The sequence below is a fragment of the Vicia villosa genome, linkage group LG7, assembly GCF_029867415.1.
Source record: "Vicia villosa cultivar HV-30 ecotype Madison, WI linkage group LG7, Vvil1.0, whole genome shotgun sequence".
NCBI classification, from domain to species: domain Eukaryota; kingdom Viridiplantae; phylum Streptophyta; class Magnoliopsida; order Fabales; family Fabaceae; genus Vicia; species Vicia villosa.
In genome coordinates, this window is record NC_081186.1 from 72,761,726 (window position 1) to 72,905,904 (window position 144,179).

General features: G+C 34.3%; 7 protein-coding genes across 8 annotated transcripts; 4 read left to right on the plus strand and 3 right to left on the minus strand.

Moving 5' to 3' along the window:
* Positions 1 to 31,250: 31,250 nt before the first annotated feature.
* On the minus strand, positions 31,251 to 31,907 carry LOC131617431 (senescence associated gene 20-like). Its single transcript, XM_058888717.1, has one exon. The coding sequence runs from the start codon at positions 31,868 to 31,870 to the stop codon at positions 31,409 to 31,411; it is 462 nt and encodes a 153-aa protein (XP_058744700.1). The 5' UTR covers positions 31,871 to 31,907; the 3' UTR covers positions 31,251 to 31,408.
* A 20,633-nt stretch (positions 31,908 to 52,540) lies between these two features.
* On the minus strand, positions 52,541 to 67,393 carry LOC131620796 (E3 ubiquitin-protein ligase listerin-like). Of its 2 annotated transcripts, XM_058891958.1 has the most exons (16): positions 67,162 to 67,393; positions 66,962 to 67,088; positions 66,625 to 66,687; positions 65,855 to 65,932; positions 65,553 to 65,644; positions 64,830 to 64,932; positions 63,003 to 63,155; positions 60,799 to 61,451; positions 60,198 to 60,672; positions 59,048 to 59,577; positions 57,739 to 58,429; positions 56,699 to 57,380; positions 55,402 to 56,435; positions 54,527 to 54,985; positions 53,599 to 53,829; positions 52,541 to 53,300 (listed from the first exon to the last, which is right to left on the minus strand). In XM_058891958.1, the coding sequence occupies exons 1-16, from the start codon at positions 67,215 to 67,217 to the stop codon at positions 53,073 to 53,075; spliced, it is 5,655 nt and encodes a 1,884-aa protein (XP_058747941.1). In that variant the 5' UTR covers positions 67,218 to 67,393; the 3' UTR covers positions 52,541 to 53,072. The 2 variants fall into 2 exon arrangements, with proteins under 2 accessions (XP_058747941.1, XP_058747942.1); XM_058891959.1 differs by lacking the exons at positions 65,855 to 65,932; positions 66,625 to 66,687; positions 66,962 to 67,088; positions 67,162 to 67,393 and having other exon boundaries at positions 63,003 to 63,100; positions 64,840 to 64,932.
* A 7,026-nt stretch (positions 67,394 to 74,419) lies between these two features.
* On the minus strand, positions 74,420 to 75,687 carry LOC131617432 (protein LURP-one-related 7-like). Its single transcript, XM_058888718.1, has 3 exons — positions 75,159 to 75,687; positions 74,779 to 74,991; positions 74,420 to 74,693 (listed from the first exon to the last, which is right to left on the minus strand). Exons 1-3 carry the CDS (start codon positions 75,414 to 75,416, stop codon positions 74,562 to 74,564), a joined length of 603 nt encoding a protein of 200 aa, XP_058744701.1. The 5' UTR covers positions 75,417 to 75,687; the 3' UTR covers positions 74,420 to 74,561.
* An 11,484-nt stretch (positions 75,688 to 87,171) lies between these two features.
* Positions 87,172 to 87,876, plus strand: LOC131617433 (probable protein phosphatase 2C 59). The gene is made up of 2 exons (XM_058888719.1): positions 87,172 to 87,320; positions 87,489 to 87,876. The coding sequence occupies exons 1-2, from the start codon at positions 87,222 to 87,224 to the stop codon at positions 87,657 to 87,659; spliced, it is 270 nt and encodes an 89-aa protein (XP_058744702.1). The 5' UTR covers positions 87,172 to 87,221; the 3' UTR covers positions 87,660 to 87,876.
* A 3,975-nt stretch (positions 87,877 to 91,851) lies between these two features.
* On the plus strand, positions 91,852 to 93,227 carry LOC131617434 (probable O-methyltransferase 3). The gene is made up of 2 exons (XM_058888720.1): positions 91,852 to 92,689; positions 92,810 to 93,227. The coding sequence occupies exons 1-2, from the start codon at positions 91,916 to 91,918 to the stop codon at positions 93,110 to 93,112; spliced, it is 1,077 nt and encodes a 358-aa protein (XP_058744703.1). The 5' UTR covers positions 91,852 to 91,915; the 3' UTR covers positions 93,113 to 93,227.
* A 2,807-nt stretch (positions 93,228 to 96,034) lies between these two features.
* Positions 96,035 to 96,643, plus strand: LOC131619321 (protein FAR1-RELATED SEQUENCE 11-like). The gene has a single exon (XM_058890429.1). It carries the CDS (start codon positions 96,035 to 96,037, stop codon positions 96,641 to 96,643), a length of 609 nt encoding a protein of 202 aa, XP_058746412.1.
* A 185-nt stretch (positions 96,644 to 96,828) lies between these two features.
* Positions 96,829 to 97,899, plus strand: LOC131619322 (protein FAR1-RELATED SEQUENCE 5-like). Its single transcript, XM_058890430.1, has one exon. It carries the CDS (start codon positions 96,829 to 96,831, stop codon positions 97,897 to 97,899), a length of 1,071 nt encoding a protein of 356 aa, XP_058746413.1.
* Positions 97,900 to 144,179: the final 46,280 nt, after the last annotated feature.

Consider the following 144,179-nt stretch of genomic DNA (forward strand, 5'->3'; position numbering starts at 1 on the left):
AGGGTTTTTTTCTCCTCTCTTTCAATTTTTGTTTTTTAGTTAGTAGAGAACTCAATCAACTAAGCGGCATTTTCAAAATCAAGCAAGTCACAATGAAATATTGACCTCCCTAAAATAATTGTACATTAATAGATGAAAATAATAAGGGAAATGCTAATGAGTGCTCCAGAGATAGTTTAAAAAAGTAAACAATACTTATATTTAATGTTTTAGAAATAGAAATAATTTATTTTTTTAAGAAAAACAAAGTTTGTTTTATGACTCAAATAATAAATGTTATTTTTAAATTTCATTTGAGGGGTTTTTAAACCTCTCTAAAATAACTGCCGCAACCATTTGAAAATCAAGCAACCACACTGAAATATTAACCTCCATAAAATAATTGAACATTAATCGATGAAAATAATAAATTTATTTTCAAATTTGATTTGAGGGGTTATTAAAAACCTCTCTAAAATAACTACTGCAATAAACCAATTTTTTTTTTTAGCGAAAGTAAAACACTTTAAAAAATTTTAGTTAAATTAGTATTAGCAAAGAAAACTAAAATCTGTGAGAAAATATTTCTATGATACAAATTACAGATTTCTACTTATAAATGAAGTACCTTATTTTTTTATTTTTTTTATTTTTTTACATTTTAGTACACAATCTCATAACTAATAAACGTGAATACTTTTTGTATGAGTACTTGAAAAAATAATTTACATACTATTTGAGCTCTACATTGATTTATTAATTTAATGTGGTTATACGACAAAGTGTTTATGAGTTTGTATTAAATGTTATGCATGATTATTTTTTTGTTATGAGAATAAAACTTCATAGAATAGATTATAGATTATTAGTTAAATAATAAATAGTTTAAGGGGTATGAGTTTAGTTACTAACCTACTTAACAAAAATAATGAAAAAGTCTTCTATTAAAAATATGAAAAACCTTACACTTGAATTGAAAGGAGTGTTTAAGAAAATAATCTAAAGAATGTGTTTAAGATAATTTTTAAATTAAAAAGTAATAATTAAATTTTGTTATAGTAGATTGCTTCTCTAATAAAATTTTTTACCTTAACATTCTTTGTTATTTTTTACTTTTAAATATAGGATTTTAAAATTAAAAAATATATTTTGAAAGTTAAACCAATTCATCCATCCGATCTATAATATCAAAATAATATTAACAAAGAAAACCGAAATAGGAAGCAATAAATTTGTGAGAAAATATGTATATGGTACAAATTACATATTTCTAATATATATATATATATATATATATATATATATATATATATATATATATATATATATATATATATATATATATATATATATATATATATATATATATATATATATATATGAAGTAACTCATTGTATATTTTTCTATACAATATAATTTCATAACTAATTCATGTGAACGCATTATATATGAGTGCTTGAAAAAATAGTTTACATGCTATTTGAGTTGGTTATACCACACAGTGTTAATGAGTTAGTATTAATTGTTATACATGGTTATTTTATGTCATTAGAATAAAGTTTCACACATTATAAATTCAGATAAATAATAAATAGTTTAATGTGTGTGAGTGATCGGTAAAATAGCAAATGTACTATTTTGCCTCTGTAGTAATAAAGGGAAAATTCTCCTAATATCGATCTCAAGGACTGCGTGATATTATAGAGTTAGTAGAAATTCAATTAAACAAAAAGCCTTGGGGGTTTTGGTTTTTATGATTACGAATTAAATTGCAAATAAACTTAAAAAGGTTGATTTGGCCAAATATGAGTAACATGCCAGGGTAGGTGTGTGCATTAACATGTAACAATTCTGAACCCTTGTTTCATTAACAAAATTCAACTTATCAATTACCGGTTCTTAAGGGTATTTGCTCCTAAGTCCTTAGTGGGCAAACCTATGAACATTGAAATCCTAATCCCAAAGTCCTTCGAAATTAGTGATCAAATCAAGTATTATTATAATCAAGAACAATCCAGTTACTATAGGGTATCCCTAGTCCTAGGTGATATCTACTATAGTATAATGGTATAAAAACCCTAACAATGGAGGTCAATCCTAATTGTCAGTCATAAATCAATCCAGTTGGTCCGACGAGGAAAGCATTAAAAACATTATACCATTAAATTGAACATGAAAGAGAAATATGTTATTGAAATTCGGAATTCAAAATCATCACAAATGTTAATCAGGGACACCCCCTAGCATTGGGGGGTTTAGCTACTCATATCATCCAAAGAAATTACAAAGATATCAAATAAAGACATTACAATAGAGATGATGAACTTTGATCTTCAATGGCTTCCGCTCATGAGAGTTCTCTGTTCTTCTCCAATTGCATAGGCTTCTTTTCTTCAACCCTCCAATTCTTCGTGTGGCCAAAAAAGATCCCTAATTCCTCTTGAAAACCCTCCTAAATAGTGCAGACTCACTTAAGTTGGTTGGAAATCCCAAAAACACCCTTGCAGGCAAACCACTGAACAAAATCACAAAAATTACTGGAATCAGCGTCAAACCCAACACGGGCCGTGTTGTGCAACACGGGTACCCGTGTTGGTCCCCTGTTATGTTGCTTTTTCTTATTAAGTCCCAGGACGTGCAACACGGGCACCCGTGTTGCTTCACTGTTTTCCATTCTTCTTGCGCCCTCTTCCTGACACGGCCCATGTTGTGCAACACGACCACCCGTGTCAGGCCTCCTGTAGCATGTTTTTGAAATACCTTCAAAACTCCGAGTTTTGCACTGATTTACTCCGATTTCTCCATGTTAGCCTGAAAACATTAAAACACACAACCAAAGCATAAAATGACGAATAATAACATCAAACACTAAATAAAATAACTTGAAGATACTTAAAAACAACGGAAAATATATGTGTGAAAATCACTGATCAAACTCCCCCAAACTTAAATCGTTGCTTGACCTCAAGCGACAATTACAAAAGTTAATGACCTTCAAAGCACACGGTGTTCATACGTGAGATATCCGTCTGTATTGATCAAGAAACAGTTGGTTCGGCATTCACATGACGCGACGAGTTTTTGTTACCACATTAAACCTCAAGCTCCCGTTTCGGATACCTCTCCAACTATGCTTTGCACTTAAGTCTCTTTCCGATTTTCCTTCTCTTTCATTCGGACAATCATATTAAGGCACTGCATTTCTTATAATAATCATCACCTGCATGAGACGAATTAAGGCTTCTTATTTTCTTTTCCTGGCACCAAACTAGCAGCATTGGCTACTTTTTATTACCGATGAAATTTTCAAACTTTACAGATATATATTGTCCTTTTGGACGACGTTTGGGGATCAATCTCCTTTGGGCTGAATAACCGGGTGAGGGTTACCCAACTTAGCGAGCCAATTGCCTTTTACCGCCTTTTCATCATTTGGGGCCAACTTTATATCCCTTTTTTTCTCAACCAGTCATCATGCAAGTGAATCTGAATTATGCCAGACTGTATCAATAAACTACTCGAGAAGTACTTCTCAGGAGACAAGTACTATGGTGCAAATCTACATGTTAGACTCGTATTTCTTTTAGGTAACCAAGGGTGTTTAAACAAACCTCTTCTTGTCACATTATTCCGAACTTTCTGTCCTCAAACAGTCCTCGCTTCATCTCTATATACTATTCCCGATCGCTCTTTAAGATCAAAACTCTTCAAAAATTAAAATTTCGGTCAAAATTTGGGCAGAATTCACTTTATGGTTTCACATCATACCAATAACTAACATAAAAATAACATAAAAATAAAATGCAAAGAGAAGAGCCTCCCCCAAACTTGAACTAAACATTGGCCTCAATGTTTCAGAACGAGTTCGAGAGAGGTGACTCACAGAGGGTATTGCACTCCAATGATCACTTCCGAGCTTTCACTAGAGACGTCCTATTTTATTTCCTGAAAATAAAATAAACAAATAGAGAAATTAATTATTAAAACTGTGGGTTGCCTCCCACGAAGCGCTTCGTTTAACGTCGCATGGCTCGACGGTCCATTACCCTTTATTATGGAGGGTATTTCCTTTTCCAAACCTTGTTGCTTGTCACTTTCGTAACCACGAACTCATGAAGATGAAAATCATGGATAACTTTTCTCTTCAATTTTCTTCCCACATTCTTTTTGACTTCCTTAACTTTCTTAGGACTTTTGACAGCTACATAAGTTGGTTCCACCCGAGAGGCTATGCTTGAAACTTTTTCTTGGAGATTTTTAGGATTTTTGTCTTCTTTTTCACTTTCTGTCATACCAGCTGAAGTTTTCTGATTCGCACCTGCCCTATTTTTCTTAACTCCTAACATCTTCAAGGTTACTTCTTCATCAAATGATTTCAGCGTTAGTGTCCCTTTTTCAATGTCGAAGTTGCAGCGGCCTGTAGCAACCTGCCCTAAAAATTAATGGTTTAGAGTCGCCACCTATTCTGAAGGGCGAATAGGAAACGCTACGCAATTTAGAGATCGGGGTAAGATATTATAATCAGGTTGAGGGAAGGTGTTAGGCACCCTCAACCCTTTCCTATTGGCTTTGAATCTAAGGTAAAGGTTTATGGCTAAAATATTGAGGTTTAATAGCTAAAAAAATGAATAGGGGAAAATTGAGATTTTAGGGAGGGGGACTCGTCTTGGTTATCCAAGTGCCTACGTATCTCCTTAGGGAGAATCAGAGTCAACGTAGTTCGGGCACAGGGTTGTACGCCTTAGAATTGATTATGGAGGTGTTTGAAGTTGTTTTGAAGTTGTTTTGAAATACGAAATTCGAAGGTATTTTGAATTACCTTATCGTAGTTGTGAACATCGCAGTGTTTGAAAGGATGTAAATCCGTAGTATCGTGGTTTAGTGTTTTAGATGTGGTTTTGGGCGTACAACCCTGCTTTAATATGGCACTGTTAGATGCGGTGATCAATAGATTTGATCAGTATAGCTAACAGATTAATGGGCATTGCTGGTTACTCAGATCGATAGATTGATCGTCGCGGGAAACAAATTGAATGTTTTAAGTTTTATATAATTTTTATCTCTCGTCTAATGCGACTAATGGATTTAGTCGGGTCAAGGAGAGAATTAATTGAAGGTTAATGTTTTGCCAAATAGGCAATGGGATCGGGCAAACCCTAATGCACATCACCTTTCTAGGATTTTTATTGTGATTTTTAATATCAATTAAAATTAATTAAAACAATTAAATCGAATAGTCGAGATAATTGAATAAATCGGAAAAAATATTGTAATCCTAAAGCCTAATCCTAATTTTACTATACAAATCTTAATTAAAATAAATTGATTAAATCAAATACAATTTATTAATATTTAATTTAAATAATAATAATAAAATGTGTAGAAAAACCTGGTAGTAATCCGGTGTTGTAGATTTTTGGGTGCCCATGGTGAGCCAGCGGCCTTTTGTCCCTTTAGATCTGGTTCGTTGTGAGATCGGTGGCCAGGATTGAAGGGTGTATGATGGTCGCGCGTTGATTGGATGCACCGGATCCGTTCAAAATTAATTTATGATGCAGATATAAGTGATTTCGGATTGAAATTTCTTGGCAGCAAACCGTGGCTTATAGGGTGATCTTCAGCGCTTCTTGGTCGATGATGAAGACCGAGTTACATTCAGAAAACCCCAGAGGAACGATTTAGGTCATTGGTTTGGTCTGAATCCGACTGTATCTTTAGGAACAATTTTGATTTTTTCAGTTTGAGAGGTCTCGGTCCATGATTTCTTCTGCCGCCAATCCTCTTTTTCTTTTTTTTTCCTCCATGAAATTTCACATGTTCTTATAATAAAGAAATTAGGTCAGGAGCATTGAATTGTTTGAGATTATGTGCTTTTTTTGGCTTGATTTTGGGAGCTGAATTGGAATGTTATTATTGGGATTTATCTTTTTTCAATTGATTTAAGATATTTTAGGCTCAAAATGATTCACCCGGTTTTTGGAGATGTTTGGTGTTACTTTCTACATTTTTGCATGTTTTGACGAATTTGGAAATGTTGGATACCTCTTGTAACTCTCACGTGAGTTTCTTGATTCATGGTTTGATGGGCAAGAAAAATGCTCATTATCATATAATAATAATAATATTAATAAAAATAATAGTAAATAATGAAAAATAACAATGTATATTTAAATAAGAAAATAAATATAACAATATATTCTAATAATTAATCTAATAATTAATCTAATATGTTAGAAATAATATATCTACAATAAACTTGATAATAATAAAAAATAATTTAAATGTCAAAATTAAGGTGGGTAAATTTTGGGGTATGACAGCTGCCCCTGTTCAATCTTCTTAAACCTGAAGAGTTAGATAGGCACGTCTGCCTATCGTGATCTAAAGGTAGAAGATGATTGGACACTGAAATGCCCTAAAATTTGCATGGGAAGAAATTCCGTAGGAGATGGGCTTACAGATGCCACCCGGGTAAATATCCCTCCTTCTTTTTTTTTTACTGTGAAGCAGATGCTCTTTTTTTTTGGAGGAGCTACGCATTTTGATCGTAGCGTGGCCTGAAAAGGCAACATTGATTTTATGCAGTGTTTATGATGCATGTAATGCATGATGCAGTGAGCTTCTCAAAATAAATGATCCATGTATGTATTGCACTATGTATGAATGAGGTATGTTAGTTGAATGATGCATGATTGTTAGTTGAAGCATGTTAGTAACTTTGAAAAAGAAAAATAAAACCTGTGTGTGTTATTGATGATGTTTTGGAGAATATCACTGCCGAGGGACTAACGTGATAAACCCAATTGAGGCACCCCTTTGAAAATCTTGTTGTAAAATTCTTTGTAAAACCCTGTTTGCCTGGACAAGCTCCTAGAAAGGATGGGAGACATCTTAAAGAAGACTGTCTGGAAAGGCTCTTGAAAAGGATGGAATATGTCTTAAAGAAGACTGCCGGGAAAGGTTCCTGCACCATTAGGATTATTGCTAGGGTTATAGCAACTCACCTGCACCATTTAGGATTACTTGTCATAGTTCTGACAAGCTCACCTGCACCATTTGGATCATCTGCCCTGGTTCGGACAAATTTCCCCTACACCATTTGGATCAGTTGCCCTGGTTCGGACAAATTTCTCCGGGAAATATCAATCAGGTGATTGGAAAGAATGTCTCAGTAAGGTTACTGGCATCGGTAAGGTTACCGGAAAACATCAATCAGGTGATTGGAAAGAACATCTCAGTAAGGTTACTGGCATCGGTAAGGTTACCGGAAAACATCAATCAGGTGATTGGAAAGAACATCTCAGTAAGGTTACTGGCATCGGTAAGGTTACCGGAAAACATCAATCAGGTGATTGGAAAGAACATCTCAGTAAGGTTACTGGCATCGGTAAGGTTACCAGAAAACATCAATCAGGTGATTGGAAAGAACATCTCAGTAAGGTTACTGGCATCGGTAAGGTTACCGGCATCGGTGAGGTTACCGGGAAGCATCAATTAGGCGATTGGGAAGAATATCTCAGTAAGGTTACTGGCATCGGTAAGGTTACCGGGAAGCAGGTGGATAGTGTAGCTTAGCACCAGAGTTCTGAATTGGATGTTTTGATGTACGGGATAATGCTTATGCTCATGCATATGTTGAGTGGAACGAAGTAATGTCTTCTATAAGATTACCTGGAAAGGTTTCTGGCATGGATATGAACATTTGTCTTGAAGAAGATTACCTGTAAAGGCTTTTATCAAGGATGAGGAATGTCTTAAAGAAGACTACTTGGAAAGATTGAACAATGTCTTAAAAGACTACCAAAAAAGGTTCTTAGAAAGTATAGAAATTTTGTCTTAAAGAAGACCACCTGGAAAGGCTGAAAGATGTCTTAAAAAGGACTACCTAAAAAGGAATGTCTTGAAGAAGACTACCTAAAAAGGTTCCTGGAAAGGATAATGAATGTCTTAGAAAAGACCACCTAGAAGGGTTCGTAGAATGTCTTAAAGAAGACTACCTGAAGAGGTTCCTGAAAAAGGATGACAATTTGTCTTAAAGAAAACTACCTAAAAAGGTTCTTGGAAATGATGGTGATCGTCTTAGAGAAGACTACTTGAAAAGGTTGAAAGATGTCTTAAAAGACTACCTAAAGAGGTTTTTGGAAAAAGAATGTCTTAAAGAAGACCACCTGAAGAAGTTCCTGAAAAGGACGACAATTTGTCTTGAAGAAGACTACCTAAAAAGGTTCTTGGAAATGATGATGATCGTCTTAGAGAAGACTACCTAGAAAGGTTCTTAGAAAGGGAATGTCTTGAAGACGACTACCCTAAAGGTGTGGTGTGATGTATTGACCAATGTATGTAATGCATGACTTATGTATATTTGCATGATGCTCCAATGATAGGTTGTTGGCAACCAAAGCGTATACAGCTCGCTGGAGTTGTAGGTTTGTTTGATAAGGTGAGGTGTGATGCTAGCGCGATTTCCCAATCCCTTTTTTTTGCATTTTGAAGATCGTAGTTAGGAGAAAGATTTGTCCGATGCTGTAAAGTGCGAGAACGCCTTTTCCTTATGTTGTGCGTCTTGCCCCAGTTCGACCCTTTGAATTACTTCACGCCTTATGGATTTGATATCCAATGCCCCAGTGTTTAGTGGAAAAAAGATGCCTATGATCTCCAAGCTATGAAGGAAGTGCTTCAAGAAATAACCTTGTCATATGCTCCGACGTTTAGATTGAAGGGTGTGCCCCTGATTTCCAGGATATGGAGGGTTATCCATAGTGTTATATCCTTTTGAATTTGAATTATTCCCATGTTTGACATGCCCCTGTTTGTTATTGCTTCAAGATGTGCCCCAAGTCGATTGCCCCTTAGGAAGAATGCCCCTAGTGAATAGTATGTTTGATTGCATGCCCCTGTGATCCTTGAAATTTTGCCCCTGTTTAGGAGTTAACACAGGTCGCCTTCCCTCCATCGTAGTTATGCACCTTTGTTCAGGATTTTGCCCCAGTTGGACAAACACTTGCCCCCAGGTTATCATAGAGCGACCTTGTAAGTTTGATATGTTCTAAGATGAACCCCTTTATGATTAGACACATCTTGAGTGTATCTATGAGGGAACTTCTTTGTTGAACTAATCCTTGCTCGATGACAACCTTTATTGTATTTACAAACCCGTTACGGAAAGGCATGGACATGCGGATGGCATGATGAAAGGCAACCCTTTTTTTCCTTTTGTGAGACCAAGCTCATTCTCATTAATTAATCCTCCTTTCTCCGTAGTTTACGATCCTTTTTGATTTCTTCGTGAGTTGTAGGAAACCGGCTAGCACGGTAAGTATGGATGCGGGCGAAGATATGAATGCAAATGTGAATGTATGAAAATGCAAAGGCATGTGTATGCGAGAGACTCCTTGTATTATAGCTCCTGGTATGCAATGCAGACGTGTGACAGATATGACCTTAAGGATAGCCTATGTGAATTTAGGGATGACATTTGACCCTAGTGAAATCGTTGCAAGATAGACGTTATGGCACACCAAAGTAAATCCCTTAGATTAGGGAATATGCAGAAGGTAGCGGCTGGTGACCGTTCAAGACAGTCACCAAGTCTCATGGCCATCGAGAGGTCGTTCGACGTGTACCAATGAAGTTGTCCTTAGTGGGAAGGTTCTCTATGCGGAACACAACCTATATAAGGACGATATCGGATGAAGTGAAATCCCTACAGGCTAGGGATGAAAGATGTATAGATGGAAATCCAAACCCTACAAGTTAGAGGGTGGCGGAAACAAGCATGGAGTGACCGTTCAGGACAGTCACTAGATCTCATAGCCATCGAGAGGCCAATCGAACGCATGCTAATGAAGTTGTCCTTCGGGGAAGGACGCGCCGTTGTGAAAACACATGGATGTAAAAGAAAAATCCCTATAGGCTAGGGAGTTCGCAAGAGCAAGCACGGGGTGACCGTTCAAGACAGTCACTGAATCGCATGGCCATCGAGAGGCCAATTGACGTATGCTAACAAAGATGTCCTTCGTATGAAGGATGCGTTTTTAGAAATATAGTCCCTACAAGCTAGGGAACGCGCAGATGTAAGCACGGAGTGACCGTTCAAGACAGTCACTAGATCGCATGGCCATCGAGAGGCCAATTGACGTGCGTAAATGGAGGTGTCCTTCGTGGGAAGGACATGGTCTTAGAAATAGGGTCCCTGCAGGCCATGGAACGCATAGGAACACCTGCAAAAATAAAATTGCCAGACATTCGCAGTATATAAATTGCATATATAATAACAAGTACGTAAGCACATAAGCCCTAGGTTCATAGGTTCGACGTAACGGCTTAGGGTGCCTACCCTTCCCATTGGTATGTTCTAGAAGGTCTCATGGGGTCGTTCGTAGCCGCCGAGACTTTTTGTCTCTTTGGATTTTAGAACAACTCATTTTATCCATGAGGTTCGAATTTTAGGGGTAGGTTCCCAGAGAGATCAGCCAAATACCAAGTCCAGCCCTCAACAAGGTCGAGCCTCGTATCAGACCTTTCCGAATATTTAACCCACTCTGAGTGGAATTATAATAAGACTTGTGGGTGATGTAATTCCCCTCTGGTCATTATTATAATTCCCACGCTTAGGCTTAACGCAATTTATATATCCCAATAACGGCAATGAAATAAACAATTCAGATAAATGAACATTTAATTAAATTGCAGTAAATAAATGAATTGCGGTAAATAAATGTAATTGCAAGCAAATAAATAAGTAAATAAAATTTAAATATTTACAATAAACCATAAACCCTAGAAATTATAAATAAATATATAAATAGAAATTTAAATATTTAAATATAAAAATAAAAGAAATAAAACCTAATCCTACTCCAAAACCCTAATTTTGGCAAATTACCCAAACCCTAAAAAAGTTCGCCAAAAACCTAAAAAGTTTGCCAAAAACCTAAACCCTGCCAAAACCAAGGAGCATAATAATTTACAGTTTTGTTATCACTATGATCCCCAGCAGAGTCGCCAGCTGTAGCAACCTGCCCTAAAAATTAATGGTTTAGAGTCGCCACCTATTCTGAAGGGCGAATAGGAAACCCTACGCAGTTTAGAGATCGGGGTAAGTTATTATAATCAGGTTGAGGGAAGGTGTTAGGCACCCTCAACCCTTTCCTATTGGCTTTGAATCTAAGGTAAAGGTTTATGGCTAAAATATTGAGGTTTAATAGCTAAAGAAATGAATAGGGGAAAATTGAGATTTTAGGGAGGGGGACTCGCCTTGGTTATCCAAGTGCCTACGTATCTCCTTAGGGAGAATCAAAGTCAACGTAGTTCGGGCACAGGGTTGTACGCCTTAGAATTGATTATGGAGGTGTTTGAAGTTGTTTTGAAGTTGTTTTGAAATACGAAATTCGAAGGTATTTTGAATTACCTTATCGTAGTTGTGAACATCGCAGTGTTTGAAAGGATGTAAATCCGTAGTATCGTGGTTTAGTGTTTTAGATGTGGTTTTGGGCGTACAACCCTGCTTTAATATGGCACTGTTAGATGCGGTGATCAATAGATTTGATCAGTATAGCTAACAGATTAATGGGCATTGCTGGTTACTCAGATCGATAGATTGATCGTCGCGGGAAACAAATTGAATGTTTTAAGTTTTATATAATTTTTATCTCTCGTCTAATGCGACTAATGGATTTAGTCGGGTCAAGGAGAGAATTAATTGAAGGTTAATGTTTTGCCAAATAGGCAATGGGATCGGGCAAACCCTAATGCACATCACCTTTCTAGGATTTTTATTGTGATTTTTAATATCAATTAAAATTAATTAAAACAATTAAATCGAATAGTCGAGATAATTGAATAAATCGGAAAAAATATTGTAATCCTAAAGCCTAATCCTAATTTTACTATACAAATCTTAATTAAAATAAATTGATTAAATCAAATACAATTTATTAATATTTAATTTAAATAATAATAATAAAATGTGTAGAAAAACCTGGTAGTAATCCGGTGTTGTAGATTTTTGGGTGCCCATGGTGAGCCAGCGGCCTTTTGTCCCTTTAGATCTGGTTCGTTGTGAGATCGGTGGCCAGGATTGAAGGGTGTATGATGGTCGCGCGTTGATTGGATGCACCGGATCCGTTCAAAATTAATTTATGATGCAGATATAAGTGATTTCGGATTGAAATTTCTTGGCAGCAAACCGTGGCTTATAGGGTGATCTTCAGCGCTTCTTGGTCGATGATGAAGACCGAGTTACATTCAGAAAACCCCAGAGGAACGATTTAGGTCATTGGTTTGGTCTGAATCCGACTGTATCTTTAGGAACAATTTTGATTTTTTCAGTTTGAGAGGTCTCGGTCCATGATTCCTTCTGCCGCCAATCCTCTTTTTCTTTTTTTTTCCCTCCATGAAATTTCACATGTTCTTATAATAAAGAAATTAGGTCAGGAGCATTGAATTGTTTGAGATTATGTGCTTTTTTTGGCTTGATTTTGGGAGCTGAATTGGAATGTTATTATTGGGATTTATCTTTTTTCAATTGATTCAAGATATTTTAGGCTCAAAATGATTCACCCGGTTTTTGGAGATGTTTGGTGTTACTTTCTACATTTTTGCATGTTTTGACGAATTTGGAAATGTTGGATACCTCTTGTAACTCTCACGTGAGTTTCTTGATTCATGGTTTGATGGGCAAGAAAAATGCTCATTATCATATAATAATAATAATAATATTAATAAAAATAATAGTAAATAATGAAAAATAACAATGTATATTTAAATAAGAAAATAAATATAACAATATATTCTAATAATTAATCTAATAATTAATCTAATATGTTAGAAATAATATATCTACAATAAACTTGATAATAATAAAAAATAATTTAAATGTCAGAATTAAGGCGGGTAAATTTTGGGGTATGACACGGCCTGTCGACAAAAATGGTCTCCCAAGAAGGATAGGAGTTTCTTCGTCTTCCGGAATATCCATGATGTGGAAGTCAACAGGGAATACAAACTTATCAACTTCCACTAGCACATCTTCAGCTACCCCATAGGATTTCTTAACGGTGTGATCGGCGAACCTTAACTGTGTCTTACTTTCACTAATCTTTTCTAATTCAAGCTTTTTGAAAATGGACAAAGGCATTAAACACACACTAGACCCAGAATCGAGGAGTATCTTTTTAAATGCTATATTCTTGATAGTGCATGGTATCGCCACCGCCCCAGGGTCTTTCCTCTTTATTAGGATCTTTCTTGCTGTCGAGACTATACCACACTTCTCGGTTGCAATTTTTGGTTCTCCTCCTAGTGATTTCTTTTTCGCCAACACCTCCTTCATAAATTTCTTATACAAAGGCATGTGCTCAAGTGCTTCGAAGAATGGTAAATTTACCTCTAACTTTTTGAACAATTTAGTAAACTTCTCAAAGTCTTTCTCTCTTGAAACCTTCTTTCTCACTCTGGAGGGGAAAGGTAGTTTTATCACCGGTTCAGCGTCTTTCTTATTTTTTTCTTCAATTGGTTTAACCGGTGGTACCATAACTTTTGGCTCTTTTGTATTCTCTCTTATTTCCAGATCCACCTCTATTACCATGGGGTCATCTATTTCCTCTTTTTCTTTTTCAGATTCTGCTACTCTCCTACTTCTTGTAGTAACAGCATTAATCTTCTCTTGGTCTTTCGTATTTTTCACAGTTGATCTCGGAAGGGTACCTTATGCCTGTAGAGTGAGATGCTGTGCTATCTGCCCCACTTGAACTTCCAGATTTTTAATTGAGGTCGAAGTGTTTCTGTGGTTGTTTCTTGTTTCTTCTTGGAACTGCGAACACTGCCCAGCTAATCTTTCAATTGCCACTTCCCACTCTGCCTTCTGGGTAGCTTGTTGTTATTGATCTTTCCAAGAAAAATTTGGATGATTCTTCCACCCTGGATTATAGGTGTTAGAATACGGGTTGTTTTGCCTTAGGAATTTGATTTCTTCAATCTCCTTGGGGGTAGCAAAACAGTACACTGTTTGGTGTGGGCCATTACATCACAGCTGACAGGTTGAGCTTGTTGAACTTGAGCCACCTGTTGTTTACCTATATTCATAGCCTTCAATTTCTTTTCAACTTCTGCGGCTATCGCATCTTCAACCCGAATTTTAGAAGTCTCCAGCTTGAGATCAATGATTCCTTCCGGTTTGCTAGCACACCTGTCATACAATTCCAAATGCTCATTTGCAGCTATTGCTTCAATGATTTTGATGATGCCTGAAGCTGTTGTGAAATTTGTCGAGCCTCCAGCTGCGGTATCAATTAACTGTTTCGTTTTCATTTTGAGCCCATTGACAAATACTTGCATCTGTTCGGTCTTGTCCATATTGTGAGTGGGACATGCTACTAGAATTCTTTTGAATCTCTTGTAGGCATCTCCTAGGGGCTCACCCTCCTTCTGCTTGAAATTCAGGATGTCATACCTCTTTCTTATAAATACAGATGCAGGAAAATACTCATTTAAGAAAGCTTTTTCCATCTCTTCCCAAGATGTAATGCTGCCCGCTGGAAGGGAATAAAACCACTCTTCTGCTTCTTCTGCCAAGGTGAATGGGAACATTCTCAGCTTCTTGGCCTCTTCTGTATGACCTTCGATTTTTAAAGTTGTACTCATGGTCAGAAACCTCTGTAGGTGCTTGTTTGCATCTTCATTAACCTTTCCGGTGAAAGGCTTTCTTTCGAGCTGAGTGATAGTGCTTGGATGCAATTGAAAATTAGGAACATTCACCGGTTGGTTGACAATAGTTAGTCTTCCTCCCGGTGTGTTTCTAGCACCATAGTCTTCGAGAAGTCTCTCTGGTGGTGGTACTTCGCCCATGATCTCTTCTTCACTTTCGGTGTCTGAACCATAATGAACTGTAATCACTTCTTCCTAGGATTCCAGTTTAGTTTGACGAGCTTGTCTGTGTCTTGCGTGAAAAGTCCTTTCAATTTCTGCGTCAAAAAGAAATTCTGCTGAGGCCTTACCTCGCATAAACAGATTAGACAATTATTAGAATGAGGAACAAAAATAAAATAAAATATATTTTTTTTCCAGAAAATAAAATTTTAGTCGCAGAGCAACAAAATTCTAATTGAAATAAATCTAAAAACTCAATAAACTTCGGTAGTCCCCGGCAACGGCGCCAAAAACTTGATCGGTAAAATAGCAAGTGTACTATTTTGCCTCTGTAGTAATAAAGGGAAAATTCCCCGAATATCGATCTCAAGGACTGCGTGATATTATAGAATTAGTAGGAATTCAATTAAACAAAAAGCCTTGGGGGTTTTGGTTTTTATGATTACGAATTAAATTGCAAATAAACTTAAAAAGGTTGATTTGGCCAAATATGAGTAACATGCCAGGGTAGGTGTGTGCATTAACATGTAACAATTCTGAACCCTTGTTTCATTAACAAAATTCAACTTATCAATTACCGGTTCTTAAAGGTATTTGCTCCTAAGTCCTTAGTGGGCAAACCTTTGAACATTGAAATCCTAATCCCAAAGTCCTTCGAAATTAGTGATCAAATCAAGTATTATTATAATCAAGAACAATCCGGTTACTATAGGGTATCCCTAGTCCTAGGTGATATCTACTATAGTATAATGGTATAAAAACCCTAACAATGGAGGTCAATCCTAATTGTCAGTCATAAATCAATCCAGTTGGTCCGACGAGGAAAGCATTAAAAACATTATACCATTAAATTGAACATGAAAGAGAAATATGTTATTGAAATTCGGAATTCAAAATCATCACAAATGTTAATCAGGGACACCCCCTAGCATTGGGGGGTTTAGCTACTCATATCATCCAAGGAAATTACAAAGATATCAAATAAAGACATTACAATAGAGATGATGAACTTTGATCTTCAATGGCTTCCGCTCATGAGAGTTCTCTGTTCTTCTCCAATTGCATAGGCTTCTTTTCTTCAACCCTCCAATTCTTCGTGTGGCCAAAAAAGATCCCTAATTCCTCTTGAAAACCCTCCTAAATAGTGCAGACTCACTTAAGTTGGTTGGAAATCCCAAAAACACCCTTGCAGGCAAACCACTGAACAAAATCACAAAAATTACTAGAATCAGCGTCAAACCCAACACGGACCGTGTTGTGCAACACGGGTACCCGTGTTGGTCCCCTGTTATGTTGCTATTTCTTATTAAGTCCCAGGACGTGCAACACGGGCCGTGTTGTGCAACACGGGCCGTGTTGTGCAACACGGGCCGTGTTGTGCAACACGGGCCGTGTTGTGCAACACGGGCCGTGTTGTGCAACACGGGCCGTGTTGTGCAACACGGGCACCCGTGTTGCTTCACTGTTTTTCCATTCTTCTTGCGCCCTCTTCTTGACACGGCCCGTGTTATGCAACACGGCCACCCGTGTCAGGCCTCCTGTAGCATGTTTTTGAAATTCCTTCGAAACTCCGAGTTTTGCACTGATTTACTCCGATTTCTCCATATTAGCCTGAAAACATTAAAACACACAACCAAAGCATAAAATGACGAATAATAACATCAAACACTAAATAAAATAACTTGAAGATACTTAAAAACAACGGAAAATATATGTGTGAAAACCACTGATCAGTGAGTTTAGTTACTTTTAAAAAAATGTCTTTTATTAGAAATATTAAAGACCTTACAATTAAAAGAAGTAGTTAAAAAATAATACAGAGAATGTGTTTAAGATAATTTTTAAATTAAAAAAATAATTACATTTTTTTCAGTGGTATGCTTCTCTAATAAATTTATTTTTCTTCTAACATTATTTGTTATTTTTTACTTTAAAAATATGCATTTAAAATAAAAAATAAAATAAAATTAAACCAATCCACCCATCCTATTCATAATATGGTGAAAATTCAAAGTTAGATTAATTAGAATATTCAGAAAAATGACTGTCACAAAATTCATTTCCATGCTTGACATTGTGCCTATCAAACTTTAGCTTCACATGGCTAAATGATAAACTACATCTTAGAGCGGTGCGAGTGTTATACGAAGGTGGAGAAAAACACAAGAAAATGGGGGTTTAAATTGTGTTCTTCAACATTTATTTCCTTTTCTATAAATTTTTTATTTCTTCTAATATCTCATCTTTTTGGATATGCTTTAGATAATATTGCGGAAGCATAATAATACATAGCCAACGAGATATACATTCATTTAGTTTCTTTTCTTCCTTAGAACTTCTGACTTTGTTAAGTACAATTTATGAATAAGGACTGCATGGAAATTATGGGTTAAATGAAGGTTCAGTAAGTAAAAGACACATTCATTTTTATCCTGGTTCACCTTCTCAACAAGGCTACCTCCAGTCCACCCTCCTCAGGTGATTTCGCCTCTTTCCATAGAGGACTTAATCCACTATAATTAATCTTGATTACAACTGCACAAGCAACCTACTTGTGACTAACCATCCGCACAAGCTACCAGCAAGTGGCTAACCCTAGATGATGAATCGTTCAGTGATCTCGGCAAGATATAGCGTTCATCAACCTAGAAACTCCTGCACAAGCTACCCGCAAGTGACTAACCCTAGACAATGAACCGTTGAATGATCTCAGCAAGATATAACGTTCATTGACCTAGACACCTCCAATAGTCTAACTAGACCTCTTGGACATCTCAAGTATCCTAATCAGAAGGATACTCAAGGAATACCAATTCAAATAAGAATTGTTCTTACGGAGACTACAAGTGTGCTTCTTATCAAGCAGCTTTTCTCCTATTATAATTGCATATTATTTATGACACACTGATTAGAATTCACTTCTGGTGCCTAAACAATTTATCAGAAGATTCCTAAGGAATAACACAATACGAGCAACAACTCTTGTGTTTTACATATTATTACAAGAATTAAAATGTCTTTTAGTATTCTTGGCTTTGTCTTCTGGTTGAGATCTTCTCTTCTTTGTTTAATAAGCTGATTTTGAGCAAAAGCTCTTGTGTGTTATTGCTTCTTGTGCATTGATCTTCATCTTCGATACTGATCGTGGAGCTTGTTACAGCTAGCAACACATTAATGAACTTAAGTATACATGAAACACTATAGAGAAACAACTCAGTGTATTCGGTTTCTTTAGTCATTCAATGTGAAGATTATTTGGACCGATCATGTATTTGTGGATCTCTCTCAGATATATTTCAAACTCTCATTACTCCATTGGAGTATACTGCATAACGTGCAGACTTTCCTCTTTCTCACTTAAGCTTTTCTTCTCATAGGCTTATGTTGTGTATGTCAACACTCTTGTTTTTCTTATCACACAGTTTGTGTATGTTGCCTCTTATGGTGCCGTTATTTTTCTTGCACTCTCATGCTTGCACACTCTATTTTTTCAGGTTCGAAGTTTTGCTCTTTATATAAGTTAGGTATATTACCGTTGGAGCATAATCGTTGAACTATATTTGAACATAGCATTTAATGCTTCGTATAGACTGAATCAGGAAATACCTATTTCCAAGGCGAATCTTATCTTTGGTGTTGGTGGCGTGTCTTCTTCAATTTTCTTCTTCCAAGATAGTTACTATTGGTGGTGTGTCTTCTTTCACTTTTCTAAGATGTAGACCAAAATAGATGTCATAATTTTGTCTTTATTTTGAGTATCGTGATTTCTTGCATGTGACTTAATTGGAGCAATTTATGATGTTCTTAGAAGTTTCTGATCACTAGGTCAGAACATCTTTTGTTGGCATTTTCTTGTGAACGTTGATGATGCTTGTTCTTCTGAGGAAGCTTATTTTTCTTTGTAATATCGAGCTTTGTTTCTTTGATGACTTCCGATCTTCTTACTCTGATTATTGAACTTGCTTTTAATCAGAACATTTGTTTATTTAATGATATTTCATTTCTTTGATCTTCTTGTTGTTTTAAGACTTCATGCATTCTTCAGTTTTCAAGCCAGTTTCTGATACAGTCAATATGCTTTGTTTATGATGAATTTCGTATAAGGCTTTTAGCTTAACATCTGCAGACTTAATAAAATCATTAGTAATAAAATTGTTACAAACAAAATATATGCTTGTTATCATCAAAACCAAATTCTGAACATAGATCTCAATCTTGTTCTAACATTATAGAGCTAACCTACATTTTTCAGAAAGACTAGTATGTTTCTTCTTCTTAGATTTTAAGATGAATGGTTGTTCTCCCTCTTTTATTTCTGCTCAAGCTTAGTTAATCATTAGGATGTCATTTTTCACTACCCCCTTCAATGTTCCTTCTTCTGGTATGACATTCAAAGATGAGAAGAAATGGCTAGAAAAGAAAAGGATCCAACGGTTTTTTCAATGACTTAATCGATTAACCCTAGCTTTTAATCGATTAAAGGCTTCCAAAATACGGCGACCCCTGTCTCAAAAAGGAAATCCTACAACAGATATGTGACTTAATCCATTAAGAATATTTCTAATCGATTAAGGAGTCTTCTTTCTTAATCTAGTCGATTGGACTAAGTCTTGAATCGATTAGGCAATGGAAAATACCTCCCAAATGATTAGGAAGAGTTCTTGGTCAATTCTACATAATCCTTGATAGTTTTTTCAAAGGTTTTAGGGTGCTTTAGTAAATTGAGAGAGATTTAAAAACATTTTTGTGTGTGTGAGCTACTTTAGTGATTCGAGAATTACTCTTATACCTTTACATTACACAAACCACTCAGACACATGTTCTAGAGAGCTTTCACACTTTCCCTCTTTCACAACCTTGAAGCTTTAAGAACCATTGCATGATTCACCACCTTATTTGAGACTTGACTCTTCTAATTGATAAGGCTTTATAAACTTCTTTGGTAGACACCATCATCAGAGATTATTGGACACGAGATTATTAATGACTTCACTAAATATTTTTTGACCTTACGTGTTATCATTATTGAGCTAAGCTTGATATCTTAATCTCATGAAGAAAATCTTGATCACTGCTTTTTCGTGATAGATTAAGACTTAAAATAATTACATTAGACATATAGTGTTGTCATCATAAAAAGCATTATAGTTATCTAACATTTGCATACAGTTGTACTTGCAAGCCCATGAAGTCACATTCTCTTTCTTTTTGATTATGACAATATATCTCTCAGGGAGGTGGTAAAATTAAATAGAAAGACATAGGCAAAAGATTGGTTTTTAAACTCCCCCTCACAAATATACAGAGTATATTCTACTCCTCCTTAGAGTATACTTCTTCCTCGTTGGCATTATAAAAAAGGCGGGAAAATAGATAGATATATAAAAGGCATGAAAAAATATATGCAAACACATATATCACAAAGAATCAAATAAAAGGAAAAGGTACTGGAAGAAAAATGGAAGGAAACAAGAAAAAAGAAAAAAAATCAAGAAACCAAGGAATACTTAGTGTCCATATCATCATTACTAAAAAAAACCATGCGACAATGGCATTTTGGTCTCAACAAACTTCTGCGCCAGGTAGGCAATCATCTTGTTTGTCTGGATATACACTTTGATGATTGTATGGATGAGAACTTCAATAGGAGGAGTGTGGGGGATCTCATAATCAAAGTCCCTCATATTTTAGGGACCTCCTTGCTCAGGTTGTGCTTGTTGACTTTGAGGAGCTTCATATGCTTTGAAAGGTTTTTGCACCACCACTATATTATTGATGGTCATCCGCATTTGCCCTAGTGCAAAATTCCCTATCTTTGTTGAGATTACAATACATTCTTCCTCTTCAAGGTTGAAGTCAATTTGCTCCAAGATTTTTCGTGATCAAGTTACTATATGGAAACAATGAAAATCCCATTTCTTTGAAATTCCATCATGTGACAAATCACCCTTCTTTCCTAATTTATTAGAATTTTACTAGCTAGCAACCAAGTTGAAAAAACATCGGTCTTGGATACTTACCCAAGATTTGTTTAATGGGATGAGGATATGAATTATCACATAGTAACTGAGCCAAATATTTGGGTGCACATAGCCTAGAGTGAAGAGCGGAAGAATGCCATTATTTGGATTTGATAATAAAGAGAGAGAGCAGCACTAACAAAACTAAATAATCCAGCTGTCTTTATATCATCAGGGAAGATTATAAATTCCTACATAATTAACAAAAATAGTTGCTTTCGTACTTCAAAAGTGATGATTCCATCTTCATAGGTGAGGATGGAAAAAAAAATTCACCAGAGACAAAAACATCTCTTCTGGGGTGATGCTGATGAAATTCTTCAACTTTTCTTGAATGAAGACATAAAAAACTTGCGATTTTCAAAGACACTTGTGTAATACCCTACCAATATGTGTCTAGAATCATATTAGCGGAATACTAATAACTAGTACTGAGTACATACAAAAGTCCGGAATAATAACATAAGTGTATACATTTCAAAATCATCTTGAAGATGGATACAATGAATATATCTACACAAAGATATTAATACACAACGGAAGAAAAGATTAGGCACGGTCTTCACGACATCCGATCAAAAGCTCTTGATCCAAGCATCTAGCAAAACTCGATCTTGCATGGTACCTGAAAAAATAATAAGATGAATGGGGTGAGATTACTAAATCTCAGTGAGTTCCCCTATATTATGGGTCCTCTCGACTCTACAAGGTACATACATAATCTACAGATCCATCTCAGATCCTAAGGTTTCCTCACTATCCAGTATAGGAAAGCCTATCAACTCGTAGCACCACGATTAAGTGTCCACTGACCACCCAATTGGATCCACTGAGAACATATCACATGTTCGAATATTAGGTACATGTTTCCTCCAGAATAGGTCTTTCGGATTTACCTGCCAACCTTCTGTCGGGAGCTACCCTCAAGGTCTGGTCTTCCGGGTTTACCTGCCTATCTGCCCTCGAAACAAGACCCCAAAACACACCTTTTCAATCTACATGGTAAGTAACTCATATGACTATAGAGAACCATGGAACCGACATTGAATCGCTACAACGATTCAACTCGTCCAATTTCCTGGGTCCAAATCTCACATAGAAATTCACCCATAAGGAAACAAAAAAAGGATAAGGTGAGGTACACATCCCCGGGAGTTCATCCCCGAAGAATAACTCCTGAACTAAGGAGTCGACCCATTCCCGAGACCAAAGCCCGAGAATTCCTGCAATATATGTGGCACAAGGGCATCCTTGGAATTTCTTCACAAGAAGTAGCCAACATATATGTAACGTGCCTACTCGCAGTTACTGTCCTTTTGTATGTCCTCTAACCCCTCGTCACATACTTACTACACCATTAGATTGTAGAATTTCAGAAGAAGTCGCTTGATAGGAAAGAGGGAATATTAGGCTAGAATATGTTCATATATCTTAGTTTAGGTATCCTAAGGCTCAGCTTACCATATCCATATTTTGTTTATCGACGTACACAAGTTTCACCAAGTTGTAAGGCCTCCTCGCCTCTTGGTTCACTTGCTTAGCTTCACAAGCTATAATACCTAAACATATTTAGTGAACATGGCTAGCTTTGATTTTCATCACCGCTCATTCTATAATGCCTACTACCCTCTTAAAGGAACACTTGGGCACTACGGCCCTTAGGACGATTAACAAATCAATTATTCGAGTATTATCTTTTAGTAACCAAGTTACAAGAATATTCACATGGATTTAATTAGTACTTAATAGTATGCTAAGGTTGTGGAAGCTTAGACATCTCGTATCCCTTTCCATTAGCTTTCCAATGCCTTCGACGGCGCCCAATTTTGAGTTACGAAACTCCAGTTATGGTCGAAACAGTAAAGGGATGATTTTCTGTCAGGTGCAATCGATTTGCACTGGTGTGCAATCGATTGCTCGCTGAACCAGAAGCGCAGAAAGTCAATTTTTCACAGTGCAATCGATTGCTTGACCCCTGCAATCGATTGCTTACTGAACCAGAAGCAAAAATCACGTTTTTCTTGCATAAAACCAGTTCCAATAGTGTTCTAACTCATCCATAGGTTCCCCAACAATCCAAATTCGAACCCTAACATGTAACAACATTCTATAGCAGCATATACATGTATCAACACACCTATCAATACCAACATGCATCAACAATTTTCTCATTCTAATCCTTGTTCCCAAACATGCAATTCACAAAACCCCAATTCCCACCCCAAGTTCTAACTATGGAACTCACCTTGAGAACAAATTCTGAATTGATGATGATGATGACAATGGAGATGATGATCATCTTGGAGCTCTCTTAAGCACAATCACACCTCTAACTTGCCTTGAGGTTCTTCCAATCCTTCATTACACATGCACACAAGGATGGAGCTTTGAGGTTGCTTTCTCCCTCTTCCTCCAACTTTCACGCCTCCTTCTCTTTCTATCCCCTTTCCATTCTGATTTTTGTTCTTGATTGCAAATGTGAGGAAAATGTAAAGAAAGATGAATCAACTACTCAAATAAGGACTTGGGTGAAAATACTACTTTGCCCTTGTATCTTAGAGACAATTACCAACATGCCACTCTAGATGATTAGAGTCATTATCTCTACTAAACTCCCTTAATTGTCATTAGATCTATGTATATTAAACATGCATCTATTATACTTCATATTCGTGCTTAGAGAATTTGGGGTATTACAACTTGATTCCAAAAAATAGGCTATAATAAGATTCTTTGAAGAAAAATAAATGTTGAACCTCTTTTCTTGTTCTTGCGATGAAAATTTGTTGGAAAAGTAAGTATGATCATAGGTACTTCCAAGAGGTTTAACTCTATTTGGCGCAATTAGTGATGATGATAACTACACTCAAGTAGAAGTCACAAGATAGAAAACTAGAGATAAAATAAGATGAAGAGAGGATTTGAGATGGGATGAGATAAGAGGAAATTAATTTACCTATTTATAGATCGGTCTTAATCAATTAAATGGGCCTTTAATCGATTAGGGCATTTATTGCAATCAATTTTGATTGATTGGTTGATGGTGGCGGAAACTCTAGGTTTGTCTAATCGATTAGTTCATTAGGTTTAATAAATTAGATGGCCTAAAATTTTAATTTCAAACACACTTAATTGATTAACCTATTAGGTTTAATTTATTAGATGATACTTTTTCAGCTTCCTTGGTCCGTTTGGGCCATGGATGGGTTTTGGGCCTCTTTCTTCTTTCTGTATCTCTTCCTTTGGCTTTGCTCCCCATAAATCTATAAGGAATTTCAAACTTCTCCCGCATTAGAGATAATGTATAAATTAGAAGGATAAAAAACACCAGGATCAAACATTATCACGAATATAGAATGAAAATTAGTAAAAAAGTATAAGGATATAAGATTGTTACCACTAATAATGAATAGTTGCATGCAACAGTCCTGGTCTTCCACAAGTATCCCTCTTCCAGTCTCGAATAGTTGTACGCCAGCGTTGCCGCCCTCAGTTGTACTCATGGATCCGTTCGGGATCTAAAAAGTACCTGAGGTAAGCGACATCCGTATATGGGGAACTCGTGTCCACAAACACCTGAGTGCCGATCAAATATAGAAAGAAACACCTCAGCACATGTTGTCTATGTATCTTCACCTCTATTGGGTCACCATTAGCCTGTCGTGCCGCAACTAGTGCATCAGTATATCTCTGCATTAGGAAGGAAAATCTCACGTGAACGCCGCGTGTCTTATCCACCTCCTAAAGGCCATCTAATGGATCATCCCCAAGAGCCTCAAGCAGAAGCTCTCTCGCTTCCTCCTCTGTCATCCTTTCGTGACGGAGGAGGGCACCCCTAATAGGTATATGTAATAGACATGAGGCATCGTCCAATGTAATAGTCACCTCACCATGAGGTAGATGGAAGGAGGACTGTAATACGGTGGGAGAACTGACTTTTTGAAATGTGCGGATAGCAAGAGTCGCCACCGACTTTTATTTTATCCAATTGGAAAGGCAAAAAGAACAGGAAAGACCTTTGAAAGATTTTGAGTTCGGGGGGTAAGTTATACAAAGGGAAGGTGTAAGTACCCTTTGTATCCATGGTTATCCATGGGCTCTTAATTGCTTAGTTCACTTGTTTGTTTGAATTGTTTGAAAGAGTGTCATGTGTGAATTGAAAAGTTTTGAATAAGGACTTTAGCTTGTGAATAAGCGTAGCCTTTTTGAATTGATTTGAAAAAAGGGTGTGAAAAGTAATTTTGAATTTGATTGAATTGAGCAAGCATTTAAGAGCACCTACCCTAAGATTGTCTTTCTTGTTCTTTAAGACTTTTGTTTGAAAGGGCTATCCATACCATAAAGAGGGTAGGTATTCCTTTCATTAGATGTGCGGGTCATCGAGGTTCATCATTCGCCTTAAGGCTATCCGTACCATAGAAGGGTAGGAAGTCATTAGGGAAGGATATAATAGTCTTTTAGGCAACATGTAAGGACACCTTAACATTCGAAGGGACTATCATCATTTATCGAGGCAACATCGAGGGACGAGATCATTTTATCGTAGGCAACATCGAAGGGACCATGATCTTTAAATCGGAGAGACTATGATGATTTAGAATCGAAGGCAGCATTTGCTAAGGTATCCCTACGCTCGAAGGGACTTGACTATTATAATCGAAAGGCAGCATAAGAGGGATTACTTTAAAGGTGTGTGGGTGCAACAATCATGTGATTCAGTTCGAATATTTTATCTTGTATAAGGTGAGTTATGTTCAATTTTTATCTTGCCACTCCCTATTTACTAACCACGCAGTTAATATCATACTGAAATTTAAAGCGCGGAAATTAAATCCTACGCTATTACAAGGCTTCGGGAGGGGGATACATAGCCAACAAACCAGGGGAATGCGGAAAATAAAAGCAGAAAGTAAACCTACAACTATTACATGGCTTTGGGGCAGTTACATAATAATTAATAAAAATATGCAGAAAATAAAAGCCTAATTACTATTACAACCCTTAGCAGTTACATAATATGGAAAACTATGAAGAAATAAAATACGTAAATAAAAATCCTAATTACTATTACAAACAACTACATAAATTATAAAAAATTACGCGAGAAAGTAAATAGTGGACGGATTGAGAAATCGAGAAAATATTTGAAGAAGAGGAGGAAAAAGATTTGATGTTTAGAAAAATATTTTAAGTTAATGTTAATTGAATCCTAAATTAAATTATAAATATCCTAAATCTAATCAATTATTGAAGAAATTATCTAATTATTAAATTAAATCAAATCAAATCAAATTAAATCTAATCTAATTGAATTTTAAATTGAAATTTAGTCTTAATTAAAAAATCTAATCCTAATTATAGTCAATTTAAATAAATATTAAGACAATTAAATCAAATTAACTATTAAAACTAAATGTTTTTGTGATTTTATGATTTTATGGAAATTAAATGAATTAAACAACCTAATTACTAAAATTAAATTAATTAAACAAAAAGGTGAAAGAAAAAATAATTAATAGTCTAAACCCTAATCTTAGTCCTAATTAGTTATGGGTTGATTTTAATAATGTGGTTAAATAAAGAAAATTGTAGAGAAAGAAAAAAGAAGAAAAAATTGACAAAAAGAAAGGGTAAACGTGGGGGTCGAACCTGAGTTGGGAAGGTGATTGGCGCTTGTATGCCACCAGCTGTGCCAGCGTGCTTTTGGTGTTAGTGGATGGATCGTCGGCGGTTAAGGCGTGAAATAGTGATGCGGATCCGGTTGATTCGGTGGTTCTGACTGAGTTCCACTTCTCTTTTGTTTTCCTCTTCTACGTCTTTGGTAGATTATTTTTCATGTGACTTCATATTCTTCCCCATATGTATTCTCTCTTCTCCATTCACACAAACAAAATCAAATCAAAAGAAAACAACATTTTCAGAATAATAATCATGGCCATCAATTGAAACAATAAAAAGCTAACAAAAATATAAAAATAAACACCACCACCTGAGGGCTTCGATGACGGTTTGTGGAGGAAAGATGCGCATTGAACCGCTCGGTTCTACGGTGGATTCTTCGGCGGAGGTTGAACCGCTCGGTTCTTTTAACCTCAAATTCTTACCAAATGTGCTACGTCATTTATTCAAAATAAAATGACGTTTGCAAATATATGCGGGCAAATTTTGGGGTATGAAAAGGACGTCTCATGATGTCATCTCTCCGCAAATGCCATGAGCATCCCATTGTGGATCACGGTGTACCCGATCTCACTAAGGTCCTTCATACCAGAAGCTGTGAGGACATCCTGAAACCACGCCTTCTGTGGTTGCTCCAAAGATAATATTTTCCTCCTGTGGTTGTATAATTTTCGGGGTTGCCTCTCCTGAAAATTTCCAATGAAAACAATGTTAATAAAAATAAATGTTACAAATAATAACTTTCAAACGAAAAAATAAAGAATTTCTAATGAACAAATAATAAATTTTATAAATATTAATTGTTACCTCTCTATTCCAGACATGTCTGGAAGTATAGTCGGCGTACTCTGCCAACAACGACAAATCTGAGGGACCCCCAAAGTAACCCTCATCAGCTTCCTCACGCAGTGGGTCAATGTAACGCCCCAGACTGCTTTCGAGATGATCGACTGACCTCATAAACCAACACGGGTCTTTTCAGCATGCTTTGACCTCACTCGCACGCTTTCTGGGAAACTTCCCAGAAGGTCACCCATCCCAATACTACTCCAAGTCAAGCACGCTTAACTGTGGAGTTCTTACGGAACGGGCTCCCGAAAAGAAGATGCATCTTGTTGGTATAGGTAGTACCTATCAATCCTTATAAGCTTTCCTTCAACCATGCAGTCTCATACCTGCACGGCCTTAGGATTCCTCTCATTCTGATGTGGCGACCACCCTAGCCGCCATTGGCCTCAGGTGTTCCATGCGGTGCAACCACCCCTCGCCTTCTTCGGCCTCGGGTGTTACATGCCCACCAGCTTCCGCATGGTTCGTCCTCGAACCACATCGTATTGGTCGAGGTCTGGCTATGATACCATTTATAACGCCCCAGACTGCTTTCGAGATGGTCGACTGACCTCATAAACCAACACGGGTCTTTTCAGCATGCTTTGACCTCACTCGCACGCTTTCTGGGAAACTTCCCAGAAGGTCACCCATCCCAATACTACTCCAAGTCAAGCACGCTTAACTGTGGAGTTCTTACGGAATGGGCTCCCGAAAAGAAGATGCATCTTGTTGGTATAGGTAGTACCTATCAATCCTTATAAGCTTTCCTTCAACCATGCAGTCTCATACCTGCACGGCCTTAGGATTCCTCTCATTCTGATGTGGCGACCACCCTAGCCCCCATTGGCCTCAGGTGTTCCATGCGGTGCAACCACCCCTCGCCTTCTTCGGCCTCGGGTGTTACAGTCAACACCCTTTGAAGATGGCACACGAGAACCAGCATCTGCTGGAGGTGGCACAAGATAGACAGCACCGGATGGAGGTGGCACAAACATATCCCGACGAGGTGTGCAGGGGGACGGCACCTGTGATGTACCCTCACCATCATCCAGACGCCTTCGGGATGAAGAAGTATAAATAGATTGTACATGTGCACTAGGTTGCGGAGTAGGTTGTAGCGTAGCCTCAACTGTGACCTCTACTGGAACGAAGGCGTCGGCTCCCTCTGGCACTATCTGGCTCCGTATACGTCATACAGATACATGTTTTGCAACCTTCCCATGTATGCGTCGGTGCGTCCCATCAATTATAATATATGCAAGGTATAAGAAATAAATTTGAATTAGCCACAATAAAGTTATAAAAACAAAAGAAATAAAACAAATTTTAACTCCGTAGATGTACATGTGGAAAGCTTTCGTAGATACAGCTACGAAAGCACCAAACATTCATAACAACTAGATTTGTTCTGGAGCTGCATCTACGGAACATCCCTAATGTTTAATTCTTTCGTAGATGCATCTACGGGATGTTTTGCAACTTCTAAAACACAACAATGGCGTCTGTAATGTTCAAAACCTTGCAAAACCAATTTTTGAGCCCTTGATCATCCGTTTTACACAACAAACAATACCTACATTGTCTATAAAATATGTTTCTAACACTATCTAATGTTTTCTACATCTAAAAGTGAATTATAACTCTATTGCGGGAAATACTCGAAAATTCAAAAACTTACCGATTAAATTGAACTTTAAATGAGTTGGAGTGTGTTGATCGTTAATGTTGATGTTTCCTGTCGAACTCGAGAGAGAAAAAACAAGTTTGATGGAAGAAAGATTTTTGAGGTTGAGAGAGTTTGGAAATGAAAAGTTTTGAGAATGAGAGAGGAGAAGAGTCTGACGCGAGTTTAACATCAAATGGTTCTGGAGGTACATAACATGAATGTTTTCGTAGATGCACCTACAGAACAAACCAACGTTACATAAAAAAAGTACGTTGGAGATACATCTACGTAAACTAGGGCGTATTTTTGAAAACGCACATGGTGCCTAAGAACCCCAAAGAGTGGGATAAGAGATTCTCTTAATAAATTGGTTGAAGTTGTTATATGTATTTAATAAAATTAATAAATTAATATATATATATATATATATATATATATATATATATATATATATATATATATATATATATATATATATATATATATATATATATATATATATATATATATATATATATATATATATATATATATATATATATATATATATATATGAGTAATTTTTCATGTTCATCTTCATATCTATTTTGTAAATTTTTATTTTATTTATTGTAGATAATTTTACAGATATTCACTAAAAATGAGTCTAATTGTCATCCTTAAATTCATTTTTTGTTCTCAAAAATTTGGATTTGAAATTCACTATTGTTCACAAATTGTTTTTTAATTTAATTGATGCCCGTAATCAGGATTGCTGAATTATATTTGCAGTGTGCGTATGTTTGATAAGTCTTTAAATTTAGATTTGTTTTAGTTATTGAAAATATTTTTAAAAATGTATATTGGAAATATTTTAAGTTCTACATTAATTAAAGATAAAATATTAAAAAAATTTATATAAAATAACACTCTTCAATTTATAAATCGATTTTATAAGAATGAGTTAGACTAAATTCTAATATTAGTCACTCTTTGGAGTTGCTTTGTATTAAAGTTTTTTTGTCCTAAGACCTTTTGTACTCTACTGTTTTTATTGTAATGTAATTAAGGTTGTTGTTGATGATGCCATTTGCTTTATAAAAAAAATTGCTTAGTTAAATAATTTTGTAAATCAATAAGGTGATGTAATTCTTTTCTTGAGAAGTCAGTGGTTTTATTATCACTTCCAACAATGCATATCAAATTATAATCAATTATTCAAACAAAATGAAAAATCGTAGGCAATGAAGAATCAATCCCCTTACATAGTAATCTCGAACCCTTCATTAAAAGTGGCCGGTAGTGGTACCTCTACATGATATTGGATTCGGATTTTACATATCTTTTCGTAATGAGTTGAAGTATGCTTGAACTCCCTATAATATAATTTTGCGTATAAAAAAATCAATTTTTTTCACATATTTTAATTTGGAGAATCACTATGGTATCCCTCTTAATCATGGTAATCAAAATTAGATTGAACTGACCGATCCAATAAGTTAAACAGAGAATTGGAATTTTAGCCGGATTATTTGGACTTGAAAATCGACATGTAGAAGAATCGGAATTCAAATCGAAAAACAGTTAAAAATTGGAAAATCGATGGTTTAGCGATTTTTAAGATCGGACCGAATTTTACTTTTGATTTATAAAAATATGATAAAAAATTTGATTTTGAATCAAATAATGTTTGATTTAATATATTTTTTTTCATCACTATAGCACACATTACAATAAAATATTAAAATAAAAATTATTTTCATTTTTTTGTTATTTTCTATTTATTTTATGAATGAAAATGAATTTTATATAATAACACGTAATATATAAATATATTAAAATATAATGCAGTATATAAAAAGAGGGAATAAAGAAAATGTCTTGAACAAACAATTAATAAAGTCATTAAATTATTTATTTTATTATTATTATTAAAATGAAAATTTTGAATCTATCTATCTAAACTGTTAAAAATATTAAATTAAAAATATAAAAGAAAATAAATAAAAAAACTAAAAAAACTATTACGTGTCAATTATTATAAAATTATCAATAAACTTTTTATACTATTTAAAATATATAATTATTTTTGTGCATTAGTATTTATATATACATCAGTTTAATGTGTGATCCTATTTTGATTACATTAGTCTTAATTATACTCTCCTTTTGTCTCATCAAGTTTATATTTGCCAAACAAAATGTAGGAATAAAGATGGGAAAAAAATGTCAATATCGTTAATGTTTCATACGTTAATAAAAACAAAAAGATAAATACCTAATTCATTAAAATAAAATAAGATAAAAGAGTGGAAGCAATTTTTCCTTATATAAATATAATAACAAGACTTATTTTGATTTAAAAAAAAAAACCTTTTCTAGTAGCTAGATTGTAAGAATGAGTCCAGGAACAGAAGCATCACAAAGCTTACTCTTCCAAATACATCTACAACTTGAACCAACAACAACATCTTCTGGATAAAAACCAAGCTTTGTAACAGTTACTGAAGTGTTAACATACTCTCTAACTTCCGTAATTATTCCCCCTCTAATAGACCATGCATGAACCCACCACATCATGCTTTTTTCATCATACCCTTCAGCAACAATCACTGATCCAAAACATAGTATGAGATTAGGAACTAGAGATTTTTGAGATGATGATGATGGTGATGAGCCTGTGAGGAAAGAGACTAAGTAGTGACGATGGCATGGAGGACCATGGAACCACCATTCTAAATCTGAGGCAAGAAGATGTTGCATTGTTTTTGTGTCTTTGGAAACTAAGGCTTTGTATAAGTCAGTTACTAGTTTCTTGTTGTGTTCATCTTTCTCTATTATAGGCATATCTTTGGGATGAATTAATGTGTATGGTGAGAATGAGAATGGAAATGAATGGTGAGAGTGAGAGTGGGAGTGAGAGTGTTCTTATATATTAATGGTTGGAGGTGACATGAGAAGACTGAAAGCGACAGATGAATTAAAATATGTAATTAACTGATTAATTGGTTCAATATTTTATCATTTTTTTCAATTAGTCTAAATAGTCATAAATTACATTTTTTAAGGCAAAAAAGTAAAATGTTGAGTTTTAAATGTATTCCACCATTTTGTTTTTGTACATTCTTACACCATTTCAAATACTTATACTTGGTATGGTAATGTTTACATGTATGAATGATTGGTTCACTACTTAATAAAACAATGTTGAAATAGCAAAATTTATAGATGAAAAAGATAATTTTGCCAATGTGTTCACTACTAAAGAGATATTTTTAATTTTATAATCTATAACCATTGTAAGAAAAAAAAAAGTTATGTGATACATAGGATGCGACGGTTCCTTGAAAATCGTCGTCTTTTCTAGGTTATAACAGTTGTTAAAGCGATTTTGGACAACTATCTTTTTAATTTTTAAAAAAATTATAAAAGTTGCGACGCTTGGTACCCTAACCATCTTAAACCTTAATTTGCGACGGTTGATTCACTTGTCATTCCTCAAATTTATACAACATGGTCAACCGGTCTTTATAAATGTCCAAACAATTGGGGTTTCAATCGCCCTTATACTGAAGTTGTGACGGTTGTGTTATTGTTGTCCACCTAGTTTTCCACAAGCGCGCTAATTATTTGACGAAATAAGGAAGACGAAACACAAAGTCTAAAAAATGCTTCTCTGCTTCTGAGCTACGACGTTTTTCCTCATTCGATTTGCATCGTTTGATTTGGAAGTTGCGGTATCCCATTCAATTTGGTAGCTGCTTAGTTTCTTTTAGTTCAACATTTGATTTATGTGTAAGGACATTTTTACAGAATGTTGCTTCTATTTTCATATGGAATCCTAATTTAACGATTTTACTTCTTTCTATTTGTTTTTCCTATGTTGTTGCTTCGATAATCCTTATTTACGTTCTTCAACTTTGTTTGTGAATCGCAAGTCAGCTCTATACAAATGCTTGTGTGTCTTTAAGGTATTATTTCATCCTTAACTTGGAGTCAGAATCAAACATCAAAATTAGAGATACAAAAACAAAAGTTATGGATAACAAATCTAAGGGGTTGTTTGGTTTTAGAGATTTTGTCCTATGTAATTAATCTTGCTATTGTACGTTCTTACAATAGGTAAATTACGGTCCAAAATGCATTTGTCCAAATTATATTATATAAATGTTTGTTGTTTTCGACATTTAAACTAGTAAGTTGTGGAAACTGAGAAGTTAATTGTGAAATCATGTCTTGAAATTTTGTTAACATTGTTGGAATTCACTTAATTAAAATTATTGCCTTTAAATCTTACGTGTATTGCTCAAAACAAAAATTCTCGGGTGTTAATTTGTGTTTGGTTATTGGAGTATTAAAGTTGATTTGTGTTGAAGTTGGTTCTTGGATGTTAGTTTGTGTTTCCGACATGCTGGTATTATTGCTTGTTTTTGACATGTTGGTGTTACTATTTGTCAATAAGTGAATCTTTTAAACAATATTATAAACTGTTATTTTTATACCATTCCTTTCCAACTAATTTCCTCAACCATTTCATCACTAAATTCTTGAAAGACATTACATGAGTAAGTGTGATGTGTGCAATTGATTGCAGTGCATTAGAGTTAGTTGTGTGTTTGAAGTTGTCGATCTCTGTTTAATTAATTTAAGAATTTATTAGTGTATTAATTGGATCTATTTTGCTACACTTCCCCTGTTATACTTATTTTTGTTGTATTGATTTGGCTTTTGATTGATTATGTGATATGTTTGTTCTTTCATGTTCATTAATGCAGCTACTCTCAACTCTTTGTTGGGACAAAGCAGTACCATTTATTTATTTTATCCATTTATCTCAATATGTAATATTAATTGTAATCAGGGTTTCAAAAATGGTTGCGGCCACGTCACTTTCGTGTTAAGGATTTACGATTTCGGTCGGTACAAGTGTCGCGATATTGGTTGCAGTTATCACAGTGGGAAATAACCATAATTTGTTCTTTAAAGTATAAAACGGTGTTAACGATATCGGTATTGGCATATTCGGATACCATTTTGTCGCGTCCATTTTCACATTCGTGGACCGTTTTTTAAAACTATGATTGTAATGTTAATACTTATATCTAATTTGCAACTGTTGGTATTATGGAGAATCTTGAACAGATGCTATTTTCATTGTTAACTTTGATGTTATGGTCTAGATTGAATTGAAACTTGATGTCATGATTATTTCTTACATGCGGTTCAGAGAATGCATTTGTGTTAAAACTTACGAGCTAGAGCTTTATTGTCTATGTCTTTCTACTAAAATAACTCAAGGGAATAAACTATGAGTTATGGTCATTGTGTATATGGATTGGGTAAATATTCCTCTTTTTAACTCAAAAGATAATGACGTTATATGATTTATTCAAATTCTTCATTAACTTAAACCCTTACTCACACAGGTTTAATATCCAATCTAGATTTAATTACCTTTATTTTTATATATGTGCTCATTCAATTTGCTCTTTTGCATGTGCAGGAAAAATAACTAGTTGCAATTCTGGACTCTCTGTCTGAAAATGAACCGTTTGAGAAAGTCTTTAGAAAAGAATATCCTGTATATGTTCTTTGTATGAGACTCGGAGTAACGGCATCTCAAATGAATAGATCTACGAGAACAACATCTTCTTCTAAAGTGAATGAAATAATAAAGAAAATGCAAGAAGAAATTGTTGAACTTAAATAGAAGAATTCAAAAATTGATGAATTGATGGAGGAAATCATATTATTAAAGCAAAGGGATAATGCTATGAAGGAGGAAATCACACTAATAATGTAAATGGAAATTTCTAGTGAAAGACATATATATTATTTTTTATACATCTAATCTTAGTGAATCTTTACATAGTGTAAGAAAATGAGTATTATATTAAAGAGTTTATTATTTTAATACATCTTTTCAAGGAGTATACTTAGAATCACCAGATGATGATAGACGTTCTTCTGAGTCTAGCTACCAAAGTGAAGATAATGGAACATCAAGAAGGACTAATTAGACTTTTCTAAGAACTAATTAAATTATGAACTTTCCTATGTATTATATGACATCATGACTATAAATCTTACACCTTTTTCTTGGCATTATAATGCTTAATATAAGATTAGGATTCAACATGCTTTTAGTTTAATGTATTATATGACATTATGACTATGGAACTCGCACTTTTCTTGGCATTATGAGACGTATTTCATATTAGAATTTTGTGATTGCAATTTTATTTTGTTAGAAAGTTATAGAAAATAAAATAAAAATGTTAAAGAAAAAAGATAAAGAAACATTGATACAACAACAACGAAAACAACCAAATCTTATACCATTAAATGGAGTCGGCTACATAGATCAACTTTTGCAATAATGTTATAAAGAAACATTACCAAAAAAAAAATAATAATTTAAAGAAAAATGGTAAAAATTTATTACTAAAAATATAAAGAAAAAGTTAACGAAAAAAAGAAAAAAAATTACTAAAAATAAAAAAATAATTAATAATTAATAATAGTTTAAACTATTGCTAAAAGTATAAAATTAAATAATTAGTATCGCTATAAATTGTTAGGAAATAAGTTATGTTAAGGATTTCTAAAACAACCTGTGACGGTTTGAATTGTCACAATTTCACACTCATGACGTTTTGAAACTGTTGCAATTAGCACAAAAAACGAAACAACGAACAAAATTTATGATAGTTCTAAACCGTCGCTAATAACTGTTTAAGGCAGTTTATTAACTGTAAAAATTAATAACTGCGATTGGAGTGGCGGTTTTCGTAGTTGTTGCAATCCATGCTGGCGACACATGCTTTTGTGGCAGAACAAAATTGTCGCAACTCAACTGATACTGCGGTTCTAACCGCCCTAACTCTAAAAAAAAAACCTCCACAACATTCTATTTTTTTTGTAGTTAATATTTTGAGTTGATAATTAATATATATTGAATTATTATCGTAATTTTTTACTAATATTTTGTACTCGAGAATAAGTAGTAGTATAGACACAAATGATTGAAAAACAACATGGAGTTAGCATCATCGTTATTATTATTAAGTTGACATGGATATGGAGAAAAAAAGAAGGAAAGACAAGTTATTGTTTGGATGTGAAAAGGTAGAGATGGTGTGAACAAGAAGTTAAAGTTTTAGAAGAGTATTGCCAATGGATCACTTCAAAAAACTACCATAAATCTTGAGTTAATATAATATTTAATTTTAAGTGAGATTTCATAGGTTTAGATTACGATGATGAACGCTAAAGACTTTGAAATATTTAAGTTTTTAATTTCTAACAAATGAGTTGGTGGTTGCTTTATTAGGACAACACATAAGTTACTTTGTGTTTGCAAGTTGGCATATATTCAAAAATGAGATACTTTCGTCTCATTGGATATCATTCATATTTTTAGAGGAAACCAAAAGTGGAGGAGTTTGAAGTGCATGAGGAAGAAATGAGGACAAGGTTGAACTTGTAAAGGGAGTTTTACAGTTTGGTAACAAAAAATAACTCGTTAGAAATTATTAACCAAAGGACATTAAAGATAAATCAGTGTTATCTTGTACTCCCTCCGTCCCACAATGAGCGACCCAGCCCACTATTTCACACAGATTAAGAAAAGTGTATAAAAGTGAGAGAGAGAGAGAGAGAGAGAGAGAGAGAGAGAGAGACAGACAGACAGACAGACAGAGAGAGAATAAGGTTTTTACTATCGTGTAGTGGGAATTATGAAATTTTTATTAATTAGAGGGTAGAATTGAAAAAAATTGTATTGGAAATTGAAATGGGTAATTCATTTTGGGACATCATTTTATTTCAAATGGGTCACTCATTATGGGACAGAGGGAGTACTTCACTATAAATCTTCAAATCGTCCCCCACTTGATTAGTTAAAATCGTAGAAGGAATTAAGAAGAGTAAAAAATATGAAAAGGTATATGTTTCCTAAAAACTAAAATAGAGTAAATTGCATACTAAAAATAAAGAAAATCACAATGGATTCTAGCAGTCAGGAATCAAGGATTAAGTGAGTATCACTTCGTGTGCAGAATCTTCAGTAAATGAATTTTTAAGGGATCACAAACTTTTCTAGGTCAACAACAATTCTACGTAATCCAAATAATCACAACATGAATTTGGACAAATTTTATCTATAGTGCTAGTTAGAAAAAAAAGGAATTATTGAAAACACTAACAACTTTCTTGGTGAAGCTATGGTTGTCTTTTTGTGGGGATGACTCTTTAATATACACATTCTATTTAAATAATCTCTAATGTTAACCTAGCACATGGTAGCGTAATCTGTTATGTGTTTCTTTTTAATTCATTTTAGTGTATTGTAAGAGTGCACCATTGAACAATAATGAGTTTTACTCATTTACTTAATCTCCCGCTAATTTGTCTTTATTTTTGTGATCATATAGGTTCTCATGATAATGAAAATAATATTAAATCACTTATTTCATATTAGCAATAGTAAGTGGTATGTAACAATACATCATTGTTACCTAGGTCATAGAATGTCTTATTATTTGACATAACATTTATATGATATTAGTCATGTGTATAAATATTCTTTTGGTTTTATATCTATATTGAACACAATAAATAGTATGTGTTACCCTTGTACTGTTTAATATTATATTCCTTTATATCGTAATATATTTTATAACAACAAATAAGCTCAATATGCAATATTGACTTATTTCAGTATAGTCTTGCATTTTACTATCATACTCAATCAAATTGTTCATAGATATTACCCATGCTAAGTAAGAGGTGAAATATCATTTATATCACTCATATCTCCATGAGTCGTGTAATACCCAGTTAACTGACTTTATAATTCTATTGTCACTAACAATTTTTGACAATACTAAATTAATCAACTTCTCGTGTAAGAACCAAATGGTGTCATGTCGAATGGTGGCATGCAACACTATTACTATGAGAATAACTTATAGAACTTACATAACACACTTTGTATAAATCTTATGGTTGTTCTATACAGTAAAAATATCACTCATGATTTGTATACATATGAGGATACTCGATATCTCAGATTCATGATTCTTGAGATGTTGTCATCAATCTACTCACATAATAATCAATCAACATTATTGTTTTTCCATTTGTAGTAAATATAATTTAAAAATAATGTTTTTATATTTAATAGGATTTCACAATAAAGACTAACAATAATAAGGACTTAGAAAAGACATAATAAAGAAATGTCACCTATTAAAAATGCTTAATTAAACTTTTAATTTCATAATTTAATTTAAGGTTTCACTTTAGTCTCATATTTAATAAACGTTACTTTTAAGTCCCACAAATATTAATATGTTAATCAAATCGAACATGTTTGTTAAATTTTGACCAAAATTATTAATCTATGCTTATGGGGAAACCTAGCTGGATTTATTATAATATGACATGGCTTTATTTTTTTTTAACTTATGTTTATGCCTAACACTTCAATCACGATTCAATTCAAACTGCATCCAACTTGTTTGAATGTATTTTGAAGGATCTCATTCATTCTTTAAATAGTGTTTCCATTCTTCAACTTATCAACAATGCAATAGAGATAATATATCCTTTCAACTCAAACCTTGTACTTGAACACGTAATTCTTCTTCTCACATAACCAAACTCCTATATTACAGAGATAAAAAGAAACAACATAGAACAAAGTTTTGACAATGTTAATGTTTTAGATGCTCTTAATGTAAATAATTCCTAATTGAAACTCAAGAACCGTGTTGATGACATTGTTCTAACAAGTTCAAAATTTTCTAACTCGTCAACTCTTCTTAATCAAAATCAAAACATGTCTCCCAACAGAGGTGATCCTCAAATAAAAATATCCCTTCAAATCCATTGGTATCTTAACCTTCACAACAACAATCCATGTAACAAGATCAACAACGTCAACTTGAACAATATCACGAAGATCCTGCACCTGCAACAACAATAACAACTACTTCTTCTAATGAGTAAACAATAACAAGAAATAAGAATGAGGATATTAAAGAACAGAAGAAGATATATGAAGAGGGTTTACACCTTCTAATACTTCTTCTTCAATGTGCAGAAGTTGTATCAGCAAAGAATCTATAACAAGAAAAAAAGATGTTACTTGAAATTTCATAGTTCTCGACGTCTTTTGGCATTTTCATAATTAAAGATGAAGAGAAACTAGTTAAGAACATATCTTGATACAAATTGGGGGAAATCACAGCTTGTAATGAACCTTGGGAAGAAGATAACTTCAAAAGAAATTAGAGATAGTTAAGATGAAAGATTTGGGAAAAATTTGAGAGGACCCGAGGAATTCTTCACTAAGAACGAAGGAAGTGGTTTGGAAGAAAGTGGAAGAACATGATTTATAGAGGTTTTCTGACTTATTGTTTACAATTTTGCCTATTGGGTTGCCACATAAACATAAGTTAATGTTTTTTGTTAAAATTTAACACAAAGAACAAAGTTGACGAACATAATTGTTTTTAGGAACTAAAAAGTAATGTTTATTAACTAAATGATCAAAGTTAAACTTTGAATTAAGTTAAGAGATCACTAGACTACTTAAACATACATTAAACAAGTAACATGATAAAAAAATTAAATTCAAATATAAAGTCATCGGACTCTAAAGCTTACACCAACAATGCCTCATGTTCCTTCATATTGAGAAAATGTGGGTGTTTCCCAAGGATCAACAAATCAACCATTTCAAGAATCTGAAAAGAAACCATTTCGGGTCTATACAAAGCACACATATTTAAAATGCTTTCCTAATTTTAGTAATGAATTTATTTAATACATAATTAATGTTAAGGTCGGCATAAATCGTGGTTTTAACAAAATTGAAGAATTATTAGGTTAGAGGGAGAATATTGACCTCTAATCCAACAATAATTGAAGGGTATATTTACCTAGATGTTGATGTTTAGTAAAAACTAGATTGTGACTCGGGTGATACGTTGTTGTGTCATTTATTTTTGTCACTACCAAAAACCTGAATGATAAAATCTTTATTATCTTTATATTCTATATTTTCAATTGAAATATGTCCTTATAATTGTTGATTTTTTTTCTTTTTGTGCAGTAGAACAAAATATAGAATAATACGTCAATTTATAAAAGTTTTATTAAAACTGTGTTGATAACAATTAAATTAAATTAAATATTATTGGCATGGTTATATTCAAAAGAAACCATAAATTGAAGAAAGAAATTAAACAAAAAATATTATTTAATTGGTACGGTTATATCCGAATGCAATCAGAATAATATATTTTAATCTTCATTCTAGGGTTTGTATCCACATAAACTATCAAATTGTAAGGCCTGTAATTTTATGTGCATCTTTATTATAAAGACAATAAACAACCTATATCAAAATAATCATGAGTATAAAATATGATAAAAATAATAATTAGAATTTATACTAAAGAAAAAAATAAAAATTCATTGAAAGAAAACATAAGAACTACCATTCTAGACTTGTGAAGAAAGAGGAAGGATATTAAACCCAAAAAGATAAAAAAAAAATCAATAAAAAAATATAAATATCTGAACCAAAACATGTTCATTGTCGTTTCTAAAATTGTGATGCTCCAAATGATTGTAAGAGTAAGAGAAATATATTTCAGTCTTCCTTCTAAGATTAATGTTTGTATTGGACCGATTAGACTCTCATTCAAATTACAAAATCTATAAAATAATAATTATAAATTATATTAGACAATATGAATATGAGTATGAAATCAATTTGAACATGATCAAAACAATGTTTATGAAATTAATGAATTGGAATATGATCAAAATAATACAATTAAAATTTATACGAAAAATCTGAATATAAAATTGATTTGAATTGATGTGAAAAAAAGATGAAACCATTTAAGATTAAATAAAGACAAAAAAATCAATTTTATTTTGAATCGGTGTTGAATAGTTCACTCATTCATCCCATGTTTTTCCAGATTATGCATCAAAGTTATAAAATATATGTGGGAGGAAGAAAGTGAGAGAAAATAATTTTATAATTATATGTATTAGTTATAATTTTAGTAATTATTAAAATAAAATCTATTAAACATTTTTTTAATTTTTAAATTAAAATAAAAATAATAAAAATTTATTTTATTTTATTTTATTTTTTAAATTTGTAAATGGAATTGGAATAGGTATTATCATTATCATTATATATTATAATTCATAAATTATATTAATTTTAAGATATTATAATTATTTCAATTTTATTAATATTTTTAATTTGATAAAATATGTGAGATTAACATATAAATTTTTATTTATGTTTTGTCTATGATTATCATCATGAAAATCTTAAATTTATATTAAGTAGATAGATTATTATATAAGAATTAAAAAAAACGAGAGAAGGTATAGAAAATGTAGAACTTCTCTATAAAAACTAGGGTCGAATGTTTGCTCAAAAGACTTGACTACTATTTCTTAATCAAGTTTGGATGTAGTATATATATTAGAAAGTATCATATATTTTTTTCTTTACTAGGAAGGGTGGAAAACACTAGTAAGAATGTTCTTAAATGTAGAAAAGTTTTTGAGAATGTAATTAAGTGATGTAATCTAAATTCTTCTCTTTAAAATGTAGAAAAGTTTTTGAGATTTGGTATCTCATTCAAATTAAAAATAAAATATAATTCAATTCTCTTTAAAATGATTTTGAAGAAAAAAAAAACACTTTAAAATGTATGCTTGCTTTTGTTAAGTATTCAATTAGATGATAGTTGACCTGTATGGATTATAAATGAGAATAGTAACATGTATAAAGAAACCCTATGATTAAACAAGTATAGTGGAGACAACTAAAAATTAGTCAGGTGCTTGTATTTTAAAATGCATCAAATCAAATGCAACAAAAAATATCTCGCATTAAATATGAATTTCTATTAAAGAGCTTTAGGGAACCATTAGATCGTGGTTGATTTCCGACTAGATAGATATATGTCACCGACCTAAACAAGAATGAACCAATTAGAGAGGCCATAATTGGGTTCATAATTTAAATTCAAATAATAAAAAAGTATTGGTTGAGGTAGATAAAGATGCTGTTCTCCTCAAATGCTTGTTTGTTCATAGTTTAATTTTCATATTGGATTTCTCCCTTTGTTGTCATTACACTTGGCAGGCAATAACTGCTAATGGTTTTTTTTTTTTAGTAATTTAATCACCACTGCATAATTTAATCACCTATATATACACTGAAAGTTAAATTTGAGCTCCTATTAAATGGAACCCCACCATTTATGTGTATTGTTTTAATTGGTCAAATTAAGAATTTTTAATTAGCCCATGCAGTTGGAGAGACTATGTTTAATAGTAAGGGATTATTTTTCTGAGTTCACGTGTCTCTAATATCGTCTGTCCAGATTCATGTGTCCTTTATTGCTCTTAGAAGTCAATTTTTTTAGTGGTTCCTACTGCCTCAAATATCCCTGGGCGTTTGTCAAATGACCTGTCATACCTTTCATTGCTTTCTTTATATCAGACCATGCTGCGAGGCACATGTCTCGCTTCTTGGCCATATGTGGAAAACTATTCGAAGGCTTTGCTATGTGTGTGCTCGATTGTAACACCCTTTTAAATTTCACGAAATTAACGATTAATTTAATCATGTAAACACAACCACAAAGATGCTACACTTCTTAAAACATCACAATTATCCTGCTCCGTAACACGGATAACACAAGAACATACACTAAAATGAACATACTCATTTATGAGGCTTTTATGACACAATTATTTTAAGAACAACGCAGCGGGTCATTCATCGTAAAGAAATTCAATTATAATTCCACAACAAAAATTGAGCTTTAACTTCAACATTCATAACATCAACAAAAGGTAAGTGTCATCGATCAACACTCAACTCAACACCTTAGGATATCACCATGAAATTATTAGCAAGTGCTTTGAAATAAACAACATAAGAAATTAACAAGACAAACGTCAACCCTAACTCAATGTTACATGAATCAGAGCATAATCCTTACTACTTAAAACGATAAGCTGAAAACGAGCTTCATTAGTTAGCTTCCACTTGCTTCCTTGGAGTCTACTCCTGAGTATCTGCATGTTACCCACGTGGAGGAAACATTAAAACAGAAGGGGTGAGTAATCTTAATCGATTATAAACAATATAAGAGAAAAGTAAACTTCCAAAAGTATAGTTTACAATTCAACATCATCGATACAACAAATACTCACACCTTCATTCATTATAAATAACACACATACAACTCTCATCCTAAAATCCGTCATGTACGCGCATAGCAGCTTAATGTTCATCACAACAGACATCATGAATAAGACTATGCAATGTCACATAAAATGTTATTCAATGACACTGGCTTAATGCATGTTGTACTAATTATGAACATCTGGTTCATTTCCCTCCATGATCCCCACCATAGGATCGATTCCCTCTTGGAACCGGAGCATCACAAATCACTACCATCACCAAAGTAACGCTTCACTAAAATTCTCGGACATGAAATTCTAGATACTCGCACTCGAACCATCACCATAGGAAATGAGGCCACGTCATAAACAGAACCGAAGTTCCCACATCATGTATGCATGGACTCTCAGCATACAACAACATATATAAGTTCGACCTCGACTAGTCAAGGTTGTCCTCAACAACATAATCATAATCAACATAGCATGTATATATTTTAACATGCAACATCATTAAGACATCATCACAACATCGTCATAACAACATCATTATCATACAACATCATTATCATACAACATCATCAACAATTGCAACGCTTCATTAATTAAACATGTAAACCAATACATTTATCTACATAGAAAGTATAGGAATATTATTTAAACAATTCTTCTATCATTATCGTGTTATAGATCTGATTTTCAGCTTCCTAACACTTCAAACGACACGTCATTTGGATATACGGTTAAGAAGTTTTGAGGTAAAATGTCAAAGCATATCATAGTTAAAAACAACATATGAACAATCAACTTCACATGCATAATGGACGTAATAATAACACTCAAACAATAAAATTAGTTCTATCATATTATAGCTCTGTGTGTTAGCTTCCTAACGCTTCAAACGTCACTCAATTTGGACTTTGTATATTTTAACATTTTGTATTATGTTTTGATGTGGAATTGATTGTGACATTTTGACATTCTGTATTTAACATTTTGAGATTTTAGTATTCAGATATACATGGTAGTTTTTCTATCTTGATCTTACTATTGAATGATAAATATGTATGGTTTATGTTGGAATTGATTTATAAATGACTTATAATGTAAATTTATTTAAAAATGTCAAATTTTCTTCTAACTTACTGACTAAGGGTGTAAAATATAGTCACGAGGTTAATCCGAAGATTGAATCCGAAACTATAATTTTAAGAAAACATAGAAAATATGCATGCAAGGTTAATTCAAATATTAGAATCCAAATCAATTTTTGACAAAAATGAAATATGTCAGTTATAAAGTGATTTTGTTGTAGAACAGACATATCCAAAATTTAAAATTCAAAGTATAAGAATGGCATTTTGCAATTTCCCTAGTGTATGTGTTTATTGTTAATAGCTTTTGATAATTCAAGTTGATGTAATCGGTTAATACGAGTGTGTAACCAGTTATAAGCGTTAAAATAAGTCAAATAAATTAAAGAAAAGTATTTTTAGAGTCGGTGTAACCGGTTACGCATTTGCAGTAACCGATTACCATTATTAGTGTTTGTTAAAACTGTAACAGCTGTAATCGGTTACAAGTTTGTGTAACCAGTTACATGTTCGAGAATTTTGTTTATTCCGTTATTGGCTTATGTAACTTGTGTCTCAAACCCTTGTATTGATTGTATAAATGTCTTAGAGACATCCCCATCAAAGTTAATAAAATATAAATTCCCACCCTCAATTATCTCTCTCTAACTCTTCTCTCTCTCTCTCTCTCTCTCTCTCTCTCTCTCTCTCTCTCTATATATATATATATATATATATATATATATATATATATATATATATATATATATATATATTTATATATATATATATATCCATATTCAAACCCTCAATTTTTATCAATCAAGTGATTTCAATTTCTAATATTTTGCATCAATCGTCTGGTTCGATCCGCCAAATGCATAGTGTGCAACATGAATTATGTCTCAAGTGAAAGAATCACTACCAACCTACCAATCCTTGATGTGGAGAATTATTAAAAATGGTGAAAGTAAATGAAAGTATTATTTGGCTACCAAGATGTTCTTGAAGTGGTCAAGAATGAGTTGAATCCTCTTGTCAGAGGTGCAACGGGTGCACAACGAGCAACGCGTAGGAAAAGAAGAAGAAAGATTACAAAGTAATATTTTTTATCCATCAATGTGTAGATGGTGACAACTTTGAGAAAGTTGGTGATTGTGAGTCGTCAAAGCAAGCGTGGGAGATCTTGGGAAACTCATATATAGGGGTTGACAAGGCAAAGGTAGTGAGGTTACAAACTCACAAACATCAACTCGAATTAATTCAATTGGAGGAAAATGAGACAATCAACTATTATGTAACGAGAATTACTCAATTGGTGAATTAAATAAAGTCATGTGGAGAAACAACTACTAAGCAGAATATTGTATCGAAAATATTGCATTCTTTAACGACAAGATTTAATAACATTGCAGTGGAGATTGAGGAATCAAAGGATCTTATGACGATGAGAAAAATGAAGCTCTCTTGAGGCTCATGAGCAAAGGTTAAAGGGGAGAAATATCAAAAAGGCAAACGAAGAGACCGCTTTGCACGCTCAATTCAATGAGAAGAACAAGAAGTCGAAAGGAAAATGGCCTATGAAGAGTAAAGGGGATTTTTATAATTTTGGTGAAAGAGAGTCTCAAAATTCAAAGAATTCGAATTTGTCAAAAGGGTGAGAGTATCCTCAACAATAATGGTGGTCAAGACAACTTTAGAGGTGAAAAGAGAAACATTGACAAGAGCAAGGTGCAATGCTTTAATTGTCAAAATTTTGGTCATTATGTAAGAGAATGTAATGCGAACAAAAAGGAACCTTTAGCGGATCCCAAGGTTGCAAGACAAGAGTTTAATGTTGATAACACACTCTTGGCCATGATCACATAAGGGGAATACACCAGCAGGAGTAATTCGGAGAACGCTGCAAAAACATCTAGTAATCGATTACGTAATAGTTGCACCCGGTTGCAGGTAGAAAAAACATTATGATGAGTGTGAAAGAGGGAGTCCAGAGCATCAAGGAATGGTATTTGGACTTTGGTTGTTCTACAATATTATGGGAGGAAGGATTGGTTTGTCAGAATCAATTAACCCATCAAGAACAAACTGAAGCTCGTGGATGACTCCACTCTAGCGGTTGATGGGATCTGTGATGTTTTGATCACGAGAATGGATGGTGGACCTCTTTGATCTAAGATGTATTATACATTCCAGGAATCAAGAGTAACCTTCTAAGTTTTAGCCAATTTCTTGAGAAGGGTTACAACATTCACATGGAGAACAAGGTGATACGCGTTATAGATGTAAAGGGAGTTTTGGTGCTAAAAGCTCATATGGCTGCCAATAGAACTTTCAAGATTGAGTTAAAGGTTATGGAGCATAGGTGTCTTTCTATAGCGGCTAGTTGAAAAGAATCGATATGGCACTACCGTTTTTGGCATCTCAATTTTATAGATCTCAACGCATTGCAAAAGAAAAAATGGAAATGGGTTGCCATTCATCAACATATCGACTGAAATTTGTGAAGAGTGTGTGAAAGCAAAGAAACACAAGGTTAAGTTCAACAAGGATACATGTTGTAGAACTAAGCATCACCTTGAGGTGGTGTATTTCAATGTGTGCGGAGCGATGCAAGTTGACTTTATTGGTGGCAATATATATATTTTGTCACATTCATCAATGATTATAGTAGAAAGCTATGGATATACATAATCAAGATAAAGGGTGAGGTATTCGATGTGTTTAAGAAGTTCAAGTCCATGATTGAGCGACAAAGCGATCACAAGCTCAAAGTTCTTAAAATGGATGGTGGAGGCGAATATTCCTCAAATGACTTTGGGAAGTTTTGTGATCAAAAGAGGATAGTACGTGAGGTTGTACCACCTTATATACCGCAGCAAAACTGTGTTGCTGAAAGGAAAAATCAGTCGATTAAGAACATGGTGAGAAGCATGTTGAAAGGGAAGAACTTGTTTAAAGAGTTATAGAGAAAGGCGATATCCACGGATGCCTGAATAGATGTCAAACAAAAGAGCTTGAGAAGATAACACTGGAAGAGGCATGGTCTGGATTCAAAGTGGATTTAAACCATTTAAAAGTTTTCGATTCTGTTACATATCGACGTGTTCATGGCAAGTTAGAAAGAAGTTAGACGATAAGGGAGAATTGATGATACATGTTGGGTATCACTCCATCGGAGGTTACAAGTTGTATAATGCAGCAAATGGAAGGATTGTGATACGGAGAGACATTTTTCTTGAGGAAATCAAGGAGTTGCAGCAGCCTGTAACCGATTACGTAAAAGTTGTAACCAATTACAACAATGAAAATTTTGTTTCTGCAGAATTTGATAGTGCAGAAATGCCTCCCGTCGAAACCCAAATTAAATTGAAGATAAAATGATAAGATCAACAAGGCAAAGAGGGTTGCCTCCAAGAATCCATGATTGTGAGATGTTCCGAGACAACGAAGTCAATGATGATGGTGATTTCGTCCATTTCGCACTTATGGTCGAATCTGAATATGCTAAGACGGAAGAGGCCTCAAGTGATCCAAAATAGATTTGCGCTATGAAAGATGAGCTGGAATTGTTTGAAAAAAATATTACTTGGGAGTTAGTTGATCTACCGGAAGGAAAGAAGTTGGTTGGTGTAAGATGGATCCATAAGGTGAAGGAAAATCCCAAGGGTGAAATAATTAATCATAAGGCTCGATTAGTTACGAAGGAAATTTTTTAAAGAGAAGACTTAGACTTTGAAAAGGTATTTGTATTGGTTGCTAGAATTGAAACCATAAGGATATTTATTGGTATTATGAATAAAACCAATAGGTCCATCTATCAAATGGATGTGAAATCTGCATTTTTGAACGGACCGCTTGAAGAGAAGGTATATGTAAAGGAGTCCCTTTGTTTTTTTGTGAAGAACCAAGAGTTAAAGTTCTACAGGTTGAAAAAAGCATTGTACGATTTGAAACAAGCTCCAAGAGCTTGGAACAAGTGGATAGATGGGTTCTTAAAAGAGATTGGCTTCAAGAAATGTGTATCTGAACATGGTGTGTATGTGAAGACGGATACAAGTGAAGGGGTGATCATCATTTGTCTATACGTAGATGACTTGTTGATCACGGGTAATGTCGAAAGATGTATTTCTAAAAAGGGATTGCTCATGCACCAAAGAAAGTATGCCCTTGAGATATTGAAGTAATTTGAAATGGAGCATTATAATACTGTCATTACTCTAGCTGAACCAAGATTACAATTGTCTAAGAATGAGGATGTGCAAGATGTTAATCCAACTCATTATAGGACGCTAATTGGATCCTTACATTACTTGTGCAATACGAGACCGAATTTAGCGTTTAGTATTGATATTGTAAGTAGATTCATGGAGACACCAAAGGTGTCTCACTTGGCAGCAGTCAAGAGAATCCTAAGATACGTCAAATGATCTACTGGCTACAGAATTTTCTTTTCCGCAGCGGTCAAGGGCAGAAAATGCAATTTACTCGATTTGACTTATTCTAATTGGTGCAGAGATAAAGATGATCGAAAGTCTACAATTGGATACATCGTTATGTTCAGTGAAGCATCATCTCATGGTGTTTGAAGAAGGAACTGGTAGTGACACTCTCGCCTTGTGAGACCGAGCATACTGTCACTTTGTTGTGTGTGTGCGCTAAGTTGTGTGGCTAATGAATCGATTGAAGGAGGGTGACGTTGTAACGCTCTTGGTTGATAATGTTTCCGTTATTAATCTTGCTAGGAATGCAATTGCACATGGAAGGAGCAAACATGTTGAGATGAGGTTTCACTACTTTAGAGAACCTGTTAGTGAATGAAGGTTGAGATTGGGATATTGTATGAGTGAAGACAAAGTTGCTGATTTATTGACTAAGCAGGTCACAATTGAAGTGTTCAAAAAGTTGAAGATGAACTTGGGCGTGGAAGACATTGAGCACTTGAACTAAGGTGGTATGTTAAGAGTTTTTTGATAATTCAAGTTGATATAACCAATTAACACGGATGTGTAACAGGTTACGGCGTCAAAATAAATCAAATAAATTGGAAAAAAATGCTTTTGAAGTTGGTGTAACCTTCAAGAATCCAAAACCCGTATCACTAAATTTTTTCTTATTAAAGAAATTCGAAATTGCTTTAGAGATCTTTTAATTTTATTAAAGTTTCACTTTGCCAATACAAAACATCATTTATCTTTTTATAAACGACAACAGGGTTCCACGTTTAGTGATTTTTTTGGTACAAAGATGAGAAATTTGTCTTCATATTTTGGCCATCTTTTAAAATTTAACTTGTTTGTCTTTTGCGTTGAAACTCTGGTGCGATTATGGATTCTATTAAAATGAAATCAGATTGTTATCTGCTTTTAAAGAAATCCAAAATAAGGCTATTTTAAAATTTTTGCACTAAAAATTACGATAATGTCAACCTTGTTATTGTTTAGAAAGGTAAATGACTTTTTTTTAATTATTTAAAACTTTCAAAGTTAGAGGCAATTTATGAAATTTTGTCTTGAAAAAACGTCAAACTCAATTTTTCCATTGAAAAAAAAAACTTATTTAAAACTTTTAAAATATTTAGAAAGATAAATGACCTTTGAATTTTTATTTTATAAAAAAGTTATATTAGAATAAAGTTAAATAATATCTAATATAATTTTTCCTTTGAGAAACATAGACTAAAAAATCTTGTATTGGCATCAAAAGTTAATACCTAACTGAATGCACCACCAAAATATGAAGAATTAAGCTTGGTGCCTTACACGTCAGATTGCAAGATGTGTGGCTCTAGTTTTATAGTATTTGGTCCATTTTAAGGAATATATATATATATATATATATATATATATATATATATATATATATATATATATATATATATATATATATATATATATATATATATATATATATATATATATATATATATATATATATATATATGCATGCTCTATGTTTTGTCTTTTTATTCTCCATTTTTCACCTTTCAAGGTTCACAAGAGCCGTTCAAAAATTGTTTTTTCTAATTTTAGAGTTAGAAATGTGTTTTATTCAACTATTCAAATTCTAGATTCCAAACATCTGTTTTGCCTTTTTTTTTTAATAATTTTTATAATGTTATATAATTTTGTGAAAAAAAATTTTAAAAAAAACAAATTTTTTACTAAAATTTTGATTTGAATAATTATTCTTAAAATTTTATTTTAGATATTTTATTTTTATTTTAAAAAATTGAATATCAAAATTTTAAAGTGGGCTATCTCAAAATTCATTCGAACGCATCATGTATATTAGACGGCTTTTAAAATCATGTATATTAGACGGCTTTTAAAATCGCAACATTTTGTTTAAATTTATTTGAAAATGAAGTGTTTTATACCAAAGACATCACCGGAGTGGACGACACATTTCACAAAAGAGGTTGAAACTTGGCTGGATCACATTCTGGAAATGATGGAAGAGTTCACCAAGTTAAGTAAGATTGAAAAATAATCAAATAAGAAAAACTCAAAGACCACGCCATTCATAGAAATAGATTTAAGTGATAGACACATATTTTAGTGCATTTTAGTTTTTATCTAACTATGTATTTAGATGCTGACTCATTTTTATATGTATTGTTGACATAGATGTAATCTAGCTACAATTTAATGCATATGTAATGTACATTCAACATTAATTGTATAATGATTGAGGTTAATTTTAATTTTTTTTGTTTTAACATGTTAACAACTTTGTCCCTGCATAAAACAGGTTATGTATGAAGAGTGGATAAAAAACAGGTTATGTATGAACATTGGGTCAATGGAGCATATCTGGAGATGCACTTCAGAATTAACCCTATTTTATTTGCAAAAATTATCAAACAAAAGATATTTCAAAAATGCATTTCCGTAGAAACTCTTATTTTGAAAAAAAAAATAGTATAAGTCTAAAAATGCATATGTAGGATAGCCTCTGAGACATTATAGGGTTTCTAATGTCCATAATGACCTAAAACTTATATAAATATGTGGTCTCTGATATCATATATTGGCATGTCGCATTTGTCTACTTCAACGACCTGAAGCCCTGACTTGAATTTAGGGTCACAAAATATTTTTCTTGTTGATCTAAAATTCATGTTGGATAATCTCCTACAATACTCAGATAATCGAAGAGTTGCAAAGTTCGGATACTGTTCACTCTCAATTGACAACGAAGAAAATATTCAACTCAGCAAGTTTGAGCTAAAGACGGAGAAGATTTAAAAATAATGTGGAGTACATTTCACCATTACGAAAGAAATATTCTAACTAAAGTGGATGCGACAAATGCAAGATCGACCAAAGATATTCTAATAATTTTGCAATGTTTTGAAGAAATATAATGTTAAATTTATGTTAACGATTGTCTATTTAATACATACTTTGATGATAATTTATGTTTTTCTTCAACTTTATACGTCTGTTACTGGTTTGTGAATTAAGTTAACAGAGTGTATTTCGAATATGCATCTCTATAAAATTCATTGAGTTTTGAAATTAAAATTATTACGAAGATACACCTCTAAATTAATCCTAATATAGATACGGGGATCCTTCTCCGGATAATTTTTAGGCAACATGAGATGTCTCAGTCAAAAAAGCGTTGGGAGTGTTTAATATGAATACATCCGGAGATGTATTTAATATGAATACATTCGGAGATGTATTTCCATAATGTGAAGGTATTTGTAATTTTTCACCGGAGTGAACTTTCACACAAAGTAATGCACATTTTTTATGCTGTTATAGACCAAAAAGCCCATAATTCTGAGTACTAGTGCGTCTCTGCAGGAGAACTTATTATTATTCTTTAATTACTGGCGTTTCTCTCCAGGAGAACTTGTCATTCCACTTCATGATCATCTCACTGCCAAAAAATACCTTGTTAATTGGCATGCAATGAACCTAGAGCAGTGTAATGGAAAAAAGAGAGATGAAGATATAATACACACAAGCATCATGCAACCAACATGTGTTGGTCTTAGCAAAACAATACGAATGTGGTCCATAAAAATTTGAAGTTTGAACTTTAAAAAACAATGTGATTGGAAAAAGAGACTACTAAAAATCTCAGTCAAATCCTCAAATAGAAACTAGTCATTCTCATCGTAAATCACCTGAATCTCGCCCAGTTTTGGAAGACTCCTGTAAATTTCTCCCCAACCATAATGTGCTGAAAAAAAATGTCAACATTTATATTCATCCAGAGTACCATGGCTAATATATATACTTCACATACCGACGATGTTTTAACAACTATTATTCCTACTATGGAAATTCTTACTCTCGTTATTACATGGTCAATATAAATAATGCAGATATACATACACTCTTGCTCAGACAACCTCCTATCATCAGAACTGACCTTTTCTAAGCACAAATAAAAATCTATATATCTGATACAACTAAATTAGACAAGAGAAACTTGATAAATAAAAGCAATTGGATGCATTTCTTTTGCCTGGCATACTCATGCCAATGTCGCAAAACTGCTGCCCAGCTTCCTTTATAAAATCAAGGAGTAGAGCGGTCTGCTTCACATGAAGCATACGTAATATTGAAAAGCAGGAAATTGCACGGCCAGTGGTAGTCAGAACTGCCTTGATTCCCAGACAATATTGATTCTCATGTGTTGCGCTGATAATTTTGGCAGAAGATAATTCCAATGAGCAAAATTGGTATATTTCAAATATTCCAGGTGTAACCTCAAAACGGAGATTGACACAGGGGGCAAGATGATTTGTGAGATGTTGAAAACCATTTATAAAGGCAAGCAGAATGAAATTTGTGTTTGCAAGTCTTGCAAGCAAGGCGAGGAACACTGTGGTTTGTAGTGTGGATGACGCTGTAACAGATTGGACACTCCTCAACACCTTCAAATTCTTTATCAAAATTGTGCTTCCAAATTCCAATAGCTTCAGCTAAAGCACCATTCTGCAGGAACAGAAAAAAAAGTTGTCGACTTTTTCAGGAACCTGACATTAGTATTTTATTTTTACTATATTTAACAAAATAAGAACATGGCGTTCAGCAACAAGAAAAAATAGTCATTAACAGAAGATTTTTTCACAGAGCTGTTCTACATGAGTCAACTATTCACTAGATACAGAAAAGTGTATTATATATCAGAAGTTTTAACTCGAAACAGCTTTGTGAACTTCTAGCCATTGGACAAAAAGAGAGCGCAGCAAAAGCTAACGGCAAAATATAACATCAAACTATAACAAGTTACCTGATTACGAACAAATAGCATCATTGACATCAACCATTTCCTTTGCTTGATCTCACTAATTCCTAGGCTCCTAGTGCAATCAACATCGACGGGCCTTAGTGGATAAGATGCAGGGAGACGGATGACTAGATCCATTCCTGTTTCATCCTTAGTGTAAGTAGCAACAACCTCATTTGCTGATTTGCTTACACTAACTGAGAAATTTTCATCACGAAAGTTGGCTTTCTTAATCTGCATTGGAGACAATATAGACATCCATGTCAGAACTGGACTATGACTAAATCTATTGCATGATAAACAAATAAAGCTTTTTCCACACTGAGGATAATCACATGGATTAAATATTGTCAACTGTTTGAGCTAAAGCCAAGTCTTACAAGTCCTTTTCAATAATTGCATGTTGTTCAAACTAAAAACAGATTCTCTAACAATGACAATGATTGTCAGTAATTTACGGCACAAAATCAGGTTGGCAGTTTAAGAAACAATAAATGAAAACAAATTTTCAGATATCCAGCTCATTCACAGTCCTTGCAAATGGCGCAGTTGATGCAAGGCATTAAATAATAGTATGCTACATGAGCACAGAAAACAAATTAATTAATTAATAAATATACATAGAAATCAGTTTGAAAGTAGACTCAGGGAACTGCTTCAATCGATGTCAAGAATATGCAAAATTTGCATTTATCACAATATAACATGGCATGGGCAATTTTAAAAAAAAAATTATAAAAAACATGGTATGGGCAGTTTGGCAGTAGTGACCAGACCACTGTACTAAAATGTTTCATTAATTTCTTCTTTTTCTCAGTTCCCTCTCCCCTTCACCAAATATGTAATGAGTAAATTGTGCAACTTAACAGAACCAGACAGTTTAACAAAAAAAAAATGAACTGTTTTACGCGACCATGAAACTACACCATACCTGGCTTAATTCATTTGCAATAAGGGGAGGGCTGCAGCAAGTCCTTGTAAAGGATTCAATGGCAGTTGATGTGTTACGATCGCGCAAATCATTAAACCAGCCACGGACATAAGCAGGAAGAACATGAAGCATCAAGCCATATATTGCTCCAGCAAGTGATGAAATTTTCTCCGACTCAATAGGCCAAAGAGATTCCACAGAGAACAAAAGTGAACCAGTGTTGGTGGCTTTGGTTGCAGCACTTGCCGGTTTTGATAAGCCACCAGAAAGCTCTGCATCTTTCTTCTTCAAACTCTGAATCGTGGAAATCTCTACAGGAATATGCTGAAAAAGGCAATCTAAAATAACTGGAGTAGCAGAATCTTGAATGTACTGGATCAGTCTCTCCCTGTCAGATGATGATGAAGGCAAGGACCATAGATGTGATATCAACAAAGACCAAGCCAGGAAGAGATTTACCTGCAAATTGCAATAGATTTTTTTTTACCAATAGTTCTCCAATGGAAAGATAAAGTAAGTAAATAAACATAAAAATACTTGCCATATTGGTAGGAAATCTTTTCATTAACTAGTTAGTCGTTAGTCGGTTAGTTTTTGGGGTTAGATGAGAGGCTCTAAATAATAGAAGGATGGATTAGAGTGTCTTTGGTTTTTCAAGGAAATTAGAGCACAAAAGAATCAGGTCTTTCGTTAAATTAGTATCAGTTATATTTCCTTACAAAACCAAAGATTTCTAATCCCTCTTATTATTCATAGCCTCTCATATCACGCTTCTAACTATAATTGACTTACTAACTGGCTTATAGTAACTAACTAGGATAATCTATCATAAATAGCATATAGTTCAACTATGTTTCCAAAAAAAGTATTCTTACTCGTTGATGCGCAAGTAAGTCCATTTCAAGAACCTCATAAGGTGCCCTTTCGACCATGTAAGCTATTTCTTCTTTTAAACGGACCTTTTCTTCTATTGACGTGTCAAAACGGCTGGAATCCTGGTCACTAGTAGCATTTATGTCTGAGTTGCAAGCACTATCTTCAACGACAGCCGTGCTTAAAACAGGCTCATTTGAAAGAACAAAATAGGCAGCGAACTGCAACAAAGGAATTGGCTTGGAAGTAAAAAGTATAGCATACAATGAACTAATAGACCCTTTGCTTAGTCCCCAAAATGCAATTGATTTCACTGATCTATCTCTAGCCTGTGAAGAGGAATCAAGGACAGCACAAGCAACAAATTCCCAAAAAGATGCATATGTAACCCTTGACGACGCAATAACTGGCGCAGCTTCTTTGAAGTATGCATTTGCAATAGCCTCAGATATGCCAGTACAAAATAGTAAGCGTAGTATACCTTCTACAATCCGATCTTTAGCAGAGTCCAACTTTTCTGTTCTCATTGTATTTGAATTATCTGTGTCTTCAGTTTGTTGATGTTTACAATGCTTAAGAAAAAGTGAAAATGATAAAAGGGCATTTTCAGAAATCTTTATGGGAAAAGGATCTGAAATCAAAATAATTTTTTCAATTTTTTTACACATTTCATCCAAATTATCAGATGAATTATCAACTAAACCATTTACATTTTCGGTTACATCCTCCATCATAACAACTACTGATTGAATCCAACACCTTAGGTTAGACAACAGAAACTCCCAATCTTCTTCATTAAAATCATTCCAGCAATAACCTACTGAAACAGCCATAAGTTTTGATAGCAGCATCTGCACAACTGGAAGCTGGTTGGTCATTGCAGATACTCCAGTAACAAGCCTCTGCTTCAGGAATAATTTATATAAAAGTTTCCTCTCATCAGGGCTGATACTTCTCGCTGGCTTTAATGCTTGTGGACCACCCATTGTGCTGAAAGGATAACAGGCAATTACCAACTGAAGCCAACCTTCCATATCTACAAGAAGCATGAGCAATTTTATTAATACCATCCAGTATTCACAATTGATGGCAAAAGAAGTTTTTGAATAAAAATTAGATTGAAAAAATATTTTTAAGCGAAACAAACTATTTGCACTGTTGCAAATAAACACAGGCCATAAATGCAGTCACACAATGCATAATTTTAGTTAACCTTCTATACCTGCAAACAAAATATATCAATTCAGGACTCTGATAAATTAGCATGTAGTGTTCCATTTACAAGAAATAAGAATTTACCTTGTTCTGCTGTCCATGTGACCAAAGGTGGAAGCTTTAGAGCCCTCTCAAGCCAGTCTATCATGGTGTTTTGCACAAATCTTTCTTCTAAAGAACAAGGTTGAACCCCTTTACCGGGCTCCACATATCCATAAAATGGTTCTAGAAGTACACTCATAAGCAAAGGAAGAATCTTAAGACAATTCGTATTTACTTCTTCACCAAGAAATAGTTTATTCACAAGAAGTTCAATAAGATATGACGCCTTCTTAGTCCCCCATATGTTCTCTTTGAACAAAGTAGACAGAAAGGAAACAAGCGCTCTTAAGAATGGTTCTTCAATTCCTTCCATCTCATCAGCTGGAATCGGCCACATACTCACAGAACTCTTTGTACTATCACCTCCATATATAAGAGATCTGTCGAGCAAGATGCTCAATATGTTATCTAACAGGCTTTCCTGGGGAGAATCACTTCTTTTGGCATATGCACTCAGTGAAGGTAAGAAAGAAGACATAGCACTGTTTTCTGGCCATCTCCATGTGCACAGTATTTCAGCAGCTAGCCATGCAGATGATGCAATCCCTTGACTTCTTTCAAGCATAGACAAATTAGGCATTGCACAACCAGCAATAACTCTATCTATTCCTATTTTTTGGATTAACTTGTCAATTACTGCTACAAATTTCTGGTGTCCTGGAGCCTGCAGGCGGAAAAAACTAGAGATTAAAAGTACTACCTTATTTTCTTTATATATTAGGCAGAATCTTCAACTACAACTTACATGTCCAAACTACATATTTCATATAAGCAATTCATGACTAACTTCATCTGTAACATGCTATCTGATATTGGATAAAGCATTAAAAATTTAAAATGTAGATTGTCTGGCTGGTAAAGCCTACCATAGCTCACTCACTTAACAATACTGACATTGATATCCCAATATAAATAGCAACAGAGACCAACACAACATACTTTCCATACTATCATGTAAACAAAAGTGCTTATTACAACAAAAAATCTATTAAATAGAGACAAATTACCAAATGTGTGAATACCTTTGTTGAGTTGAAATTTTGCACTACAAACACAGGCCATCTTTCATCTCTGCTCAGCAACTGATGTAGAAGATTCTGTTTATCATTTTCATCCAAACAGACATGTTCCAGAATTTCAAGAACCCATGTACAGCATAATGATGTGATTTTGTCATTAACATGTTTATCTTCAACAAATATTGCAGACTTGACTGACTGAACTAAGATATTCAACAGCCTCCTGCGGTTATCTATGCATAAGCTTTTTAGAAAGTGCACATTTATCTTGTTATGGAAAGCACACGCATATTCTCCAAATGACAGTCTGGCTTTGGCTCTGCTCATTGATTCGTCATCAAGTGAATAGTCCAAAGCTTTACTTAAATTGCACTCCCACTCAATGACAAAGATTGCTGATAAAATTCCTGATACAATTCCACCTTCCCCATCCAGTGTGTTCAGGCAAAAGAAACTACCATCAAGTATATCAAGAGAGAACTTTGCCTTCTCAACAATGTTAAGAGAACTATCATGTTCTACACAGATTTCTGCATCATTGCTTAACATAGAAGCTGCATCTTGAGCCCAAGAAAAAGACGAATCCTGTATAAAACTGACTAACCTCCTTAGAATCTCCTCATAGATGAGGATCAATGCATTCCTTGACAGAAAAGGCATAGATTTTCCATCTGATGAACCACCAAGAAGAGAGCTGCATGTAAAAAGTGTAAGATCAGAGTTAAGAGCACTCCAGCCAATTAATCTTAAATTTCTCTAGATTGGGTTCAACACAAAATTAAGTACATGATATATACAACTTCAGAAAGTGATCTCTTTCAACAGCTAAAATATGCCTTTATTTAATAACACTTGGCAGTTTCAGAATTGATCATGATATGGCTTTCAAACACAAAGCATAGGTTGTGACAGCAGAAAAAACCCAAAAAAAAAAAAACTACAGACCCGTCACGCTCATATATGAGAAGTTAGGGCTTTCTAACAGATCAAAAAAACTGCATTCGGCCAAAACAACCCCAAAGCAGAATGAAATTTCCTTATAGTACAACAATGTGTGTGTAAGTTGTTAACAAGCTTTCCATTTGTAGTTGACTTTTTAATTTTTTATTTTCTTGTTGTATGACTATATCCATATTCAATTTTTAAACTGTCCCAAGCAAGGCATGGGGACTGAAGACTAACTTATGTGTGAAGACAACTGAAATTAAATTTAGAAACAACACAAAGTATAAGACATTCAGTTTTCAACCCGTGAATTCAAAGTATAAGACATTTTCTGCATGATGCCTCTGAAAAATCTGTTTTGACATACCACATAAACTGCACATGAGAAGTGCTATATGGAGGCAGAGAATGAGAAGCAGCAGTAGCGTATGATTCCAGACATTCATGATACCAATCTTCAGCATTAGTGCCTGGTCTATAACTGGAACCATCTTTCGCCTTCCTCTTCATACTCTCATCCCTTGCTTTTTCCAGGAGCGTGGCCAACATTGCTGCTTGGTCAGAGTTTATCAAACCTGCCGAGGATCCAGAATAACTTTGGCTAAGCACATAATTGACAATGAAAGACCATTGTTCTGAGAAATGCTCGTCATCCAGCAAGGTCAACAACAAATCAAAACGAGCATTAGTAGAGCAACTATTTGGCTGCAGACACCAAGGGACAAAAGTATTCTTGAAGATTTGCAGAAAATCTTCAGATTCCGATAATTCATCCCCACCATATAAAAGCGGACTAGTACCGTGCCCTCTTTTCTGATTAAAAACTTCTTGGACCATCTTCTGTGGTCCAAATATAGAAACAGCGACAGATAGAAGTTTCACAGTATCTGGTGAATCCTGATATTCAAAAACAGGGTGAGTAAGGAAGAGTTCGGTAGAGGACATCCAAATATTTATTCTTTTAAAATAGTCATCCAAATAATACCAAATTAAAAATAAGTAAATAACTACCATAAACCTATGCAACATTAATCCCTTTTTTATTAACAGGCTAAATCAACAACAGAGTTGACATGATAAGTAATTCCCTCAAATTGATGACCTTTTTATTTATACTCTAATTATGCATACAATCAGTATCTTCTTAAAGACCAAAAAAGCTGTTATCGTTTTGTACACCACCCATTTTAAGATGTTGTTAAATGTGTATGATAAAAAACCTAAAACATAATCCTCAAGTGTGAAAAAGAGACTGATTCAGTGATTCTACAACAACCAAACCATTTCCCACTGTGCATAATTAAGATCTAAATGGGTAAACTAGAACATAATAATAATGTGCAAGTAGGAACAGGAACTCTAAATTGACTTAAATGAATGTATTGAAGAATATACTCCATAATTCAGATGTCAATACCAAAATTTTCATGATCAACCCAAATATTTAATATCAGTGTATCATATAAATAAATTAAAAAAACAGAATGGCAAACAAGTTTAAAGTAATATCCACTTACAGAAGACCTAATGATTGAGAAAGACTTCGCCAACATCGGTCCAACAATATAGACCAAGGGCCAAGTTGCACCTTTCATAACTGCATGTTGCTCCAGCAATAACATGAACGAAATGATTTGTTCAACCATCTCCATGTTGCCTGGTTGCTGAAGAACGCTCGTGCAATTATTTTCAAGTTCCACGGTAAAAACAGATAGAAGATTGATATCTAATATATGAATGCCTAAAAGGATCTCAACAAAGCATTTTCCCAATGCTTGCAAATAGGGCATTGGATATTTCGTACTAAGCATATCGGCTTTCTTGCTATGAGAAATGTCTTTCTCAGATGAATCAGATTCTTTTCCTGTGCTAATTATATCATAACCTTTGGAGCTTCCAGTCGTAAGAAAATCCCTCCATATAAGCTTTGCTAGGATATTATCAACGAGAGTGACTCGGAAATGACTGATTGAGTCCTCTCCATCATTATATCTGGATACAAATAGAAAACAGTTTGGTTATAGAAAGAAAAAAAAAACATTGAATATTAAGAAGACATATGCATGGAGTAAATGAATCCAAATACACAGAACCATTATCAAAAGGAAAAATGTGTACCTTGAAGCATTTTTTAAGGACCAAAGAAAACACTCTTTGAATGCCTGGAAAAATGCTAGCCTATCTGCTGATAGAGAAATTTTCCTTCCCACCCACAAGCTTTTGAAAAATTCAAGAAAAAACTTATCCCCCCCAACAGCTTTAGGAGGCACGTTGTCTAAAAATAAAACCAAAGCTGGGTATGAGACCTTTTGGGAACCGAAGCACCCATTCCTAAGAAAATTCCAAAAAGGATTCAGAATGCTTTTCTGAACATTTAAGGAACTCCAACCTCCTGGGAACCTTCTAGAAAAAAGTAATATTACATCCCACATTGAGGGATGACATGTTGGATCCTTCTCATTGAAAGCACCGAGAATAGCTCCCGCAAGACTTTTTATATTTCCTTCAGTAATGGCATGTGGCATATTTTTTATGAAGCTCTTCAATACAGTATAGGTAGCAGATCGGACAGTAGCTCTTTTAGACTTCAAGAAATCTAGGAAGTGCTTATGATCTGCTAACAGCTTTTCACCAAAAGAAACAGCAGCCACTCTGGCCTTTGAAGCATGTTTAGATTCACTAGTTATATTCTCCAAAGCAGGTTGTTCTTGTTGTGGGAAAATTAAAACGTCAAGAAGAGAGGCCAGTGCCAGTAATGTTGAAGATATCACCTGTAAGACCAAAATAGAGAGTAAGTTTCATGAAGTAAAAATACATGGTCCAAAATGGAAATTTTGAATATGTCAGTTAAATACATCGTATAACTGAACCATTAAACTGTAACCAAAGAGAAGTCAATCTGGGTTGATGATGGATTATGCAATAGAGCCCAAGAGAGTTTGGGCTATATCTTGAATCAAATCAAATCAACGCTCAAAGGTGTAGAGAGCATAATCATGAAGGGAGACTGGTACTAATGGCAAGCAAAAGGGAGAGGAGTTTGTTATGTTGAATGGCTGTACTATTAAGGGCAATGGAAGGATTGAAATATATAGACATTGAAATTTGGGCTTGGGCTCAATACCACTTAGCTCTGCTAGTTGAAAATGTTACTTACTGTTCTCTCTTTACAAAGTAATTTATGTACTGTTTGACAGTAAATTTCATTGTTATACTGCAGCCAGTGTGAATGAATATTTTGGGTTGTTAATTTGTGGAGAACTCATAACTGAATCTTGTTTAGAGTATTTTTTTTCATTGATTAACAATGATGAATGACTATATTATATAGGATTCTAATCCTGAACACATGTGCCGGTTAGTGCAAGCTGATCTTAACTAACTTGAATCATCCGCACAGGTAAGATGTAACTGACTTTAGTCTGATCCTAACAGATCTAACACTACCTCTAATCATGTGCACGTCTGGCATAGTAACTTACTCTTACTAGATGCTGACTCTACTCTAACATGGGTTCTGCGCTCCATCAACGTAAGAGCCAACAAAACCAGATACTACTTAGCCAAGACAATGGGCAGGTGAGCAAACAGACCATAAACCATTCATATTACTATTTACTTAAAAAAAAAAAGTTTAGCCCAAGAGGACTGTTAGAATATCTAGTAACTAAAATAGGCTATGATTAAATATCACATAAATATCTAGCAACTAAAATAGGCTATGATTAAATATCACATAGACCCAACAAGGGAACTGTGTTAACAAGCTTAATACAGTTATAGTAGCTTTAGTTTATGGCAGAGAAGTTCAATGAAAAAAAAGTGTTATTTAACTCACACAAGCATTTGAAGTGTTATTTAATGTTTTAATTATCTTACTTGTGAGTTGTGCTTATGAATTTAAATTTACACAGTATCTCAAGTGATTTAAGATTTTCTATGTCTTAACTAATTTTATTTTATATGCATGAGTTTTAGAATTTTGTATAATCTTATGATTGTGTTGCAATTCCATGATTTAAGATTTTACTTCTCTTTCCCAATTTTATGTAAAATGTCGATTTTAACTACCTTAACTAAACATGAAAGATCTGTTATTTTATATGGACTAAAAACATATTTAACCCTAGGTTAACCATGAAATCCCAAAGCAAGATATCTACCACTATTTTAAAATCCTTGCATACCAATATAAGACATCCTACCATTAAGATTTACCATACAGAACATACTTCCTTGTCAGCTTAAAAGGAGAACCATTGCAAACAAATAAATTCAAGACTTTGATTTACAAGTATATTAAAGTGATTTTCATTATATACCTGTTGGTACATCTCTTCCAACTCATCCACGGCAACAGCTTTGTCAGACAAACTTTGTGGTGTGAGCTTTAGGTTTTCTTCTAAATACACGAATATCTCTGTTGTGCATAAAATCAAAGCATCAAGTCTTTTTTCCTGTGCTGGAAAGATAGCCTAATACAACCAAACCGAAGGATCAAAACATGAATGGATTGCACTGTGACATCTATAATCATTTTAGAGATATTTTGAAAATGACTCAACATATTTCAGGTTAAGTGTATTAATATATACTCCCTCTGTAACAAATTATAAGCAAATTTCACTTTTTAGATTCATTGAATAGTTGATGTATCTGATCTATATATAGACCAGATACATCAATTATTCAATGAATCTAAAAAGTGAAATTTGCTTATAATTTATTATGGAGGGAGTACTTTACTTTTGAATCATAACTAGGGAGTATAAGAAAAACATTAGTGGAAGAGGCCAAAGAATACAAAGCCATTTTAAAATTTCTATATCACACTGCAGTTTCTAAAACATAAAATTTCTTCCAACGACGTGTTAGGATATAGAATAAAGGGGGGTTTGTTGCAGAAGTAAGTTAGTTATTGATTAGTTAGAGAGTGTAGTGTATAAATAGGAGCACACATGAACCGAGAAGTATCATTATTGAGTATTTTAAACTTTTAATGAATAGAACAGTGGCTCTGTTGTAGAAGGGGGGACGAGCCTACCCTAGGAAAATTTTCTCGCTTATTGGTTCTTATTTTTTTAATAGAAGTGTTCTTACTATTCATTCTAAATCCTGGTTTCTTAACACAATGTCAGGATTCTGTTGTAATTTTCAGCATGCAAATTTTGAGCATGTGCTTTAAGCACACATAGATCTGCATGGGGAAAACATGCATAATCCTTCAATACAGATTATTCACGATAATGACCTAAATGTAAATAATTAGAGGGTTTTATTGAAGTGGCTCAGGGCAACTACTTATTGGTTCAAAAGTTTGTATTTGCACTGAAATATATCAAATACCAAAGAAAATAAATTCTACAGATGGTTCATCCATATGAAAGATCTCAAGATTACGAATTGGATAGAAACATGTAGCCGACCCCTCTTAGAGAGATAAGGCTTGGTTGTTGTTGTTTTGTTGTAGATGGTTCATCCTTATCCTGATATCACAAACTAACACAATATCTCAAAGGATCCCAGTAAAAGTCAGGCTTGTTTGTGGATCGATATTTGTTAGGATATAAGATAATGAGTAGTTTGTTAGGATATGTGATAGGAGGGGAGCTCGTTAGATCAGAGGAGTTTGTAACAATATAGGATAAGGAGGAGTAAATAAGGAAGTTAGTCAGAGATAAGGAGGAGATAATTAGAGAAGCTAGTTAGAGATATCATGTGTAAATAGAAGAATACAATGGATAGAAATCATCATTTGAATAATGTAAAGTTAGTGAATAGATTAGCAACTCCAACGTGAAGGGGAAACCCTTGGAGGAGAAATTTTCTCCTATAATTTATCATATTTCTCAATAAAAGTGTTCTTTTTTGTAATTCAATTCTTGCGTTCCTACCAATACTGGACCAGTCTCAGCTTAACATATCACTAGCAGCATAAGCCTAAGAAAGTGGAACTTGAGAATCATTCTGGTTTTAAGTGATAACAGTGAAGAGACTAGCTGTAAATCGATGTATTTATGACTCTTCGAATATATAGTATCCTCTGGTGTTAAACGCGTGAATTCAATCACATGTCTTATCCTTCTCAACACCAACAGTGAATAGAAATTATTTAAAACAGAACAGTATATAAAATTAATATAGCAAACCTGCAAAGACCTTTTTGCTGCCTGAGAAACTTCATAAGCTGGATCAAATTGTGCAAACCACCATGGTCCCATCAAAGTCTTCAAATGTGGAGCTAAATCTCTCCTGAGAAGGGCGTGGGAAGTGAAGTCAACAACAAGTCTCTGACTATGTGAATTAAATTCACTCAATCATAACATAATAAGACTTCAGAAGGACCAGCTTACAGACCAAAAAAACATTTAACCCATAAGTAAATAATATTAATTAAATAAAATAAAGATGCTCAAAACCAATTGAACAGGTACATATTGAAAAAAAAAAACTCTTTAATGTATATGTATGTTTGGTAGACTATAATGTCCACGCTTGGTGGAAACTGGGATAAGGCCTTTGTTTATTATTGGGTGGACTGGAATGTGCACACCAATGGCCAAAAGATAGTTGGCTTGTTCATACACTATTTACGCAAGCAACTTCCAAGTTATAACCAATCAGAAAATTGATAGGGAAGAGTTCAAATACAATGATTGGTGAGCATGTTTTGATAGAGAGCCATTCAACCATGGGCATAAATCTGCAAAACTTCCATGGTAGGGAAAGCATGCAATGCATAAATTTATTCACAAAATAAAGCAACAGCAACTTATCAAACTCCCAAGTCTTCAAATACTTCAAACTATAAAGTTAAAAATGCAAGAAAGAAGCGTGAATAAGAGTTCATTAGAATAGGTCCAAGTTCTAACCCAACTGAAGTAACAAGTGTGGTCATGGTATCATGAGTAGCCCGCCTAACATCCCTATTGTAGTCCAGCAACAGCTTTTTATACTCAAACGCCTACACACGAACAAAGTACACAATTAAGTCAATCAAATAAGTATATTAAAAAATTGAGACGAGCATTTATGAACTACTAGACCATTAAGGGGAATAAAACTCTGTAGTTTTAAATGGGGAAAATGAAAATTGCTATTGAAAAGAACAACTTGTTCAACCATTGTCAACACATAGATGTTCCTCGTGTGAAGGGAAAGAGATAGCACATACCCATTGGGGAATAATTGGAACAATTTCTTTTGATGACCTTTGCTGAAGCAGCGTAGATAAAGCTGACAATGCCTTAAGCTGTTAAAAAATTAAATAAAAAATTACAAGGGTAAATAGAAAGCCACTGAGATATAGAAAAGATTTCATCACCAGACAAAATGATTGTAATCATTGATTAACTCGTTGCAATCAAATCAGAATAAAATTAACTGGCTGACAAAATACTAGCAGAAACAGTAAATTTATGGAATCATGCCTCATGACAGTCACAGACAAAAAATAAAGAGTAGGAGATCAACCATACTACATTGAGAAGCTCCGCTGTGATGCCCTAGTGATAAATTATATAAATGAAATGTATGGACAAAAAGGGTACAGCTTAGATACAGGTTCATTAGCATGACCAAAAACACTCCTGAGAAAAGAACAGCAATGCAAATCCCACGTGTCGGCTACAGTCATTATACAAGCTTCACACAAACTCAGAAAACCTCCTTTTTAATTCAGGATCTGGCACCATCATGTCTCAAGAAAATAAATCTTAAAAAATGGCATGGTTCCCTATTCAACTTAACTGTGCATCTATACAACACTCGTCGTCTATGATTACTAATGGTTAAAAGCATGGATTTGCAAAATTAAAGAAGAGTTGAACACAATGTATCAAAAGAGGAATAAATACAAAGCATCATAACTAGTTGCACTTGATCTGGTCTCATCTCATGTACACACCACTTATCAAATTCTCATCGAGATTAATCCAAATTTACCTTAGTAGTGGAATCCTTCCTGCCTAGTCTCTTCAAGTGCACTGCAATTTCACTATCAACATCCTGCATGTGCCAAAAAAACAACAGAACAATACCACACATCAAGCCGAGACAAGAAAAAACTAATAAGGATATATTAACATTCTAACCAGCTCTAACAACTCAACTCAAAGCTTAAAACAATGTTTTGTGGCATAAATTAATCTATTGTAAATTAATCTATTTACTATATGAACACAACAATACCTAATTATGAAAAATAAACTTATGAAAACAAAATTATATACCAATTTGCATTAATTAAATAAGTAACAGATATGGAATCATGAAAACTTACGGCAAAAGGGAGAGAATCCTCAGTAGAAGGAGAAGGATCGAGCCTTGAACTGCCGACAAAACCACCGAATCCGGCGGATACAGCTGCGGCGGAAGAAGGAGCGGATGATAAGAGCGACGCGGCGAGACTGCAAGGGAGAAAAGCAATAAGATGAATGATGATTAGGGATTGAAGAAAGGAGAAGAGAGGATTGTTGTTACCTGCTGCTTGAAGGGCGAGCTTTGCTTCTAGCACCTTCTCCTTTCTGTTTCCCCATTCTTCTTCTTTGATGCGTGTGGAAAGTGATGCGTGTGGCGGTGGTTTGTTGTGTGCGCGCGACTGTGTTAGCAGCTGCGGAGCTTATTCTAGGGAAACACCCGACTTTTCTTCTACTTGCTGAGGACGATTTTTGTATTTGTTTTTTTTAAGTGGCGTTCCTTTGGGTTATTATGACTCGAGAATAAGAATAACTTCAACACATTCATAAAAGAAAGGGTTTACTCCAAAACAAAACTTTATGAAAAATATTAACTTGTGATTAAATTAAGTATCAAAGTAATATTTTAAGAGAAACTCTTGCTACACACCCTTGGGTCTCTTAAGTACCATGAGTACTTTTTACATTCGAAAGTAATTTTTTTTACATTTGCGTAAAAGCGTTCCGTAAATGCACATATGAAAACAATATTCATAGATTAAAATCGACATTACATCGATAATTTCAACAGCAAAATAAATATTACATCTAAATAGCCCGGTGGACGCTTGCACATCTCTAAGATTTGTTCGACCGTTCTTTGCACTGTCACTACGAACTCAAGCGGGATTTTCTCTTCGAAACCGAAATACGTCTGCCACATTGCAGAAACATCATCTCGATTCTTGAGCTCAATGTTGTTGTAAACGACGTTCCCTTCGTTGTCAAATGAAGGTAAATGATACTCGAGCTTCACAATCTTCTGCTTGTCATTCTAAGGTAGGAGGTAGTGAATTTCGTCAATGATAGCATCGATCGAGGTGTACTCATTGAGTTTGAACATCCGTCCGGGTGTGCTATTGTCGGAGTAGGAGGCACTTGCGACATACCAACGGACGTTGTACTCAAATTGAGACATTTTTGTGTTTGTGTGAAATACAACATTAGAAACCCCAAATTTATAGAAAACCTAAGGTTATGTTTGGAAGTTTGTAGGGGAAGGGAGGGGATGACTTTGAAAAAATAGAAGGATTGGGTTAATATAATTGAATAATTTTGGTTGGGATGATTTTAGAGGGTTTGCTTTTATTCATAATATCAAAAACCCCCTAATTTGGGGGAACTCAAAATTTGTATTGAAGGAGGGCTTTTGAGGGTTTTGGAAGGCTTACATATATTTTCAAAATATCTTTTACGTTGTTATAGTATTCGAAAAATTAAAAATATAGTAATAATATACACTCTTTTATCATTCTATACAAAATCATTTTTTTGGAAAATGTCAAATATTTTCCTATATTTTTTAAAAATTTCGTTTTCGGAAGCCTTCCCCTTCCCTTCAAACTCCCAAACATAGCCTAAGTGAATATGGACCACCCATTTTCTGATGCAGAACGTTCTGTAGGTATATCCTCGGAAGGAAGGAACACAGATATTTTGGTTTCGTAGGTATATCTACAGAAAATACCCATAATTTACAAATTTTGATCCTTCCGTAAATACATCTACGAAAATTTTCCTGGTAGTTTATTTAGCATAACAGAATTATAATGCAGTCCAGAATTTAAAAAAAAAAACATAAACACCAAACTAAACCTTCCATTAGAATTTATAATTGACAAAAAAAATGTTTATATTGCAATGTTTAAGAATGCATACATTACATTTTAAAACTACAAAACACATCAAAAGAATTATCGTCGGCTAAATCTATTAGTGGTTTCAATTTTGACTTTTCCTTATTCACTTACTTCTCGATGTTGTTTAATCTTTTGAATTCGTTCATCCTATTAACAAAAAGATCCGGCCATGTCTCGACATCTTTAGAACGATGAAGCGCCCATTTCGGTGACATAGGTGGTATAGGACATCCCGGTTTCAAGTAAACTTGCACAAAGTGACTCGATTTTAAAAGTCATCCAATACACGTGATGCGATCATTTGGATTTGTAGGCGGTGTGGTGCGGAAAGGGAAAAAGGTTTTTGAAAAAATATAATGCGTCAAGTCAATGCACACCCTATCATACGCGCATGCAATAAGATGTCTCATTTTCGGGAATCTCATCCATTTTGATATCAGTGCGTAAGTGCCCAATCAAGGAACAAGAGTTTTGTTAACTGCTTCAAATTTAACTTCATTTCCATATGATTGTGTGTATGATTCTTTATGGTTGATGACAGACAAGTTGATGACGAACAAGCGTATGGCTATCCTCTTTGTTATCAAGCAACACCGAGACGGCCCGGTATCCTTAATTACCGTCCACCGCAACATTGACGATCTGCTCCATGTAAAGGTGCTTAAAAACCAGCATCTCATCAATGAATGGAATTTTTGGCGGAATAGGCATCTCTTTAATGATTGGAATTTTCGGCGGAATAGGTGTCGGAGGCGGTTTGCTTATGCGAGCTCCCTTGTTTGAACTTGTTTGATATTTTTGAGATTTTCGAGTCGATGAGTCGGGAAAAAATTCATCGACGTGCTCACAATACAAAGGAGCCTGTGTAGTCGAGTTGTCATTTGGTGTAGGCTTCAATTTTTTTGAAGCACCCTTTGTCTTAACAGGTTGAGAAGGTTGTTTCATGTCGGTTGTTTCGGGATATCCAATCTTCCGCAATTGTTCTTTGATGTGTAGTTTCATGTTGTCATCGGCCTCGAAAACCTCTTTTTATCGCTTCAAATTCGAAAGTAATAGAGATATTCAATTTCTCTTCTTCGATGCAACCATCGTCATCAAAACTAAGTCTTTTCCAATGAGGGACAACTTCATTCATTCTTATTGGTTCACCTAGTCTCGCCTTTTTAGCAATAACAGAAGCACACGGGAGACATACGTTGGTTTTTAATCATGAGATTGACGGTGTCCCAATCTCGACACAAGTCACCCTTGTTATTAGCCAACCAATTTTTCAAACTAGTATGTGTCGACTCAACTCTGTTTGTGGTTGTATTTCCAAGGTGTCGGGAATTATCAGTCCACACACACACAAACTTCTCCTTCACCTTATCAATAATGGTGCTTTCAACATATTTCAATAAATCGGGATACTTCTCACACACTTTTCAAAATTGAATGACAGAATCGGCAAATAATTCTTTTGTCGAAGAATTTACAATACGATTCCATGCATCTATTATTTGTTCAACAATCACACCTAGCTTCACCGATTTTCCACCTTCGGTCTCCACTTGTTTCATCCCTACCCGGGTTTAACTTTACTTCTCACATTACATGTTGTGTGATATCGACAAAGTAATGCATTAGAAGAAGGAAATACCTTTTTCACCACATTCACTAACGCGGTATCATTGTCCGTAACAATCGCCTTAGGCTTATCGACTTGTTCCTTCAAAAGTGACTGACACACCTCTAATGCCCACCTAAAATTATCCTCTTTTTCACACTCCAAAAAAGCAAAACCAACGGCGTATGTCTTCTCGGTGGATGTAACACATACCATCTCAAATAACGGAAGTCTATACTTGTTGGTCTTGTAGGTAGAATCGAGAAAAAGCATTGTTGGGATTGGGAACGTGTTGAACAACTTTATCGAATATGGATGAGTCCAAAAAATCTCTCGGACTGTAACCCCATCGTCGCAAGTTCTATACCGCAACACGTATTTGTTATCATCCAACAATTTCAATAGTTGTTGCATCTCACTTTTATCTCCCCTAACCGCCTTATTATTGCGGTACCGGATGTTATACACTTGCCTTATATTTGATATGTTGTCGGGTTCCTTCCGTTTCAATGTGACAAGTATATTTTTCGGTTGGACAAGATTCAATGACATGTCACTAATACATGTCTTCTCTTCCGATCTGAGTCGACATACACTAGGATGACCTTATAATTTTGCGCACAAGTCATGGTTATGCAAGCCACAAATAACACTAAATTTCCACTTCTTGCTACCAAACATGTAACCACAAATTTTAAATGGACACTCGCATTTTCTAGTATCTGTGTCGTTTCTTTTAAACTTCCTTAGAGGACGATGGTATTTCCCGCTTCTTTCACACAACATTGTTACGAACGCATTTCTTCTCTCCATACCATTATCTGATCTTCCTATTACCGCACCAAAACCAAGGTTAGTTGCATTCCTACGAATCCATGTGAGCATGCTATCACGATCATCAAACTCTTGCTTGTTATTAAAGTCACACAAGCATCGACTGCCTTTACGACTACCCTTTCAACCTTCGGTGAAACATCGACTGAAGGAATTAATTCTCTAGAGATATTATCAGGGTGCACCATACCTATTTATAAACAATAATACAGAATCACAAAACTGCTGGAAAAAACAGCACAAACATGTTCCGTATATGCACATCCAGAACATGTTAATCTTCAACACGTTTCGTAGATGTACCTACGGAAGCAACATTACTTTTTTGACAGAAAATTGATGCATAATGTGAGCAATGCAATGGACAAAGATAATTATTGACTTAAAATTCAGTCTTCTCTTGCTCCCTTTGATTTATTGCACCAAAAAGTTGGAGTTTTTAAGTGAAAAATGATATTAATGATGTAGTGTTTTTAGGTTGTGGAGAGGTGAGTGTTGGAGAAGAAATGTAACAATGAGAAAGTGATCATGCTGGTTCAAAATATACCAGATACTTCCGTAGGCGCATCTACGAAACATTTTGGCGCTAAGTCATTCCGTAGATGTATCTACGGAATATTCCCTGAACAGAATTAATTTTCCATTTTCCCTAACGTTCACTAGTTTAAAATACTTTCGTAGATGCACCTACGGAAAAAATCAACTTTTGGAAAAAAAAAAAAAAAGGTGCTTCCCGATGTGCATCTACGGAAGCAGGAGACATATTTGGAATTTCGCTAAGTGCATAAGAGAATAAGGGGGTAATGAGATTTATCTATTTTAAAGGCTTGATGCGCTTTTTCCCCTTAACTTTACTTTGGTATTCATTTCAACTCTTCAACTTTAAAAAAAATCGGTTTCATTCCTTATCTATTCAAACTGCGTCATGTTAGTCTCTTATGTTAGGTCTGTTAGGCAAAATCAAAATAGGAGACATGTGGCATACACCTGGTGCTGATGTGGATTAAACATTATAACAAAAGGTGGATTGTAAAGATTTTCTCATTTTTGTTGTAAAACCCGAACCCGAGCACAGAAGAAAAATTGAATGAGATCGAAGGTGAAGCAGACCAGCGAAACAGAGAAGCGAAATCGAAGGTGAAATCTTTGGCGAAATCAAAGGAAAAAAGCTTACACGCCATTACTGACAACGGTTAGTGATCAGGTTTAGTATTATGTCTGTTAAATGTTAGCTAAGTTTTTAGAGTTTGTAATGTTATTTGTATTGGGTGTTAGATTTCTATGCATGCAATTGTTAAATGTTTAGATATTCAAATGTTATAGTTTATTGTTTGATATTTTATTAGTTTACATGATATATTGATATAAGACCCCACTATTATTTAGTGTTTGCAGGAAAATAGGTAGAAATTGATGAATATTTGCCTATGATAATTTATTATGCTGGTGAATTCATTGATAAAGATTTAAATGAATAAGGAGTAGGACAAATTCAAGATTTAAAAATTAATGTTGATTAGTGGAGTTTTTTTAGTTAGTAGGTGTACTCAAGGAATTAGGTTATACTGAAATATATACAATATATTACAAGGACCCTATAGGTCGGATGAATGTTTTGGTTGATGACAAAGGTGCATTAGATATTATTGATCTTTGTAGGATGCATCTAAGTATTGCTATCTATATCCAACACCCTTTGTCTCAACCTGAATATTATGAGACAGACTCCCATTGATGATTAAGTATATGTTAATGATGAAGAGTTAGTTAGTTAATCCTGAGGAAGAAGAATTGATTGCCGAACTATATAAAGAAGTAATTAAGGAGGATTCTGAGTTGAAGGATGGTGGGGTGAATGTTAATCTTGGTGAGGGCCAACAATTGAATGTGAATGCAGGTGATGTTAAGGGTCAACATGGGGATGTAAATGCTAATGTTGGTAAGGTGCGTAATGATGATGTAAGTTCTAATGATAAAGGGGGACTAAGGATATGTTTAGATTGGTGGAATATGACAGAATCGAGCAAAATGAAATGGTGAATAATAAGAAAGACTAATGAGAAAGATGACACATTTCCATCAAAATCTTGATCTTAATTGTTGATCTTAATTATTTTTATTAATTAATGAGAAAGATGACACATTTCCACCAACATCTTTAGGGTGTGTTATTTTTAAGATTTGAAATTATATTTTTAAAAATGTGACTTTTGTAAGTATAATATTTTTCTACATTTGTTTTGAGTTTTTAAAATTTATTAATTATAATTTTTTTAATTAAACCAGCTTTGTCAAAATATGAGTAGTAGTATTACAGTATTTCTGAAAATAATCACCCTAAAATTATTATGTCATTTCATACCTTAAAACAAACACACACTTATATGTGTCATCTATTTTAAAAATTCAACTCTTTTCTCTTTGTGAGCTGTTGAACACTTACATAAAATTTCAACTTATTTAAATGTGAGCTCGCAAAATAAAACCAAAACCAAAAAATTGGTATTCTTATCATCATTTCTCTATTTTTTTAAGCCTATAAAACGCATGCCTTTCTTTGTTCTAGACCATTGCTCCCTTGAGATAAATGTGTATTTCAATTGATGATTTCCTCTTCTATTGTAAGGATGGTGAAGTCCTTTGAGAGGTCTCTTAGGTTATGTTTGGGAGTTTGGAGAGGAGGGGAAGACTTCCAAAAACGAAATTTTAAAAAAATATAGGAAAATATTTGACATTTTTTGAAAAAATGATTTTGTTTAGAATGATAAAAGCGTCATTATCATTAATAAATTTTTAATTTTTAGAATACTATAAGAACCTAAAAAATATTTGGAAAATTTATGTAAGTCCTTCAAAAACCCTTCTTCAATACAATTTTTGAGTTCCCCATTTTATGGGATTTTTGGTGTTATGCATAAACTCAAACCCTCCAAAACCTCCTACCCAAAATCTTTTTATCTTTTTCCTCTAATTCTTCCTATTTTCCAAAGTCCTCCCCTCCCTTCCCTTCCAAACTCCCAAATATAGTCTTATAAACATTAATCAATGGGTTTGATTATAAACAAAAAAATGGAGAAATAAACCTCATCAAATTGAGCACTACACAAGAAAATGCAATGTTTCTTTCTTATAGTTTTTTAGAGTAGAACTCAACCCATACCGGTCAATTTGTCATTCTAATCCATTATGACTATGAATCAGTGTTACAACCTTAAATCTGTTACAGTGTGAGAATCAGAAACATCACAAATCAAAACCTTTTTCTTGCATTGCAGCTTTAAGTTACAAACACATGCAACAACCAATTTAAACACATTGCAATTAAATGTTGCAATATCAATGATTCTATTTTCTCCCATTCAAGAATATCACAAACAAAGCCACAATAAGACCATGGTCTATACTCCCAGGAAAAATTGTGAGACGAAATTTACCCCTACTCACATATATCTGATTAAGCTTGTACATAAGACTACTCTGCAAAAAAGTATAAACCACAAATAATCTTTATAATCCAATGCAATATAACACTCTTAATATACTGAAAGAAAAAAAGTTTTACCTGTGCCACCAAATCAGTATCCTTATAGATGCTACATGATCTCTTGAAAGGAGAACCTATAACTCTCAAGTCACAAACGTTGTCGTTTAACCTCTGACCAACAAAAATCACCTCTAACTCAATTCTATTAAATGTTTTCACGGTCCTTTTCACTTCAAACACAAGCTCCTTTTCTCCATCGCCACTTCCCTTATAACATTTCCAAATCCCATTCTAAAAAAAATTTAAAAAATAAATAGATGAAGGGATAATAATCACTAAAAATTTACAAAACAGAATCCTACCATTGACGTTCAACCTAACCGACATTTTTGTCAGTTGAATTATGATTTGCTGACAATTTTAAATATTTTTTGGATAAGAAAAAAAGAGAGACTAACTTGATATCCGTGGATGGAGAAGAGAGGATGATCGTCGGGATCGAGCAAGAGTTTGATATCCTTGGGAGGAGGAGAGGAGATGGAACTGGGATTGGATGGTTGGCGGTGGACCTTGAAGACTATGTTACCTGATGCATCGGTGAAGGATAGGATGCCACGTGGAAGTCCGGCGTGTTTTTTGGAACCGAAGAGATCGATTGGGATGTAGTGATCATCGGTGGCTGTGTAAGGATAATCTGAAGTTTGCAATAATTCCATGGTTGCTTTGTTTATTTTTTTCCCTCTACGAATCTAATCCACCGCTGTAACATATAGATAGAAATTAGAATTACACGATTTGTGAACAACGGAATCCGATGCTGTCTTTGTAGCTTTACTTGACTCGAACCCGTGTGCGAAAGAGAAACGGGTGGGTTTAATTGGGATGTTTGGGTTTTGCTTGCAGCTTGTAAGAGGCGGGTTCGGGTAGGTGGATAACTTTACTTTTTGTTGTTTCTTCTTCCTTTCTTTCTATTCAGAATCAATTATAGCAAAGTCAAAGAAGGATTCTACTCACAGGTTTTTCTTTTGTTTCTCATGTAACTTTTTAATGGTAGAAAGATATACTATAAAGTAAATAAAAGGGAATTGAATGGTACATGTTTCTTTTTTTGAGTGTGGATTTGACCCGAGCATTTTCACCCGTAGAATTGAGGTCAAATATGAGAAAATGTGTTTTGACAATCAACATTCTTTTATATTGTTTAATTTTGATGTATTTGATTTAGTACCAAATATTGTGGATCTTTTATAAAGATTGTCAATGCTCATGTATAATAATGTTGTATTTCATAAGACAATGAATGTAGTTTTTAAGAAGATTAATCTTGCCATTCAAAAATAAGTACCGACGTAGCTTCTTACTTGTTTGCCTGCTATTTAACTATAATCTTTATTATATATTTTGATTTATTGACTCAATTTAGCAATAGGCTCAATTTACAAACTAATGGATGAACCTCCCTCCCCGAGCAATGCATAGGAGCACATTATACTTTCGTATCTCAATCATTGATCTATATTCAACATTTGTCCGCTCTCCATGCCGGATTAATCGAAAACAATTTTAATTGTCTCATATATATAAGTGTGACTTTGATTCTTCACAGACCTGCATATATAGTTCTATTTTTTCCGAACACTAATTTGAGCTTGAAATGATAACCTTGCATAGATTCCTCTCTTTAATCACCATAGACCATAATCACCTTACTTAGAGCTTCGACCTTTCATCTAATTATGTTATAATATGAAATAATACTAAAGCGCAAAGACAACTCACTTAATTCTAGTAACATTTAATAATAAAGACAACTTAAAACAATAAATTTTATTTAACAAGGTGTGATAACCTTGTAAGTGAAAATTCAATTTTTTCCAACAAATCATAGTAACCCTCTTAAGAGGCTTGTTGACGAGGATTATCATGAACCAAGATTTTTGTTGCTGATATCCTTCATTTCTTCACTATTTTTTATTCATAATAGCAAAAGGTATCCTGCTAGCTGGATTATGTGCACTACAATTTGGTTGGACCATCACATGAGCATGTTAAGACATTTTTTGGAGCCGGAACGCATGGTAACATTCTGTATGTTTGAGGATGGAGGTAGTTCCAATTGATAAGCTACAAACCGAGTTTTGTTTACCACTTGAAAAACATCATAAAACATAGGCAAGAATGGGGATTTGACCCTGATGACAATAATGTTCCTTCATGAATGGTCGTCTAATGCTGAATCGTGCAACCGATTGATAACTGTGGTTTTGAGGTTATTATTACCCATAATGACCAATTTTACTTTCCTTCTCAAATAAACTTAGGATGAGAAAGTGGGTTGAATTCTAAATTATAAATTAGTGTCTCAAGGTGGTCACTTTTTCAGAACTGAACGGTTTAAGTCCCATGGTGTGGAGCTACAGAATTGAAACATAATAACTTTAAGTTAACACATTCCTTCCTTGAAAGAGTATTATAAACTATTATTGGATATTTTATTGCATTGGAATTTAAAATAAAACATCAGCATAGAGGTGGAAATAGGCTGGATCGAACTACACTTTGTCAAACCTAAGTCTGACTTGTAAAAAAAATCGAAGTTTAAGTCTGGTATGTAGCATGTCGTAGGCTTATTTTTAGGTCTGAGTCTGACCTTTTCGAAAGTCTAGTTAGCCTACATAAAAACCTATTTGTTTTAGACATATGTAAATAAGCAATTAAAATAATGCTTAAATAAACTAACTAACTAAAAGACCAAAAGATTAAAAATTTATTTGCATTGACTTATTTTAACTTATCTATTAGCATAAGTTCCGTGAAACTATTTATTTAAGAACTTATGAAAACAGTGTTTATGAGGTTTTTTTTATCTTATTTTCACAAGTCTTCAAGATAACCAAGTTTTATTTATGTATTTCAATTCAAAGTACAAAACATATCATAATGATAATAAAAAAATTATTCATATTTATTTAAATGGGCTGGTCTGATAGGCTTAAAAAACTTTTTTTTGGAGCCTGATGTCTAACTTTTTTAACTAAATAGGCTTATAAAAAAACCTAAGTCTTTTCTATATAAAAAAAATATAGTGCGGTCTGGTTTGAGCCTGTATAGGATGGCATGTAAATCTCTGTTATCGGCCTGACCTATTTCCACCCCAGCATGTAAAACATAAATGTTCAATTTATGACAAAGGATCATGAGCTAAGTAGAATCCTCATTTTTTGACAACATAAACAATTTCAAGCAATTCCCTTTCATAGACGCAACATAGCTGGTTGTCTATGCCCCCTTTCATAAATTGACAATATAGCTTGTTGTCTAGGCCCTAGATATTTTCTTATATAAGCAATAGGATGGTGGTCTTTCATTAGAGCAACATTTATCTCCTTTCTTAGAGCATTAGACTTAATCACAATTTTTAGTGTGAAGTCATGAAAGCTCATAACTGGGGCAGAAGTAAGAGCTTGTTTCAAATCATGAAAAGCTTTAGTGGTTTGGTTACACCATATAAATGAGTCTTTTCTTATGTATATCAGTTAAAGGCTTAGTTATTTTTAGAAAGTCTTTGACGATGTTTTGGTGATTTCGGCTTATTGTGGTGACTAAAGCCTTCTCATTTGGGCTATGGACTAGATGGAAAGATCAATATTCAATTGATGATAGGAAATGTTGGGAGGATAAGGTGAATAGGTCGACATTGCCCTTAAGGCACTTAATAAGGTCTCTTTCCATGAAGGAAGGTTGGCTCCAATATTTACCTTTCTAGAAGGGCTATCTTTGAGTTGGACGAATATGAAATCACCTTATGGGACCGGCCTTGTAATATTAATTCGCGCCTCAATAGGGAAAGGTCCCCTAGGGCCGCACTCGAAGTTTGATGTGGCCTCTTCTAGGCACGTGTCAAAGTTTGCGATATCGACATCTAAGGGATGATTCTAGGAAGAATTGGTTTTTTCACCCTCCCTTTCGGTTGGACGGTTGTCGTGGTTGAATCCTTTAGTAATGCTTCATGTATTTGATAAGCTATTGTCCAGTCAACATGGACGATTACTAGTTCAATGCAAACATTGTGATATTTCATCTTCATATGGATGATAAAAGCGATGATATCAAGGGTTGCAAAAAAAAAAGTTTTCCCAAGATGCACATGTAAATACTTTTATAGGGGACTATTAAGAACTGCATGTCTATCGTCTGTGCATTCCTCCCTTCTTAGAGACTAACCACAAGCTTTATGAGAAAAGTTTTATTTAACTTTCACACTCTTTATCTCTAAGTTTTATTTAACTTTCTCTCGCTAAATGTTTTAGCCAAATTCCTTTGTGAGTGAAGATATATCTGTAACTCTGGAAATGGTAGAAATGTAAAATTTTCCAATGGAATTTTTTGTATATACCTTGGTTGAATACTTTCCATTTAGGGATTTATACGGGTTATAAGCTCATCCTATAAAAGCTTATATTTAAGGATTGTGTGATCAGTCCTAGGTTTGGTTTAAGATTAGCTAGTGTTCAAATCTTCATAGGTTCTTGGTTAGCCCGGTTAAAACTAAGATAGGTTGAAACTCAACCCGATATTAAAAACTTCACAGGTTCTAGATCAACCCGACTAAAACCTCACAATTTTTTGGTAAGCTTTACTAAAACCAAAGTATTAAGCTCAAATTTTTTGGAACTTGAAGACTAACCATTCCAAGGTCAGTGGAAAGAAGACTAATCACTTTAATCCACCCTCTGGAAGGAAGATTGTTTGCTCCTCAACAATATATTGAAGAAAACATGCAAACACCTACATCCATTATCTTGTATTATTTGGTATAAGATTAACCATCATTTCCTTGTATAAGGGGATTCATGAGTTTTCCTACTAAAAGCTCTAAACTATTATTGAAAACTCTCAAGATCAATTCTTGGGGAGAGGAGTAAGTCCTTTTGATTTGATCGGGCCTCTATAATTCTTGGTGTTCTTCTTCCCTTAAACTCTTTAAATTCCACAATTTATTTTCTGCTATTTATTTTCCGCTGCCTAAGTTTTTGAAACTCTGTTTTTAATATGAAAAAGATTTCAAAACCAAGTTTTTTCAAACAACACAATTCACCCCCTCTTTTGTGTGAAGTCTCAAGTCCAATACTTTTGACATTGGAGTGGACATTTCCAAAGACAAACACGTTCCACTCTTTAAACTTATTCTTTAACATCTTAAGCTTAGAATTTAGGATAAACATTAGACACCCAACCACTCTAGTGGCCCAAACCTCAGCTACCACAACTTACGAGAATCATTCAGAGTCCACATTCTGATGAATTTAAATTAAGGCATAGTAAGATAGTTGTCCACCTAGAAGTCTCGGGGGATAGGAAAATGGTCAGACATGTTTCTAACCAGGGTAATGTAGGAATTTAAGGTACATGTGTTGATCCACTATTGGTTGTAGATTGCTCTATCTAACCTCTTCATAGTGAGGGGTCTTCCTCTCCTTCCACTAGACCAAGGAAACCAAGCTCCCCTAGTGGGTAGATGAAGAAGGTCATTGCTAGAAGTACACTATTGAAAGTCCATAATAGGTTGTATGAAGGGGTGTGGCTACCCATGTACTTATGAGCCTTAACTATGGCATTGTAGTCCCTAATAAAACACCAAGGTATCTTGAGGTTTGTGGAAATCTCAGAAAGCTTACTCCAAAAGCTTCTTCTAATCCTATAATTTGTTAAAGCATAAACAACACTAATTCCAAAAGTCTTAGATTCATGGATTACAGAAAAATCTTTCACTACTATGGAAAACACAAATTAGAGTAGGGTTGATATGGTTACTGCAAAAGCACTAGATATTGGGCATCAAGTTGTCTCTTGAGTTAGTAGAAAATAGCTTGAGACCTAATCTCCTTAGCCAAGCATTAAAGAAGTCACCAAATATATGGATTATTAGTAATAATAAGATTTTCTATGCTAATTTTGAGGCATTATTATCTAAACCCCTTATGTTTTAATAAAATACTTCTTCTTGAGTGTTTGAAGTTACCAACTTTGGACCTGGATAAGTGTTTTCTTTTGTGGATTTTCCTTGATGGGCCAGACATTAAAATCTTTGATGGTTAAGAATGTATATCATCATCCTCAATCTCATCAGTCATGTTGGCCTATGATTGCTTGAGGAATTGCATATTTTTGTCCACTCCTTGAGGTTGAGCAAGAGTCCCCTCCTTGGCACCTTTATTTTCTTCTAGTTGAAATTGTGTGGCATCCACAAATTCAGAACCCTGGGAGCTTTCACTACTACAGAAAACCCATTTAAAAACGGTTGGAAAGTACATATAATTACGCGGGTCCAAACGTTGTTATGTAGAGTGTTGTCATAAATACATTACTTACAATCACGATCTTGGGACCATTGTTGTATTTTAGAAAGCGCACGCGATATCACAATGGTTAGTTAAACCAACCGTGGTGATAGAACTAATGGTCCTAGGTTCGATTCTCAGCAGCGATATTTTGGAACATAAATTATAATTCATCACGGTTATACTAGATAACCGTTGTGGTAAGTACCCAAAGTTTATTAGTACAACGTAGATTACTTGTTTTTCCACACACCTTATTAAAAAATACAACCATTCAAATTGATGAAGAAGTATATAATCTGAAAATTAAACTATTCTTGAAAATCAGCTTAAACAAACCACTGTTTTCCGAATTGCACGTGTCTCATCATTCATTTACTTCTCTTTAACACACAAAATTGGTTCAATGGTATGATTCCTTCATTGCATCAATTCCTTCGATTCTAGATTAATTTGAACAACAATAATTTATTGGCTGGGTATTCCTCATTGTCGTCGCTTATCATTGTGATTGTTATGATAATTTATCATCATAACAATCACGATGATAAGCGACGACAATGAGGTAGACCCAACCAATAATTAAATTTTATTCAAATTACACTATAAGAGAAGATATCGATGTATCGAAGAAATCAAGTCATTGAATCACATTCTAAATGCTAAAGAGCGTGAACTGAATAATGAGATGCAGGCAATCCGAGAAACATTGATTTATATGAGTTGGTTTTTAAATACAACTTAATTTTCATATTATAAATTATTATGTCAATTTAAATAAATGTGTTTTCAATGAAAGGTTAGTGAAACAAACAATCTACATAGAATATAATCTACTTAATCTAAATGCAAGGTTGTCCTGATGACAACTTTTGCAACAACCCTAGACCTAAAAATGATGTGTCATTCTAATATAACACTAATGTTGAGGTGTCAATCTCTTAAAATTTCTAATATAATTTAATTAAATTTTAATAATACATAATACTCAATTTAATTTATCATATTTTTTATAGAAAATGAGAAGTCGTAACGTTAATAACGTTACACTAAAACACCAATAAATTTTATGTTGGTAACTCTTATTGCCAATATATATTATTAACTCTTAAACTAATTTTTCTATTTTATAACTTAATAGTCACGTTAAATAAAATATTAAATTATTTATACTAACAATAAAAATATTAACAAAACACAAATATTTATTTATACTATTATATTTATTATATTATTTATTAAATTGACACATTATTATTATTAATAATAATAATAATAATAATAATAATAATAATAATAATAATAATAATAATAATAATAATAAGCCATATCTATAAAATCAAATAATCTTTTTTAGAATATAAAAGAATTAATGTAACTGTTACATGAATTTTTTAAGAATGAAGTTAGCATTTAACTGTCACATAGAATTTTAATAAAAATAAATTCTACAAAAAAAGTTTAATAAGAATGAATTTAAATGTAATAATTAAATGTTTTTTATTGACTTTTTTAATGCTATTATGTTCAATAAGAATTAATGGAAGATTTCAACTGTAAGAATAAAAACTTTCCATCTTCCCCATTTTAATTTATTCCAAAATAAAATTTATTAACTTTTTTAATTGAATACATAAAAGATACGTTACAATTTTTTTTACTTTTCATTTACCCTCTCATTGAATTCTATGTATTCATTATAAATACACTTATAAAAATGGCCTTCAATCTCAAGTTTTTTTCTATTTCTCTTTTTAGATTTATTCTCTACATTGTCTCTTTCAAGAAATATTCATTCAATTATGTGTATATACTAAATATTGAATATAGATGGTGATTTGGATTTGTAATCCCTTATAAATTATAAACTGCAACTTTTTAGCAGCTTTTTAAATTTATATTATTATTTGTGTTTATCTTTCTTAATCTTCATATTATCTTAATTGTTGATCAGTTAATATTTGATTTTGATTTGTAATCACTTTTTAGTAGTAATTTTGTAGCAGCAATTTTATTTTTGTATTGTAATTTTTGTTTATCTTTAATAATCTTCGTATTATTTTGACTATTCATTAGTTAATATTGTATGATACTAACTGAAGTAACTTGATCTTATCTTTATATTATTGTTTCAACTGCATCTTTAGTGTTCAAGAAATCGATGACAAGTGTGACATCTTAGAGGTAAGTTTGTCTCTAACCATTTTAATTGCATCAACTAAATTTGAAATTATAAAGTTAAATTATACTAATATATCATTAATAATTATGTTTATTTAATATTTTTTTATCATTTTTTAAATATCTTTAATATATTTATTCATTTTATAAAAAAATTATATATAAGATTTTTTTAATCAAAAAAATATATTTGAAAATTGCTAATATATTGTTTGAGTTTATTTCAGAAGAATAGGAAAGGAATGTAATTTTGAAGATTTTTTTTCCATGTCTTTTCCATTATCCATTCTTATTATATCATATCTTATTATATCATATATATATATATATATATATATATATATATATATATGTATATATATATATATGTATATATATATATATATATATATATGTATATATATATATATATATATATATATATATATATATGTGTGTGTGTGATTTGAACCATTACTATTTTATTATTTTTTGGATTTGATAAATTCTAATGGAGGTTTTGGCTACTATATTATTTTAGTTTACTTCCTATTTGCTATAATTAACCGGAAAAATAAAAAAGTTATGAAATTTTAAGAATTTATTTATTGTCTTTTTTTTACTCATCATTTTAATTACATCTTACAAGTAATTTAGACTATTAGAATTTATTTTTTTCCCGGTTGAAATCACATATTTTTGTATAAAAAAAGAGGTTGAGTCACAATTGACTATACGATAGAGTTTTAAATTGGAAAAATTAACTAAATGTGTGAGAATATATGATTCATGAGCACTACAAGAAAATGTAAGATTAGCTACCATATCTTTACTACCAATTTATTTTATCGCTAATCTCAATTTAAAAAACAGTGTCTTACACAAACTAATAACATACTGCTTTTTTTTTTTTCTCACAACTTATAATTTTATATTAATAATTACATTTTCTTTTTCTCTAATATTCACAATATTCTGAGCGAGCCATTGTTCATCGTATCTCACCATTTCCGCTCAACTTCGTTCTCCGTTCCCGATCATCATCATTCTCTGTCTGCAATCGACCTCATCCTCTTGTGTCTCCGATTGCATCGTTCTCATCCGTCTCTGATCGCATCGTTCTCCTCCATCTCTGATCGATCAATTCTTGCTCATTCTCCGATTGAACGCATTGGTCATAGTCTCCAATTGATCTCCCATCCTCTCTTCATGTTAGATGGATAAATATTCTCCTCTCTCTCTCCCACTCACTCTTCGAATTCCTGAGAAATTTCTGATCTCGAGCCCCAAATCCAAACCCTAGTACAGAGTTTTCATCTTCTTCCAGTTTAGTTGATGGTTCCAAACCGAGTTTTTAGTCGATTTAATCATGATTCACATCTTTTGTTTCTCTTATACTTCAATTTCTGATCTCAATTTTAGTTTCTCTTTTCTTGTTTCATTTTCTCATGAATTTAGGAAACTTAGCTGAATTAGGTTGTTGCATTTATCTAATTCGGTTCAATTTCCTATTCTAGAGTAATTAATTACTTCGATCGTATTACTACACTCGGTTTTGATCTTTATCTTTCATATTCTCATATCTAATGTATTTGTGTTTTGTGTTTTCATAGGACAAAATGCTGCTTATAATTCACAATATGAATAAGGAGAAGTAGGATTCTGGTCTACAATATAGATGATGATATTAGTAGGTTTTAGTTTAATTAAGTTCTTATTCTCATTGTGAATTGATATTGCTTTTGTATCAGACTTATACTAGATTTCAGTGATAACAAGAGTTTGTAAGTTGCTAAATTAGTATGAACAAATTGATAAGATAGGAACCGATTCTTCTTAGAATATATATAATAAAGTCTCATGAAATCTTTCATTTATGTAATGTCATTGAATTTCATATACATTTGACATTTTTCTTGGTTATGTTTTTCTTTTGTTTTTTTATTTGCTGGAAGTTGTTGAATTGGTTAAGGCTGATATTGACTTCATATGCATCCTTCTTAGGTTGAATTTTAAGGTCAATGTCGTTGGAATGTGGAGAAAGCGGTCATAGAAAACTATAATGGATCTGCTTAAGTCGAGGAGGCCTCTGAGTGCTTTCTTTTTTTTCATGTATGCTTCGTTGCTGAACATTTTTCAAATTTGCTGTGAATGTGGATTAGTTCTTGATTGTAGCTGTTTTTTTAATGTTTGCAGGTCTGAGTTTAGAGTGAAGTACTCGCATTCAAATAGAATCAATGGCATATCTGCGGTGAGTTGTTTGATCTAGTCTTACTTTTTATCTTTTATGATTTTTTTTGAAATTTTGAAACGGTTTCGAGGTCTTTTAAGTGAGTTGCAGTGAATTTCAATTAGGTTAGGAAAGATGGTACTAAGGAGTGGAAAGAGATGTTCTATGCTGTGAGTGATTTGATTATGTTTAATAGAAGAAAGTTTCAAAATGTTAATTTGTGTTTGATTTTAATATCATTTTGTTTATGTGTGTTTTTCTAGAGAAGGTTCCTTACTTTGCTAAGGTAGGAAAGATGAAAGAAGAGTATGAGAAGATTAAACATGCCTATAATTCTAATGCAGAAAAAAGAAGAAAGATGACTATGGGAAGATTATACGAGCCTACAATGTTAGATTGGTAATTACTTTGATTTTATCTTTTTATTACAAGTCAAAACAAATGATGTTGTTACAAGTCAAAGTCTGTGTCAATCATGAGGAGGAAGATGATATAAGATGCATCTTGTTGATGCTATATTTAGAGTGGCTAAGGATCAGATCACCTATTGTTTGAATGGGTTGCCATCATTGTATCAGGCTAATGGTTGTGGAGATAGAAAGGGATCTGTTTTAAGGTGTAGTGTAACATAGCTTTTTTCTTTTTTATGCTCATGTCGGCCTTCTACAACATCAATCTTCATTTTCGTACTTGATCTAAGGTTTTAATAGTGTGTTACACTTTCAACAACTTTTTATATGCGTTTTAGGGACCCTGTTTCAGAAGTAATAGTGTGTATACCAACTTTTTATCACAAGTGAAGTAAAGTTGATGAAGGTGCATTCTATTTTCATTGCAATTGTGTTGTGATTTATCGAATTAAGAAATTTGGGGATGGGTTCAGTAATCATTAGTGGTCGTTCTTCTCTTGATATTGTAGATGAGGAGACATGGTGGCTTTATGTTCTAGATTTACGGTCTACCTTTAGACTAGTTCCTCTCAGTGGTCACCGTTAATGTAAAGCCTTAATTACTCTGGCCCTGTTGATTTTCTCTCAGTTAAGTGCTCACACAGTTTTGGTCCTCCTCTTTTTTGCTTTATTTTAGTTCTCTTATTTTTAAAACAAATGTGTTTCATTCATCTTAGTTCATCCAATTGGTTAGTTTAGCTTCTTAGCCCCGTGATATGATATTTCATCCAATTGGTTAGTTCAACTTAGTCTATGATATATAGTTTATGGAAGCTGTGCTAACATAGTAACACGACATAGAGTGCATGGAGGTGTGTACCCTATTGATATGACATTTCTCCAAAGCTAACAATGCTTGTTTGTATTTTAATTTGATTTAATCCTATATACATTGACAGATTATTTCTGTTTAACAATAAATTTCAACTTGCATAGATTTTACTAATAATATGAATTTCTTGCTTAAATCTGTCAGAACTCGGAAGTTGAATGTCATAATAGTAAACAATGTTGAAATTGGTGGAAATACATGCATTGACAGGGGAAGGTTAGTTATTTTAGGACTTATCCTTTTCTATTTAGTTTCGTGATGTGTCAAAAATGGTGTTATAGTTTGATTTTCACTTGAAATAATGTTAGCTCTAATATTTATTTTATTCACTCTTTAGCTATGCAGTTGGAGAGATACAATTACTGGGGAGGTTAACATTTAATACTTAATAATTTTCTTAATACTTATTTTATTCACTCTTTAGCTCCATAATTGATAAAAAAAATTGATATATGATTACAGTTTTATTGGAGCTATTTTGATCATAATAGGACTTTACTCAGTTCTATATGACAATAGCGAAAATATTGCAGGAAGAAAAAATTGACAGTTCTCTTGAGTATCTTATTCTAGCCAGTGATGGGCTACGGGACATCGTCATAAAAGAGGTTTGCAACAATAATCATTTCCTTCCTTTTCACTTCTCTAATAACTTTCTTAAATTCCAATGAAGTAAGTCCTGCTGACTAGAGTTGGATTGTTTTAAGTTTTAATAATGTCATGCTAAAAAGTTTCGCTTTTCCAACAACTTATAATTTTTTTTAAGTATTCTTCAGGAAGCCGTTGCTATGATTAAACCACTTGAGGATGTTGAGGAGGCAGCAAAGAGGCTGATGCAAGAAGCATATCAGGGAGGTAGCGCTGACAACATTACTTGTGTTGTCATTTGTTTCTTGATGAATCAAGTCGGTTCTTCTCTACTAGCTCCGTGTAATAATCCGTCCTAAGATAGAGGGTTTGTGCATTGGTCAAGTGGTGGATATCCAAAGATGTAAAGCTTAGGAAAAAATCAGGTTATATCCGGAATTAACAAATTCAAACTTGTTATTGTTCTGCTAAATAGAGTTGTTCTCATTGTATCACTTACATGAGTTATAGCTAGGGAAAATGTTATGAGTAGGGAGATTAACCAGACATAAAACTACTACTGCATGTAAACATGATTCTGTGTTGCCTATTTGATGTTTCTACAGTTAGTTATTTTAGTCCCATGTAATATGTATATGTAAATTATGGCTTGTATCTGACTAATTATGAGAAACATGTATTGATGCATTTGTTTACTTGCACATTGCAAAAGTAAACAAAAAAAAATTAATTTGATTGATACGATTATAATGTTTTTTGTGATTTTTTTAATTAGGCCTATTTAGTTTTGATTAAAATTAATAATTAAAAAAATTAAGCCTAACAAATTTTGATTAAAAGTTATTACAAAAGTTTGCTATAAATTAGCTTGAGATTTATTGTAAAATTTTGGCGGCAATATTGTAGCTGTATAGTTGCGGAAAAATAAATCAAAACAGACATTTTGCTAGAACTTGGTTGTGGTTTAGCTAGATATTTTAATATATTAGTTTGAGTTTTGCTAGGAAATTTTGGCCAAGATAATTAGCCACTCAATCTATGCTACGGCATATATTGTAGCTAATCCCCAACAAATCTCCAACTAACTCTGTTTGATAGAGATTAGCTACAAATTAGCTATTGTTTCTGTCGCAGCAAATCACACATTTTCTTGTAGTGGAGATTAGTCATTGTTAAACAGACACATTTATAGTTTTTCGTTGTTGTTAATCAAATTTTGTATATCATTGCTTTTGTAGTATTGATTTATACATGTATATAAAATTATGGAAACTTTATGATTACTTATAAGTGGATGTGTTTTGGATTTGGTCAAACAGACTGACTCTAATAAAATATTTCTCATAATAAATTTATATAATCTCAAATTAAAGTAAACGAATTTATTATTATATTGTACCATATAAAAGATAATATTAATTTTTATTTAAAAAAATATAATTTATTTAAAACCATTGTTTACTTTTGTGCACCCTTCAATATGAAAATTAAAAACAATTAAACATATATTAAAGTTTATCGCTAAAATTTTAAAATGAATGAATATTTCATTTGTTTATCCTAATAAAATAATAAATTACAATCCATAATCTTATACAATTACTTACAGTTACATCATTATAAATTTATTTATCTTTTTAATTTTAATAAATTAATAATTTTCTTATTTCAATTTCGTATAATATAAAATTTATTTGTTACCCTCATTTGATTTGACATTTAAATTATTGTTTGAAATTTCAAACTATGCGCATAAAAATTCTATTAAATACAAATTAATTGCTTATAGTTAAAAATAAAAATAATAATATTTCAATATCACTAAATAATATTATCTATTAACAAATACAAAAAGTTGGATAGTTTTTTTTTTAATTGAGAATAAATCAAATCATAGTAAATAAAATAAACTTAAATGAAATATTTATCTTATTAAAAAAAACATTCAACTAATATATTATAATCGATTGAGTATACTTAAAACTTAAAAAATTATCTTATTACTGAAAATATAATCGAATGAGTATATTTTTAAACTTAACAAATTATGTATTATGCGATGAGTGAGTAATAAATATTTATTATAATATAAATGAGTTGTTATTTACAAAGCGTCTATAACAAAAGATAAATATAAATAATATAAAAATATCCAATCATATATGAATAAAATATAATCTGATAGTACTATTAAAATAAGAGTTAAAAGGTAGTGCACTGATAGTGGAAAATAGTTTTACACTGTCATCTGATAGAAAGTTATCAATTAGTCATGTCATTAAATTATTTTTTAAATAAAATAGTGGTTTAATTGAATACATGGTGGTGATTGGTTGACAGTGTAAAAATATTTTACACCGTCAGTGCATCACCCCTTTTCTCTTAAAATAAAATATAATATTTAAATTTTATTGAATAATATAAAAACTATCTTCAATTTTTTTTTATTTTAAAAAATTGAAAAATGTCTCTTTTACTGATTGAAAATAAAATTTAACTCAGTATATTAAACATTATAATATTTAACGTTTATCAATAAACTCCTATATTTATAAATTTTATATAATTTTTATATTTATAAATGATATAAAAAATTTATTTTTTATAATAAATTAATAATAAATATAAACACAGTTTCGCATTTAAAAAATTATTTATATATATTTATATTATTTAAATTTAAATTTTAAATTTTAAATTTTATAAAATATTATAAAAATATAATTTAGCTAAATCCGTACAACGCACGGGCCATATATCTAGTAAACTCAAATAACAACATCATACAACAAAACCAAATATTATAAATTTATGAGCATTTAATGAAAAAGATATATTATAAATTTCCAGGACGCACCTTTTATTGAAACTAATCGTGGAACAGAAATCAATTCTGAAGTGCATCTAGTTTGTGAACCAATGAAAAAGAAATATAAAGAAGAAGAAGAAGCTTACACAATAATTTCATACTTTTTATATTTCTTCTCATTGTATCTCAAACTAGATGAAGTTTGTTGCCGTTGTTGTTTCTTCATTAACTAAAATGTGTTGTTCTTGTTGAGTCCTACAATAACCATGAAAACATCTTGATTGTGAAGCTATGAAAAAAAATACAAGGTGGATGAAGTTTCCATCATAGCTTCATGCTTCTTGTACTTTTTTCCACAACTTCACAAACAATATGTATCATATGCAAAGTATGGTCTTTGTTATAAGGTAGTGAAGACGAATTTGAAAAAATGAGAACAATTAATCAACAAAAATAACATGCAATAAACGAGATAATGAGAAACTATCTAACAATAAGATGTAAGAAGAAGAATACCTTAACATATGAAGCAGAAGATTCATGGCTAATGGCGAAGAAGAGAAAAAATGGGTGCTAGAGTTCCACTATGAAGGAAACGACGCTACTGTCAATAAGTGAGTGTTATTTCGCTTATATATGGATGAATTAAATCTTATATTGAGTGAAATAAATCTTACGAGATATAGAAACAAACTAGAATAAGATCTTCTGATTTTTTTATTTGGATTTTAAATAGAAAATCAATTAGAATTAATAAAAATTAATGAGAATGATTAGAGAATCAGAATAATTAAAAAATGAAGAAACATAAGAATACAAATGATTAAAAAAATGAAAAACATAAGAATTCTGGTAGGCCATAATCAATACAATAATTTTAACAATTATTTCTGAACAAGAATTTTGATAGGTCTTAAGTGTCGAAAGCATGTTTTTCAACAATCAAAATGATTTAAAAAAATGAAGAAACAGCCATCAGCCTACTACCAAATTTATGTTCCACATCAGAATAGTTGGTGTCATCTTTAAAAATCATCTCTTGATTCATTAAAAGAATGTTGTTCTATTTAGAATTAATTGGTTTATTGAAAACTGTAAACAACAATACAATGTTGCTCCATTTTTTGACATCTTTGATAATTTTTTATCGCATAGTTGTATAACAAAATCCACAATTAATTTGAAAGATATTATAATATAGGTCATTTCTATAAAATTTAAAATCAATTGAAAATTATTTGATATATTACAAAGAAAGATCAAAATTAATTATTTTGCTTAAGAGTTTAATGGTTATGTACTGACAGTGTAAAAAAGTTTTATCTGTCATCCAATTAAAATATAACGTTATGTCATAAGTTTTTTTAAATTTTCAGTCTGACTTGTCCTGATTCACGGTCGTCATTGGTTGACGGTGTAAAACTATTTTACACCGGAAGTGGATATTCTTTTTTTTCTTTAATATTAATCCAAAATAAAAAAACAAACATATACGTCCGATGTACTAAAGTGCAAGCGAGTTATATTATTGGATTAAAGTACCAAAAGAAATATTTCATGCATCAAAATAATTGATGAAACGCCAAAGCAATAATAAAAGCTCGCCTGATGACTGAGGATCTTACGTGTGACAATAAGTGGTTTTGGCACTCTGGATAAGTTGCTGCTTATCTGTAATCCATTAATAATATATTATGGGACCCTGACTATTGCTAGCCATATATAGACAGACCAAAATAACGTGAAATTCCAATCCAATCTATTTTAAGTTTTGTGCTAACAGAATTGAGGTAGCATTAGCATGCAATGGAGTCCCAAAATGGAGATAATGTTGCTTCCAATTTGCTGAAAGCACAAAGTCACATATGGAATCACATTTTCAACTTCATCAATTCCATGTCACTTAAATGTGTTGTTGATTTAGGCATACCAGATATCATACACACCTATGGCAAACCCATGTCACTCTCAAAACTCATTTCTTCACTACCAATCGATTCTTCGAAACAACCCTACATCTATCGTTTGATGCGAATCACGACTCATTCTGGTATTTTCTCTCAACAAAATGTTGCAGACAATGATCTAGAAATCGAGTATATGTTAACCGATGTATCTAGATTGTTACTTAAGGACAATCCGATGAGTGTGGCACCGTTTGTGCAAGCGATGCTTGATCCCGTTTTCACAAATCCGTTTCATCAATTGTCGACTTGGTTGAAAAATGATGATCATGCAGCATTTGAAACGACCCATGGGAAGTTATTTTGGGATTATGCTGCACATGACCCGATATTTAACCGTTTATTCAATGAGTCCATGGCAAGTGACGCTCGATTAGTGAGCAATATGCTGATTGAGAATTTCAGTGAAGTGTTCAACGGATTAGAGTCATTGGTTGATGTTGGAGGAGGCACAGGGACCATGGCAAAGTCTCTTGCCAAATCATTCCCACGGTTGGAATGCATTGTGTTTGATCTCCCACATATTGTTGATGGCTTAAAAGGAAGTGACAACCTAAACTATGTTGGTGGAGATATGTTTCAAGAAATTCCTCAAGCACATGCCATTTTGTTGAAGGTAAAATACTACTTTTGTTAACTAGTACTAAAAATGTTTTCATTTTCTCATATTTTATTAATATTTTTAATTTTATGACTTCTATGACTTTCACTACTAATATTTTGAATGAAATTATAGTGGATATTGCATGACTGGAATGACGAAGAATGTGTGAAGATATTGAAGAAATGCAAGGAATCATTGGAGAAGAAAGGTAAAGAAGGGAAAGTGATTATCATAGAGATGGTGTTAGAGAATGAGAAGGAAAATATTAATGAAACACAAACACAACTCTTCTTTGATATGTTGATGATGGTAACACTCACTGGAAAAGAGAGAAACAAGAGAGAATGGATTAAGTTGATTTCTTCAGCTGGTTTTAGTGACTATAAGATAACTCCAATATTAGGCTTAAGGTCTGTTATTGAGATCTTTCCATAATAACAAAGTCAGTTGTCATCATTGTAACAATGATAATGTTTTCATTGGACTTTAATATATCGTGTGGATGTTTTTTTAAATCAAAATAATTAAACAACTTGTTAATATTGTTATTTGTTATCTGTTATTTTATTCACATTTAATATTGATACCACGTTAGTTTGTATATGGAAGATCTCTTGTAAAGAGATTAAGATCTGGTTCAGACTCTATCTCGAAATAGATGGAAATCAATAGGTGAGCAAAATACAAGAAACACGTGGTTTAAAAAACTTTTTCTTTATAAACTTGGTTGAAACTAACTATCTCAATGTAAAACATAAAATAAAGATGAAACGGAAATAAAGAGAAAATTGTTCTGGTTCACTACCACAATTTTGTAGCTATGTCCATTCCCTTCATACAAGAAGTATTTTTTCTTACTAAAATCAAATTTATTACAATCACTAAATTATATCTTTATCAAGTTGACAATATCTTAAATTTCTCAGTACCCAAGAACCAAACTTAACGAAGTTTCTTTGTCTTCACAAACATCTAAACATCAACTAAATCCAATAAAAAATAGGGTGTATTTGGAAGTACATCTCTTCGGAATATCCTTAAAGGCACGATTGGGTTTCTAAGGTTTATATTAATGTTAAACCTGTGTAGATATGGATGCCCCTTATCTTGTTACTACAAACACACACAAAATCTCTCAATATTCATATCTCGCTTTTGTCTATTTCAAAGGCGTGAGGTCCCCTTTTGAATTTATTTAGGTTCATAGAGATCACCCGTCTTATGCATCTAAAATCCACACTAGAGAACCTAGTGTACTACCTAGACAATCAAATAATTGTGAAGCTCTATTATCATTCACTCTCGATTGACAACAAAGAGAAGATACAGTTCAACAAATTTGATTTTAAGACACATAATGATTTAGCTGTTATATGGAGTACATTTCACTATTATAGAACAAAGAGTTTGATCGAGGTGGATGCGAAGGTTGCAACGTCAATCGAATATACTCTAAAGATTTTGAAACATCCTCGACCATCACTTAATGATGAAATATAATGTTAGATAATTACGTTAATGATTATCCATATAATGTTACATTTTTAATGTATGTCATAACATAACATTTATTGATGTTAATTTATGTTAGTTTTATTTGTTTTTGATTTATCAAACACAATGACTTTTGAAAAGGCAGTTCTAAATTTTTTTTAGAGATGCATTCGAAAATATATTTTTATACTTAGTGACATTTTAAATTTTTCACAAGTGTTTGTGAACACCACAAAGGGTGCGAGAAATAACCAGCTTTGATAGAAATAGTTTTTGGTGCAATATGCAAACCAAAACAATCGTATGAAAATAGACTTTGACCCAAATTAATTAAATCAAAGTTTTAATTAAAAAACAATAAAATCAGTTAAATGCTGTAAAAAAGAGGTGCAATTAATTGAATTTGACTGAAGTTTAAATTAAATAAAACTGAAAGTAGTTTTATTATAAAATTTTGAAGGTGTATAAATGCTAAATATAATTTTTTATGCTTGTTATAAAAAATCATACTAAAACCTAAAAAAAGCACTTTATATAATGTACTTGATATTACTTTTTTTAGTTGGAAGATGGCGAAGAAGAAGAGAATGTAGAGCGTGTATCTATTCATTGGATGGTTTATAATTATGAGACCTCGAAGATTGTTATTATTGCCTTTGATTTAAAGGAAATGACGATATCAGAGATAGCGCAGCCGAACAATTTTATTGAGTAATAATTCTTCTATTGAATATAAAGACTATGATTTGTTGGTAGTTGGAGGACTTATTGGTACATGTATGAAGGACTTAAATACAATGAAGTTATGGGCGACGCAAAAATATGGAGTGAACTCATCTTAGACTAAGATTATTGAATTTTCTGTTGATCCTGTTTTGCACAGTTATTTAAACATAGTATGCTTAACAAAGTGTGCTGATATAATTGGAATAAATGGTGAAGGTGGATTGAGTTTAGGAAAATTCTATGGTGAAGTCATCAAAATGACTTCTCTGAAGAAGTTGCATTCTAACCAATTAAAATGCAGCCCTCAGCCCTAAAATGTCACATAGGATTGTATCATTTATGTCACTTATTGTTGTAACTTTTTAGTTATGAATATTGCAATTAAGTCCCTAACATATTAATATTTTTTTTAATTTTTTTGTTTAAAATGAAAATAAATTAAAATACAATTAATGAGAACAACTTTAATTTAATCTTCCTCACGTTATATTCATTTTTGAACAACTTTAATTTAATCTTCCTCACTTAGTTAGAACCCTAATTTTGTTTTCGTCCCCATTTTTGTCCGTCCGCCAATTTTTTATCAATCAACACAACATTCATCTTCATATTCATCTTCATCTTCATATATTCTTTGCCAACACTGCAGACGAACATCAACACAACATTCATCGTCTTCGTCCCTATTCCTCTGAGGCTGTCCCATTCAATCGCTCACCAAACATAAATCTGACTGTGTTCGTATAGAGCATGCGGTTTCTAAGGTAAATTAAAAAATGTTTGTTATATTTGTTTGAAATTAATGATTAATATTAATTGATTTCAAATAAAGTATAAATGGAAGCGTTAAAATCGATTTCAAATTGGGAATTAGGGTTTATGCCTGAATTTGTTTTATTTACATGGATTTAATATTTGATGATTTCGAATTTTCAAATTTGGTGGTTACCTTTGAATCAAGTCCCTTGATTGAATCAACTGAGGTTGATGTAGAGTTTTGCTGTGTTAAAAATTGTGATAATTCAGATTTGGTGTTAAATTTGATTTAAATGTTATGCTTGATTTGAATAGGAAATTAGGTAATGTGGTTTATGTTGGGTTTTGGTGTGTTAACAAATGTGTTAATTCAGGTTTACTATGGAAAACCACAACGATTATGATTCCAACAACGACGAATATGTTACAGAGTCAGATTATGCTCAGGATGACAACAATTCGGTGTCCAGTGCGTTCCAAAGTTCAGATGATGGTGATGGCGATGATATTAGTCACAACGAAGATTTTGGTGAATTAGATGCAACTGTAGGTGATAAAAAGGTGAATATTAAGGCCTTTATTGCTGATGAAATTCGTGCTATAGAATTCGGTACTGTTGAAGAAGCATATGAATTTTATTTTAAGTATGGTAAATGCAAAGGATTTGCCATTAGGAAAAGTGATGTTAGGACAAGAGGGACCGAGGGTGGTAAAATAACAGTAATGAGGCAGCTTGTATGCAATAAACACGGTCTAAGAGAGATGAAACACTTTAGGAGGGCTGATAGGAAAAGAGAACACAGACCTACGACCCGCATGAAATGTCCCGCTAGGCTTCGTGTCCATTACAAAGTCGACAAGAATAGATATGTAGTGAATTTTTTTGAAGAGGCTCACAACTATGAATTAACCCCAACTAGGTTTATACACTTACACCCCATTTATCGTGAAATTTCTGAAGCAGATAGAGCTCAGATTAACGGTCTTTAGTCACATGAAATTAGAACTTGTCATATAATGGGGTACATGGTTGCTCAGAAGGGTGGATACGATCGTGTTGGGTTTACAAAGAAGGATCTGTACGATTATTTTGATAAAAAATATGTGCTACTATTAAAGATGGGGACGCTGCCGCTGCTTTAAATTATCTACATGTGAAGACATCTACTGATCCCATGCTATATGCTAAATATGCCGTCACCGGTGATGGGCGAATGAAGTCTCTTTTTTGGGCTGATGGGATCAGTAGATCTGACTATTTTTGTTTCGGCGATGTAGTTGCGTTCGACGCGACTTACAAGAAGAACAAATACAACTACGCATTGGTGATATTTTCAGGGCGCAACCACCACGCTCAAACAGTTATTTATGAAACGACAGATACATATAAGTGGTTGTTGGAGTGTTTTTTAGAGTGCATGAACAATAAATACCCAAAAGAAGTTGTAACAAACGGAGACAGGGTGATGGGGGAAGCTATAAAACAGGTGTTTCCGGATGCGACACATCGTTTATGCGCCTGGAATTTGAATAAGAATGCAGGTGAGAATGTAAAGAACTCTGGATTTTTGCAAGGTTTTCAAAAAGCCAGGTACTCTAATTTTACAAAGGATGAGTTTGAATATTTTTGGTCAGAACTAATTAAAGAAAACGAACTTGAAGGAAATCCTTGGGTTGTAAAAACGTATGATAACAAGTCACTATGGGCAACTGCATATCTACGTGAGAGACTTTTTGGACGTATGAGAACTACGTCTCAATGTGAAGCCGTCAATGCAATAATCAAGAGTTATGTCAGGAAGAGAGGCTGCATTTTTGAATTTATGGACAATTTTGGGCAGGCTTTGAGATCTTATAGAAACAATGAACTAGTTGCCGATTTTAAATCAAAGTTTTCAGAACCTGTAATGACTTCTCACCTGCATGAGATTGAGAGGCATGCCGTGCAGATTTATACCGCGAAGATTTTCAAAGAAGTCAAAGATGAAATAATGAAGGCTGGATCATTGATTGTTAAGGCAAAATTAGAGAGCGGCGATCTTAAGATTTATAAACTTACAAAATATCGTCGTGACAACTATGAAGTACATGTTTATTATGATGGTCGCACACTTCAATGTGAGTGTAAGTTATGGGATTCTCGTGGGATTCCATGTTCTCATATGTTTTGTGTCATGAAAGAAGACTACATTGATCGTATTCCCGAAGCTTTGAATTTTCCACGATGGACGAAGGATGCAAAATAAGGTTACTTGATCATGAATTGTGATGGTGCTGTTGATTCTAATATGATTGAGCAGGCTCGGTTTGGTGCGTATTGTTATGCTTTTTCTACTTTTTGTAAAGAAGCTTAAAAAAAGGAAGGTGTGTATGGTGAAACAATGGATTACATTATGAATTTACAAAAAAAGTACTGCAGTACGGACGATCCTAATGTGGCATCGAAGTCAGTCGTAGGTGATCCAAATACTGTGAAGAGCAAAGGTGCTCCAAAGAAAAAAAGAATGACACGAAAGCTATTAGGCGATGTTCTAAATGCAACAGTAGAACTCATAATGCAAGGAATTGTTCGGTAATTTCAAAAATTATATTCTGTTCGTTTGAGTCATTTGTTACTCTTTTGATAATCATAGTACTTTCTATTGTATAATTTGTAGGGTACAGAAAATGCGCCATCTGAACGAAATGTTGATATGGATTCGTTGTCAGTAACTGATTCTTTAAGCCAAGTTGTGAAGGTATAATTTATTTTTTATAAAAGATCTGAATGTTGTATTAATTATAACAAGTTATTATCTGTATCGTATTAATAATTTGTTTTTTAAAACTGAACAAGAAAGGAAAAAGAGGTCGCAATGGTGAGAGTAGTGTGCAAAATAAATGTTCAGAGGCACTGAAATCTCGCGGCGCTAATGTGACAACGACTGCACGCACGAAAGTTGGAAGCAAAAGCAGACCACCAATGCCTCCAATGTATGGACTGCAAACTGTGATGCCATGGTACATCAAGTGGTGCATCCAATACACGTACAACCCGTATTCCCATTCTATCCGATGAGTCTTACGAAAAATTCAAATTCGTGTCTCGGAGGGCTACAACAACCGATGCACAATGGTGGTACTTGAATGAGCATTAAAATACTGTAATTTTGAGCATGCATGAAAAATGATGTGTTGGAGGTGATTTTTAGTGGTATGACACGGGTAAGGTTAGAATACCTCCATCTATATATGTTTTTTGTGTCATAACATAAGAATTTTTAAGTTCATTGGAGTCAAATCAACATTGATATGATTTAATATAATTGTACAGTCACTCACCTAATTCTGCCGAAGCCATTCCCCTTAATTCTATGTGTGCAGTAATGGTTATATTTGCACGGGATATATTGTAAATCAATTGCGCATATAGATTTTCCCCTTAAACCGGTGTTCCGCAACCGTCTTGCTCCGACCAAACGATGTTTGAATTTCATTATGTTGATTTTGGAGCATTTGGTTCACCGCGTCCCATCCCCTACACAAATCCCCATTGCTATCACCCAACCATTTCTTCAACACCGGATGTGCAGATTCAACTCTGTTGGATGTAATGCAACTGAAATGTCTAACTCTGTCCGTCCAAGCGCAAACAACTTTTTCTTTTACTTTTTCAAGGATAGTAGTTTCGACGTATTTAAGAAAAATGGGATATACGACACACAATGTCCGTAATTGTACCACATTCTCGGTATACAAATCTTTGGAACATGAATATAAAATCTCTTTCCAGGCGCCCATTATCTTCTCCACCACAACACCGGGTTTGATGATGTTTCCGTTGTCATCCTTTTTTTCTTTCGTACCAACCGCGAGTTTGAGCTTAGCTCTTACATTTTTTGTTATATAATGCCTGCAAAGTATTGAGGTTGATGTCGGAAAGGCGGTATCGACCGCATTCATAAGAGCATTATCTCGGTCGGTAATGATGACATTAGGCATATTGTTTTGATCAACCAACAAAATCTTACATATTCTCAAAGCCCATGTAAAGTTATCTTCTTTCTCACATTCCAAAAAATGCGAATCCAATCGAAAATGTCTTGTTCATAGAGGTCACATCAACAATTTTTAGAAGCGGAAGCCTATACTTGTTGGTCTTGTACGTCGAGTTAATTATAAGTACAATTGGAAATGTGTTGAACAAGTTGATACTTACGAGATGAGTCCAAAATATGTCACGAACAATAACTTTGTCCTCACAAGCTCTGAAACTTGAAACGTATTGGTTATCACCCAAAAGTTTCAAAAGGTATCGCATTTCCGACCTCAGACCTATTTTCGCAGTGCTAAGATTGTAATGTTCATTGTATATCTGCTTGATATTTGAAACACTATATGATCTCTTTCGCTTTAAATCGGCAGTTTGTTTCTCGACGCAACTTTGATTTTTGATAATTCTCAAATAGAATCCTTCTCTTTGCGATTTAGCCGACACACAATTGGATGGCTGTAACGCCCGTAATATTCATTTAATTATTTAATTCGCGTATGTTGAATTGTATAGTGAAATTAGCAATCCTCGGTGTTTGACATAATTATTTTATGTTTTAATAATAATAATAAGAGAGTCATAGATAAGTAGTAATTGGGCCGTGAATGTAAGTTAGCATGAGTAATGTTGGGTGTGTGAGTGTTAAGCCCAAATAAAGGAAAATAATTAGTGAAAGATTAATAAAAAGTAAGAAAATAGGGAGAGTTAGGGAATAACAGAATTTTGAAGAGAACGTAGAATAGAGAGAAAGAGGAGAAGAGAAAAGAGTACAACCTTTAATGGAGGAATTTGCCGGTTGAAGGTTTAGAATCATCAAACAAGGTAAGGGTGGGGTTCTAACCTTATAAAGGGTTGTATAATGGTGGGGAATGGTAGAAATTAAGTTATGTGAATTGTATGCCATGAGTCCTTATTGTTTGTTTGATGAATCTTTAGAGTTGTTGATTATGATGTTGATAATTGCATTGAAAAACCATGAATTCTGATGATTTTCGTATGGGAAAATATGGGTTTTTGGGGGGTAAAGGTTCGTAGCAGCAAAAACAGTAATTTTTGGATCTGCTACAGTGGAAATCGGTTCCCCAAATGACGGAACCGAGTTCCCAAACTCTCTATAACGAAAAAATTGAATTTTTGAATAGGGGAACCGAGTTCCCAAAATCTCTGTTACGTGAAAGTTGAATTTTAAATAGGGAAACCGGGTTCCACTGAGTTGAAATGATTTTTTTATAAACTTCAAAGAACCATAACTTTTGACTCGGGTGTGCGTTTGACGCGTCGTTTCGACCGTTGGGAAGCTAAAATTATTTTCCAAACGATGAAAATTAGTCTGATGACAGTAGCTTAATATTTTACGGGTGGGGACATGGTATGTTCAAATATTATATATATTGTACTTGCATTCTTATGGTTGATAATGACGTTGATGATTAAATGATGTATGAGGATGATTTGCAGGTTATTCCATGACACAACTAGTTGTTGTTAGCCGAAGTGGCAGTGATGTGGTGTATTACTTGTGTTGCATTGTTTTGTTGTCACATGTAAACATTGCATATTTTGCATTGATTATGATGATGACATGGCCTAGATTGGCAAAGTGACGTGAGCTTGGCTCGATTATGCACAAAATTGGCAAAGTGAAGTGGGTTGATACCCTGTGTACCACATGCATATTAGGAAGTCAGTCTCATTGCATATCATTGTTATTACTATTGATTTGATAATTGTGATTCTTTGATATGGATGTATATGTATTAGTATGTTGTAATATTTTATGACATATGCAGCGAATGAATGGAATAACATGGAGTATGATCATGTTAACTTGTATTTCAATATGCTCATTATTATACTTCCGTTTATAATGTTACGATATCTCACCCCTTCTGTTTGAATGTTAACCTTATGTTGGTAACGTGCAGATAATCCACAATAGCTTGAAGAGGCGTTGAGCTGAGGAATTTACTGGCATTGCGTAGTTGTGTCAGTGTCGCTCTGATACGTAACACTTGGGGGTTTTTCGCGTGTGTTTTGTTATTTTGGGAGTAAAACTTTATAAACTCCATTGCTGAATTTTCTATTAGTGTTTTATGTTGGTACTTATTCTGAAGACGATGTTGTCAAGTTATGTTTTAAGTTTGATGTTGGAAATTCGTGAATGATTTGTATTGTTATTTTCCGATGCGATTAAGATAAAAGGGTTTCAGACATGATTAATTTGTGCTATGTGTTGCGTATCTACTTTATGAGCTTTATGTGAATTTATGAAGGTAGAATCCTAAATGTTTTTAAAATTACATTTTAATTACTATTAATTTCCTATATATTTGCATGGGGCGATTTAGGGTGTTACAATGGCCGTGTAGCTTGGTGTCCAATGCGTGATTATGAATTCCGCAGATGACGCTAAAACACCACAAACCATCAACCCTAAGGATACACGCAACTTAAACAGTCACGCACACTTTCTCGATCTCGTGTCGTCATGTTTTAACTTCCAATTTGTTGGAACATACTTCCCACCCTCTCGCATCTCATCATAACAAATGCTTGCCTTCTACTAGTGCCATTGTCGGACCTTGTTATCACAACGCCAAATCCAACTTTACTTGCTTCAGTTTGGACCCACTGTAGCAAATGTTCACGACAAGTGAAAGTCATTTCATTTGTAAATTGTGGTCGAACATCCACCGCAACGACAATCGTTTTAACATCGTTAATCGACTCTTTAGACTTAGCATCTACGTTGACCTCTTTTGGAACTTCTAACTCATCTCTAGCAATGTTGTCGTGATGCATCATACCTAACATATGCACAAAACAAACATTCTGTCAAAACTGTTTTTTGAATTCTGTAGCAAACCTTTTTTCGAAAATGCATTTCTGAAATAAGTTAGGTGGATTTTAGAAGTACATTTCCGAACTGACGCTGTTTCTTCTTCAACAAATCAAAATCAATGTAGTAAAATGAGAGATGGAATGAGATAACTTTACCTCAAATTGTAGCTTTCTATGCTCTCCTTAATATGATGAGCCACATGAAACTTGGTTTGGAGACAAATAAATTATTAAAATTGGTTGAGGTTTTGGAGAGAGTTTGTGTTTTGTTTGGAAGAAAATGAATGAAATAGTGAAGGAGGGAAAAAAGTATATGAAGGATTTTTTCGGATATGCATTTCCGAAAAAACACCTGACATATTAAATCCAACGTTTAAATGGATAAATAGTGGTTTCGGATATGCATCTCCGAAATAGTTGATATGAATTATTTCGGATATGTATTTTTGAAATAAATAAAAACGTGATAAGGGTGTTTTCGGATATGCATATTCGAAGAGTATTTTGGGAATATTAGGGGTGTTTTCTACCTATATGGATGTACAAAGAAACTTCCAAACATAAAACATGTGGATGAATTGAATGTCATTTTTTTTAATAAGCATTAATAACAGTAAAGAGTGTCAAAATTAAGTTGATATCATCATTAAAAGCTAATGCATGAAGAAAAACAATTGATGTGAAAAAAGAGAAGTTCAGAAATCATATTAACAATAAGCCATGAAGGGACAAATAAAATGGATTTAACTCAAATTTAAGAATTAGACCCATGTTATATGAATAGATTGCACCAGCATATCTAAATATCACCACTAACATGCAATGAATGACACCCATATGTATGTACAAAACATCCCCAAGCCCATTCATTAAAATTCAAGCCATCAATTTTTTTTTGAAAATAAGGTACTCAAATACAATCAAGATTAACATCCACACCTGCCACCACATCAATGGTAATATTTTGATTATTTTCTTTGTTTCAATCAACATGGAATGCACAAGTGATCAATCCCCGATAACTTTAGAGTAAGAGCCTTCTCTATCAAGGTCTGTTTTAGGTTCAACTCAGAGTGCATTATGCATGGTTTGTAAATAGGAATGTTCAAATTAACCATTTTATAAATTATCCATATCCATATTCAAATCCAATTATAAAAAACCGGTTAATTATTAATATGGTTTTAACCAAATCGACATTTTAGATATTTAATAAATATGGTTTTAACCAAATTCATATTTTGGATATCCATATCCAAAATAAAAACTAAATTAAAATATTTTTTAAAAATTGAGTTTATTGAAAAATACGAAAAAAACTCAATTTTCTTTAAAAATGTAAAAAATCAAATTAAAAAAAAACGATAAATTTAGTTTTTTTTCGAAAATACAAAAAATTGATTTTATTTCTAAAAATGTAAAAAAAGTGTTTTTTCAAAAATACGAAAAAAATCGAGTTTTTCCGAAAAAAATGAAAAATTGATTTTTTCTTCCAAAAGTACGAAAAATCAATTTTTTTTGTAAAATACGAAAAATTGAGTTTTTTTGGAAATAGTAAAAATCAATTTTAATCGATGTTTTTTTATAAATATGAAAATTCAATTTTTCTGAAAATACGAAAAAAATCTAGTTTTTTTGGAAAATGAAAAAAAAAAATCATTTTTCGTAATTACGAAAAGTTGATTTTTTTCGGAAATACGAAAAAAAACGATTTTATTTCTAAATTTGTAAAAAATGGAATTCTTTCGAAAATACGAAAGTTGAGTTTTATTCATAAATACGAAAATCGCATTTATCGGAATAAAAAAATATTTTTTTTCTTCGAAAATCGAGTTCTTTTTAAAGTACGAAAAATCGAGTGTTTTTGAAAAAATGAATAAACCGGTTTTATAACCGTTTATTATTTATGTGAATAATCCGTCCATAAGCACCCTTACTTATGAATATGATACAAACATAAATATGTTAGAATCTATGCAGCTCTGTTTCAGGTTCAACTCAGGATGCATTTTGCATGGTTTGTGAGTATGATACAAAAATAGAATGCAAAGAATTCTAATAAAATGTTATGAACATGAATTGAAGGATAAGAATGTCTTACCTTTTGTTGAATATAATGTCATCCACGATATCTTTGCTAGAGACGGGCTTATGTAAGGGTTCAAAATAATCATATATAAGGGAAAATGCAACACTGAGTTTACTGTAATTTTTTGCCACTAGATCATTTTCAATACTGCCAACACCACAATTCTCAGATTCGACATACTTTACCATGTCCGAGTTAAGATTATCCTCGCCCACTATAACCGGCTTTTTCAATAGATTTTGGGACCACATATAGGGCCAGTTTGTTTCAGCTTTAAAAAAATGAATTTTTTTTTTATTTTTTAAAATAGATTTTTTAAAACCATTTTTCAAAATATTACAAGTTTTTTTATATTTGTTTTTTCTAACATGAACCACTAATTTTGACATCTTATAACATAAATATACATAATTGAAGACCAAAACTTAGTCAAAATCATAATTTTTTTAAAAAGTTGTATTTCAAAAATGATTTTTATGAAAATCTATTTGAAATAGCTTCAAAATTAAGTGATTTTTTGAAATTTTGATATCCAGTTTTTTTTGCCATAAATAGATGAAATACCTAAAATCACATTTTAAGAATAACTATTCAAACAAAATTTTCATTTGAAGCTTTTATAAAAAATTTCTTTGTAAAAAGTTTTTTCACAAAATTTAGTAACACTATAAAAATCATTTTTAAAAAAAGCAAAAACAAACGGGCCCATAAACCTGCAAAAGTGCATACGCGTAAATGTAGTGTACAATTGTGATTGAAATTATCATACAATGCAGAATTCGATTCGTATTCTAGGAACATCTGTTAATAACTTTTATTTTTAAGGAGAAAATATATCCAAAAATATATTTTTTAATAAATAATTAACCAATTAATCACAAAAGATATGGATTTCAGTTTAATAACTATAACTAAAATAACCGTCCAGTCATACTTTACTATCTAGCCACAATATAATATCAATTTCTACAATCTGTTTACATTCTGACAATGAAATTATATACTTAAATGCATGTGTTTATTTCCATTTTCAAGTGAATAGTTACCGAATTCATGAGCATAAATTTTATTCCTATCAAAAACTTTTAAGCAGATAAAGCCAACAAATATACCATAATCCTAGTAAGAATTGGTTCTATACAACACTAGAAAAATGTATTAAGACTAAGAATAAGCCAAATCTGTTTGATTTCTATTACTCGTCACTCTTAATATGTACTCCCTCCAGTTCTATTTATAAAAGACAAGTTACTTTTTATATTCACTGAATAATTAATGTATTTGGTATATTATTAGACCATATATATTGATTGTTGAATAAATTTAAAAAGTAAGTTGTCTTTTGTAAATTAGACCGGATAGAGTACTATATTGCCTAATTTAAGTTTAAGCATACAATCTGTCAAAAATGTTTGAGCAAACAAGTTTATAAAGTGTTTTAAGTTTATAAAGTGTTTACTTTTCATGCATGTTTAGTATTACAGTTAAGGCTATGTAAGAGTCAAGACTATGTGTTAGTTTCTCCGTTTTTCTTTGCAAATCTTCTCGAGTTTTTAACATACACATTGGTTATTTAGGTTGCAGCATCTAGAACTTCAAATCCAAATACTGCCAATGACTATGATATATAATAAAGTGATAGAAAATACAATAGCACTATACTGATTCCATAATTATGATTTGACAACACACTACAACACGGAAGGGCTTTAAAAGCGCTTTTTTTGGCCTTTAACAGCGCTTTAAAGCGCTGCCAAAGCCAGCGCTGGCGTAGGCTACGAAAGCGCTTTTAAAAGCGCTCTGGTAGACCCCCATATAAGAGCGCTTTTTCCAGAAAAAACTCTCTGGTAGACCCCCCTACAAGAGCGCTTTTTCTGGAAAAAGCGCTCTGGTAGACCCCCTATAAGAGCGCTTTTTCTGGAAAAAGCGCTCTGGTAGCCCCCCTACTAGAGCGCTTTTCCAGAAGCGCTTTGGTAGGTTGATTTTTTTTTCTTTTTATTTGATCTTTGGCAGCGCTTTTTGTAAAAAAGCGCTTTAGTAGGGGGACCTTTAAGAGCGCTTTTTAAAAGCGCTGTCGTTGCTAAATGAGATATTTTAAAGTGCAGCCTATAATTTCAGCCTCCCAGATCGACCTGTAATATTTTCGACCTGTAATATGTTTTCAACCTGTAATATTTTCGACCTGTAATATATTTTCGACGATATTATTTCAGCCATCAGTAAGACAATATATATACTATTATAATACCATTATAATATCCAAAATTATATATATATATATATATATACATCATTACAACATCAATAATATTATAGTTCAAATCGACACAAATCCTACATGAAAAATTGCTTAATATAAAATTGACACAAATCTTCTTTGATTTCTTCCAACTTAAGCTTCGGGTACGCAGCAGCACGGAATTCGTCAAGGTACTACAAAACAAAAACATAATATGAATGATATATTTAGTTAAATGTAATAAATTATATGAAATTATCTTAAGTTATAAATTCATACCGTGAGCGGAATCTCTAATTGATTCGCCTGAAGGATTTCTTTCATATACCTCAAAACAAAGTATCCGCAATCGTAACTGTTTTGCTGTTGCGGACACTACATAGAAAAACAAATAAGATTCTATAGTTGTCTTGTTTTATCAAGTAGCATAAATATTATAAGCAAAATTGTGAAAAATAATGTACCTGCACTTGGATCCATGTAATGTTGTTTGATTTAGTCCGGGATACCTGTGCGTCCCGTTGACTTCGGAACACTTGTATTGATCTAATTAACAAATATATAAAAGCATATGTTTAGATCAATCTCACAAATAAGTAAATATATATATATATATATATATATATATATATATATATATATATATATATATATATATATATACACGAATATATATTTAGAACGATCTCACTTACAAATCAACGATGTCCTTCATAGCCGGATAATTGGTCCATTCACCATTTACCGAATTCAGATAATACACGACTTCTCTTATAGGGTTGATGGCAAGCAGCAACCAGTGTGCTCTATAAATTAAAACAATAAGTTATATGAAAATTTTGCTATACACAAAAGAAACAGAGATTAGATGTACCAAGAATGAGAAACTAACCCTACTGGTCGGGTATTATACTGTCTAACTGATTCCGGTTCCGAAGCAATTGTCATTCCGCTGCAATGGGCGGAAGACACGAAACGAAATCTGTTAGACAATGCAGTCCCGCGCAACACTCTGTCATACAACAACCTTAAATAAAAACATAATAAACATTAGATTATTTTCATTGAAATGTGTAAATAAATTATATTGTGGGACTAATTAAATAATATATCGGATGAGTGAATATTACCGGATGTATGAGTGCATATTACCGACGCATAGTTGATCATGCCTAAAAATCTCTTCCAAGTCATCAATTGTAATATGTGACTTGAATTCAATACCGAAGACACTTTCATCCATATTGATTTCACGTAAAGCACCATCCTTCAAATCAGACATATCAACCATTGTTGCGAGTGTCGACCGGTATCGAGGCACAAAAGCACCGCCTTTTTTTGCCGCTTGCTTCGGAGGACCAGTGGGTGGTACGCTACGAACCTGCTGCGTCACTTGTTGTGACTCCCGAGGGGATGCCTAAAAATCATATAAGTTAGGTAAAATCATGCAGATTTAGATTCAGATTATATATTAACACTTTAAATGTACCTCTTTTAGTGATGCAACAGACTCCTCCTCCTGTAAAATCCCTTTACCCTTAATTGCGGGTTTTATAGGAGCAGTCTAAAATTAAAATGTAAAAAATAATTAATAAACGGTTTAGAATTGACATTCGAAAACTAAATGATTCATAATCGTTTTCAATATACCTCATCACTAATGGTAATGAGCTCCGAGGGCCATGCAACAAATGATCCTATTGCATCTCGCAGCAATGTCGTCTCTGAGACCATGTCAGGTACCGGTAGCATCGCATCATTATCTAATACAACATCCACCGATACTTTCAGGTGTCCATCCGGGAGCGGTCTATGGTGAAGTAAATCTCCCAAAGTGTTGCGCACTTTTCCCTTGCCAACTAGTCGATAATTCGGTGACGATAAGTATAGTTGGCAAGATGAAATGCCCTAAACCAATAGTAAATATAAAGTCATTATCATTAATAAAATAGAACAGTTTGTAAGGAAAAAAAATTATAATTACCTCGGGAAATTTCCTTTGATAGTTGATACTAGCCTTATCACTAGTTTCTTTCACCGATGAAGTGTTGCACTTATCTCTCATATACATATCTTTATCTCTTTGCAATTCAGAGACTTGTGCTTGCAATTCCGCCAATTTTTGCAACACTTCTTCATTGGTAAGATTTGATCTTCTCCTAGGACTCTTGTAAAAAGAGGTTGGAGTCACACCATGACCCTTACCCCTCACCCGACCGGGATACTCAGGAGCATCTAGTGCTCTACTAAGTACGCTCCCCTCACCGGTGGATGCCGATTGCGACAAGGTCTCCTGTAATTCATTTACATTAAAAAATCATTTATATATTAAAAAACATTTGATTTAATTAAAGACACAGTATTATACTTACACATTCAGTAAAAACTCTCTGAACTTCGGGATCGACAGCTTGATTCTTGCCCACACGAGCTTCCCTCCACAACACATGTTCAGGAAGTGAGGTTTCCTCACTTTTAGTCTCCTCTAACTATGCATTGACACAAATGATAAAATCGTCAAATAAAACACATTTAGACAAATAATTAAAACGCATTTCTATTTACTTACAATTTTATCCTCCAAGCGTGCATATCCCAAACGCCCTTTTTTGTATGGATATGCGGGTTTGGATGCTCTCGCACTATTCGTGGCACTCCTTCTCCGAAAATCTTCATCTCTTTGCTTTACAAACTCAGCCCAATCTTTTTCATCAATGAAGATCTCATACTTTTTTGGCCGTCCCGGTGCCTCTTCAAGAAAGTTTCCATCTTTATCCTTAAGATAAGTGTTTGTCAAAAAAGCTTTCCACCCTCTATATCTTTTGCCGGCCAAACAAAGTATGTAGCGTCTACGATCATCTGGTATCTCAAAAGTCCTCTGCAAAAAAACATACGCATAGTATGTTAGTATAAGTAATTTAAACAATTTATCATCAAGATAATAACAACAAATAACCATATATGATATATACCTGAAGCTCGTCCCAAATCGCTTTTTTTTTCGCATCCAACTCTAAACTTTTCAGATTCCATTTAGCTACGGAGACCGGAATATGCATACGAACAAGTGTACCAATATAACTTGTCAACTTTGCAGAATTAGGACCAATTGCTTGTTTTTCAGAATTCCATTCCAATCGGTATACTAATCCTTGGTCTCTATGTCGAATGATTCCCTTCATAATGGTGATGCCTCGTGCAACTTCTTTTGCTTCAGTATCAGGTGGAGCATTTGTATCCGGAGCATCTCTTTCTTTTGAGTTTTCTTGTGAGTTTTCAGGTGGAGCATCTCTATCCGGAGCCATTGAACCTGTATCAAACAAACTAAAGCACATTAGTACACTATTAATAAGATAACAATCTATACAAGTCAAATGGAAGTCAAACCATGCATGTACAAGTAAATCGGAAACGAAATCGGTACAAATCAAAATAAGCGTCAAAAAAGAAAGTTGTCGGAATTGAACGAAATTTACATGGCTATGGTAAAACGTCCCCACGGACTCAAAAACAAAGTCGGTTTTCCGAAATTCAGACCCTAAGCCCGACTTTTGATTACGGGCAGAAGCAAAACCGATAAAAAAACAGTCCCGAAATGTAAAGATAAGTGCATGAGCAGCTCCGGAATCGTCAAAATAGTATAGTTACATGTAAAGAAGTCAACAAACGGATACATGGTTCAAAAGTTATGTACAAAACGAGAATATGCACCAAAATTGAATAAGTACTATACTATTGAATAAAACAATCGGTACAAATTGAACAAAGCAAATTAGTCGGACTATGTATACTATTACCTTTATCACTAACGTCTCTTTCTTTTCTTGGTAGGATTGTGTACTACGCGTCTCTTAACAATGCGGACGGTTGGATTGATCCAAATACCCTCATTATGATCATTTCTAGTACAAGATTCATTCTCATTTTGATCGTTTCTTGTACAAGATTCAATGCCAACACCAATATCACATTGATCTTCAATCTTTTCATCAACTATTTTGTTAGATAAAAGCACTATAGACCATTTCGTACTTGTCGGATCATTGACATAGAACACTTGTTTAGCTTGAGAGGCTAGAATGAAAGGCTCATCTTTGTACCCTACCCTATTGAGATCCACTTGCAAAAATCCTGACTTATCCATTCGTATGCCACTATTATTTTCAACCCACTTGAAACCAAATACAGGAATCTGAAACTTCGCGTAATCAAACACCAAAATGCGCTCGATAACCCCAAAATATGACAAATTTGCAAATTTCGGATTTAAGTCATTCGCACTTGATATGTGCATTGCTTCAGCTACCAAGGTAACACCACTATTTTGCATAGTACTTTTATCATCCTGTTCTTTGGTATAAAATGTGTATCCATTAATTGCGTATGCGCTATAAGAAAGCACAATTACACTTGGACCATAGGCTAAACATCTCAACCTTTCTGTTACTGAAACAGGATCTGAACGATACTTTGAATAAATATGATCCCTAAACCACGATATGAAACTTCGATTGTGCTCTCGTACTATCCAGTTCTCATTTCTATTTGGATTTAAATCTCGGAGAACAACCTTGTGCATTTCAACAAACGGCTCAACCTCAATCTCATTGCGCAGAACATACAAGTGCACTTGATCCCGTTCGACCATTGATACTGTCACAACTTTATTTCCAATTAGCCTTTTTCCTTCTTTTTTTCGACAATATGAGATTTGGGGAGTCCAATTGATTGAACATTTGACAGATATTCAGTACAAAACTCAACCGCTTCTTCAACAACGTATCGCTCGGCAATACAACCCTCCGGTCGACTTCTGTTTTTCACGTACCCTTTTAATATTTTCATATAACGTTCAGCAGGGTACATCCATCTCATATAAGCTGGTCCGCACAGTTGTGTCTCTTTCACAAGATGAACGACTAGATGAACCATTATGTCAAAAAACGAGGGAGGAAAATACATTTCAAGATCACATAAAGTAACAACTATCTCTTTTTGCAATGTTGGTAAGATCGTGGGATCGACCACCTTACTGCAAATAGACCTGAAGAAGAAACACAGCTTAGTTATTGCGCTTCTTACTTTTTCTGGTAGAATAGAACGTATACCTATCGGTAAAAAATGTTCCATTATAACATGGCAATCATGCGTCTTCAAACTCTTTAACTTGAGGTCTTTCATGGACACAAGTCTTCTAATATCTGAAGAGTAGCCTTCTGGAACTTTAACTTCACTGAGGAACTTACACAATGTTTTCTTCTCCTTTCTAGATAGAGTGTAAACAGCAGGTGGCAGATATGTTCGTCTTCCTTTCGTCACGGGCCCCAATTCAGTTCTCATCCCCATGTTTACCATGTCATTCCTTATGTTAACACCATCCTTAGACTTTCCTTGTATATTGAGTAGCGTACCTATAACGCTGTCAAATACATTTTTTTCAATATGCATAACATCCAGGAAATGTCTTACGTACAACGACTTCCAATATGGAAGTTCAAAAAAAATTGACTTCTTCTTCCACCCACCCTTGACAAGTGAATGTGCAAAAGGCTTGCCAAACTGAGTGCTCAGATCTTTCACCTTTTCAAAAATTTGATCACCTGACAAAAAGGGCGGGGTTGTACGATGTTAGGCCTTTCCATTGAATGCTTTTCTCCACCCACGGTAGTGATGATTAGGATTTAAGAATCTACGATGGCCGAGAAAGACATTCTTCTGACAAAGATCCAATCGTGTCGTATCGGTTTCGTCTTCACAAACAGGACACGCCTTTTGACCTTTATTGCTGTACCCGGATAGATTTCCGTATGCTGGAAAATCATTAATTGTTCCAAACAACATCGCCCTCAAGTTGAAACTTTCCTTCCTATACCCATCGTAAACCTCCACACCGTTCTCCCACAAAAACTTTAAATCTTCGATTAAGGGTGCCAAGTATACGTCTATGTCATTCCCTGGTTGTTTAGGCCCAGAAATTAGCATAGATAACATCATGTACTTACACTTCATACATAGCCACGGAGGTAGGTTATAAATCATAAGAATCACAGGCCATGTGCTATGCGAGATACTTTGAATACCATGCGGGTTCATTCCATCAGTAGACAATGACAACCGAAGGTTTCTTGATTCTTTTCCAAATTCAGGATATTCAGTATCAAATTTCATCCATTGTGGTGAGTCTCCCGGATGTCGCAACTTTCCATCAATAAGTCTTTCATCTGCATGCCAAGTCAAGTGTCTTGAATCGGTCTCACTACGATACATGCGTCTAAATCTCGGAATTATAGGAAAATACCATAAGACTTTAGCAGGAGACAACTTTTTCTTATATCGAGGGGCACCACATTTAGGACACTCATTCAACGCTACATACTCGTTTCGAAACAAAATGCAATCGTTTGGACATGCATGTATCTTATCATAGCTCATGCCAATAGAGGACAACATCTTTTTGGCCTCATACGTTCGATTGGGAAGAACATTATCCTCTGGTAGCATATCTTTCATAAGGGCTAATAACTCTGTGAAACTTTTATCCGACCATCCGTTGTCCGCCTTTAAGTTGTACAACTTTAACACCGCAGACAATCTTGTGAATTTTGTACAACCATCATACAACGGTTTCTCTGCATCGCTTACCAACCTCTCGAACTTTTTGGGACAATCCTCAAGATCTTCTTCAAGCGCTTCTGCAATTTCTTCGACTCGATCACAATCGTATGTGTCTGTGCAATCGTCGTTTGAAGCATACTTCCTATTACAACTCGACTCAGCATTCCCGTTACTTTTCTCACCATGCATTGTCCAACATGTATAACTTCTATCAATTCCAAACCGTAGTAAATGGGATGCCAACTTATTCCCGTCAACCTTACCCCCATAACAGCAACCCAAGCAAGGACACGGCATTCGAAGCGGGTCTTTGGAGTGCGCAACCGTAAACTCAACGAATTCCCATACCCCTTTCTCGTACTCTTTCGACAATCGGTTTGAATTCATCCATGTCTTATCCATGTCTTAATTGAGCTAAACAAAAACTTCTTGGTTTCTCTATCAGGTACTAAGGAATTCTGTCAAGATAATAAATAGCTATCATCATAATAGAATACCTAATCAGAATACCTAATCAGAATACCCGATTTCTTAAAGAAGACATTACCTTATTTCAAGGTAATATAAGTCCACAAACCAAAAAACTGGTTGAGAGACACTAAATTGATATTAAATAGAACCATAAACAATAAACTATAAGAAGAAAATAACAAACTATAAGCAAGAAGAAAGGGATAGTAACCTGAGTTAGACTTTATGTGGGAGATGGGTAGGTTTGAATCGGCGTTGTACAAATAGAAACCAGAGACTTCAAAGTAACTGTAGAATTAAACACACACACACGATGCAGTTAAATACAAATATCATAAAAGTGAAGGAACTATATGCAAACTGTAGCATATTCAACTATTTGTTCAATAAACTTGATTCCTGTACAATTATTTTAAAATGGTAAATAAAATGAAAGCAAAATTATAATTTTATAGTTTAAAGTGAAAGCAAAATATGAATATAGAATATATTCTCAAACAAAATAGACCATTAATTTCTATATGTGCAGCATAACACTTCTTTCTTTTCCGGTTGGTTTCCCACAGAGAATAACACTAACACAATATCAAAAAAACCCCAATATAGAACTCAATTATTTAAAATGATATGAAATCAATTATGAATTAGCTAGTAACTACAAACACCCGAATTTACAAAACCGAAATGCTCAAATATGTTTTGGCTAGATGCTTTATCTTTATCTTTTGTTATAGAAATAGCTTATAGATAGGCACTTATATGATATGCACTAATGTAATATAGTACTTAATTAAACTGTTTATCTAAATAGTGCCTAAGTTATGTTTAAGAGTCACTTCTAACATCAATGATATTAATTTCTTTTTACTTGAATATTGAATATTTCTCATTAACAATGAAAAGATGTGAACAATATTTCTAAATAAGAATGTTATTCTATCGTTAATTTCAAAGGATACTATTAAATCTTAATAATCAATAAGATAGCACTCAAAATATCTTCACTAATTTGTCGGTGTCGTGTTGTATTTACACACAACATAACCTACAATCACTCAAATTATCTTCACTCAAAAACCTATAATAATTTGTAAGTTATTGTGACTAAACCTCTCTATCATTCAAAGGATACTATTAAATCTTAATAATCAATAAGATAGCACTCAAAATATCTTCACTAATTTGTCGGCATGATATCTCAACTTCACCACTCAATCGACACTAGTAAAAATAACTATAATGTTTCAGGTATACCTCTTAACTATTTTTCAGCATGAACACTAAAATTCAAAAACCTAAGCAAATTTCAGCATGAACACTAAAATTTCAAAAACCTTGAGCATGAACACTCCAAAAACCTAATCAAATTCAAAAAAACTACCGACACTACTCAAAGCATCAATCGAGCAATCAAAGCTACCAACACATACACTCACAAACTCATACTCATCCTCACCATCACTCAAGCACAGAAACAGGTTCAACAAGCACACACGGCGGATTCATACGGAGCAAATATGGATACTCAACAAAAGAATCTCAGAAGAAGGAGAAACCAAGTTGAGAAACATACCTGTGATAATTTACTGGTAATTTAATTTGTAATAACCCTAGGCAGCGACGACGACGGCGACGGCGACGAATCAGGGACACCGGAGCAGCGAACAGAGACGAAGAAGGATACGGAGATGGCGACGGCGAACGGTTTGAAGAAGAAGCTCTGAGTTTGTTTTGTTAATTTGGAGAAGTAGCTGAGTTCGTTTCGTGAAAATACGCCCAAATAGAATACTGAATGTGTTCGTTTCTTTTTTTTATTTTAATTAAAATGCCTACGAAAGCGCTTTGTAGAAAAGCGCCCTCGTACCCCCCCTTTACCTGCGCTTTTAGAAAAGCGCTCTCGTACCCCCCCTTTACCAGCGCTTTTAGAAAAGCGCTCTCGTACCCCCCCCTTTACCAGCGCTTTTAACAAAGCGCTCTCGTACCCCCCCTTTACCAGCGCTTTTAACAAAGCGCACTCGTATCCCCCCTTTAGCAGCGCTTTCAAAAAGCGCTCTCGTACCCCCCCTTTACCAGCGTTTTTTTCACCTGTTTTATAGTTTTGTTTTTAGCGCAACCCTATAGCAGCGCTTTTCATAAAAGCGCTTTCGTAGATGCGCTGCTAAAAGACAAATTTGGCGTAGTGAATCTTACGCAAGAACAAACTGAATTAATAAGGCAATTGGCGATACGCGAAAATGAGGCCCAGATGGAGATGATGCGGAAGAAGCAATTTGATATGGAGGAGCAGCATGCGCGGCAGATAGAGGACATTCTGAAGAAGCAAGCTGAGATGGAGGAGCAGATGAGACGATTTATGCAAGGAGGTGGAAATTACAGTAATGTTCCTCCTCAAGAGCCGGAGGATGACGGAGTGGGTGATGATTTTAATCCGGATAATTATTTTCCGGATGATGATGCCTCTTAAAAATATTTTGTATTTTATTTGTTTTTAATTTATATTTATGTAACTTATTCTACATTTTAATTCATTAAAATATTAGTTTTAAATATTTAGCTTTATTTAATTGAATTTATTATATAAAGTTTATTATATGAATTTATTTTATAAAATTTTATTATATAAATTTTATTATATAAATTATATTTTATAGATTTTAATTTATAAATTTTATTTTATAAATTTTATTATATAAATTTTATTATATATAAATTTTATTATATATATTTTATTATATATATAAATTTTATTATATAAATTAATTAATTAATTATATAAAACACAATTCATCCTGCGTGATTAAATTTAAAAAAAAAAATAGCATTTAATGTAGCAAAGTGAAAACCACGTCGCTACAAAGTCAACATCACACTTTCTCACACCTGCCACACCTGCTCTGCGTGCAGGGAGATGTTTCCCATGTTTCTTTATTGCGACGTTGGAGTCACGTCGCTACCTTCTGACATGTTCCCCATGTCGCTACAGAATTGTCACACCTGCTCCTGCGACGTGGGCGTCCACGTCGCTTGTTTTTTGTTGTGACGTGATATTGCATGTTGTCCGCCTTTAAGTTGTACAACTTTAACACCGCAGACAATCTTGTGAATTTTGTACAACCATCATACAACGGTTTCTCTGCATCGCTTACCAACCTCTCGAACTTTTTGGGACAATCCTCAAGATCTTCTTCAAGCGCTTCTGCAATTTCTTCGACTCGATCGCAATCGTATGTGTCTGTGCAATCGTCGTTTGAAGCATACTTCCTATTACAACTCGACTCAGCATTCCCGTTACTTTTCTCACCATGCATTGTCCAACATGTATAACTTCTATCAATTCCAAACCGTAGTAAATGGGATGCCAACTTATTCCCGTCAACCTTACCACCATAACAGCAACCCAAGCAAGGACACGGCATTCGAAGCGGGTCTTTGGAGTGCGCAACCGCAAACTCAACGAATTCCCATACCCCTTTCTCGTACTCTTTCGACAATCGGTTTGAATTCATCCATGTCTTATCCATGTCTTAATTGAGCTAAACAAAAACTTCTTGGTTTCTCTATCAGGTACTAAGGAATTCTGTCAAGATAATAAATAGCTATCATCATAATAGAATACCTAATCAGAATACCCGATTTCTTAAAGAAGACATTACCTTATTTCAAGGTAATATAAGTCCACAAACCAAAAAACTGGTTGAGAGACACTAAATTGATATTAAATAGAACCATAAACAATAAACTATAAGCAGAAAATAACAAACTATAAGCAAGAAGAAAGGGATAGTAACCTGAGTTAGACTTTATGTGGGAGATGGGTAGGTTTGAATCGGCGTTGTACAAATAGAAACCAGAGACTTCAAAGTAACTGTAAAATTAAACACACACACACGATGCAGTTAAATACAAATATCATAAAAGTGAAGGAACTATATGCAAACTGTAGCATATTCAACTATTTGTTCAATAAACTTGATTCCTGTACAATTATTTTAAAATGGTAAATAAAATGAAAACAAAATTATAATTTTATAGTTTAAAGTGAAAGCAAAATATGAATATAGAATATATTCTCAAACAAAATAGACCATTAATTTCTATATGTGCAGCATAACACTTCTTTCTTTTCCGGTTGGTTTCCCACAGAGAATAACACTAACACAATATCAAAAAAACCCCAATATAGAACTCAATTATTTAAAATGATATGAAATCAATTATGAATTAGCTAGTAACTACAAACACCCGAATTTACAAAACCGAAATGCTCAAATATGTTTTGGCTAGATGCTTTATCTTTATCTTTTGTTATAGAAATAGCTTATAGATAGGCACTTATATGATATGCACTAATGTAATATAGTACTTAATTAAACTGTTTATCTAAATAGTGCCTAAGTTATGTTTAAGAGTCACTTCTAACATCAATGATATTAATTTCTTTTTACTTGAATATTGAATATTTCTCATAAACAATGAAAAGATGTGAACAATATTTATATACATGTTAGTTGGAAAAATCTAAATAAGAATGTTATTCTATCGTTAATTTCAAAGGATACTATTAAATCTTAATAATCAATAAGATAGCACTCTGTCATACCCCAATTTTTGACCTAAGATACCACCTCATATCATAGCATATGCATCATTTGCATCTCTAACAAATTGCATAGCTTGTGTTTGCTACTTGTGACTCAGCAGGATTTGATCAGGAAATCACTCATCAGTACAAGTAACAATCAATTAGGGTTTTGTTCTCCCTTCATTTCAAATGAATCATCTTCATCAACAATCAACATTTGGTCCTCAGAGATTCATTTCAACAAGCTCAAAGGCTCTGAATCAACCAAGTTAGGGTTTTGACTGAAGTTAGCACACCCCTGACTTTTGCTCAGGGTTTGACCTAATGACTAAGGACATGACCTCAAGACCCCAAGTGCATCATTTTGGCCTAATCTATTAACTTAATACATCTCCAACACAGGGATTGATCAACAGTGAAATTTCAAATCATCAGATTAGGGTTTTGAACTATCAGGGACCAAAATCAGGGATCACATTTGGGAAACCCTAAAAATCCCCAGGAAGTCAATCAAAGGTTTCAATCATCTTCAAATAATCCCTATGACCACATCCAATGGAAATTACATCTCAATTCAAGATCCACAGTCATCAATTTCATCAGGTCGACAATTAGGGTTTTTTGACCTAATTCACTGAACAACTGACTTTTTAATCAGGACATGGTGCCACAACTCAAATCATGGCTCAATATCCTCTAATGCCTCAATATGATCCATTCATACCATTCATTTGATAAGGATAGCCTGGTTCATTGGAAATCTCCAGAAACGCGATTCGTCTGAAAAAGTTAACTGTACAAGATCACCATTGACTTTTGGGGAATTTTGGTCAACCATGACTTTTGAATCATTAATATATGATATATGGAGTCATTTGATCAAGAAAATCAATCAAGAATCAAAAAGTCAAAAGTTTGACTTTCATACTTAGAAAATTTTCTAAGTGTTTTTCAATGGTTTTTTCCAAACTTTGGAAGGGAATAACTCAAAATTTCACCTACAAACTGAAAAAAACTTCCAACATGAAAGTTGTAGATTTTGATCCAATGAACAACTTTGTCACATATAATTTTTTCCATAAGATCAACCATTTAAGAGATATGGAGCTTCAAAGTTGGCATCTTTTGAAAAATGCACTTAAAATCTCATTTTTCTTCAAAGTTCATGGATCTTTTTCACCCATTTCCTTAAAGGTCTTGAAGAAACTTTCAACTAGGGTTTTGAAGTATGTAATATGAGATTTCCAAAATGACCAAGAGCATGAAAAAATATGGAGTGTAGCCATGGTTTTTAATTTTGACATTAGTGATCATTTTCACTTGAATTTTCACCATTTTTCACTAAGTTTCAAGACTACATGACCTATAATCTAATTGATGACACATCAACGCAATAATTGAATGATATTTTCTGATTTTAAGATCAGAATGGAAGATATAAGAAGCTTAGAGAAATAACCATGGTTAAGTCACTTTTAACATATGCATTTAATGGTAAGATTCCATTTTATCTCTTAAGTGCCAACTCACCATTCTTGGATCAACTTGCAAGGGCTTGTATTCAGAATCCATGGCCTATAAATAGAGGTCATTTCCACTCTTCAAATCACACCAAAACCTCACAAATTATAGGTTTTCTCTTTCTTTCTTAGAATGCAAGTTTCTTAAGTTTCTAAGAGGTAGAAAACTCAACCTCCAAACCCTTGAAGTTATGGCCAAAGTGATGGTTCTAGCAACTCATAAACATCATATGGGATGTGTTTGAACCATTCACACACCCCAAATCACCCCAAACTCAGATTCACTCTTCAACCTCCATATGAACACATGAAGAGCCTTATCATGCCAATTTTCATTCTAGCTCATCTCTGTCCAAACTATCACTTCTAACATCATCCATATATCACATATGGACTATACAATCCATCACATATAGCCAATAACCTCAGAATCATCAAGCTCGATTCATACTTGGTCCTACTGCAGATCGGGTTCCACCAGTTGATCCAGATGTTTTCAATTCACTCCAAGCATTCAAACACCTTCCCGAAGGTCCATTGAAGCTATCCAGATCATCAAACAACTTCTGTAACACCTCTAATGCAGAATTCGATTCTCAGTTTGGCCGTTTTTGAAGGTAAGTGCTATCAACTTCAAACTCATACATACATGCATCATAAATGAAAAATTGAGTTGCTATCTTGTTTCTGCACTATCACTGATCAATAACCCTCAATCAATTTTACAATTCATCAATCCTACAAGATTTCATGTTCAAATTCAGAATTAGGGTTCTTAGTGTTCACCACAAAATTGATCACCTTAGAGCAAAGATAAATGAATTATGAGGGCACCATCATGTTTCTCGTCCAAAACCGAGCAAGATAGACTATCTACTTGATCAAAACAACATAGTTTTTGAGATTTTCAAAAGTCAGTTAGGGTTGTGTTCTTGGCGCGTTTTTTGGTTTGGAAAATTCAAATTTTTGTTTTAAAATATATTTAATCAAACGCGTGTGTATTACAAGCCACAAGCGTGGCTCAGTTGGCAAGTGTTTTGGTTGGCAAGTGTGGGTGCGTGGGTTCAAACCCTGGCAGGACCAAACCTTATTTTTTGACACTATTTTTCTTCTTTTTTTAACAAACTTCACTCAATTATTTAACCAATCAAATTAACTCATTTTTTATTCATTTTTTTACACACTTCTTATTTTATATATGTATTTTATGAATACCAAAAAAAATCATCAAAAAATATTTATTTGATACATTTTTAAATAAGTTTAAAATGACTTGTTTTTTAAATGTTTTAATACTTTAAAAATAGTTTTTTCCATTTGATTTTTCAAACTTAATCATTTGTAAATATTTTGTGATCAAACCCTAATCATTTAGGTGTTAATTAAGTATAATCTTTGTGTTTATCTTAATTAATTTGATTTCTTTCAAAATTCAAACCGTTTTAAACAAGCGATCACGATTCTTTTCAAAACGATAAACCATTTCTTTTTGATTTTTCTTTTCAAAAGAAACTATTGATTAAATCTTTTGATTGATCAATTGATTTTCAAAACGAAGTGGGGCCTCTCGAATATTAGAGAGTATAAGTCCCTTTCCTCTTTCTTCTTACAGTTTTTTCTTTGTACAGAAAACTCTTTCAAAACAAACTTTCAAACAGTTTTTCAAACAACGCGTCTTTTAATAAAACAATCAACCATGTTTTATAAAACATGGGTCTCCACATAGGTATAAGTCCCATTCCCGTACATGAAATTAGGTATTTCATTGTACATTCACCTTTTTGTACATACCTCGATCAGTTTATACTTAACTTTGAACAACAAATCAAAAAATGAAGGTTTTCCTTAAATCTTCCCAAAAAATACCATGGGCCTCCATGTAGGTATAAGTCCCAAGCCCTTTCGTAAATACCTGTTTACATAGCTTTTGAATAAACTCAAGTGGGCCTCTCCCCGAGTATGAGTCCCGAGCCCCGTGTATACAAATGGATCATGCTTACAGGTATATTTCCTTCATAAACTCCATTATATACACACACTTTGTCATATATATGTATAACTGTTCATATTTGTTCATGTACTTGTTCGTACTTGTTCATATTTGTGATTGTGTTATATATGCTTGTTCAACTTAGTACAACACTATGTTCCCCATAGCCTCCTATTGGGCTTCGTGCAAAGAATCTCCCTAGTTTAGGTTAGGACATAGAGTATGGTTTCCCGGTGAAATCGCTCTAAGAGCTCAAACCAACTATACCATGCCTCCCCTTGGGCTTTGTACAAACGAGTGACCCTCCCATAGCCTCCTCTTGGACTTACAATGCAAGGACCCTAGATTGTCCCTCCCATAGCCTCCTCTTGGGCTTACAATGCAAGGACCCTCGGATAGCCTCCTCTTGGGCTTCGTACAAGGACCCACGGGCTTCTTATAAGCATCCCCAATATCCAAATCAAATACCCTAGGAGATTAGACATTTATCGTCTCTATGATAGGAGTATCTCTTCTATATCATCACAAACAATCAATCAATCAATCAATCAAACTTTTTTTCCACAAGGCTGGCTAATCAATCAAACCTTTTTGCCACCATACTGGCTGATTAATCAAAGTTTTTGTCACAAGGCTGACTTCGTTGAAACTTTTGCCACAAGGCTGGCTGATTAATCAAAACTTTTTGTCATAAGGCTGACTTCATTGAAAGTTTTTGCCACAAGGCTGGCTAAAAAACATCTTTATCATTCTAAGCACCATAAGTGGCATGGCCCAGGGCTTATAATGAAAAGATTTTCAAACAAAAAACAAACAGATGTATGTGATGATATAGATTAGATACATCGAACATTTAGATGACATTTGTCTCTTATCCTTTGCTTCCACTAGCATAAGTGGGAACTACGATTGCTCTGACTTTCTCAACATCCCTTTGAGAATACGTAGGCACACGGTCGTATCCTTGGCGAGCAAAACTTCTCCCTCAAACCATTCAAACCTTAGCACCCGTAGACCCCGAGCTACAGATGCTCTGATTCCCTCTAAGGGATATGTATGCAGAGGATCGCGATGATCTTTGCGAGCATAATCAAACAAACACCCTAGGTCCCACCTATTTCACAACAGAACCTCCACCATAACATAGAATGAAACAAACACAACAAAGAAACCTATAGAGTACTATAGATACGTTGGGTGCTAATACCTTCCCTTCGTATAACCAACCCTCTTACCCGGAATCTCTCCCCCACCTTTAAGGTTATTGCAACTTTTTTCCTTTTCCTACTTTGGAAACAATAAAAGGTTTGGTCGAAACAAAAGAAAAATCATTTTTTTGAGCACTCGAGCCCAAAGAAGGCATCCGGTGTCTCATCCCGAAAAAAGATAACGATTTTTCGCCCGCGACAGAAAAATGGCGACTTCACTGGGGACCATCTTTTTATTGTTTCCAAAGAAAGGGTTAATTCTAATTTTTGCGTTTGTTATTTCATTTTTGTTACATGTTTGGTTCTGTGGTTCCGTTACATCTGTGGTTCTGTTACAAGTGATACATTATGGACAAATCCTAACTCGGATTAAGTACACATAAGAATTAGGTGGAGGGTATAGTCATGTATGGCATACAAGGAGTCAGTCCTTAAAAAGTCAGCATGAGAATCCTTCCACTCAGTGGAGGTTCCTTGTTTGTAGTATATGTTTAGCAAGTTTAATTGCGAAGACATTATTGCTTTCATTGAACTGTAGAAGCTGAGTTGGCTGTAGAACCCCAACCCATCCTGGCCTTATTAGGTTGTGGTGCAGAAACTATTCAGGTGAAGACTTGGATTAGTTGTCATGCGGAGAACCACACTCAGACGAGTTTTTCTTGAGAATATTGCTGGCTCATGAGTTTAATTGTGGAAAGCCGGTAATATCTGAAAGAAAAATGTAGACTTTGACGTATCAGTAGAACATGTTTTGCAGGTGATTAACCCTAGTACTATCCCATGTTTGGTTCTCTGACCTCATGCTCGTGACGCTGGACCTTTGAACCTGTGTGTACCATATTTGTGTTACCATGTCTGTATTACCATGTATGTAGTACCATGTTTGTGTTACCATGTTTGAACTACCATGTTTGCTTTACCATGTTTGAATATGTGGCATCCACGCATCCATGCATTCATACATTCATTAAAAAACCCATCTTTTTCCATAAAAACATGATTTTTTCCAAAAAAATTTTAGAGAAATTTTCCTTGCAAACAATATAGGATTAAGTTATGGAAGGGGTAAAAAGGCATACCAAGAAATACGGTTTCAAAGAGCCTAATGTGGAAAGACTGAAAGAATTAGCATCTTTTGTACAAGATCCTTCCGATTTTAGGAAAAGCCATGGAAAGCTTTTGCCTATCTTGAACACTCACGTGGATGAAGGACTTCTCAAAACTCTGGTTCAGTTCTATGATCCCGTCTACCGGTGTTTCACCTTTCCAGACTATCAGTTGGTACCAACCTTGGAAGAATATGCCAATCTTTTGGGCATTCCTGTGTCTGACAAAATACCTTTCAATGGTTTGGAAGCCATTCCTAAGTCACCAGCCATTGCAGCGGGTATCCACTTGAAGAAATCTGAAGTAGAAAGTAATTGGACTACCAAAGGAAACCTTCCGGGTTTGACTTCGCAATTTTTAATAAAGAAAGCCTTTGATTTCATTGAAACTGGTAGCATGATAGCTTTTGAAGCTGTACTAGCCTTGCTCATCTATGGGTTGGTTCTGTTTCCCAACATCAACGACTTTGTTGATATCAACGCCATAAAGATCTTTCTGATTGGAAATCCTGTTCCGACTTTGCTTGGTGACATGTATTTCTCTGTCCATCATAGGAATCGCCAAGGCGGTGGAATCATTGTATGTTGTGCGCTCTTTTGTACAAATGGATTGTTTCACACTTACCTAAGTCTCCTACTTTCACGGAAAACCGAGAAGGTTTGCGTTGGTCTCAAAGGCTTATGTCTCTTACTAATAATGATATTCATTGGTATACCTTGGCTCGCTGCGGTACAGAAACCATTGATAGTTGTGGAGAGTTCGCCAACGTACCCCTCATTGGTACACAAGGAGGAATTAACTACAATCCAGTCCTAGCCCGACGACAACTCGGATATGCAAATTCAGTTAAACCTGTTGGTCTTGCAGTGGAAAGCTACTTCTACCAAGAAGGAGAGGATCCTCAGAGGTTGAAGACAAGAATGGTGAAAGCTTGGTACGACGTCCGAAGAAAAGAAAAAGGTGGGATAAGAAACTGCATTGCTACGAACGCCTACACCTGCTGGGTGAAGAAAAGAGCAAGGGAGTTTCAAATGCCTTATGATTATGAAAAAACCATGTTCCCTGCAGTATCTCAATTGCCCGACATTCCCACTATAGAAGAATACCAAGAGACTTTAGCCAAGATGAGGTTAGAAAAAGACGCTTGGGAAGAAAAGTTTCGAAGAACTGATGTGGAAAACAGAAAGTTGAAGAAACGAGTGAAAGATCACGAAGAAACTCTCTATTATCAAGATGGATGGCTCATGAGCAAAGATGAGAAGATTCGTCGGAAAGATGCCGCAATCAGAAGATACATCAAAGAAAGCAAGAAAAATCTTGAAGCCTCGACAAGCAGCGCTCCGATGCCTGACAATTGGAAGAATGTTGTTGACAAGCTGAGGGCTGAAAAGGCTGAATTGAAAGCTCGCTATGGGAAAGAAATCATGAAGCTCAAGCTGCATAATGCATTTGGTTCTTCGTCTGATGAAGATGCTTAGGATTGTTAGATTTTCATTTATCATTTGCTTCTGTAAGGAGCTACGCTCCAATGTTGTAACATTTCCCATTATTTCAATAAAAGAATTGTTTGTGTTCAAATGTTTGCAAGGAAATAATCTTTAAAATGTTTGGAAAAATCATAAATTTATTTTTTGCATACATCATTCTGCATATCGAGTCTGTTGTCTAGAGTCTTATCTTTTGGATCTTTCTCCAATAGATCGTCAAGCTGTCGCGTCTCAAAGTTTCTCGACCGCGTTCGCAATCAGATCACAGATACAATACTCGTTCAAGCATAAGAAGAGTAATGGAACACTCTGAACAAGAGAATATTGAGCTTCGTGGTACAGTGACCACCCTTCAGGAAAAGTTGGAAAGTCTCACTACTCTGGTTGACTCCTTAATGGCCGCACAGAATCAGCCGCCGCCACCTAATAGTCAAGCAGCGGTAACATCTGAAGTCACTACTCCAGTTTCTACAGTTGCATTCAGCATTCCATCTTTCTCCATGCCAGAAGGTTGGGGCACGCCTTTCAGCTTCGGTACAGGTTTCCGCCATAATGTTTCTGGGGTTCAAACATCCACAACTGAAACGCCTGCTGCACAAAGTTCACAGTTTACTCCAAATCAGGGGGTAACTTTTTCTCAAGTCACTATGGCACTTTCTCAACCCACTATGACGGTTCCGACCCCTACGGTTCACACTGTTCCTTATGATGGCAATGAGATTTATCATGATCAGGGTGATAGCACAAATCAGCGTAATCTTGTGGAAGATCTCCAAGAACAGTTCAACAAGATTCAACTGGAAGTCAAAGCTATTCGTGGCAAAGATTTGTTTGGAAAGAATGCCCAGGAGCTATGTTTGGTTCCCAGTGTACAAATACCAGCTAAATTCAAGGTCCCAGACTTTGAGAAGTACAAAGGAAGTTCTTGTCCACAAAGCCATCTTGTGATGTATGCCCGGAAGATGTCTACTTATGCAGATAATCATCAGTTGCTTATCCATTACTTTCATGACAGTTTGACTGGTGCCGCACTGAAGTGGTACATAGGCTTGGATAGCACTAACATTCGGACTTTCAATGACCTAGGTGAGGCCTTTGTTCGACAATACAAGTATAACTCGGATATGGCTCCAGACAGAGATCAACTTCGATCCATGGCTCAGAAAGACCATGAAGCTTTCAAAGAATATGCCCAACGATGGAGAGAAACTGCTGCTCAGATTAATCCACCGTTAAAAGAGAAAGAGATGACAAAGATCTTCTTGAATAATCTCAGTCCGTTTTACTATGAACGCATGATTGCTAGTGCTCCAAGTGATTTCACCGAAATGGTAAACACGGGGATGCGTTTAGAAGAAGGAGTCCGAACCGGACGTCTAACTAAAGAAGGTGGATCTTCAAGCGGAACCAAAAAGTTCGGAAGTGGTTTCCCAAAGAAGAAAGAACAAAGTGTTGACATGGTATCCCAAGGGAGGCCAAGAGGAAATGTCAATCGTCAACGACAGGTAGCTGCTATCGCACCCGCCGTTAATACAACACCGAATCCGGGATTTACTCCGCAGTTTCAACAACAAAAGCCTCGACAACAGGCTCAACAGTTTAACAATAATCAGAATCGTGTGCAAAGAGCTCCACAGTTTGATCCGATTCCAATGACTTACACAGAGTTGTACCCTGCTTTGATTGAAAGAGGTCTTGTTCAAACTAAAGCACCACCACCAGTACCTGAGAAACTCCCATGGTAGTACAAAGCTGAGGTCTCATGCCCTTATCATCAAGGAGCGCTTGGCCATGATCTTGAGCATTGTATAGCTTTGAAATATGAAGTTCAGAGGTTGGTTAGATCTAATCTTCTCTCTTTCAGAAATTTGAATCCAAATGTGCAAGCAAATCCGCTACCCAATCATGGAGGGCATGTTGTAAACATGGTGTATGGATGTCCTGGTCCATATCGAGTCTATAATATCAATTTCTCAAGAGCAAATTTGGTACAAATGCACGCTACTCTGTGTCGAGGGCAGAATTTTCGCCAGCATCACTACGGTTCCTGTAGCATATGTTGTGTAGATCCTCACGGATGTTCGATTGTGAGAACAGATCTCCAAGTTCTGTTGGATAATGGTACTATTCAGATCTACAGAAATAGGAATGAAAATGAAGTTAACATGATAGGATGTTATCCGCATGAGCTTTTAGTCTCAGATATCAACTCGGAAATGCCTACAGTTAACGTCATCGTTCCTCATTTCAACATGCCTGAGCGCATAGAAGTTACTTACAACAAGCCAAAGGTTCCTATTGCTCCTTTGATCATTTGTCTACCTGGACCTGTTCCTTATGACTCTGACAAGGCAGTTCCATACAACTACAATGCTACAATGATAAAAAATGGACAAGAAGTTCCTTTACCTACTCTTTCATCTGTCGTGAATATCGCCGATGTGAGTCGAGTAACAAGAAGTGGACGTGTGTATACTCCACTACCTCCGAAGCAGCCTGTTGCTCCTGCTACCGGACAAAATCCTGTTAATACACCAGTGGGGAATCCTGAGGAAACTCCTGTCAGTAATACAAGCACGGATGTTGGTCAATCCAGTGGAACCAATGTCAATCCTGACTTTGACGAAATTTTGAAGCTTATCAAAAGAAGTGAATACAAGATTGTGGATCAGCTTATGCAGACTCCTTCAAAAATCTCAATACTTTCATTGCTTTTAAACTCTGAAGCACACAGGGAAGCCCTGATGAGAGTCTTGGATCAAGCTTTTGTAGATCATGATGTGACTGTTGATCACTTTGATGGGATAATAGCTAACATAACAGCATGCAACAATTTAAGCTTCTGTGATGAAGAACTCCCCGAGGAGGGCAGAAATCACAACCTTGCTTTGCACATTTCTATGAACTGTCAGTCAGATTCTTTGTCTAATGTATTGGTAGACACCGGATCTTCCTTGAATGTGATGCCAAAGACGACTCTTGCTCGTTTGTCTTACCAAGGAATGCCTATGAAGTTCAGTGGTGTAGTAGTCAAAGCATTTGATGGTTCGCGAAAATCTGTTATTGGCGAAGTCAACCTTCCCATGACAATTGGCCCACATACATTTCAAATCACCTTCCAGGTCATGGACATTCAAGCTGCTTATAGCTGTCTATTAGGACGACCATGGATCCATGAAGCAGGGGCAGTAACTTCTACGCTCCACCAAAAGTTAAAATTTATAACAAATGGAAAATTGGTAACAATAAGCGGGGAACAAGCCTTGATGGTGAGTCATTTATCCAATTTCTCTTTCATTGGTGCTGATGATGTGGAAGGAACTCAGTTCCAAGGTCTCTCTTTAGAAGACGAATATTCCAAAAAGAAAGCGTCAATCTCTTCTTACAAAGAGGCGGTAAAAGTAGTGAAAGATGGAACTACCACTGGCTGGGGGCAAGTTGTGATCCCTACCAAGAATGAAACTAGAGTAGGACTCGGATGTTCACCAACATTCTCAAATTGCACCAAGAAGGATGAGACCCTTCGTCCGATCAAAGAAACATTCATTAGTGGAGGGTTCCTTAACCCAATTCCTCAAGAGGTTAATGTCCTTATTGAAGAATGCATCGAAGAAGGTCTCTCCGATGATGAAGAAGAATGGAAATGTTATCTCAATGACTCAGGATACATATCTCAGGAAGAACCATATCCTCCTTCAGAGAAATCTAGTGCCAAAGAAATTGAGCCTATTCCTGTAGAAGTCTGGGACACCTTGGGACAACCAAGTGGCAAATTTGATTATATAGTGAAATATACTGCACCTGAAAGTTCAAAGATTGCGATTGAAGATATCCAACCAACTGGATGGGGAGATTCCTTTGAATATAATAGTCAACCAGAAGAGGCTTATCAGCCCTGTCAATTTTCTCAGCAGCCTGAAATTACTGAAGATTTCAGCTTCAACGCACCTGCCAAGGTTTATAATCCTGAAGATGGTTATTATCACATAAATGCCATTTTTGAAGATGAAGGGGAAGATGGTCCCGCAACTGACTCGGAAAGTGTCGCTGACAATGAGTCTCTTCATCCTGAAGACTGGGAAATACATCCTGAAAATTATGAAGATTGTGACTCATCTTATGCTCTTCAAGAAGTAGAAGAAGACCGTTTCAACTCTACAAAGAACAAGGGTGACAAACCAGGACCTTCAAATCCTGCTCGACCAGCGGTCAATGTCAATACTGAAGATAATCCTGAGGGGAATTTTCCTGAATACATAATACATAGAGGAGTTCGTTGCTACTGGAAAGCTGTCGACGTTCCGAATGTTGTTCGCCGCTCAAAGTAATCACCTCGCTGTTATTTTGACCTCCTGCCTTGCCCAAAGCAGAGAGATGTTTTATAGGGCTTTGTTTTTAAATGTTCCGCCCAAATAACTTTGTATATAGGGCTTTGTTTTAAAAGTTTACCTCTTTGTCCTGCCCAAGACAAATGAGTTTGTGTTTAGGGCCTTGTTTCAAAAATGAATCATAAATAAAGTGTCATTTTGAATTCCCTACATTATATGTTTTATTTTTGATTTTTCTGGAAATGGTAATCCTAAAAAAAACCAAAATAAAAAAAAAACTTTTTCAAAAAAAAATCTGCATACACTCCTGCATTCATAAATTTTCTGAAATAAATATAAATCACATGTGCAGATTTACTATTGATAAACCCATTGAATGCAATAACCCTATGCCCTCTCCCAACTTTGAGTTTCCTATGTTCGAAGCCGAAGAAGAGGAAGAAGAGGAGATCCCGGACGAGATCTCCCGATTACTTAAGCACGAGGAAAGAGCCATTCTGCCTCACAAAGAGCCTCTAGAAAAGATCAACTTGGGTTCTGAAGAAGACAAAAAAGAAGTGACCATTGGATCGCTGCTTGATATTGATATCAAGAGTAAGTTGACAGACCTTCTCAAAGAATATGTTGACGTGTTTGCCTGGTCCTACCAAGACATGCCTGGGTTGGATACCAATATTGTTCAGCATTTCTTGCCATTGAAGCCAGAATGTCCGCCAGTTAAGCAAAAATTGCGAAGGACTCACCCTGATATGGCTAACAAGATCAAAGTGGAAGTTCAAAAGCAACTCGACGCAGGTTTTCTTGTCACCTCCGAGTATCCTCAATGGTTGGCCAATATAGTGCCAGTTCCGAAGAAAGATGGCAAAGTCAGAATGTGTGTTGACTACCGTGACTTGAACAAGGCCAGTCCAAAAGATGATTTTCCATTACCACATATTGACATGTTGGTTGATAACACCGCTAAGGTCAACATCTTTTCCTTCATGGACGGGTTCTCCGGTTATAATCAGATCAAGATGGCTCCTGAAGACATGGAGAAGACATCTTTCATCACCCCATAGGGTACCTTTTGCTACAAAGTGATGCCATTTGGATTAAAGAATGCAGGCGCAACTTACCAAAGGGCAATGACTACTCTCTTTCATGACATGATGCATAAAGAAATCGAAGTTTATATGGACGACATGATAGCTAAGTCCAGCACAGAAGAAGAACATATTGAATACCTTTTGAAGTTGTTTCAACGATTAAGGAAATATCAGCTTCGCTTGAATCCTAACAAATGTACTTTTGGGGTTAGATCTGGAAAACTCTTGGGTTTCATTGTCAGCCAAAGAGGTATCGAAGTAGATCCCGACAAAGTCAGAGCTATTCAAGAGATGCCTGCACCAAAAACTGAAAAGCAAGTAAGAGGATTTCTCGGACGATTGAACTATATCTCCAGATTTATCTCTCAAATGACTGCTACTTGTGGGCCAATTTTCAAGCTTCTCCGCAAAGATCAAGGGGTTGTATGGACTGAAGATTGCCAGAAAGCGTTCGACAGTATCAAGGAATACCTGTTAGAACCACCAATATTGATTCCTCCGGTTGAAGAAAGACCACTAATCATGTACCTTACCGTATTGGAAGAATCCATGGGTTGTATGCTTGGACAACAAGATGAAACCGGTAAGAAGGAGCATGCCATCTATTACCTGAGTAAGAAATTCACAGATTGTGAGTCTCGTTACTCCATGCTGGAAAAAACATGTTGTGCTTTGGCTTGGGCTTCAAAACGTCTCCGCCAGTACATGATTAACAATACTACCTGGTTAATCTCCAAAATGGATCCGATCAAGTACGTCTTTGAAAAGCCTGCCTTAACAGGAAGGATTGCCCGATGGCGAATGCTGTTATCCGAATATGACATTGAATACCGTGCTCAAAAAGCAGTCAAAGGAAGCATTCTCGCCGATCATTTGGCGCATCAACCAATTAATGAATATCAATCTCTCAAGTTTGACTTTCCTGATGAAGATGTCTTGTACTTGAAGATGAAAGATTGTGACGAACCATTACCTGAAGAAGGTCCTGTGCCTGGATCAAGATGGGGCCTAATTTTTGATGGAGCAGTAAACGCTTTTGGCAATGGAATTGGGGCAATCATCATCACTCCCAAGGGTACTCATATCCCGTTCTCCGCCAGATTACTATTTGATTGCACCAACAACAACGCAGAATATGAAGCTTGTATCATGGGTCTCGAAGAAGCCATTGACCTAAGGATCAAGATCCTCGACATATATGGAGATTCAGCTCTCGTGATCAACCAAATCAAAGACAAGTGGGAAACTTATCACCCTGGTTTGATTCCTTACAGAGATTATGCAAGACGTCTGTTGACTTTCTTCAACAAGGTTGAATTGCATCATATACCTCGAGATCAGAATCGAATGGCAGACGCCTTGGCTACTCTATCTTCCATGTTCAAAGTCAATCATTGGAACGATATGCCTACAGTCAGAATTACGCGCCTTGAAAGGCCCGCTTATGTATTTGCAGCCGAAGCAGTCATCGATGATAAACCGTGGTTTCACGACATCAAACGCTTCCTTCAAACTCAAGAGTACCCACTTGGGGCATCAAACAAAGATAAGAAAACTCTAAGGAGGCTTTCTGGCAGTTTCTTCCTGAACGGAGATGTGCTATACAAAAGAAACTTCGACATGGTTTTGCTCAGATGCGTGGACAGACACGAAGCAGACATGTTAATGCATGAAGTGCATGAAGGGTCCTTTGGAACTCATTCAAATGGGCATGCAATGTCCAAGAAGATCTTAAGAGCAGGATACTATTGGTTGACAATGGAATCTGACTGTTATAAACACGTGAAGAGATGTCACAAGTGCCAGATCTACGCAGATAAGATCCATGTGCCACCAACTCTGCTCAACGTTCTCTCATCTCCATGGCCTTTTTCCATGTGGGGTATCGACATGATTGGAATGATCGAACCGAAAGCTTCAAACGATCATCGTTTCATCTTAGTGGCAATTGATTACTTCACCAAATGGGTCGAAGCAGCATCTTACGCCAATGTTACAAGACAAGTGGTTGTGAGGTTTATCAAGAATAACATCATTTGCCGATATGGTGTTCCCAGCAAGATCATTACTGATAATGGTTCAAACTTGAATAACAAAATGATGAAAGAATTGTGTGAGGAATTCAAGATTGAGCATCATAACTCTTATCCTTACAGACCAAAAATGAACGGTGCTGTCGAAGCCGCCAACAAGAACATTAAGAAGATTGTCCAGAAAATGGTCGTCACTTACAAAGACTGGCATGAAATGTTGCCATTTGCTTTACATGGGTACCGTACTTCAGTGCGTACTTCAACAGGGGCAACTCCCTTTTCTCTAGTATACGGCATGGAAGTTGTACTCCCCGTAGAGGTTGAAATACCATCAATGAGAGTCCTCATGGAGACTAAGTTATCAGAGGCTGAATGGTGTCAAAGCAGATACGATCAGTTGAATTTAATCGAAGAAAAACATATGACTGCTCTATGCCATGGACAGTTATACCAAGCAAGGATGAAACAAGCTTTCAACAAAAAGGTTCGACCTCGTGAATTTCGAGAAGGCGACCTCGTGCTTAAAAAGATCTTGTCTTTTCAACCAGATTCTAGGGGCAAATGGTCTCCTAATTACGAAGGCCCGTATGTTGTCAAAAGAACATTTTCTGGCGGCGCCATGACTCTTGCAACCATGGATGGTGATGAACTACCGCATCCTGTGAATGCTGATGCAGTCAAGAAATACTTTGTCTAAAAAATACAAAAGAACAGCTCGGTAAGTTGAAAACCCGCAAAGGGCGACTTAGGAAAAAATGAGCGTCTCGGTGGACTGAAAACCCGAAAGGGCGGTCCAGGCAAAAATTATTGACAATAAACAGAAAAAAATTCATCCTGGTAGATTGAAAACCTGAAAAGGCAATCTAGGCAAAAATTAGGGATTTATGACAAAGTAACTGCATCAGTCCGTACTTCGTCACCTGAGGAGTCTTTTTCAAAGGATCTTCACTCAAATCATCGCCAATCTGAAGCAACAATCACAGTTGGAACTCAAAGTTGTTAGGGAATAGTGGTTATTGCTTTCAAAGTAGCCTTTTCCGCATAATTACCATTTCCAACTTTTGTAAATACTCTATGGAATCACGCCTTTAGCTGATTACCATCCTATTAAATAAATTTGAGCCTTGTGCCCATTTTTTTCCAATCTCTAATTTCTTTTAGCTTGCAAAATGACGCTTTAATTGTGTTATTCACTTTTGAAAGAAAAAAGAAAAAAGTTTTAAATGAATTTACTTTCCTTTTTTCAAAATAAAAGCGAAACTTTCCTTTGAGCTGTGAACAACAGAAGGAACATCAACAGCTATCTCCATAGGATGAATCAAAGATTATGATAGGAAAAGCTCTTCTATCCCCAGTGAAGAAGCTCTTCTATCCCCAGTGAAGAAGGTCTTTTATCCCCAGTAACGAAGATTTTTCTATCTCCAGTGAAGAGGTTCTTCCATCTCAATAAAAAAGGATGCTCATCTTCCCCAGAGAAGATTAAAGCACGCAACACCATTCATCACCCGTGTTATCTACACCGTGTTGAAGAACATTTGCCAAGTATCTGGTTGTATTGCGACGTCGGTCCCTCTCCAGTATACTTCTTTGTCTGTCAGTATTGTCAGTATACATGCGACATTCATGACATTCATCATTCATACCTATTTGCATCATTTATGCATCATTGCATTTTTTCAATGTCTGCCCTAAAATCACTTGTCCAGGATATATCTATCCCAAAAAAAAGAAGAAAAAAAGAAAAAAAAGAAAAAAGAAAAAGGAAGAAAAGAAGCAGGTATGGGCGTGTCATCTCTCCAATAGATTGTCACCCATAAGCAGAAAAAACATCTTCTTTCTCCAGTTCCCCACTGAGATCATTCCTCGTGGAAGAAGGTTGCTTTAGTTTCTCCTTTCAAAACAAAGGAGGAAATCCCCAGTTGAGTTCATTCCTCATGGGTACAAAGTCTTGTTTGACTATTTCTTTCCAATTCATTCTTGGTTAGAACCCTGTCTTTACCAGAGATTCAAATTTCGATTCCCCAAATAGAATCGTGAAAAAATAGACAATAAGCAATAGCCTCATCATCTGAGCAGCTTATGTCTCTTCCAAAAGACTTTTTCCTCTCTAGGAAATCAATCATGAAGACCATTTGACAATCAGGGCCTTATTACTGTTCACAAGGCTGAATAACCAGTAATTTCCCTAGCAAAGTCTCCAGGATCATTTTATCACTTGGCTGATAATTGATCATGTCTTCAAAACCGCTATCACGAGGCTGGTAGTCAGTAAACTTTTTGTTCTGGTTATATTATTAAACATGTCTATCACCATGCTGATAGTCGGTAATATTAACCGAACCGTTGAAACTCTTTTTACCATGTCAAGTCTATCACCATGCTGATAGTCGGTAACACAGTTTCATACCTTTCACCTTCGCATTATTAAACAAGTCTATCCATGTGTTGATAGTCGATAATGTCGATAGGCAAGCTTTTCTTACAAAGCTATCATTCCCCGGTGAAGCATACACTTGCTTTCCCGAAAAGAAAAAACGGATTCTCTTCCTAAAAACGGATTGAGACATCCTTCCCAATCTCTTGTCCCCAGTGGAGTCAGTTCTTGATATCCCCTCGGTAAAGATATCCTTGCATCATCCGCAATTTTGGTATCTTAGGTCTAAAATTCGCGTCTTCTGATATTTAAGTCTCTTCCACCCTATCAAAATGAAGATTTTCAATCTTCATATCTCAGGTTGAAGAAACTTAAATAGGGGCATCTGTCATACCCCAATTTTTGACCTAAGATACCACCTCATATCATAGCATATGCATCATTTGCATCTCTAACAAATTGCATAGCTTGTGTTTGCTACTTGTGACTCAGCAGGATTTGATCAGGAAATCACTCATCATTACAAGTAACAATCAATTAGGGTTTTGTTCTCCCTTCATTTCAAATGAATCATCTTCATCAACAATCAACATTTGGTCCTCAGAGATTCATTTCAACAAGCTCAAAGGCTCTGAATCAACCAAGTTAGGGTTTTGACTGAAGTTAGCACACCCCTGACTTTTGCTCAGGGTTTGACCTAATGACTAAGGACATGACCTCAAGACCCCAAGTGCATCATTTTGGCCTAATCTATTAACTCAATACATCTCCAACACAGGGATTGATCAACAGTGAAATTTCAAATCATCAGATTAGGGTTTTGAACTATCAGGGACCAAAATCAGGGATCACATTTGGGAAACCCTAAAAATCCCCAGGAAGTCAATCAAAGGTTTCAATCATCTTCAAATAATCCCTATGACCACATCCAATGGAAATTACATCTCAATTCAAGATCCACAGTCATCAATTTCATCAGGTCGACAATTAGGGTTTTTTGACCTAATTCACTGAACAACTGACTTTTTAATCAGGACATGGTGCCACAACTCAAATCATGGCTCAATATCCTCTAATGCCTCAATATGATCCATTCATACCATTCATTTGATAAGGATAGCCTGGTTCATTGGAAATCTCCAGAAACGCGATTCGTCTGAAAAAGTCAACTGTACAAGATCACCATTGACTTTTGGGGAATTTTGGTCAACCATGACTTTTGAATCATTAATATATGATATATGGAGTCATTTGATCAAGAAAATCAATCAAGAATCAAAAAGTCAAAAGTTTGACTTTCATACTTAGAAAATTTTCTAAGTGTTTTTCAATGGTTTTTTCCAAACTTTGGAAGGGAATAACTCAAAATTTCACCTACAAACTAAAAAAAACTTCCAACATGAAAGTTGTAGATTTTGATCCAATGAACAACTTTGTCACATATAATTTTTTCCATAAGATCAACCATTTAAGAGATATGGAGCTTCAAAGTTGGCATCTTTTGAAAAATGCACTTAAAATCTCATTTTTCTTCAAAGTTCATGGATCTTTTTCACCCATTTCCTTAAAGGTCTTGAAGAAACTTTCAACTAGGGTTTTGAAGTATGTAATATGAGCTTTCCAAAATGACCAAGAGCATGAAAAAATATGGAGTGTAGCCATGGTTTTGAATTTTGACATTAGTGATCATTTTCACTTGAATTTTCACCATTTTTCACTAAGTTTCAAGACTACATGACCTATAATCCAAGTGATGACACATCAATGCAATAATTGAATGATATTTTCTGATTTTAAGATCAGAATGGAAGAGATAAGAAGCTTAGAGAAATAACCATGGTTAAGTCACTTTTAACCATATGCATTTAATGGTAAGATTCCATTTTATCTCTTAAGTGCCAACTCACCATTCTTGGATCAACTTGCAAGGGCTTGTATTCAGAATCCATGGCCTATAAATAGAGGTCATTTCCACTCTTCAAATCACACCAAAACCTCACAAATTATAGGTTTTCTCTTTCTTTCTTAGAATGCAAGTTTCTTAAGTTTCTAAGAGGTAGAAAACTCAACCTCCAAACCCTTGAAGTTATGGCCAAAGTGATGGTTCTAGCAACTCATAAACATCATATGGGATGTGTTTGAACCATTCACACACCCCAAATCACCCCAAAACTCAGATTCACTCTTCAACCTCCATATGAACACATGAAGAGCCTTATCATGCCAATTTTCATTCTAGCTCATCTCTGTCCAAACTATCACTTCTAACATCATCCATATATCACATATGAACTATACAATCCATCACATATAGCCAATAACCTCAGAATCATCAAGCTCGATTCATACTTGGTCCTACTGCAGATCGGGTTCCACCAGTTGATCCAGATGTTTTCAATTCACTCCAAGCATTCAAACACCTTCCCTAAGGTCCATTGAAGCTATCCAGATCATCAAACAACTTCTGTAACACCTCTATTGCAGAATTCAATTCTCAGTTTGGCCGTTTTTGAAGGTAAGTGCTATCAACTTCAAACTCATACATACATGCATCATAAATGAAAAATTGAGTTGCTATCTTGTTTCTGCACTATCACTGATCAATAACCCTCAATCAATTTTACAATTCATCAATCCTACACGATTTCATGTTCAAATTCAGAATTAGGGTTCTTAGTGTTCACCACAAAATTGATCACCTTAGAGCAAAGATAAATGAATTATGAGGGCACCATCATGTTTCTCGTCCAAAACCGAGCAAGATAGACTATCTACTTGATCAAAACAACATAGTTTTTGAGATTTTCAAAAGTCAGTTAGGGTTGTGTTCTTGGCGCGTTTTTTGGTTTGGAAAATTCAAATTTTTGTTTTAAAATATATTTAATCAAACGCGTGTGTATTACAAGCCACAAGCGTGGCTCAGTTGGCAAGTGTTTTGGTTGGCAAGTGTGGGTGCGTGGGTTCAAACCCTGGCAGGACCAAACCTTATTTTTTGACACTATTTTTCTTCTTTTTTTAACAAACTTCACTCAATTATTTAACCAATCAAATTAACTCATTTTTTATTCATTTTTTTACACACTTCTTATTTTATATATGTATTTTATGAATACCAAAAAAATCATCAAAAAATATTTATTTGATACATTTTTAAATAAGTTTAAAATGACTTGTTTTTTAAATGTTTTAATACTTTAAAAATAGTTTTTTCCATTTGATTTTTCAAACTTAATCATTTGTAAATATTTTGTGATCAAACCCTAATCATTTAGGTGTTAATTAAGTATAATCTTTGTGTTTATCTTAATTAATTTGATTTCTTTCAAAATTCAAACCGTTTTAAACAAGCGATCACGATTCTTTTCAAAACGATAAACCATTTCTTTTTGATTTTTCTTTTCAAAAGAAACTATTGATTAAATCTTTTGATTGATCAATTGATTTTCAAAACGAAGTGGGGCCTCTCGAATATTAGAGAGTATAAGTCCCTTTCCTCTTTCTTCTTACAGTTTTTTCTTTGTACAGAAAACTCTTTCAAAACAAACTTTCAAACAGTTTTTCAAACGACGCGTCTTTTAATAAAACAATCAACCATGTTTTATAAAACATGGGCCTCCACATAGGTATAAGTCCCATTCCCGTACATGAAATTAGGTATTTCATTGTACATTCACCTTTTTGTACATACCTCGATCAGTTTATACTTAACTTTGAACAACAAATCAAAAAATGAAGGTTTTCTTTAAATCTTCCCAAAAAATACCATGGGCCTCCATGTAGGTATAAGTCCCAAGCCCTTTCGTAAATACCTGTTTACATAGCTTTTGAATAAACTCAAGTGGGCCTCTCCCCGAGTATGAGTCCCGAGCCCCGTGTATACAAATGGATCATGCTTACAGGTATATTTCCTTCATAAACTCCATTATATACACACACTTTGTCATATATATATGTATAACTGTTCATATTTGTTCATGTACTTGTTCATATTTGTTCGTACTTGTTCATATTTGTGATTGTGTTATATATGCTTGTTCAACTTAGTACAACACTAGGTTCCCCATAGCCTCCTATTGGGCTTCGTGCAAAGAATCTCCCTAGTTTAGGTTAGGACATAGAGTATGGTTTCCCGGTGAAATCGCTCTAAGAGCTCAAACCAACTATACCATGCCTCCCCTTGGGCTTTGTACAAACGAGTGACCCTCCCATAGCATCCTCTTGGGCTTACAATGCAAGGACCCTGGATTGTCCCTCCCATAGCCTCCTCTTGGGCTTACAATGCAAGGACCCTCGGATAGCCTCCTCTTGGGCTTCGTACAAGGACCCATGGGCTTCTTATAAGCATCCCCAATATCCAAATCAAATACCCTAGGAGATTAGACATTTATCGTCTCTATGATAGGAGTATCTCTTCTATATCATCACAAACAATCAATCAATCAATCAATCAATCAAACTTTTTTGCCACAAGGCTGGCTAATCAATCAAACCTTTTTGCCACCATACTGGCTGATTAATCAAAGTTTTTGTCACAAGGCTGACTTCGTTGAAACTTTTGCCACAAGGCTGGCTGATTAATCAAAACTTTTTGTCACAAGTCTGACTTCATTGAAAGTTTTTGCCACAAGGCTGGCTAAATAACATCTTTATCATTCTAAGCACCATAAGTGGCATGGCCCAGGGCTTATAATGAAAAGATTTTCAAACAAAAAACAAACAAATGTATGTGATGATATAGATTAGATACATCGAACATTTAGATGACATTTGTCTCTTATCCTTTGCTTCCACTAGCATAAGTGGGAACTACGATTGCTCTGACTTTCTCAACATCCCTTTGAGAATACGTAGGCACAAGGTCGTATCCTTGGCGAGCAAAACTTCTCCCTCAAACCATTCAAACCTTAGCACCCGTAGACCCCGAGCTACAGATGCTCTGATTCCCTCTAAGGAATATGTATGCAGAGGATCGCGATGATCTTTGCGAGCATAATCAAACAAACACCCTAGGTCCCACCTATTTCACAACATAACCTCCACCATAACATAGAATGAAACAAACACAACAAAGAAACCTATAGAGTACTATAGATACGTTGGGTGCTAATACTTTCCCTTCGTATAACCAACCCTCTTACCCGGAATCTCTCCCCCACCTTTAAGGTTATTGCAACTTTTTTCCTTTTCCTACTTTGAAACAATAAAAGGTTTGGTCGAAACAAAAGAAAAATCATTTTTTTGAGCACTCGAGCCCAAAGAAGGCATCCGGTGTCTCATCCCGAAAAAAGATAACGATTTTTCGCCCGCGACACACTCAAAATATCTTCACTAATTTGTCGGTGTCGTGTTGTATTTACACACCACATAACCTACAATCACTCAAATTATCTTCACTCTTTTATGAATATATTTCAACAAGAATCCAATTTCCAAACCAAATATAATCCGGGAATTTTCAAAAACCTAATCAAATTCAAAAAAACTACCGACACTACTCAAAGCATCAATCGAGCAATCAAAGTTACCAACACATACACTCACAAACACATACACTCAATTGAACATTAGAATTCATTAATTCATACAATGATATCAGAACATTAGAGACAATATATGAATAAGAAGCAGAAGAGACCAATGCAGTAATTAAGCTTCGTTGTATGAATAAGAAGCAGAAGAGAACACTAGAATACAGAATGATATGAACCAGATGATTCAATATGAATAAGAAGCAGAAGAGACAACATAGAAGCAGAAGAGAACACAAACATGACATAAAAATTACCTAAAGGGACATGCAGCAAACCAGAGGCGGAGGGAGAACGGAGAACGGCAAACGAGCGGCGGAGACGGCAACTGAAGCGGCGGAGACGGCAACTGAAGCGGCGGAGACGGCAAACGAGCGGTAGAGACGGCTGAAGGTCGTGGCGGAGGTCGTGGCGGAGGGTTGAAGAGAGACTGAGAAATTGATTTAGGGATTCTGTCGCGAGGAGAAGAAGAGAGACTGAGAAATTAATTGGGGCAAGTTTTATTAATTTAATTTTAAAACACCTACGAGGGCGCTTTTGAAAAGCGCTTTAGAAGAACCCCCTATACCAGCGCTTTTTAGGAGAAAAGCGCTTTCGTAGCCTACCCCTATAGCAGCGCTTTAGAAAGCGCTTTCGTAGCCCACTCTATACCAGCGCTTCTAAAAAGCGCTGTCATACCCCCCCTATAAGAGCGCTTTTAGAAAGCGCTTTCATACCCACCCCCTATAAGAGCGCTTTTGAAAAGCGCAATTCATTACCCCCCCTTTAAGAGCGCTTTTTTAGCGTGTTTTTTTATTTTGTTTTTAGTGCAACCTATACCAGTGCTTTTTACTAGAAGCGCTTTAGTAGGGGTGCTGTTAAAACTTACATTTGGCGTAGTGACATTTTACATAAGCATATTTCAGTTTTTGCTTTGGTATAATATATATCGAATGGCATAAACTATAACTTTTTCAAATAGGAAAATGATTCTGTTACACACAAGATAACTGTGGATATAAAAGTCCAGTTTGGATTATTATTAAACCAATCCAAACATAACCTTTACAATAAAAAATTAATTTGTGAATTATACTTTCAATGAGCATTGTGAAAGAATTATGTTTCCCTAAGTGACAAGGAAGAACTTCTTAAGGCCAGAAGTAAAATTTCAAACAAGGAAGAACTGATAAAATATATCCAAAGAGGAGCACCAAGTAAAGTGATCATTTGTTACTTGTATGTTCTTTATTTTCATAAGGAGCTAAAGTTTTATTTATTTTTGATTTTGCAATTTATGATAGTGTTGCAGTTAGAAATGTGACACCACAAGGTCAAGGAGTGAATTTTGGAGGAACAACTATTATGGGATAAGAACAGGGCCGGCCCTGGGCCAGGGCAAGCAGGCCCATAGCCCAGGGCCTCACAAAAAATAGGGCCTCAAAATTATTTATGGGCTTTGAGAATTTTAAGGTAATATATTAAGTATAATATATTTTAACAAAACTACAAGGCTGTCAACATGGTGTAGCGGAAGACGTTAACATTAAAGGCAATAAACTAATATTAATAAGTTGTGGGTTCGATATAGGGATGTCAACGGGGTAGATATTGATCGGAGGATGCTTCTCCACTCCCCGCCCCGCTCCCAAATTTAGTCCCCATCCCCATCCCCAATCCCCGCCACGGGGGAATAATTCCCTCCATCCCCATCCCCACAGATCCCCACGGATATCCACGGAGATCGAATCTTAAGAAAATTTCTACACTTTTTGATCAAAACTATGACACTAGTATTTTGTTTTTTTTCTGTATTTTTTAAAACGCATATATTTGCATCTTTATTTTCTAAAAAAAAATCAAAATTCATCTTGCATCAATAATAAATAAAAAAGCAAAAGAACTTGATGTTGCTAATATTTTTTATGTAAAAATAAATAAATAGTAACATAACTTCTTGCTACCGTGCTTCCACTAATTTACTACCACAATACAGATGTCGTCCAACGCAAGTGGTTAATTATGTGTCACAAATCTATAACTTCTAATTACTCTTCATTTTCTAATACATTGTAAAATTATATAATTATATAATATATATAAAATATATAAATTAACATATATCTTCGGAGTCGGGGAATCCACGGGGACGGAGGATACTTTCCCAATCCCCGCCCCAAACTGTTATCGGAGGAACTTTTCCCTCCATCCCCATCCCCACGGGGAAAAAAATCTCCAACTTCGGATCTCCGCACAGATATTCCCCACAGGGATCCCCATTAACAGATGCAATTGACATCCCTAGTTCGATACATGTCCTGTCTTTTTGACAATTTAATTATTTTAAAATTGGCCATATAAAGCTTTGCATAATCTCATTTCATAACTACAACAATTTAGTTAAAATGTTTTTGAAATTTGTGATCCTATAATAAATAAACTCTAATTTATTCTAAATTTTTTAATATTATTTATTTTTTAATTTTAAAATATCACTTAAATATAACGTTATTTTAAAAAAAATTAGATATATTGTTTTAAAAAACTATATGATTTTAGTTATATTATATAATCTAATGATAAAGATTTAAATAATTAGATGTCAAATTTTTTTTAATTTATAAAAAATAATTAAAATAACTTCTAATACTTTTTTTTTATAAAAAAATTCTCATAAAATCATGTAATATTTTAAGATATGTTAAGAACTTTTGTGTTTGACAAATATCTAAAAGTTAAGAATTGAAATCAGAAACTTAATTTAATTCTTAAATTAAAAGATGGAAGTGATTGTGATTTAAAAAAAACTAGGTAAAAAGCTTAACAAGTTAATTCAAATGTTGAAGCGTGAAAGGATTGTTTTAACAATCCTAAAAGAATCATCATTATTCATCAAAGAGATTCTTTTATTGAAGAAATTGTGAAACCAACTTCATGGTTTCGTTTGAAAAACAATTTCAGTAGATGAATGATCTTCCAAAGAATCATTGTTTGCTATCGAAGAATTTTCATAA

Excerpts from the sequence above, each read along its gene's own strand:
- LOC131617434 (XM_058888720.1), top strand. The coding sequence starts at position 91,916 with ATGGAGTCCCAAAATGGAGATAATGTTGCTTCCAATTTGCTGAAAGCA. Across the intron at positions 92,690-92,809 it reads CACATGCCATTTTGTTGAAG|TGGATATTGCATGACTGGAA; the intron begins GTAAAATACTAC and ends ATGAAATTATAG.
- LOC131619321 (XM_058890429.1), top strand. The coding sequence starts at position 96,035 with ATGGAAAACCACAACGATTATGATTCCAACAACGACGAATATGTTACA.
- LOC131617431 (XM_058888717.1), bottom strand. The coding sequence starts at position 31,870 with ATGCCTATAATAGAGAAAGATGAACACAACAAGAAACTAGTAACTGAC.
- LOC131617432 (XM_058888718.1), bottom strand. The coding sequence starts at position 75,416 with ATGGAATTATTGCAAACTTCAGATTATCCTTACACAGCCACCGATGAT. Across the intron at positions 74,992-75,158 it reads TCTCCATCCACGGATATCAA|AATGGGATTTGGAAATGTTA; the intron begins GTTAGTCTCTCT and ends AATTTTTTTTAG. Across the intron at positions 74,694-74,778 it reads ATACTGATTTGGTGGCACAG|AGTAGTCTTATGTACAAGCT; the intron begins GTAAAACTTTTT and ends ACTTTTTTGCAG.
- LOC131619322 (XM_058890430.1), top strand. The coding sequence starts at position 96,829 with ATGCTATATGCTAAATATGCCGTCACCGGTGATGGGCGAATGAAGTCT.
- LOC131620796 (XM_058891958.1), bottom strand. The coding sequence starts at position 67,217 with ATGGGGAAACAGAAAGGAGAAGGTGCTAGAAGCAAAGCTCGCCCTTCA. Across the intron at positions 65,645-65,854 it reads TTCCAATTATTCCCCAATGG|GCGTTTGAGTATAAAAAGCT; the intron begins GTATGTGCTATC and ends GTTCGTGTGTAG. Across the intron at positions 56,436-56,698 it reads CACATGGACAGCAGAACAAG|ATATGGAAGGTTGGCTTCAG; the intron begins GTAAATTCTTAT and ends TGCTTCTTGTAG.
- LOC131617433 (XM_058888719.1), top strand. The coding sequence starts at position 87,222 with ATGACAATAGCGAAAATATTGCAGGAAGAAAAAATTGACAGTTCTCTT. Across the intron at positions 87,321-87,488 it reads GGGACATCGTCATAAAAGAG|GAAGCCGTTGCTATGATTAA; the intron begins GTTTGCAACAAT and ends AGTATTCTTCAG.